Below are 136,212 nucleotides of genomic sequence, written 5' to 3'. Positions count from 1 at the left end.
TTCTCTTCTTTCAAATTTTGTGTATGTTTGAAACTTTTCATCATAAAAAGTCAGAAAGAATAAAGAGATCATGCCCTCATTGGGGAAAGGTTGTAAACATAGTCAGTTTCAAAGCCTGGGCTTGAGTAGGGTCCATACCAGAAGCCATGAAGGACTGAGTTATGCTGGATCCATGATATCAAGATCTTTCATCTCGGCCAGAAGCCCCTCGTGGCCCATTATAATGAAGCCCTGCAGGGCAGCGCTTTCTTGCCAGCCTTACTGTGCTCCATTTCTTTAATGGCCTTTTTGCTCAACAATACAAGAGATCCAAACTGCTGATTCCAGCATAGGACATAACTCACTACATTTTTTCACTCAAGCTTTCAGCTCTAACTAATGGATTTTCTTTTCTTTTTTTTTTTTTTTTTTTTGAGATGGAGTTTCACTCTTGTTGCCCAGGCTGCAGTGCAGTGGCATGATCTCAGCTCACTGCAATCTCTGCCTCTTGAGTTCAAGTGATTCTCCTGCCTTGGCCTCCCAAGTAGCTGGGATTACAGGTGCCCGCCATCATGCCCAGCTAAATTTTTGTTTGTTTGTTTTGAGATGGAGTCTCGCTCTGTCACCCAGGCTGGAGTGCAGTGGCGCAATCTCGGCTCACTGCAGCTTCCGCATCCCAGGTTCGAGCGATTCTCCTGCCTTGGCCTCCTGAGTAGCTGGGATTACAGGCATGCACCACCACGCCCAGCTAATTTTTGTATTTTTAGTAGAGATGAAGTTTCATTATGTTGGCCAGACTGGACCATGTTGGCCAGGCTGGTAATTCCTCTATTTTTAGTAGAGATGGGGTTTTGCCGTGTTGGCCAGGCTGGTAATTTCTCTATTTTTAGTAGAGATGGGGTTTTGCCATGTTGGCCAGGCTGGTCTCAAACTCCTGACCTCAGGTGATCCACCAGGCTCAGCCACCCAAAGTGCTGGGATTACAGGCATGAGCCACCATGCCCGCTAATGGATTTTCTAGAGAATTGCTGTGCTGCTTTTTTCTTTTATTTTGTAAGATTCTTTAAGGAATGAGAGTAGGGTGCTTCTGGGATCGGTAAGCAAGAACATGGGCTTTAACATAAGAGGGACTTGGATTCAAATCCAGGCTTCTGTGTTTACGGAGCTGTGTGGCCTTAGGCAAATGCCAGCCTCTCTGCGTGTCACCTGCCTTACCTATAACACCTATGCGGCAGTTTGTTTGTTGTTAAACATCAAATGCAGAAAGTGCGACAGTGCCAGGCATGGGATAGGAATTGGGGGTAGCGTTTTTTTCTTTTTCCCAGAGACAGGGTCTCACTCTGTTGCCCAGGCTGGTTGGTGTACACTGGTGCAGTCATAGCTCACTGCAGCCTCCTGGGCTCAAGTAATCTTCCAATCTCAGCCTCCCGAGGAGTTAGGACTACAGGTGTGTGTGACAACATCTGGTTAATTTTTTTAAATTTTCTTAGAGTTGGGGTCTTCCTATGTTGCCCAGGCTGAGGGGCAGCTATTTTTATTTTTATCTACTTTTTCATTCCCTTTGCTTTGCCTTCCTTCTTTCCTCTTTCTCTATCATCCTCTTCGTTTCATTTGGGTTTTGCCTTGGCAATTTTCCCCCCAAAGAAACTGGAAACCAGGCTGGGCGTGGTGACTCACGCCTGACACTTTGGGAGGCCGAGGCAGGTGGATCAACTGAAGTTGGGAGTTCAAGACCAGCTTGGCTAATATGGTGAAACCCCGTTTCTACTAAAAAAACAAATACAAAAATTAGCCAGGCATGCTGGTGTGCACCTGTAATCCTGGCTACTCAGGAGGCTGAGGCAGGAGAATCGCTTGAACTCGGGAGGCGGAGGTTGCAGTGAGCCAGGATGGAGCCACTGCACTCCAGCCTGGGTGAAGGGAGACACTCTATCTCAAAAAAATAATAATAAAATAAAATAAACTGGAAACCAATGTGTGAACTTCTCGGGCTGTAGCATCACCTTTGCCACCCTGCAGTGATATTTGAGCTTAAAGTCCCCTGAGAGAGGAGTCGTGTTGATGGTGGTTGAAGTGGGAGGGTGGAAATGGAGAAGTTCAGCCTTATGTTAATAGGATCTGTAAGTAAAATTCACAAGCACCCTAACTGTGTGGTTTGTTGAGCACCACAGGTGTAAATTATTATTAACTCCGTGCCCAACAGAATTCAGCTCTCCTCTATTTTTACTGTAGGAAAACACACAATAGCTGTTTATTTTAATTTTTTTTCTTTTTCCGTCTGTGACTCGAGCCAAAGAGCAATAGCTATTTTTTAAAGTTAGCATTGTGTTCAGGCACATAGTAAACATTCCTCAGTGGTGAGGGTTTTAACATTCTTTACTTTTCTCTTTTTTTTTTTTTTGGGACAGAGTCTCACTCTGTTGCCCAGTCTGGAGTGCAGTGGTGTGATCTCAGCTCACTGCAACCTCCACCTCCCGGGTCCAAGCTTCAGCCTCCCGAGTAGCTGGGATTACAGGTGCCCGCCACCACGCCCAGCTCATTTTTGTATTTTTTTAGTAGAGATGAAATTTCACCATGTTGGCCAGGCTGGTCTCGAACTCCTGGCCTCAAGTGATCCACCCACCTTGGCCTCCCAAAGTGCTGGGATTACAGCATGAGCCACTGCGCCCAGCCTTAATGTTCATTTTTCAACACGTAATTCAGGCAAGATTAATAGAAAGAAAATGGGGTCCCAGATTGCCTCACCCCAACCCCATCTTCTTTTGGCTTTTGGAGTATGAAAAGGGGGATGTGCTGTGGTCTCTGCCTGAAGCTGGCTCGCCCGGGAGCCCTCCTGGACCCGTAACGGGGAGAGCAAACCCTGGCAAATCTGACTGGCCCGAAGTGGATTTGCTAGAGTAACAGGCAGCAAAATTAATTCAGTAAGGCATTCATAAGTGTGTCACTTCACAAAGGAATCAAAACTGCGGGAATCTGAACACAAAGATGCCAAGCAAAAGGCCTGGGAGAAGACCTGCCTACTGTGTACATTTGACTCTGTTTTGTGCCTTAAGAGCTACGTGAGAGGCTGACTCTTCCATGGTTAGAATGGAGAACCCAGGGAGGCTTCCTTCAGGATGAAGAGTGAGGAGGGAAAGCTGCCAGAATGCAAGGCTGCTCTGGCGACAGGGTCTTCCCTTCTGCCCCTTAACCCTATGTCTCTTTCTCTGTTGTCCGGTTGTCTACAAATTGTCCAGCCCACTGCAGGGAGCCAGTCTGATGGATTCAATAGTTTGCCCCATTGGAGGAAGTCCTCACGGGCCACCCGTCAGCCAATGGACCTGTTCTGGTCAGGTGTCCTCCCCTGATCTCCAGTGACCTAGGTGGCGCCCAGTCTGACTTGCCTGGCCACTAACCTTCCACCTCTGGTGGAGGGCAGACATCTTGCAAGTGTTTGGAAAATTCATTTGATTTTAGAGTTTAATTCTAGACAGTGGTCTTGGGACTGTCTTCAATAGCAAGGATCATGTGACCAAGTCCCCATTTCTTTTCACATTTCAGCTGCCTAATTTACTCCTAAAATGTACTCTGTGTGCTGCGTGGGGAAATTCTGAGCTGGCTTCTGATTCTGGCTCTAACATCAGGGGACCAGCCTTAAGACTTGGAGCAAGCTGCCACTTCTTAGGGTCCCAGTTTGCTGCCCTGTGGCACAGCAGGGTTAGGAGGGAGGAGCACAGACTAACCTGCCATCACCCCGTGGCTGAGTTGGGATTTTGAAATGCTGTTGTTATATATAATAGCTTTTATGACTTTGGGCACCGAGAGAGGGAGGCCCTAATTCCTTTACCAGAACTCAAACCCTTGTGTACACAATGTTTTTAGGAATCTATGTTCATAGCTGGGGACAGAGTGGCAGAATGGTGAAGTGTCCCCCCTGGTGTCACACCTATCTCAGTGAGAATCAGCCTCTGTGACCTTGGGAAGATGATCTGACCTCTCGACACCTCGTTTTCCTCCTCTGCGAAGTGAGGATACTCATAGGTCCTCCTCCCGGCTCATTGGAGGCGTAAGAGGCAACACATCCAAAGCACCTAACCAGGAGCCCGGGTAGGGACCTGGCTGTGAGTTCAGAGCCTGGGATTTGTGGGATGGCCAGTGTATGCACTTCCAATGACTGCTGGCATTACCACAAACCCTTGGTAGCTTAACACAACAGAAATCTACTCTCTCACAGTTCTGGAGGCCAGAAGTCTAAACTCCATACTGCTCAGCTGTGCACTGGCTGCAGGCTCCAGGGGAGAATCTGTTCCTGGTCTCTTCCAGCTTCTGCTGGCCAGCCGCATTCCTTGGCTTGTGGCTGCATCGCTCCAGTCTTCAAGGTCAGCATCTTCAAATCTCTCTCTGCTCCATCTTCACACGGCCTTCTCCTCGGTGTGTCTAATGTCCCTCTGTCTCCCTCTTACAGAGATATCTGCATTGGCCAGATGCAGTGGCTCACACCTGTAATCCCAGTGCTTTGGGAGGCTGAGGCGGGAGGATCACTTGCGGCCAGGAATTGAAGATTATGCTGGACAACATAGTAAGACCCCATCTCTACAACATAGAAAGAAAAGAACTGTATTTAGGGCCTATCCATGTAATCCAGGATAATCTCCTTCCATGTCAAGACCCTTACTTAATCATATCTGCAAAGACCCTTGTATTCACAGGTTCTGGGGATCAGGGTGTGGATATATTTTGGGGAGGGAGACATTTTCACCTATCACATCCAGCTGCAAGAGGCATGTGCAAGCTGGCTGTCCTTTTTGCCTCCACTGCCCGTTTGCTGTGGAGTTGGGCCCTCGTCTCCACCAAGCTCCCCTAGCCACCCATGCGTCATCTTTCCTGCCCAAGCTCAGCTCCCCATCCTGAGACTTCCCATTTCTGCCCGCAGCCACATCATTTTCTCCACCATCTTCCCCAGAACTATGTTTGACCCTTGGTGCTCCTTCCCTTTCCTGACGCCACCCCACCCATGCTTTACATCAGCATCACAGTCTGACCGAAAGGGAAACTTCTCATCTGACTCCTCTGATGCACAGAGATGGAGCTGAGCCCTAGAGATAGGGTGACTTGCTGGGGTCACATGGTGATTTCATGGCGAGGGTGGACCACAGCTCAGGCCCCTGGGATCCACTCGTACCCTGACTGCTCATCGGTAAAATGCTTCCTGAGGATGAGGCTTTCTCCATCTTTCTGTCCCTTCCTCAGCCCTGCCCTTGCCTCCCCTCCTCGGGAGGCTGCGGAAGCTTCATGGGCCTTCTCCAGCCAGCCACTCTGGCCACTCCAGCATTCCTTTCACTGCTTTCATTTGGGTCACCCCTGTGGAGATAGCTTCAATGTTTCCCAGTGACCTAGAAGCAAAGTCCATCTGCTGGCAAGCATTTATTGAGCATCTATTATTATGTGCTAGGGGCTGGGGAGCCCAAGATGAACCAGGCATAGGCCCAGCCTTCAATCAGCCTGGCCCATATGCTGCCTTGGCCTGGCATTCACATTTCCACCTGCTCCACCTGCCCGCTACACCGACCCACCAGGGCTGCCCCAAGCAGCCTACATCCACAGCGGGACGCCTGCACTGCTGCTTCCGCGGGTGCTGGCCTGCTGGCCCTGTGTGTGTAGTGTCCTGGCCCCTCCTGGCCCCGTCAGAGCTTGTGCTGTCTTCAATGCCCAGCGTCTGTCCCTGCCCTGTACTCCATCCGGTGCCCTGAAGTCAGCCCCTCCGCATGTGCTCCCTTTTGCAGCCCTGTGGCCTCCGTGGCCGGGTGGAGAGTCCTGCTTCTGTCCTGGGTTAACTGAAGCCTTGGCAGCTGCCCTTGCTGCCTCATGGGGTGTCTTTTGGCCTCTATCCCTCTCTCCCTCCACTCCACCCTCCCATTTTGCTACCGCCTGTCTCTTTTGGTTTTTGCTATTGCCTGGAAGGTAGGGGACGTCACGGTGCTCTGCACAGTAGAGGGAGCCCTGATTCCGTGGCACTGACACCCCCACCTCAAACACAGCCCCCCATGATGTTTCCTCTCTGGGGAAGCACAGCCGTGGCTGAACAGACAAAGGCGAGCCCCTCAGCCCGGGTGCCTGTCCCCACACCCACCCAGGATCCAGAAACCTGGGGCCCTCACAGGGAGTTCCTGCTCAGTCCCCAACAGGAAGTGTTCTTGCCTGTGCTAGAACTGGGCATGTCCTTGCTTTCGACCCTGAGAAACCTGTCTAGCTGGAAGGCACAGATTCCTAACATTTTGAGGGACATTTTACTTTTCCTGAGAGTTTGAGATTTTATTACCTATGGCTACATAACAGACTACCCAAAAGCGAGGTACCTTAAAAACAACCAAAATGCTATTTGCCCACAAATCTGTGGGTCTGGAATTTAAACAGGGGATACTGGGTGCTGTTCCCTGTCTGGGGGAAGCATCACCTTCACGTAGACATTGGTTGCTTTGCTTAAACATTCCTGATCTTTTGCATGCCCAAGAATGAGTTCCATGTTAACTTGCATCTTGCACACCTAGGAATGAGTTGGAGATGTGGCTTCACCACCCCCACGTCAGGGGTCCCGGCCAGTGTAGCTCCGGAGTCCAGAGGGTGGCTGGGTCAGCTTGAACATGGGCACATGTCTGGCTGAGCTTCTTGTTCTCCTCCATATAGTCTCAGGGCCTCTCACTCTCCACGTGGCCTCTGCAACAGGAAAGTAAGGCCCGTTACATGGTGCCTCAGGGTTCCCAGGACTACAAATGTGGAATCCACCAAGATTTCCCAAGGCGTAGCCCTAGAGCTTGTGCAGTCTTCAAAGCCCAGCATCTGTCCCTGTCCTGTTTTTTTGTTTTGTTTTGTTTTTTTGGGATGGAGTTTTACTCTTGTCGTCCAGGCTGGAGTGCAGTGGTGCGACCTCGGCTCACTGCAACCTCCACCTCCTGGGTTCAAGCGGTTCTCCTGCCTCAGCCTCCCAAGTAGCTGGGATTATGGGTGCCCACCACCATGCGTGGCTAATTTTTGTATTTTTAATAGAGATGTTGGCCAGGCTGGTCTCAAACTCCTGACCCCAGGTGATCCATCCACCTCGGCCTCCCACAGTGCTGGGATTACAGGCGTGAGCCACTGTGCCCGGCCTCCTGCCCTGTTCTTCATCCAGCACCCTGAAGTGAGCCCCTCCATGTGTGCCCCTTGGCACAGCTGGCACAGTGTCACCTCTGTCACATTCTATTGTTTCAGGCAGCCCAGATTCAGTGGAGTGATCTATAGAGGGCATGAATACCAGGAGGTGCATTTCATTGGGGGCTACCACTGTAACAGATGACTACACATGTCCTGTCTTTCCAGGTGGAGTCTAACTCTTCAAGGGATGCAGGGATGTGTTCTATCCCACAGCCCCTTTCAGAATGGCTCACACCTAGGAGTTGCTTGATCTACATTCATTTTATTGAGAAGGGAACAGGGAGATCATAGACGCCATGGGGCCATCTTGGAGGGCCTGTCGTGCTGCTTACCCCTTCCTCACCAAGCACTTCCCCTGGCATTGGCTGGAGGGAAAGGTAGCCATTTGGGCTACGTTTGACAGATGAGAAAGCTGAGTCTCAGTGAAGTTTTTAGTTTACACACTTGCCAAGGACCAAATGATAAATTGGCAGCTTGAAGTTGAAAGCCTAGTATGCTTTTTTGTTGAAAACTAGGGAAATGAATTTACTTTTCAGAAACTGATTTTCAGGTAAATTTCTCTGAATGCATCTAATCTGTAGAGCAAGATATATATGTATTTTTTACATTTTTATTTTATTATTTTTTATTTTAATTTTAATTTTAATTTTTTTTTTGAGACTGGGTCTCACTTTGTTGTCCAGGCTGGAGTGCAGTGGTGTGACCACAGCTCACTGCAGCCTGGACCTCCTGGCTCCTGGGCTCAAGTGATCCTCCCACCTCAGCCTCCGCCCTGAGGAATGTGCCACCATGCTCCGCTAATTTTCTTGTATTTTTTTAGTAGAGAGGGATTTCTCCCATGTTGTCCAGGTTGGTCTCAAATTCCTGGGCTCACGTGATCCACCTGCCTCAGCCTCCCAAAGTGCTGGGATAACAGGCATGAGCCACCGCGCCCGAGGGCTTGTGTTTGACCAGACATCACTCTCCATGAGTCATCCAGCACTGTGCCTTGCATGGGGACATATTTGCTATTTGTGTGGTATATGTCTTTTTAGCATACAGAATTACCTTTCCCACTTGAAACTGTGGGTAGGTTATATGAGCAATCATGAGCTCACCACCACCTCCACCAATTTGGAAATAGGGAACTAGGATTTCCCTTGGAGAGTGGGTGGCCAGGTTTTACAAATAAAAATACAGGGTGCTTAGTTAACTAGAATTTCGAATGAACAACAAATAACTTAATACAAATATATCCCATGAAATTTATGGGACACGCTTATACTAAAAAATTACTCATTGTTCATCTGAAATTCCGATGTGACTGAGAATCCTGTGTTGTTTTGGCAATTACAAAACTAAAACTGTAAAACCAATGCATATGGATTAAAAGAAATATAAAGTTCTAATGTAAAAAAATGTAAAGTTATCTTAAGAGATCAGAATGGGTTCTTTAGCAAGATTTGGTTACAACTGAAGTTTGAAAAAAAAAAAAAAAGTATATTTATAAAAACACTTCTAACCTCTTGTAAGATACCTTAAGAACGTGTCAGTCACAAAGGGGGTTAGGGCCGGGCGTGATGTCTCACGCCTATAATCCCAGTGCTTTGAGAGGCCCAGGTTGGAGGACCACTTGAGCCCAGGAGTATGAGAGCAGCCTGGGCAACATAAGGAGACCCCATCTCTACAAAAAAATAAAAATTATCTGGGTGTGGTGGCCTACGTCTGTAGTCCCAGCTACTCAGGAGACTAAAGCAGGAGGATTGCTTGAGTTTGGGAGTTTGAGGCTACAATAAGCTGTGATCACGCCACCGCACTTCAGCCTGGGTGACAGAGCAAGACCCTATCTCAAAAAAAAAAAAAAAAAAAGGTGAGGAGATTGATCAACAATACAAAATGAAAGGTCAAAGAGAAAAACTTTGGGCTGGGTGTGGTGGTTCATGCCTATAATCCCAGCACTTTGGAAGGCCAAGGTGGGTGGATTGCTTGAAGCCAGGAGTTCGAGACCAGCCTGGCCAAAATGGCGAAACCCCATCTCTACTAAAAACACAAAAATTAGCTGGGTGTGGTGGCGCATGCCTGTAATCCCAGCTACTCGGGAGGCTGAGGCACGAGAAATTTATTGAACCCAGGGAGCGGAGGTTGCAGTGAGCTGAGATCGCACCATTGCACTCCAGCCAGAGCAAGACTCTGTCTCAAAAAAAAAGAGAGACAAACTTTGGTCATTCTCCTCAATGCCATCTGGAAGCACCAACTTCCAGGCTGAGATGGCTCGGATCTTATTGTGGAGATGCATTTGCCAAGTGTCTTAGTCAGCTTGGGCTGCTATCACAGAGTATCATAGGCTGGGTGGATTACACAACAAGCATTTATCACTCACAGCAGAGGCTAGGAAGTCCAAAGTCAAGCGCGAGCATAGTTGGGTTCTGGGGAGAGCTCTCTTCCTGGTCCCCAGATGGCCAACTTCGTGTTGTGTCCTCACACAGCTGGGAGAGAGAAAGAGGATGCACCAAACTTTGAGGGGTAGGGACCATTAGGGTCATCAACTAATTACCCATGTTTACTGAGAAAACTTGATATAAATTGGCTTCCTGGCCGGGCGTGGTGGCTCACACCTGTAATCCCAGCACTTTAGGAGGCCAACGCAGGTGGATCACCTGAGGTCAGGAGTTCGAGACCACCCTGGCCAACATGGAGAAACCCCGTCTCTACTAAAAATACAAAAATTAACTGGGCGTGGTGATGGGCACTTACAATGCTAGCTACTTGGGAGGCTAAGGCAGGAGAAGCCCTTGAACCCAGCAGGCGGAGGTTGCAGTGAGCCGAGACCGCACCACTGCACTCCAGCCTGGGTGGCAAGAGTGAAACTCTGTCTCAAAAAAAAAAGGAATTGTCTTCCCGTGCCTCCCGGGAGTGAAGGTGCTGATCTATAAACCTATGTCCCCAGCCCTCTGAGGGTGATGATTCAATACAAAGCCATTGGGATTTTTCTACATCATTCTATCTATGAGCTTGGATGATATGAGGCTGATCCATTCTTTGATTCCTTTTTTTTTTTTTTTGAGACAGGGTCTTGCTGTATTGCCCAGGCTGGAGTGCAGTGGCATGATCTTGGCTTACTGCAGCCTCGATCTCCTCGGTCAGGCGATCCTCCCACCTCAGCCTCCTGAGTAGCTGGGACGACAGGTGCACGCCACCACACCTGCTTAAGCTGATCCATTCTTGCTGTGCTGGGTCACCCCCAGGTGACACTCAATGTCAGTTAGTCGTGTTTTATTCCAACAACTACACTTTGTTTTTCTGGATCACTACTACAGCAAATGGCAGATTCCATTTCTTCAGGGTATAAATGCACAATAAGAACAAGTAGCGACCGGGCTCAGTGGCTCACACCTGTAATCCCAGCACTTTGGGAGGCCGAGGCAGGCAGATCACCCAAGGTCAGGAGTTTGAGACCAGCCTGACCACATGGAAAAGCCCTGTCTCTACTAAAAATACAAAATTAACTGGGTATGGTGGTACACTTTGGGAGGCTGAGGGGGGTGGATCACTGGAGTCCAGGAGCTCAAGACCAGACTGGGCAACATAGCAAGACTCCATCTCTTAAAAAAAAATTAAGATTAACCAGGATGTAATGGCACATGCCTGTAGTCCCAGCTACATGGAGGCTGGGGTGAAAGGACTGCCTGAGCCCAGGAGGTCAAGGCGGCAGTGAGCTGTGAGTGCACAGCCTGGGCAACAGAATGTGACCTTGTCTCTAAAAAAACACAAAAACCAAAACAAAACAAATCACTGCATTATTTTAATAAAAACATATGTATCTTATGGGCCGGGTACAGTGGCTCATGCCTGTCATCCCAGCACTTTGGGAGGCCGAGGTGGGAGGATTGCTTGAGCTCAGGAATTCAAGGCCAGCCTGGATAATATAGTGAGACATCTATACTACAATTCAAAACAACAATAAAAAAATTAGCTGGGCATGGTGGCACACACCTATAGTCTTAGCTGCTCTGAGGGCTGAGGCGGAAGGAATGCTTGAGCCCAGGAGGTCAAGGATAAAGTGAGCCCTGATTGTGCCACTGCACTTTACAGAGTGAAGAGTGGGTGACAGAGTGAGACCCTGTCTCAAAAAAAAAAAAAAAAAAAAAAGCTAGGTAGATAGATGTATCTGCAAATGATTCTTAGGAGCAGCCCAGGCCTAGAGAGTTAAACCACCCATAGTGACTCACATCAACAGGCCCTTTTGTCAGCGGGCATTTCCATAATTAGAACTTGTGACCAACACGTCCAGCCACGAGGATATATCACAAGTACTTGTCTCTAGCGCTGGTTTCTTAGCAAAAAAAGAACCTGTTAAATGTCAGGGCTTTGTGTTTTTGCCTTTGGGCTTTTGCCATGCCTGGTTATTGGGTACCTTCTGGTAATAAACAGTTAGTTGAAAGGAGCTGTTCCCATGTCTTATTTAATTCTCTCATTAAGCCTGTGGGCCAGAGGTTCTTATTGTTCATACCCCTGGATAAACACACTGAGTCCCAGGGAGGTAAAGTGCCTTGGCTGAGGGCCACCCAGGAGCTGGCGATGCCTCAGTTGAACCCAAGTCCACAGACCATGGAGTTAGCGCCCTCTCAGTGGCACATGGGCCTGAGCCTCAGGAACACTGTAAAGTAGGTCGGCTTCCCCCTCACGGAGCCTCTACCCGGGACAGCCTCAATCCCTCAGGGCCCCTCTGTGCCCAGGTGCCTGCTTGGCTGACTGGGCAGCCCGGAGAGAACAGTGACCCAGAAATGCAAAAGGAGAGTTTCCAGGAGGACAGAACACTGGTGCTATCAGGTGCCAGGAGCAGCGTGTGCCACGCGTGGCCCTGCTCTGCTGTGGCTTTGTGTCTTTGGTACGTGCTGTGCCCTCAGCCTGGGCTGCTCTGGACTGGCCGTCCCTACCCCTCCAAGAGTTAGCCCAAAATCGTACTTTTTTTTTTTTTTTTTTTTTTTTTTTTTGAGATAGGGTCTTACTCGGTCCACCAGGCTGGAATGCAGTGGCACAATCTCGGCTCACTGCAACCTCCACCTCCCGGGTTCAAGAAATTATCCTGCCTCAGGCTCCCGAGTAGCTGGGATTATAGGTGCCCGCCACCATGCCTGGCTGATTTTTGTATTTTTAGTAGAGACAGAGTTTTGCTATGTTGGCCAGGGTTTCCAAACCAGGAAACTGCGCCTGGTTTCCAAAATATTACTCTTTTCCCCAGAATGGAAATACAATTATTATTCAAAATATAAGAGTAATCTTGGCTGGGCGCAGTGGCTCACGCCTGTAATCCCAACACTTTGGGAGGCCGAGGTGGGTGGATCACGAGGTCAGGAGTTTGAGACCAGCTTGGCCAACATAGTGAAACCTCGTCCCTACTAAAAATACAAAAAATTAGCTGGGCGTGGTGGCAGGTGCCTGTAACCTCAGCTACTTGGGAAACTGAGGCACGAGAATTGCTTGAAGCCGGGAGGCGGAGGTTGCAGTGAGCCAAGATCGTGCCACTGTACTCCAGCCTGGGCGACAGTGTGAGACTCCATCTTAAAAAAAAAAAAAAAAAAAGAAAAGAAAAAAAGAGTAATCTTAAAAAATAAAAATATATGTTTTAAAACTTTTTATATATAATGTAAAATGTATATGCATAGTATATGTTCAAATGTGTGAATATATTTTTGTGTTTATAAACACAAACTAAAATATGTAAATTTATGTATAAAACTATAAAATATGAACATGATATTATACTATGTATATATTTTGTAATCCTCATTTTCACTCACTACAAAATAAATGTATTTTATATGGTAAGTATAGATTTACATAATTTTTCAAGGTAAATAGTTTAAAAAATATAAAACTAGTAAACGCTCATTGCAAAAAAAAAAAAATTGCTAAAAAATATCCAGAAGAAAGTAAACAGCACAAAAAGCCCTCCTTCTAAAGACAACCATTATTAACATTTTGGCAAATATCTTTTTTTTTTTTTTTTTTTTTGAGATGGAGTCTTGCTGTCACCCAGGCTGGAGTGCAGTGGTGAGATCTCGGCTCACTGCAACCTCTGCCTCCCTGACTCAAGCGATTCTCCTGCCTCAGCCTCTGGAGTAGCTGGGTTTACAGGCATGCACCACCACATCCAGCTAATTTTTTTTTTTTTTTTTTAAGTAGAGACAGGCTTTCACCATGTTGGCCAGGCTGGTCTCAAACTCCTGACCTCAAGTGATCCGCCCACCTCAGCCCCAAAAAGGTTGGGATTACAAGTGTGAGCCACCGTGCCCCGCCCAAACATCCTTTTTTACACACATATACACCCATATTTTTATATCAATAGTCTCAAATTATATATACACTGTTTTGGGACTTTTAAAAAAATTTCAGCAAGACCTTGTGGACATCCTTCCATGACAATACGCAGAGCATGAGATTTTTCTTTTAAATGACTACATAATATTTTATTGTGAGAGCATAACTTTATTGAATTTATTTATAAACACTAGTGGCGAGCATCCATTTTTCAGCTTTTCACAATTAAAAACAACACTGTGATGAGCCATCCTTATACATGGATTCTTTCTGGAATAAGAAATAAATGGACTGAAAAATTAGAATGTACAATTCTAGAGGTCCCACGTTGTCAAATTATGTTCAAAAATGTGCACTGCGAAAAAGTCTAAAAGTTCAGCCAATGTCACATGGGTCATTTCTGGGCAAAAGGACTAGGCATGATTTTGTTCTTCTTCCTATTCTTCTGTCCTGCTCAGCTTTTCTATTCTAAGTGTGTCCTTCATTATGCTGATGCAAGTTGGCAATTTTACATTGCACAAGAATATATGGTTTTAATCCATGCAAGTGTCGCCTCTCACGACGCTCTCTTTCCAGTTCCTCCTGCACCACACTTGCTCTCATCATCTGCTACAGGGGAGGGACCTGCTAGCCCTGTGCCTAAGTTAGCACCAGCAGGAACCACAGGTGTTCAGTGGGGAGTCGCTGACTGCCTTGGAAAAGTGTATTTGAGACAAGCTGTTAATGGCTCATGGTCCTAGGGTAACCTCCTCGGCTGGCACCTGCATTTAGCACAGCACTGAGCCAAGCAGTTTCCAGCTTGTGGGAAAGAAGCTTTGAGAGGTCCCTAAGGGCAAGAAGGCCTTTCCTGGCTCAGTCCAATCAGATACCTGCTGTGGCTGTGCTTCTTCTGGCCACAGGTCCCTGTCTTTGTTGGTTCCCTGCACTGACCTGGCCAAAAGGAAGCTGCTTGCTTCTGGGCAGCAGCTGTCCCCTCCCCCAGAAAGTCTAAAAGGACACAGAGGACGTCTTCAGTATTTCCGTAGAGGTCACAAGTGAAGTGGGTCGCTGTTTTATGTTTGGTTGGTGCTGAGACACTTCCTCTTTCATTTATGTCTTATTCAGGCCACCTCCTCCATCCCCCTTGAAGACTGAAAAAGGGGAACTTGAAAGAAAAACTGAAAATTTCAGACCGAGCTATAGTGCAGGAGACCATGCTGTCATCCTGAAGCAGAGGCTGGGGACGTCACCAAGAGGATCACAGCATCCTCCAGGGTTCACTGAGGCCACTGACCCAGGCTTTCTTTTCTTTCTTTTTTAAAATAGAGATCAGAGTCTTGCTAGGTTGCCCAGGCTGATCTCAAACTCCTGAGCTCAAACAATCCTCCCACCTCAGCCTTCTAAAGTGCTGGGATTACAGGCTTGTGTCACTATACCGGGCCTGACCAGGGACTTTCTTCCTCCCCTCATTCGAACTTTCTTAGCTCCCACTCAAGTCTTCCTAAATGCTATGTGGTATCCTTGGGACTCCTAATTCCTAATTTTTCAGGAAGTGAAATGATAAAGTAAAAACCAAAATCTGCTTTTGCTCAGTTCTTTGAATTTACTGTATTTATATGCCATATATATATATAGAGGGAGAGACAGAAAGAGTGCATATAGATATACACACACATATGTACACACACACACACACACACACACACATATCAGATTGTGGTAGCTTTTGGAAACTCTCTAAGGCACAGAAAATAAGTTGCCTGACAAGACATCAAAGAATTGCAAAAGAGGCCACAGCCCCAAAGGCCTTACTGACTGCTTTGTGATTTGTAGCATGACTGCTGATAAGCATCTATTTGCTTCAGTAAATAGAAGTTGAATCATAACATTTGTTCCAGGAAACAGTAACTGAAGTCACAAATCATAAATAATAAAGCATGAAAAATCTTCTTTTAACCTAATGGACTAAAAGATTTTTTGCTTTTTTCATTTCTGCTAATGGCCTCTCTCCCTTGGCACTGCCAGAGCTGGCCCATTAAAGGTGAATTGAGCCTCAGTTTGCAGGCAGGACGTGGTCCAAAAGATCATTTGTAAGTTGGTTGTTTGGACCAAAGAATGTGTTTTCCCCTAGAAACCGTTTTTCTCAGGGTGACTGGGTTCTCAGGTTCGCTCGCACAGTGCTGTTCAACTTCTACTGAAGCTGAGCTCTGGGTCTTTGAGGGCAGGCTCTCTGCAGTGCAGAAGGGAGAAATCAGGTCACCTGCTGCTCCCTTGCATAGAGACCTGGCTCTGAGCACAATTTAAGCATAAGTAGTTTTCTTTTCTACTTTCTCAACTCCCTTTTGGCGTCCAGGTCCAGGGCCCTAGTCCCTGGATTGCAGCACCCTTTCCTAATGTGCTTTACCCCCCTCTGGACTGCTTGCCTGCTAAGGGGGGCCTGGGACCCCAAATTACCCACTATTCCTGCTTCCTGACCAATCAGACTTCCATTTCCTCAGGGCAGTTGATATCAGCTAAGGGCCAGGGGAAAAGCAAAAGGAGAAGATATGAATTCATACTAGTAGGTGAATCATGGAGAACCTCTTAACCCTCTTAACGTCTTCTCATGTTAAAATGAATTAGTTGTGAGACTTGAGAGTCCTTGTGGCAATATGGGTTAGGGATGAACACGGTGACTAAGGATTCAGAATTCACACACATATTAGTGGGACTCTTAGACTCTTCACTGCACCTGCTTCCAGAACACTGGCAGTCAGTTAGGAAATGATCCTACTCTGGAAAAAAAGCGACGGTCACAGAGAAGAAACTTTCAGGTTCAGACACTGGGGAGACTCCCCTCAGTGAATAAGCTGATTATCTGCCAGATCGCCTCTGAGAATAAGCCACATTCATGCACACAGAACCCCCCACCAGTTTTTTGTGCCTCATAATGAAATCTTAACAGATAGCCAAAGATTACCAGATATTTATGGAAAGTTCTAACATGAAACAAAAAGACCAAAACAGAGGAAACAACAGAAAAAATCTTCAAAAGTAGTATAGTTACTATCTATAGAGAAATAAGAAAAGACATTTTATCCATGAAATAGGATGTATTTCAGACTTTTGGGATGCTATAACAAAATATGATAAACTGGGTGGTTTATAAACAACAGAAATTTATTTCTCACGGTTCTAGGGACTGGAATCCGAGATCAAGGTGCTGATCTGGTGTCTGCGGAGGGCCTGCTTTCTGGTTCAGAGATAGCGTCTTCTTGCAGTGGCCTCACGTGGCGGAAGGGGTGAGCTGACTCCCTAGGGTCTCTTTTATAAAGGCACTAATACTATTCATAAGGGTTCCATTCTCATGGCATGATCACCTCCCAAAGGTTCCCATCTACAAATACTATCACACTGGGGGTTAGGTCTCAACATAGAAATTTTGGAGGGACACAGACATTCAAACCATAGCAGGGTGCAAAATAAAATAATCATAACAAGAAAGGGATTTTGGCTATGAAAAAGCAGAACAGTTTAAAGTAAGTATTTAAAAGAAAAGATAGAAAATAATTTATGAAGTCTGGGTGCGGTGGCTCACACCTATAATCCCAGCACTTTGGGAGGCCGAGATGGGTGGATCACGAGGTCAGGAGTTCAAGATCAGCCTGGCCAAGATGGTGAAACCCCGTCTCTACTAAAAATACAAAAAAAAAAAAAAAAAATTAGTTGGGCGTGGTGGTGGGTGTCTGTAATCCCAGCTACTAGGGAGGCTGAGGCAAAGAACTGGTTGAACCCAGGAGGTGGAGGTTGCAGTGAGCTGAGATTGCACCACTGCACTCCAGCCTGGGCAACAGAGCGAAACACTGTCTCAAAAAAAAAAAAAAGAAAAGAAAAGAAAAAAGAAAATAATTGATAAAAACTTCAGAACATAGTACAAAAAGATAGAAAAAATGTGAGAGATAAGAAAATTTGAGGATCTATTCTGAAAGTCCAACATCCAGCAAGAATGGAGGGAAGGAAATTATCAAAAAAATAGTACCAGAAAATTTCCCAGAATGAAAGGGTAAGAGTCTCAGTATCGAAGGACCTGCTAAGTAAGCCACAAAATGAATGGGAAGAAAGGCTCAGGCTAAGGCACATCTTTATAACCCTTCGGAACTCTAAGGATAAAAACGAGATCCTAAAATCTTCCTAAAAATAACAGATAACATACAAAGGACTAGGAATCAAAATGGCATTGAACATCTCAGTAGCAACACTGGAAGTCAGAAGAAACTGGAGCAAACTGTTTATAACTCTGAGGGGAAATGATTTGCAATCTAGAATTCCATACCAACTCAATAAATTCTCAGTCAAGTATGAGGGCAGAATAAAAACATTTTCAGATGTCAAAGATCTCAAAATATTTATCTCTATGTACCTTTATTCCAGAAGGTTCTGGGGATGTGCTACTGAAACCAAAGGAGTAAGTCAGGAAAGAGGAAGACACGAATTTAGTAATTTAAGAAACAGGGGATCCAACAGAGCAAAGTGCAGTCCTAGGAACAGCTATGCATTAGGCCCACGGACAACCAGTATAGATAGGAATGTGGAGATGAGGGTACCCAGAAAAAAAAATGTAACTAGTGTGCATGCATTAAAAAAACATTAAAAACATTAAAAAACATTAAAAAAGTAAAGAATCAGAGAATCATAAAAAATGAGGCACATGCATGTTATGTAGTTTTTTTAAAGAAAATAAATAATAGAAATCAAGCGATGATTAACTCTAGGCAAAAATAAAGAGGTTCTACAAGAAAGGAAGCATGGTCATAGTACACTACTTGGCTCTGTAGTGCACAATGTTTGCATAACCATCATAATGTAAACACTGACCACCAGATTCAACCAAAATGTGTGATATAATCACAAGAGGAATGAGAGGTAGAAAGTATGATGTATGACAGTTAAGTCCTCATCTCTCATGGCAATAAATTAACAGATGCTACCTAAAATCAAAAGATCAAGAAATCTCACTATACACACATTGTTGAGAAACTTGGAGATAAATACCAGAAAAAACGGCCAAGGAGTTGAGAACAGTAGCCTCTAGGAAGTTGGCCTATGGGGTGGGGACTATTACTTTTCATTACAATGCTTTTAGTACTTCTTAGCTTTTAAAAATGTATATTTGGAATATTTTCATATATATAGTAATTTTATTATTTATTTATTTTTTGAGACCGAGTGTTGCTCTATTATCCAGGCTGAAATGCAGTGGTGTGATCTCAGGTCACTGCAACTTCTGCCTCCCAGGTTCAAGCGATTCTCCTGCCTCAGCCTCCCAAGTAGCTGGGACTACAGGTGTGTGCCACCACACTTGGCACACTTGGCTAATTTTCTGTTTTGTTTGTTTGTTTTTTTGTTTTTTTAGCAGAGACGGGGTTCGCCACATTGGCCAGGCTGGTCTCGAACTCCTGACCTAAGTGATCCGCTTGCCTTGGCTTCCCAAAGTGCTGAGATTACAGGTGTGAGCCACTGCACCCGGTCCATATAGTAACTTTAAAATAAAGTCAACAAATTAGGAAGACAAAGGATGGCTTGGTTGTTAATCTAAATGAATCTTTAGTTAGTGGTATGTTGGTGTAAGTAAAATTCAGAGACCATAGAAAAATAGATTTAGGAGCAGTTGAAAGCCTAGGCAGAAAGACAGAGGCAGGGAACCACCTAGAAAACATGGAGAAGCTGTTATGCCCAAGGGTCATTTGTATATTTAGGAATGCCTAAATATTAATACACTACTGACTTGTTAAATTGCTTTCTGACTGTAAAAGTAATAATACTTATTGTAGAAAGTTTGGAAAAGGCAAATTAATAAGTAAAGCAGGAGAGAGAAAGAGAAATCAAAACCACCAAATATCTCATTATTCATAGATTATTACTTATCAGCACTTTTTTTTTTTGGACACAGCGTGAGTGCAGTGGCGTGATCTTGGCTCACTGCAACCTCTGCCACCCAGGTTCAAGTGATTCTCATGCCTCAGCCTCCCGAGTAGCTGGGATTACAGGCATGTGCTACCATGCCCAGTTAATTTTTGTATTTTTTAGTAGAAATGGGGTTTCGCCTTGTTGGCCAGGCAGGTCTCGAACCCCTGACCTCAGATGATCTGCCTGCCTCAGCTTCCCAAAGTTCTGGAGTTACAGTCATGAGCCACCATGCCCAGCCAAGCACATCTTTTTAAAACAAAAATAAGATTACAACATATAGGCCAGGCAAGGTGGCTCATGCCTGTAATCCCAGCACTTTGGAAGGTGGAGGCATGCAGATGGCTTGAGCCCATAAGTTCAAAACCAAAACAAGCCTGGGCAACACGATGAAACCCCTTCTCTACAAAAAATACAAAACATCAGCCAAGTGTAATGGTGCATACCTGTAATCCCAGCTACTTGGGAGGCTGAAGTGGGAGAATCACCTGATCCTAAGAGGTCCAGGCTGCAGTAAGCCGTAATCACACTACTGTACTCCAGCCTGGGTGACAGAGTAAGGCCCCGTCTCAAAAAAAAAAAAAAAAATTAAAACGTGTGAACATTTCTGTGTTACACTTTATTTCCCCTTAGCATTTCTCTAGGTCACTACTGTCTTTGAGAAATGATTTTTTTTTTTTTTTTTTTAATTGAGACAGTCTTGCTCTGTTGCCCAGGCTGGAGTGCAGTGGTGTGACCACGGCTCACTGCAACCTCCTTCTCCCAGGTTCAAGCGATTCTCCTGCCTCAGCCTACTGAGTAGCTGGAACTACAAGCATGTGCCACCACGCCTGGCTAATTGTTATATTTTTAGTAGAGACCGGGTTTCACCATGTTGGCCAGGCTGGTCTTGAACTCCTGACCTCAGGTGATCAGTCTGTTTCGGCTTCCCAAAGTGCTGGGATTACAGGTATGAGCCACTGTGCCCAGCTGAGAAATGATTTTAAATAGATGCTTAGTATTCTAACATATGAATGTACATGCAATTTATGGTCTATGATTAATAATTTATGCTTTTCCAGTCTCCAATAGCTGGATATTTTGATTGTTTCTAATTTTCATAATTATAAATAATATTTTGTTGACTATCCTTAACCATAAGTCTGTGAGATCTCTTATTGGGTCAATGGGTATGAACATTTTAAAAGCTATTAATACTCCATGTCAGGTTGTTCACCAGAAAGATTCGACCTGTTTATACACTCCGCCAGGACAGTCTACCGTCATTGGACATTATCATCAAAGACAACTTTTTAGTAACCATGTTAATGTATCACACAATCAAAAAAAGATCAAGGTTGGGAGGAAATTCGTAAAATGGAATGCAAACAAAAATAAATGAACCTAACTATATTTCATGTTAATACCAATACTACACTGAAGGGCAGAATTGGGAGGGGGAAGAACTAACCCAGGTAGGTAACTTGAACACAGTTATTTTAATATATATCCTCTGGCTATAAAGAACCTTAAATACATACTAATTGGTAGAATTGTTTTCCTGCAGTGCTATGGATTAGGAATTCTGAAATTATTTTTAGTACATATTCTAGCATAGAGCAAATAAATAAATAAATAGTGAATAACAGGAGCCAGGTTTCTACTGATGAAGGACATCATACATACGGAAAAATGGAAGGCTAGAATGAATGAACTCTGTGGTATCAGGCTGGACTGGAATTGGAAATGTCAGTATGGACTCATGTTTTAGTTGTACTGTGGCTACTTATGAAAATGTGCTTGATTTTTGGGAATATACTATGAGGTATTTAGGAGTGCAGGGCATCATGTCTGCAACTTACTTTTTTTTGGAGATAGTCTTGCTCTGTCGCCCAGGCTGGAGTGCAGTAACGTGATCTCAGCTCACTGCAACCTCTGCCTCCTGGGTTCGAGCAACTCTCCTGCCTCAGCCTCCCAAGTAGCTGGGATTACAGGCATGCAGTGCCACGCCCTGCTAATTTTTGTATTTTTAGCAGAGATGGGGTTTCACCATTTTGGCCTGGCTGGTCTCAAACTCCTGACCTCAAGTGATCAACCCACCTCAGCCTCCCAGTGTTGGGATTACAGGGTGAGCCACTGCTACCGGCCTGCAATTTACTCTCAAATAGTTCAAGGAAACAATGTACATTTACATATAGAGAGAGACAGAAATAAAGACACAGAAAGAATGAGAATGATAAAGAAATGAGGTAAAATGTTAACTACTGGGTAATCTGGGTGAAGAGAATGCAGGGATTCTTTATACTATTTTTGCCACTTTTCTGTTAGCTTGAAATTATTTCAAAATAAACAGTTTGGCCAAATTAGCAGGTAAGAAAAAATTATCAGAGTGGTTTTCATTTGAGCTCATTCATGTGTTCAATAAAGTTGAACACATGGATGTTAATGGACCATTCGGATTATATGGTTCATATTTTTTGCTCATTTTTATGTCATGGTGTTTTTCCGTGTTGATACATAAAAGCTATTTTTAAACCCTTCATCTGCCGTATATGTTAAATTTCTTTCCTGATTTCTGCCACCTTCTAATGTTACCAACTTTCTTTTCCAACCTTGGGCCACTGGCATATACACTCATTTCTAAATATCAGAACTTGTAGTGCTCTTTGAAATGCAGACAGCCTATGGTTCATTCTGCAACTGCATATTAGTTAACAGGCAAAAATACCTTAGTAAGAGAAAGTGTCTTTTTCTTCTAATGAAAAAAAAAAAAAACAACCTAACGCCCCTGAAGCACTAAGGTGTTTATTTATTTATTTTTTTGAACAGGGTCTCACTCTGTTGCCCAGGCTGAAGTGCTGTGAATCACGGCTTACTGCAGCCTAGACCTCCCAGGCTCAATCCATCCTCCCACCTCAGCCTTCCAAGTAGCTGAGACTACAGGCATCTGTCACTATACCTGGCTTTTTTTTTAGAGATGGGGTCTCCCTATGTTGATCAGGCTGGTCTGGAACTCCTAGGCTCAAGTGATCCTTCTGTCTTAGCTTCCCAAAGTGCTGGGATCATAGGCATGAGACACCATGCCTGGTCAGTTTTTTAAAAAAATAAATATTAGACCATGCAGAAATATGCTATCCTAAAATTTTTGAGCAAGTACAAAGTTCATGATTCAGAAATTTAAACAGTTTAAATGCAAAATGAAGTTCTTTTTAATGAATACAAAAAAACTGTCAGGAGATTGAGACCATCCTGGCTAACACGGTGCAACCCTGCCTCTACTAAAAATACAAAAAAAATTAGCTGGGCCTGGTGGCGGGCACCTGTAGTCCCAGCTACTTGGGAGGCTGAGGCAGAAGAATGGCGTGAACCCAGGAGGCGGAGCTTGCAGTGAGCTCAGATACGCAACTGCACTCCAGCCTAGGCGACAGAGTGAGATTCCATCTCAAAACAACAACAACAAAACTGAATGAAAATCTAGTGAATAGCTTTTATGCTTCAGACACCCTGTATGAGAGTCTTTACACTCAAGCATCTCGCAGTTGAGTAAGGGTGACATGTAAGAAGTAGGTTACAATCATTGTGACAAGGATGACTGCAGTATTATTATGTACACACAACGTAATGAACAGGCAGAAGAGAAGTTTTGTCATGAGGCAGGATAAGGCTTTAGAAGAGGTGACAACTAAGCTAAAGAAGCCACTCAGGATGTCAGAAGACAGCCATTCAGTCAAAAACAGGCACAATATCCAAAGGAACTCATTTGATCCCTAAAATTCTGTTAAGACGTGCTGTAGGTGGGGCGCGGTGGCTCACGCCTGTAATCCCTGCACTTTGGGAGGCCGAGGTAGGTGGATCACCTGAGGTCAGGAGTTCAAGACCAGCCCGGCCAACATGGTGAAACCCCATCTCTACTAAAAATACAAAAATTGGCTAACATGATGAAACCCTGTCTCTACTAAAAATACCAAAAAAAAAAAAAAAAAAATTAGCCGGGCTTGGTGGCGGGTGCCTGTAGTGCCAGCTACTTGGGAGGCTGAGGCAGGAGAATGGCATGAACCCAGGAGGTAGAGCTTGCAGTGAGCCAAGATAGCGCCACGGCACTCCAGCCTGGGTGACAGAGCAAGACTCCATCTCAAAAAAAAAAAAAAAAAAAAAAAAGCCGGGCCCAGTGGCTCACGCCTGTAATCCCAGCATTTTGGAAGGCCGAGGAAGGCAGATCACTTGAGGTCGGGAGTTCAAGACCAGCCTGATCAACATGGAGAAACCCCATTTCTACTAAAAATACAAAATTAGCTGGGCGTGGTGGCGCCTGCCGGTAATCCCAGCTACTCGGCAGGCTGAGGCAGGAGAATCGCTTGAACCCAGGAGGCAGAGGTTGTGGTCAGCTGAGATCGCGATCGCGCCATTATACTCCAGCGTGGGCAATAGGAGTGAAACTCCGTCTCTACATAAATAAATGGGTTACTTTTGTAGCGAAAGGACAATAGCTGGAAAATAAAAACGAGGGCTTAGTATTTTTGAGGGAAGTGTGGGAGGGAAGTAAGTTTCCAGGGAAGGAAGGTGGGTGTCCCTTAAGGTGCGGTCTTGGAAGTGAACCAGCGGGAAAAGGTTTGGGGAAACAAGTTTGTAATGGAATTGGGCTTCCCCAGGACTCCTTTTAGGCAGCTGCTAGGACCAACAGATCATGACATAAACTGGTGAAGAAGGAACTGAATTGGATAGGAAGGCAGGTGTGGGGGTAGAGGCCTGTTTAGAGGCCAACTTCAAAGGGAGAGGGGACGCTGGTTAGGTGGTGACTTGTAATTGGGATCACTCAGTGACATTACCAAGCCTCGCAATCCGCCGTGTCCTAAGGCCTGATGGGCGCTGGGATGCATCAGGGGCCGTACGGGGGAGTGTCCAGGGACCGCGTGCTTCGAGCCCTCACATTCCCAGGGCCGAAGGTGGTCCTCTCATCTTCCAGATGACAATGGCGAGGCCCTAGGCTGGGCGCGGTGGCCTACGCCTGTAATCCCAGCACTTTGGGAAGGCAAGGCGGGAGGATCACCTGAGGTGAGGAGTTCGAGACCAGCCTGGCCAACATGGTGAAACCCCGTCTCTACTAAAAATACAAAAATTAGCCGGACATGATAGTGGGCACCTGTAGTCCCAGCTACTAGGTAGGCTGAGGCAGGAGAATCGCTTGAACCCAGGAGGCAAAGGTTGCAGTGAGCTGAGATTGCGCCACTGCACTCTAGCCTGGGCTACAGAGAGAGACTCCGTCTCAAAAAAACAAACAAACAAAAAGCAAGAAAAAGAAAAAGAGAATGGCGAGGCCCAGAGAGACTGAACGTCCCACCCGAGGCCACAGAACTAGCTCAGCCCTAATGCTGGCCCCGCGGTGCCTTTCCCACCTCACTGCCTCTCCTGGCATCCGGGTTTCGGCCTCCGAGCGCCAGGGACGCCACGAGGACACGCCCCACACTCGCGCGTCGGGGTTCCAGCCCCCGCCGCCCCCAACAAATAAAGAAGGGAAAGTCCTGTGGGTGATGGCCCCGGGGAGCGCCGCGGCTCTACGTCAACCTGCGGCGGCCGCCGACTCATTTGGGGCCACGCTGGTTGCATTCGTCACGCCGAGACGCCTCTCAAACCCGCGGCCTGCCGAGCACGTTCCCACACGGGCGACCCTGGCGACGCGGGCGCGTCTATGGCTCTGGAGAACCACGCCGCGGAGACACCTCGAGGGCAGGCGGGGAAGTGGCGACTGCAGGGGCGGACCGCTGGGGCTTGTAGTCCCCTCGCGACCCTCTATTCAGGAAAAGGCGGGCCGCGGCTGCCGAACTCCAGCTCTGCGCCTGCCCAGGCGGCCGCGCGCTAAGGGGCATGACGCGGGCGGGTCGTGAGTAGGGCGGGGCCCACAGGGCATGCGCGACGGAGCGGCGCGGCGCGTGGCGCGAGGGGCGTGGCGCCAGTGGGCGTGGCGTGGCGTAGTGCGAAGAGACGCGGTGCGCACGCGCGTGAGGGCTGTCGCGGGTGAGTGGTTGAGGCCTGTTGGGTCAGGGCGGTTCGCAGGTGCTGTCAGAGCTGGGCGGGGCAGCTGGGTCGTAGAGGCGGGAGCCAGTCGCGGTCGGTGGAGAGGGCTGAGGATGTGGGAGGGACGGACGTGGCGGAAGCCGCGGGGACTGCGGGGGCGGAGTGCCTCTAGGGAGCCAGGGAGGCCTTTCCCGAGGCTCCTGGGGAAAAAGAGGCGAAGCGAGAGTCCCCGGGGAACCCCTACTCCACCCCCAGCCGGAGCCTGGGTTGTGTCTGCACGCACCAGAGCCCAGAGTGCGAGTTGCTATAGGCAACCAGCCAGGGTGGCCAACTCCTCCCGGTTTGCCCGGGATGTTCTGGTTTTGGGACCACAGCATCCCAGGCCTCCAGCCCACTGCAGTGACCATATTGTGCGCCCCCGGCCCATCTTCTCCCGCAGCTTCCCTAGATTAGGCTTGGGAGGCAAGGGGAGGCGTCCTGACTTTTCACACTGCCTTCGTTAGTATTAAGATGAAGGCACACTCCACAGCTTTCTTCCGGCCAGGTCCAGACATGTCTGTCCTTGTGAGATAAAAGCTTCCATGGGAGCCTTCCTTCCTAATAAAGGTAGGTGGACCACAGGAAGGTACATCTTGTTTTATATTTTGTTCTGTAGAAGTCAGATTTCAGCCCAGTTGTGTAGGAGTGAGGATGAGCTTATGCTCTTATCAGAGCTTTGAGTACAGAGACATTTGATCTGGAATTTCAGCCAGCCTCTTCAACCCCAGAATTCAGAGGTTCAATCAGAACAGACATTAGCTTAAGTTTTCCCATCAGTTGTCTATCATTAAACTGGCAAAATCTGGATAATTAGAAAATATGACAGAGATGATCCAGGCAGAGATGTTCAGTTTTTTCCTTGTCTAATTCAAAAAGTCTCATGGTAGAACATCTGACCCATTCAAGAGGAAGGATGAAAACTCTACATAGGAACACGATGTGAATGGAAGAAATCTGTCATTGTGAGTCTGGCTTTTGATTAGTCATCTGATGTCTTCCCTAATGTGATGTGACTAAGCTGTAGCTTCTCAGCCTGCAGTTAAATTGCAGAAATGATAGGGCTTACATTAGTTTTGTTTTTATTTGATGTTGAAGATCTTTGAGTCATACTAGAAACGATGAGTATTTTTCATGTGGCACTAATGAGTTAATTCATAATATGATTTTTTGAGACAAAGTCTCTGTTGCCCAGGCTGTAGTGCAGTGGCACGATCACGGCCCACTGCAGCCGCGACCTCCTGGGCTCAGATGATCCTCCCACATTAGCCTCCCAAGTAGCTGGGACTACAAGTGCACACCACCATGCCCGGCTAATTTTTTTGTAGATATGGGGTTTTGCCATGATGCTCAGGCTGATCTCAAACTCCTAGGCTCAAGTAATCCTTCTGCCTTGGCCTCCCAAAGTGCTGGGATTATAAGCGTGAGCCACCATGCCAGGCCAATATTATTCCCCAAAAGAAGGAAATTGGGTGTGAGGTCCTGCTCCTATGGTCACCTTGAGGTTTTTTTGTTTGTTTTGGACTCTTGCCCAGGCTGGAGTGCAGTGGCACCATCATGGCTCACTGCAACCTCAGCCTCCCTGGTAGCTAGGACCACAGGTGCGCACCACTATGCCCAGGGAATTTTTAAATTTTTTGTAGAAACAGGGTCTCACCATGTTGCCCAAGCTGTTCTCAAACTCCTGGCCTCAAGCAGTCCTCCTATCCCAAAGTGCTGAAATTCAGGCATGAGCCACCATGCCTGGCCACCACTAGTTTTTGTAATGGGAGCAGGTTCCATATGAGATGGAGGAATGGATTTCATGATTGTCTTTTTAATTTCTTAAGTCCCCAAGAAATTGATTGGACATGAGGAAACCACTCTAAGTGTGACCACTCTAAAGCATTAGCAATCAGTCATTTCACTCTAGGGAGAAATCAGAGCTGTATATGGAGAATAGGTAAAGTCCCCAATATGGATATGTATTTTTATATTTGACTACTTTTATTTTTTTGTTAGATGCAAATAGTACGGTATTCCAAACAGACACTAAAAACAGCTGTCATCTCAAAGAATCCAGTGCTTGTGTCACAGTATGAAAAATTAGATGCTGGGGAACAGCATTTAATGAATGAAGCCTTCCAGCCAGCCAGTGATCTCTTTGGACCTTGCATTCTCCATCAGATTGGATCACCTCCCACCCTGAGGCCCCCTAAGACTTTGAACAGTTCTTCAGTCATCCTTACAGAAAGACACCCTCTCCAGACAAACGCAGTATTTATATACAGTGCATTGGTAAATACTGGTAATGTGCTGGTTTTGGTTCGGTTTTGCAATAGTTCTGTTGTCAGGAATAGTCCGGGCTATTGGTCTGATTCAGATGGGCAGTTTTAGGATCATTTTTGATATTCATTGCAATGGTACAAGTTTTGTAGCCAGGCTGACCTAGAACATTTTGTTTCTTTTTAATTCATATCAACACCAATGAATGATAAAGGTGTATTGAAAATTTAGAGTTGGTTTTGTTTCTAATTTGAATCCTCTTACTCATAGACTGGATAAACACTGAATAATCATCTTAAAGTCTGTTTTTAAATGTTCTTCCATATTATAGGATCTCTATGAAACACCAGAATTATCAGTGAAGAATATATTAAATGGCTCACGGGCTACTGTAAAGCATATTTCTATCACTTGAGAGTAAAACTGCTAGAACCAGTTCCTGTTTCTACAACAAGGTGTTCCTTTAGAGTCAATGAGAACACACAAAACCTACAAATTTATGCAGGTGAATTACACAACTTTGCAATTTGAATTGAGTAAAGGAAGCATATGTATATAATACACACTCATACATTTATGTATTTCTTCTTAAATAGGGGACATCCTGAAGTTCTTGAAAAAGAAGAAACCTGAAGATGCCTTCTGTGTTGTGGGAATAACAATGATTGATCTTTACCCAAGAGACTCGTGGAATTTTGTCTTTGGACAGGCCTCTTTGACAGATGGTATTCCTTTTTTGGCATTGTTGTTAGAAGCTTCTTCAGTTTGAGAATATTTTGAAGATGTTAAAAGAGGGAAAAAAATTCCAACCAAGAATCATATTGATATTTAAAACTGTATAGTATTTTCAGTTGGGACATTATGCCATAATGGGAAGCATGCTGTTGGTAGATTGTGATAATCTAGGTTCTGGTTGGCCACTCACTACCTACAGGACCTTAAAGGTAACAATACCCACATCATGGAGTCATTTGGAGATAATTTACATAAAAGTGCCTGTACATAAAAAGTGTGTATAAACCTGGACAACATAGTGAGACCACATGTCTACAAAAAATAAAAATTAAAAATACTAAATTAGCTGGGCATAGTGGCACATACCTGTAGTCCTAGCTACTTAGGAGGCTGAGGTGAGAGGATTGCTTGAGCCCAGGAGGTTGAGGCTGCAGTGAGCCGTGATCGCACCACTGCACTCCAGCCTGGGCAATAAAGTGAGACCGTGTCTCAAAAAAAAAAGTATATATAGGCCTGGCACATATATAGGCATTCAGCATAACAGCTAGTAAACGTCAGTAATTCAGTAGCAAGGTGAATTAAACCAATTACAGTTTGAGCTATCATTAATGGATGTGAAAATCTTGCTAATTGTTTTTCAATTCTTTTCATAGTCATCTTGCACAGATAGAATAGCCATAGACTAAGTGTATGCTTCTTTCTCATCGTACAACACTTGTTTTTTGTTTGTTTTTTAATTTAAAAAGTAAAAACTTCCATCTTTGGTTTGAGATACATAATAAACATTGACTCATTAGGAACTCTGCATGGTAATATTGGGGATGGGAAAGGTTCTGGAAACAGGTTGTATTTTTAACCTTTTTTTGTCATCTCTCTACTTCTCCCCTCCCCTTCATTTTTGCTGTTACTTCTCTAACTTCATCCCCAATAATCCAAGACAGACTTGAAAGGGAAAAGGCCCCCTAAGGGGAGTGGTTCATTAGTGTTCTGGGGATGGGGAGTAAGTACAGGGACTATCCTGAGAGTTTATGGTCTGTCTGGATGTTACATTAGCCTTAGGATTAGGTGGGGTGGTAAGCTTTTTGGGACAGATGTTTCTACTAGAGGTGGGGGCTGTAGGGCTATAGAGCCTCTTCTCACTTACTCCTTTATTCTTTATTCTCCATTTATGTGAGGTTTCTTGTGGCCCCCCATGGCCCTACCAACATGCACTCTTGGAGACGTGGGTCACTACTCTGTTACTGATTTTAGTGGTGTGAGGTAGCTTTTTATCATAAGTTTTCTCTCTTATTACTAACCTGATAGAGACGGAAACATTAAAAATTAATTTTATCTACCTTTCATTTTTCTTTTGAGACGGGGTCTCCCTCTGTCACCCGGGCTGGAGTGCAGTGTATGATCATGGGTCACTGCAACCTCAGCCTCCTGGGCTGAAGGGATCCTCCTGCCTCGCCTCAGCCTCCTGAGTAGCTGGGACCACAGGACCACCACACCCAGCTATTTTATTTTATTTTATTTTTTATTGGCAAGATGGGATCTCCCTCTGTTGCTCAAGCTCACCTTGAACTCCTGGGCTCAAGCGATCCTCCCGCCTCAGCCTCCCAAAGTGCTTTGATAAAAGGTGTGAGTCACCACACCCAGCTAAAAAAATAATTTTCAAAGCATATGTTCATGTATCTAGATATTACTAGCTAATTTAGCTTACATATTTGAGGAGGTCAGGAAACATTTCCCCAAACTGTTTTTACTTTAAATTCTTTTTTTTGTAAGTTTCTTAAATATTACATGACATGAAAGATTTACATAGGAAAGTGGCAGGATTAGACAGTGACAATATTTTAACACAGTGGTCTTGTTTTCTCCAAGTTTACAGAGATTCATATTTTTAAATTGAGAAGCATTGACTACGAAAGAAAATAATCCTCTATTTGTAGGATTATTGAAAGAAGGAAATGTCCTTGCTGAAAGTATTACTGTAGTGAAATATGCTCACACTTGATTGGCCAGAGGGGGTTACTTGTGATACATGAATAGATTTAGTGTTTTCTTAACTTCTAGAATGCTGTTTTCCCTAATTTTCGAATATGAGTCCACATTTTCTGGGTAAAGGGAGGTGAGGAAGTTGTTTTTGAATCAAATTAGATTGAACAAACCTACTATGGGTTTATTTTCTTTAAAAATTTATTACTTTAAAATAAAAACTGAACGAGAGACATAAATAAAAGTGATCATGTAAACAAGTCGAATTATGAAGCAGTACCCTGTAGGGTGAGTTATGTAGCAAACCGTGTTCTCTTGTGCTTGCAGAGATGGTTGATATAACTCTAAATGTAACACAGGAAGTCAGTTACAGGGGTATTTATTCTGGTCACCAGACACTAGTGACATAATAGAGTTGTGGTGCTCTTTAAAAAAGGGGTGGGGGTGGGGCAGGGGAAGAGGTTATTCTGTCTAAAGCCGTGGATTAAAGCATGGGCTTCAAGACATCAGGGGCAGTTGTCCTCAGTCAGTGCTACGTGAGGGAAGGCCAGCAACCCCTCCAGACACACGTGTAACAGATCTGTTCAGCGTGTCCTTAAAGAGTGAAATCATGATTGCCTATTGTTGATGTGATTTATTTTATTTTATTTTATTTATTTATTTATTTATTTATTTATTGAGACGGAGTCTCGCTCTGTCGCTAGGCTGGAGTGCAATGGTGCCATCTCGGCTCACTGCAACTCCGCCTCCTGGGTTCAAGCCATTTTCCCGCCTCAGCCTCCTGAGTAGCTGGGATTATAGGCGCCTACCATCATGCCTGGCAAATTTTTGTATTTTTGTAGAGACAGGGTTTCACCGTGTTAGCCAGGCTGGTCTTGAACTCCTGACCTCAGGTGATCCGCCCACCTTGGCCTCCCAAAGTGCTGGGATTACAGGCATGAGCCACCATGCCTGACCCATGTGATTAGTTTTTATGGTTCCTTTTTGAGTACTTGATTTGGAGTACTTGCTACTTTCAGAAAAAGACTTCTTTTGTGGGAAAAGACTCTGAAACTTCAGTTTCTCAAGTATTTGACCTCAAGCCCATTAAGTTTTACAGGACAAGGCATGGCGGATAGCAGCAAAAGATTTTGATAGGGAAATCTGGGGCTTCTTCCACTTGGAAGAAGCTGACCGGCGCCGTCTAAACCTTTGCCCTGTCTGTTTGCACAAGTTGCAGTGTGCTATTGGCTTCAGCATTGTAGAAAGTTATAAAGTAAGTTGAGGGATGGATAGTGTAAAGAGGGGGAAGTGGTTATCTGAGTAGCAAACTAATGTATCTATTATATCCTTCTGTAGAGTTATAATTTATCAGAGGAAATTAGTGTAAAGATAAGCAGGAAGCTGTGGTTTAAAAACATGCGAAGAAATGCCCTTAAAAACTTCAACTTGCCTTTGAGTGATTTATTCTTACAGTTCAATGAGAAATAGTGGAAGAAATTTTCTGCTTCTCTTCCATTTAGGGCAAGAGAGCTTGACTTTGCAAAACAGAATAAATATTGATATGTGTGGCAAAGTTCATTTTTTAAACCCTGTAAGTGTGAGGACAGGATTTATCTTTCCAAATATGGGACAGAGGTATGATGTTCATTAGGAGGAAAAAAATGATTTTCTTTGAAAAGGAAGAAGGAAAGTACCTAATCTCAGTATGCGTGTGTGTGTGTGCCCACACTTGCCCACAAACATCAATATACATTCATGTGTCTACTCATGGGTATGACTGTGCATTCAGGTGACTGCACAGAAATGTCTACACATGTGTTTTCACATACATATGTCTACCCATGCCTGTATGGACACTTATATATGTATATACGTACATGTCAAATTAATGCAATGCCTTGTGGAATATTCAGCAAGTTGAGAAAAAATGATATCCTATCATGCTAGTAAAGTGTAAGAATGAGTGTATTTCTTTTTCATCTTTTTTCAGTGCATACTTTCGACATCATTTGTAATTCTGTGTGTATTTGGTATGTGCCATTTCACTCAGTATATTATAAGCATTATTTCATATTCACACCATCATTATCAAATGCAGCATCTTCATGGGGTAATATGTCACCCTATGATCTAGAAGCTAATGCTTCTCCCTTGCCTGATAGTATTTTGCTGTGGTTTGTTGAAATGCACATCTTTCATGTTTTTCCAGGCACCGGTGAGGTGGATTGATGGTGAATCTTCTGACACACCTGGAGCAACTCCAGAACACAGTCGTGAGGATAATGGGAATTTACCGAAACCCGTGGAAGCCTTTAAGGAATGGAAAGAGTGGATAATAAAATGCCTGGCTGTTCTCCAAAAATAAGGACCTTCAAATAGGAGTGATTGAAATAAATGACTACTTACATGTTATGCTTTCATTTGGGTGGAATACTTCATCAGAATAAACTACTGATCTTGTGCTGTGTCAAGTAACAGACTAGAACCTTCTTTCAAGTGCCTGAATTGAAATGAAACTCATTTTGAATAATAAAAACTCTAGAAACTCTTTATCTTCTCATCTTACTGGCCTGGTCTGTGGCAGCAAGCACATTATTTCCATTCCCCAAATATGTTTAGGTCTCCCAAGAAAGCTGGGACTGGCGGTAACAAGCAAGTAAATAACTTGAACTGTAGATGCCCCAAGGAACCAACCAACATAATTTCCAGGGGGTGATTTTGTTTTTAGAAGAGCCGCTCCCCTCTGTTAGGCCCAGCCAAGTCACATTTTTGGACATCCATGGGCTCTGATCTTCACCACAGCCCTCCTCTTCCGTGAGCCTTCCTTACTCTCTCGAGTGCATTACCTCATTTTTTTTCTCTTGCTGGTTGTCACCTTATTCCTGTTTTAAGTTTTTAGCAGCTTCAAATATGACCTCTCAGGAATATTTGCAAGTGAAAATAACAATGGTCCTTACACTACCACGACATTTGGTGGTGGGAGTTCCGTTGCAGGTCTCAGCCATAACATTTATGAGGGATCTTACAAATAGTGTGTAATGGTATTTATATTTGTGAGTGTTACACTTTTTCTATAGACTTAGAGCAGCTTTCAGGTTTATTTCAGTAATGATGTCTTTCTCACCTTCTTACATTGTGAAGTGTTTACCTGAGTCAGGGAGAGAGTTTAATGGGGTTATGTGTTCGGTGCCATGAGTGCTGATGATGGTCTGCAGGGTGTGAACATCAGCCCCATTGCTACAGGGGTGGACAGGTGGAAAAGCTCAGACTTGACAAACCACCTCTGCTAGATAGATGTATCTTGGAAATCCGGAAATTACAGTGAATATTTTATGGAATGCCAGTGAGCAGACAGCATTTCCCACTTTCCTATCTTACCTTGAGGGTAAGACTTAAAGGTATTTTTTTTCTTGTAGTTTGAAGCCTAAATTCTTTCATTGTTTGATGTATGCAATATGATGTAAGGCACATTTTATACCCCTGGTCAGTGGTTTCCCTTGGATTCATTCTCCTACTTGATTGAACCCATTTAAGTCATTTTAGGAAATGGTGGTTTGCTATTAAAATTAATTGGAGAGAATACTTAGTCATTCTATAAGCAAAAAGAGGCTGATGGAGCATGGTGTTTTATGGATTCTGTTACAGGACTTATTTCCTCCTTGAATAATGTGCTTTAAAAATTATTGTCCATTCAATTACATTTTCTTTTATTTTCCTACAAGGTAAGCACGGTTTTAGTCCTGTAGGTCAGCCTTTCTCACAAACTTTTTTGAACTAAGATTTGCCTAGGTGAATAAATTGGGGATGACGGTTGTCTGGAGAAGATATAAGGTCCATTTGTGAATACTCTGCACTATGAGACCAGGAGAAAAATCATCTAAGAAATCGTTCACTCTTGCTAAAAACTGAACTAAACATAAATTTTATATGATGCATTTATTCAGCAATCATAAGTGCTATGTATAACTATTGTACACATTTTTGGACAATTTCTTAGGGTTCAGCTTAAAAATATAATTTGCCTACTACAACTAAATTTTATGTACTATGGTTAAACCTTTGTAGTTTTAAAAGATAATTTTCACTAAATAAATCCAAGCAGATTTTGCTCTGCAAATGCTGAATGAAGTATTGAACTAATAAAAAGGATTAATAATTTTCTACTGTCTTAATAATCTTAGAAATCAGTGAATTTGATTCATTTATGTCGTAGATCCTGATCCCGGTCACCTGTGGAGTTAATATCTCTCCAGCCAAGAGATTTTTCAGGCCTCAGACTTTTAATGGTGAGGGTTAAATAGAAGAATTTGGCGAGGATTACCCGTCGGTTCTTGTCCAGCTTGCTTTTTGAAGCACACATTCCCCTGATATGAATAATTTACATTTCAAGCCCTACGAGGGACAGAGGGCCGCGTTGCTCCCTCTTGGGAGCAGCAGTGCTAAAATCGAAGCAAGCAGCTGCGGGACCGCTATAGCCGGCCCTGCGCTCGGGCCCTTCCCGGGCAGGAAGCGCGTCGCTGTCCCCGGCTGTGGCCGGGCGGGTGCGGCGGGGCGGGCCCAGCAGCTGCGAACAGCCGGCACACCACCTGTTTCCGCGCCCGGGGACTTCCCCGGCGGGGCTCAGAAGTGTGGGGTCGGTCGCTTGGCTTCCCCTGGCGTCAGCGACCCAGGGTAACCTCCTCCACTGCTGCCTGCCGTGCAGGCCTGCCTGTGGGAGAGCCACGTGTGCCGTGCTCTGGGCACAGCCTTGGAAAGTCAGGACCGCGACGGCAGCAGAGCAGTGAGTGGAATTAACTCTCGAGTAGAGCATTTAAAAAAGTGCTTCATTGAAGAGTTTGAATCTCAGTCACTTTGTAGATTCTGATATCTAGAGTGGCACCGTCCAACAGAAATATAATACAAGCCACATATGTAAGCTTAATTTTTCTAGTAGTCGTATTAGCAAATGCGTAAAGAAGCAGGTGGAGTTAATTTTAATAGTATATTCTATTTAATCCAATGCATCCAAAATATTATTTCAATCAGTATCAATGCTGAATATTTTATATCCTTTTTTTTTTTTGTACCGTCTTCAAATTCCTGTGTGTATATTACACTTGCAGTACATCTTACTTCCAACTGGCCACATTTTCAAGTGCTCAACAGCCCCATGTGGCTTGTGGCTACTGTATTGGACAGTGCAGCTCTAGAGCAGTACCCAACTCTAGTGTACCTGGAAAAATGTAGCCGTGATATTGAGTTACTAGGAGAGGAAGGCTTATTTCAGGAAAAGGTCATGTAAATCTTCTCTCAGTACAGCCAGTGCTGACATTCAAGCTGAAAGGGTGTATGTAGACACTGTAAGGGCCTCTGACTTCGGTGTTAATTTGTTTCTTTAAAAGCTTGATACTATTCTCTGTTGCAGCTTGTTTTTTACCCTTCCCTCTTCATTTTCAAGGGCCTGGTATTGTCTTCAAATGCATTTCCATTTTTGGAAAGCGGAGTCATAAAGCATTAATAATGTGGAGATTGTTTAGTCCATTTCATGCATGAGGACACAAGCCTGCAGCAGCCGAGTAAACTTGCGTGTCATTTAACCAATGGCAAAAATGGGATCAGATCCCAAGTTTCCCTAGTGCTGAGTTATTCGTTGTTTTCACTGTGCTACATGACCTCGTTGAAGTAAAATATCATCAGCGAGAACCTCACCATTTTCCCCCCAGGTTGTTTACAAGGGATTATACACGATTAAACTGTCAATTTCTTTTCTGTTCAAGTAGAGCCATCTGGGGTTGCTCAAAGTTGGAGAAATCAGTCTACGTACAGTTCTGCCTTAGTACCAAACAAAGAGAGGTGCAATATTTATTTATTTTTGAAATAGGGTCTCACTCTGTTGCCCAGGCTGGAGTGCAGTGGCATTATCACTGCTCACTGGAGCCTCAACCTCCCGTGGTCAAGTGATCCTCCCACCTCAGCCTCCCAAGTAGCTGGGATTACAGGTGTGCACCACCATGCCCAGTGTATTTTTTTTATTTTTATTTTTTAGAGATGGGATTTTTTTCCACATTGTCCAGGCTGGTCTGGAACTCCTGAGCTCAAGCAATCTGCCTGCCTTGGTCTCCCAAAGTGCTGGGATTACTGACGTGAGCCACCGTGCCCAGCCAAGAGTTGCAATATTTAGTAAAGCTCTTGCGACTAGTTGAGGCATTAAAAGAAAGCATTATGAAAAAAAAAATGTCTACTGGAAAATAGTTTAGTTAAAACAAAATCTATTGGGGCAATATGTTCAAACTCACAGACCGCCATACTTAACCCAGTATTGATTTCATCCCACTGTTTTCTTTAGTGTCTGCTCATGGATCAGTTTTTTCTTCTTTACAACTGACCCACCCATATAGTACACTATTGCTGGGCAGTCTGAGATCCATCCATCCTCAGATGCTGAACCAGTGAGTTCTCAGCACAGTGCTTTCAGTGTCCTATGGTTATCCAGCTGTTTCATAGCAGCATAGACTCTCTTGAGCTGTAACTGTCAATAGATATCTTTTTCTTCTCTTGTGTAACTAAAGGGGAAAAAAGTCTGTAACTCATTCATTCATGTATTTTTTCATTCAACAATATTCATGGAGCACCACCTACTGGGTGCCAGGCCCTGCTCAAAGCCTTGGGAATATAGCAGTGAACAAAGAACTCCTACCCTAATACACTAGTGGATGAGACAGAGAGTCAAGGAGTAAACAGATGCTTTGTTTTATTTTTATTTTTAATTTTTTTTTGAGACAGAGTTTTGCTCTGTCACCCAGGCTAGAGTGCAGTGGTGTGATCTTGGCTCACTATATCCTCTGCCTCCTGGGCTCAAGTGGTCCTCCCGCCTCAGCTTCCCAAGTAGCTGGGGGTACAGGCACGTGCTACCACACCTGGCTAATTTTTGTATTTTTTGTAGAGAGGAGTTTTACCATGTTGACCAGGCTGGTCTCAAACTCCTGGGCTCAAGCAGTCTGCCCACCTTAGCCTCCCAAAGTGGATGCTGTTATAACCTAATGTCAAAGTAAACAAATAGAAACAAGTACCATTTTGAGTAGGATAGACAGGAATGCCTCCCTAGGGAGGTGGCATTTGGAAGTGATCAAATTGAAGGGTCACATTGCATACACATCTCAGGGAAGGGAGTACCAAGCAAAGGAAACCACAAATGCTAAGGCCTGAAGCTTGCAACAATAAGAACAATTCCAGAAACAATAAGAGAGGCTGGGCGTCGTGGCTCACACCTGTAATCTCAGCACTTTGGGAGACCGAGGCAGGCGGATCACGAGGTCAAGAGATTGAGACCATCATGGCTAACATGGCAAAACCCCATCTCTACTAAAAGTACCAAAAAACAAAAAAATTAGCCAGGCATGGTGGCGGGCACCTGTAATCTCAGCTATACTTGGGAGGCTGAGGCAGGGGAATCACTTGAACCCAGAGGTGGAGGTTGCAGTGAGCCAAGATTGTGCCTTTGCACTCCAGCCTGGGCAACAAGAGTGAAACTCCATCTCAAAAAATAAAAATAAAAATAAAAAGCGGGGGGGACTGGGCGTGGTGGCTCACGCCAGTAATCCCAGCACTTTGGGAGGCTGAGGAGGGCGGATCACGAGGTCAGGAGATAGAAACCATCCTGGCTAACATAGTGAAACCCCGTCTCTACTAAAAATACAAAAAATTAGCCAGGCGTGGTGGCATGCGCCTGTAGTCCCAGCTACTCGGGAGGCTGAGGCAGGAGAATTGCTTGAACTTGGGAGGCAGAGGTTGCAGTGAGCCAAGATCATGCCACTGCACTCCAGCCTGGGCAACAGAGCGAGATTCTATCTCAAAAAAAAAGAGCCAGTGAGGCTAGTGTAACAGGAGCAGAGGGAAAAGGAATACCATCGGGCAGTTCACGCAGGGCTCATTGCTGAGGATTTATGTCAGACTTGTGCTGTAAGAAGATGACTCTGGCTACTGTATGGAAAATTAAGATGGGGTGGCGTGTTGCAAGAGTGGAAGCAGGCAGGCCAGGTAGAAGACTACTGTAGTAATCCAGCTAAGATGATATTGGCTTGGATCAAGGGTCCTGGTGCAGTTGGCAGAAGCAGTCAGCACCTGGATATATTTAGAAAGGAGAGCCGATTGGATGTGTGGAGGAGTGGGTTTGAGGAGGAAGATCCAGAGTTCTGCTGAGGAGATTTTAAGTTGAAGATGCCTGGTTTATATCCATGCCCTGCCATGCAGGCAGATGTAAATCAGGAGCTCAGGGACAAAGTTGGGACTAAGAATGGGAGGTATCGATGCAGAGAAGGTACTTAAAGTTTTGGTTGAATTCCAGGGTGTATAAGTTGTTAGGGAAGTTAGTGTGCTTGTTCTTGAGTTGCTGGAAAGGCATATAAATGACACAAATACATGGCCACAATATGTATTTTCTCAATAATATTTGGGGAAATGTTCTGGGCATCAGGTTTCCCATCTAATTTTCCCTGTAGGAAACGGATAGTCATTGAAGTAGTTTTGATTTGGGTGTGAGTTGTTACATGGATAGCGAAGTTGTAAATTCTCTTGCCACTTTTCTTGTTCTGCACCTTTGGAGAGTCATTATGAGAACTGAACACTAGGGGGACCCAGTTTCCTTACTTATGCAACGGCCGCTGGCCCAGCTCTACCTATGATCGCCCTCAGGACACATGCAATATAAACACAAATCTGAAAACAAGGGCAGCTTCTCTTTTCTCAATGCAATGTATATTTATAGCAGTGATCATTTTTGCGTGTAACATATCTGAATTCCTTAAATAGGTCATTTTAAGTAATGTGCATAACCATTACAATTTTTCTTTTTTGAGACAGGGTCTCACTCTTTGCCAAGGCTGTGTGCAGTGGTGCCATCTGGACTCATTGTAACCTCTGCCCCCTGGGCTCAAGTGATCTTCCCACCTCAGCTTCTCGAGTAGCTGGGACCACAGGCATGAGCCACCACACCTGGCTAATTTTGGTTTCGCCATGTGGCCCAGGCTGATCTTGAATTCCTGAGCTCAAGCAATTCACTCACCTTGGCTTCCTAAAGTGCTGGGATTATAGGGATGAGCCACCACACCTGGCCACCATTTAAAGATTTAAAGGCAATGGTTTCTAAACTCTAGTTCCTTATTCATGAGCCCCATATTTGCAAACTTGTGAAAATAAGGATCATGATTTCTTATTTTTTATTGTTATTATTTTTTTGAGATGGAGTCTTGCTCTGTTGCCCAGGCTTGGGTGCAGTGGCGCGATCTTGACTCACTGCAACCTCCACCTTCCAGGTTCAAGTGATTCTTCTGCCTCACCCTCCCGAGTAGCTGGGATTACAGGCTTGCACCAACATGCCCAGCTGATTTTTGTATTTTTAGTAGAGACAAGATTTCACCATGTTGGCTGGGCTGGTCTCGAACTCCTGACCTCAAGTGATCCACCTACCTTGGCCTCTCAAAGTGCTGGGTGGGATTACAGGTGTGAGCCACCATGCCCAGCTAAAGGATCATGATGATTTCTAATTTACAATAGTTGAATTGGAGTATGGAAATCTAAATGTAATAAATACCACCTGGTGATTTGAATATGCGCCACAAGAATGCTGACATAGAATCCATTTTCTGTTTTATCACCAGGTATTAAGCAAAGGGAAAGGCAAATAAATGCTCAAAAGCTACATTACATGTTATTGGAGTATAAAATGTATAACGTTGTTAAAAGGTTTGGACACATTTTGTATTAGTTACGGATGCATAGGTCTTAAAAGAGTACATGATCTTAACTCTTTTTTTTGAGACGGAGTTTCGCTCTTGTTGCCCAGGCTGGAGTGCAACGGCACAATCTCAGCTCACCGCAACCTCCTTCCCCTGGGTTCAAGCAATTCTGCCTCAGCCTCCTGAGTAGCTGGGATTATAGGCATGTGCCACCACGCCCGCCTAATTTTGTATTTTTAGTAGAGACGGGGTTTTTCCATGTTGGTCAGGCTGGTCTTCAACTCCTGACCTCAGGTGATCCACCCGCCTCGGCCTCCCAAAGAGCTGGAATTATAGGTGTGAGCCACTGCGCCTGGCCCAACTCATTTTTATAACTAGAATAATTTTAGTTCTGGGGAGAGAAAGTCTACATAAGGTTTATACTGAAACCTCTTGAAGTCAACAAGCTTAAAGCAGAATCTTTTTAATCAGGAGAAATGAAAACATAATTAACAGCCTGGTGTGGTGGCTCACGCCTGTAATCCCAGCACTTTGGGAGGCCGAGGCAGGTGGATCACCTGAGGTCAGGAGTTCGAGACCAGCCTGGCCACCAATATGGCGAAACCCCGTCTCTACTAAAAATACAAAAATTAGCTGGGCGTGGTGGCACACACCTATAATCCCAGCTACTCGGGAGGCTGAGGCAGGAGAATCACTTGAACCCGGGAGGTGGAGGTTGCAGTGAGCCAAGATCGCACCATTGCACTCCAGCCTGGACAAAAAGAGTGAAACTCCATCTCAGGAAAAAAAAAAAAAAAAAAGGAAAAAAAAAAGAAAACATAATTAACAAATACGTTAGCTATAATGCCAAGCATGGTGGCTCACACCTGTAATTCCAGCACTTGGGAAGGCCATGGTGGGCAGATCACTTGAGGTCAGGAGTTCAAGACCAGCCTGGCCAACATGGCAAAATCCTGTCTCCACTAAAAATACAAAAATTAGCTGGGTGTGGTGGTGCATGCCTGTAATCCCAGCTACTTGGGAGGCTGAGGCAGGAGAATTGCTTGAACTCTGGAGGTGGAGGTTGCAGTGAGCCAAGATCGTGCCACTGCACTCCAGCCGGGGTGACAGAGTAAGACTCTGTCTCAAAACAAAACAAAACAAAACAAAACAAAACAAAACAAAAGTGTTAGCTGCTTGATCTTTCCTATTTTGGGGCAGTTATGATCTAAGAATTACTTTGACCACAATGAATCCTTTCCCATGAGTCAGGACTGTTAGTTTTCAGAGCTTCGCTTCTGGTGGTACTGACCTGTGCCAGTGTTACAGATGTGTGGTGAAGGAGCTAGAATTTTTTTTTTTTTTCAGCTTGAGAGCTAATAGTGTGTGTGTGTGTGTGAACATTTTTATGTGATTGAAAAAAATATATTTCCTATATGAAAATCTTGTGAAATTCACATTTCAGTATCCATAAATAAAATTCCATTGAAACATTGCCACATTCGTTCATTTATATATTGTCTGTGGCTGCTTTTGGCCCTCAATGGCAGAGTTGACTAGACAGAGGCCTCATGGCCTGCAAAACTTTAAATATTTACTATCTGGACCTTTACAGAAAAAGTTTGCCAACCCCTGGCATGTAGAGTCTGTGCTGTTTACTTACAGGTTACAACAGTTCTTGGAACGATTCTGTAACTGGTTGTAGTCTTTAACTATTTGCCGTTATGACTTCTGATAGGCTTACTCTGGCTACCCTGATATCATTTCATTCATGTATTTTTCATTAATAAGTAAATACCATCGCTGCTTTCATTCTTAATTCTTGGATGAAAACATGCTTCTTCATTTGATTATATTGTTTAATTTTTATTTCCCTCTCCTGTTATTCATTACTTAATATTTCTCTTGAATTATTTAGTCTTTTTCTCAGGTGCTTTAATTTGTATGAAAAACTCAACATAAAATAAAATTGTCCTGCTTTCAATGACCAAAAAAAATGATTTAAAAGTTCAGGCCACACACGATGGCTCATACCTGTAATCCGAGCACTTTGAGAGGCCGAGGCAGGTGGATCACCTGAGGTCAGGAGTTTGAGGCCAGCCTGGCCAACATGGTGAAATCCCATCTCTACTAAAAATACACAAAATTAGCCGGGCGTGGTGGCGGGCACCTGTTATCCCAGCTACTCGGGAGGCTCAGGCAGGAGAATCACTTGAACCTGGGAGGCTGCAGTGAGCTGAGATTGTGCCATTGCACTCCAGCCTGGGCAACAAGAGTGAAACTCCATCTCAAAAAAAAAAAATACTAGTAAATATAAATAAATAAAAAGTTCAGTAGACACTTCTTGGGAAACTTTATATATCTCTGGTAGAGTTAAAAGGTTTTGCAGAAGATAAACCTTAAAAAATTATTTATTTGGAGTGAATCTTTGGTGAGTTTTTGTAACTTTAATTGCATCAAATACTGAATGCTGTGAGAGTCAATAAAAAAATCTTATAACAGAAGAAAATCAGTCTCTTTAAATAAAAAAGCCATAAATGTATTGCAAATCTAGAAGTACCAAAATGTCACTAACACAGAACAAATCAGCAATCTTGTTTTTATTTTCTTCCAAACATTTAAAACCTTGATTATTGACATACTGAATTTGGCATACATTTTGTTTTCATGCAGATAACAGAATAGACATGGAGCAGATCCCTCTGAAATCAGTTATAAATATTAAATTGTATTGAACATTCATAGTAAAAAATACGTTGTAAAGTGCTGAAGTCATGTAAGTCTGCAAAACTGCCACAAGCTCGAAGTTCTTCTCAAGCAGTGGCAGAGATTTGCTGTATCCACCTTGTTTTAGGTTATGCCTGTTTTTGACAGACACTTTGTCATTTCCTCCCCACCCTCCCCAAAGTTTTATAGATTGTCCTATTTCTATGCCTGATAAGATGTTCTAGAAAATGTAGCAGGTGGTGATGAACTATGCCAGTTTTCATTTCAGTGCAGAGAAATATTCAAGCTTGTGTGTACCTGTAACCAAACTAGGCTTGTTATGTTTTTCCCCCTGAGTTGTCATAAATTAACATTAACGATGAGTAAAGATGGAGCAGCAAGCACTGACCATCACCTGCAGGGTGAGATTGTGGTAAAATAGGTGAGTAAAAAGTCCACCTATTATCCTGACAGTTGCCCTCTTTACAGAAAACTGCTAACGTGAGCAATACTATACATGTAGTGTAACTCCAAAAAAAAAAAAAAAAAAAAAAGAATAAAACAAACGACAACAACAACAACAAAATGACCAGTTACCCGATACCTCTGGCAACTTAGAACAATCAAGTCATGAGTTATAGAAGATGTAAATTGCAACTTGTAACTCACTATAACATAAATATCTGTTACCCCCATGTGAAATACAGAAATGCTTCAACAATTAGATGGTTTTTTCTTTAAATCAGAAATGCCTTAACAGTTCAATGAAATATAATTCTGATCAAAGAAGTTCCTCAAGTATTCTTAGATGATAAAACAAATTATTTTTGAAAGCTAAGGCAATTTGCTATCCATTATTTTTTCCCCTTTAAATAGCGCATGTTGCCCTTAATCAAATGGAAGAATCATGACAACTTGGCCTTTTATTAAAGTATTTTCACAAGATAAGACATATTCTGTGAGGCATTTAAAGGACTGCAGAAAGGAGGTAAAAATGCTGCTTATGTCTCAGATTTTATTTCTTTTGATTACTTTAATCATCCTAGAATAACTTAATAATAAATAGTGGTTTAAATTAAAGACACTACAGTCACATATTTCTGCATAACTAAAAGCAACAGGAAATGCCATTTTGCATATTCTGTACTGAAATACTTCTGGTAAGGACTGGCCATATAAAAAAGTGGTAATCTTCACATTTATGAAGTTCAAGTTATATGTATACTTAAAATTTGCTTATTAGTAAAATGTTTGGTCTTAAACTATACTTCATTTCCAGCAAGCAGAGGCCATAATTTGTTAATGGGAACCTCAGTATTTTACAAAGGGTTTAACAAAAACTATTTATTCATATTTCTGAAAATTAGGAAGTTTTTAAATTATTGAAGTCTTTTTTTTTTTTTTGACTGGCCAATTTCATTTCAATGACCTGGGTTGGATGTTGTTTTATTCAAGACAGTAGTTTATTCTGACAAGACCATAGGAAGAAAGAAAAGAAAGAAAGAAAATCATTTATCCCATGTGAAAGCTTTTAAAACCACTTTGCCAGTTCATGTCACTATTTTAATATTGGAATGTGACCAAAGAGTCTTTCTACATATCTTTTGTATTGCTACTGAATACAGCCAGATTTATATATGGAAGAGTGCTTGGTTGTTTTTTGTTTTGGCTTTAAAAACAAGCAAAAAAGAAAGCTTAAAACAAAACAAAACAAAAGCAATGTTGGTAGTGCTCTTCACATACACATTCCCTTTAAAATGTAGTTTTGAAAGTGGAGTAGAGGGGTTAGCTCCTCTACCTCCTTGTGTCCCCGTTGGGCCCACCCCATCCCACTCCAGCCAACACAGTGGCTGTTGTTGTAAGAAAGTGTGTCATACTGGCTCCATTTGCACGTGAACTCTGTGCTCATTTTTTGCAAGATCCATTTCCAGAAAGTCTTCAGGTATGTCCTGTAAAGTCTTCGCACGATGGCTCACTACCTTTGTTTCACCTGAATGATGACGCTGGCACAGTCCCATCTTACACGGTCTCACCAGGGCGAGGCACACAGCAGCCAGGGCCATGCCAGCTGTGCAGGAGTAGAAGGCCCTGCTGTAGATCTTACTTTGGTCCACCAACAAACCTAGAAGAGAGCATGGCGTCCGTTAGCAGCATCCTTCCTAGACATAAGCCCCTCACCCAGGGGACCATCCCATTCAGAAGCCTCTCAGTTTCATTGCCTTCGTTGTTTTCTTTTGTGTTTCTAAAGAAAAATGGGTGTTAAAGGCAGAAATCTTTACTAGACTGGAGAGGAGAAAGAGACAAACACACAATATATTCTCCTTGGGCTAAGTCTGTCCTAGCAGAGAATCTAAAACCGGGGACATTTAGATGCATACTTCTTTGAAAAGGTAATATTCTTTGGTAGGAAGGAACTGTATTATTTTCACTTAAATTAACTTTAGGTTTTTATTGCACGACCTCGGGTCACTGCAACCTCCGCCTCCCAGGTTCAAGCGATTCTCCCACCTCAGCCTCCCAAATAGCTGGGATTACAGGCGCCTGCCACCATGCCTGGCTACTTTTCATATTTTTAGTAGAGACGGGGTTTTGCCATGTTGGCCAGGCTGGTCTGGAACTTCTGACCTCAAATGATCTGCCCGCTTCATCCTCCCAAAGTGTTGGGATTAGAGGCATGAGCCACTACGCCTGGCCCACTGTAGGTATCTTTTGACAGGGGGTACAATTTCTAATCACAACACTTTAAAGACCCATTTGGGATCTAAGCTATGAAACATACCTATGTCCCTCTTACAAAGAAATATTCTATACAAATCAATTAGGTATTTACAGAGTGCTGCTTTCTATTCCCAAATACCTTTCCTAAGAAGTGAAGATGACTTACAGAAGTCCGATATTTCTTTCATTCCAAAAGTCAGGTGGGCTCTGAAGGTGATAAATCCATGCGTTCCTGTCTAGCATGACAGAAGGCAAGGTGATAGAAAAAGCCTGGGTCGACCTGGCGCGGTGGCTCACACCTATAATCCCAGTACTTTGGGAGGCTGTGGCAGGCGGATCATGAGGTCAAGAAATCAAGACCATCCTGGCCAACATGGTGAAACCCCGTCTCTACTAAAAATGCAAAACTTAGCTGGGCGTGGTGGTGGGCGTCTGTAGTCCCAGCTACTCGGAAGGCTGAGGCGGGAGAATGGCGTGAACCCAGGAGGAGGAGGTTGCAATGAGCCGAGATCGGGCCACTGCACTCCGGTCTGGTGACAGAGCGAATTTCCGTCTCAAAAAAATAAATAAATAAAAGCCTGGGTCAGTCTGGACTACAGACACAGCTTCCAGTCCTGATTCAACCACTAATTTACCATCTGACCTTTGGTTTCAATTCTTTGGCCTTCAGTTTCCATATATATATATATGTGGAAACTGAAGGCCAAAGAATATATATTTATTTATTTATTTTTTGAGACAGAGTCTCACTTTGTCACCCAGGCTGGAGTGCAGTGGCGTGATCTCGGCTCACTGCAAGCTCCGCCTCCTGGGTTCACACCATTCTCCTGCCTCAGCCTCCTGAGTAGCTAGGACTACAGGTGCCCGCCACCACATATGCCAGCTAATTTTTTGTATTTTTAGTAGAGACGGGGTTTCACTGTATTAACCAGGATGGTTTCGATCTCCTGACCTTGTGATCTGCCTGCCTCGGCCTCCCAAAGTGCTGGGATTACAGGCATGAGCCACCACGCCTGGCCAGTTTCCTCATATTTAAATCAAGAGGGCTGGCTCAAGTAATCTCTAATCCCTGGCAGCTCTAAAATTCAATGGAAATATAAAACAGCAGTAAGTTTTTTTATGGCTTGAACAGGAAGCTAGCACAATTCATAAGGGAAAGTAGACAAGCGTTTGTATTTTATGTATTTAAATTACCTGCAAGGGGCAGTCCAGCCAGTCCTGCTATGCTCTGAATGAAGATGTAGACCCCAGCTGCAGAAGACATCTTCTCAATGCCCACGACATCATCCTCAGCAAGCAGTGGAATGTGGGTCCCTGCTATTGTTCCAACCATAAACCCAAAAAATATGCTACATGACATTAGACCCCAGAATTCCCTAGCAAAAGTAAAGGCAAACAGAAACACAGTCAATAAGATGACACAGATGAGCTCAATGTAAATCATACAAATGGGCTCTCTGTTGAGGACAAAACCAGCTCCGATCCTCCCGAAAACTTCTGCAATGGCCATCGTAGATAATAAAAAAGCAGCGCAGTCCTGGTCAATGCCCAGACTAATGCCCAGAGGAATGATGTACAAGGAAGGTGCAAAGAATCCCAGTGTTGCAAAGAGACCAAATAATGCATAACAAATAAAACTTTTCTCTTTCAAAATGGAGAAGTCTAATAGCGGGGCTTTCTTTTCGCTTGGCCTGGGGCTGGTCTTCACCAGGACCTGCTGCATGTCGGCCTTCGGCTCCAGTTCCCGGTTAGTGTGAGTAGGCACATTTTTAGGTGAGGTAGTTAGTTCTACTCCTGAGTCAATGGAGTCTATTGAGGTTCATGTTTTCTCATTTTCAAGCATATACTGCGCTTCTTTCCGATTTTCCTGGATGACTTTTTGGTGACGCTGGTCCTCTGATGATGATGGGTCTGAGCAGTGCTCTGAAGATGACAATGTTTAACTGTAGTAGGCCCACGAAGAGGAGGCTGTATCTCCAGCCAATGCGCTCCTTCAGAGCCATGATTGCTTGAATAGGCAGGAGTGCAGAAGAAATAAAATATAAGGTCAATAATGGACTCAAGACCCGGGAGAAGCCATCAAGAAGAAATATGGATCCAGATTTGATTATAAGTTTTGTGGAAATTTATTATACTCAGCATTATGAATGTACTCAATCTTTTTTTTTTTTTTTTGAGATGGAGGCTTGCTCTGTTGCCCAGGCTGGAGTGTAGTGGTGTGATCTTGGCTCACTGCAACCTCCACCTCCTGGTTTCAAGCAATTCTCCTGCCTCAGCCTACCAAGTAGCTGGGATTACAAGCATGTGCCACCATGCACAGCTGTTTTTTGTGTATCAAGTAGAGACAGGGTTTCACCATGTTGGCCAGGCTGTTCTCCAACTCCTGACCTCAGGTGATCCACCCACCTCGGCCTCCCAAAGGGCTGGCATTACAGGCATGAGCCACTGTGCCTGGCCAAAAATTTTGTTTTGAGATGATCTGCACACAGGTAAGAATGCTGTCTTTATTAGCATAATCTAAATCCACGTTGAATGTAGCTCTTTTGAAAAAGGAGAGGACATAACAGGTGAACAATTGCAAATTACTAGATTATTCTGGAATGCATGTGTCAAGAAAGCCCTACCACTGCATATGTGCCCAGCTAGGAATTCAAGCCTATTATTAAGGTGGTCTGAATTCCTAAAGTGGGGGTTAGGGAGGACAGATCCTAAAAATGAGCTGGAGAAGAGACGTAAATAACCTCTCATTACGCATACACTTAAAGTCATCCATAATGTTGGCAAAAGTTAGCATAGCAAGAATACCTGAGTGACGTCCCCCATCCACATTAATACTTAGACTGTTGTAGTCCACCTACCTGGTGTGAAAGCAATGTATGTATCTGTGTGTAAATGTTCTCCTCTTAGAAGCACACCAGTCACATTGGAGTAGGATGCACCCTACTGACCTTATTTAACCTTAATTGTATACTTCTCTAAAGATGTTGTCTCCAAATATGGATACTCTAAGATACTGAGGGTTAGGACTTCAACATATGAATTTGACGGGGGTGGGTGGGCACAATTTAGCTCATAAAACTCACTAAGGTTTAATTAGGTAATTAGGGCATGGACTATTGAGCATTCTACTGTTAATTTAGTTTTTATGTTTGGAAAACATTTTGAAACATAATGATTTGTATTTATAATTTCATTATTTATATTTTCATTATGTTTAGGGTTGCTTGGAGGTAAATGAAGAAAGAAGAGTTCCACATTAGTGAGGCAGGGATGTCAGTATATAAGGAATTGGAAAGACATCAATGATAATGGCAAAAGCTGCTTATAAATTAAATTAAGAGCTTAATTAAACTGAGGAAAAAAGCATATTGCCAAATTACATGCAGTTGTTTTGTAACAGCATTTATCCACTTGCTATGCCCTGAGATTTCCAAGGCACATTCCTCTACTAAGTATATTATAAGATGATTACATATGCATAGTACAAGTATGTTATGGAAGGCTATGTTAACTGATATAGTGGGACCACAATAGTATGTGTAAGTGAGATTTGGAAAATTTGATATGCCAGCAAGGGCAAAGAAGTGTTGAATTTGCAAGTTTGTGCACATATTCTGAAAATCCAGGCAGCTATTTCTCCTTTTGAATTGTTCCCTTGGCTAGGGGATAAGGGTGAGACACAATACACATTTGAATGTGTCACTTTGTAAATTACCACTGCAATATTATCAGTGTATGTTGAAAAACTGGTACTTATATGTACTAATATTATCTACCATGAAAAAACAATTAAAATTTTAAAATATTATGTAAATTAAATAAAGTTCAAATACCACTAGCCAGAAAAAATATTTGGATATTATAGTCTGGGGTCAGAAGAGGAAAAACTTTATGTACAGTATCAAAATTAATTTTTATTTCAATTTAAATGCATCATCATATAACATGGTTTCATAACTGAAATTACATTTGTCAGAATTTGACATTTTTATTAAAGAATTGAGGGAAAACTGATGGTTATAATATTGATATGCAAGGTAAATAAACCTTTTTTCATTGTTATAGGAATGAATTGCTCAGAAATAATTGGCCAATGTCAACCACATATCTGTTTCCATGGAAACTGCAGCAATATTACTTCAAATAGTTTCATTTGTGAATGTGATGAACAATTTTCAGGTAAAAAAATACATATATATACATATATATACCATTTGTCCTGGATTTTTTAACCAATTACTATTATTTATAGTTGCGTTAGAATAAATAGGGATGGGTTTGATAAATCACCACTTGGTGCTTGAAATTCTGCCATCATCTTTTCTAGGAGTGTGAACTACAGAGATATACATAAGCAGAAAATTATTTTTTAACATGAGGATAATATGGTAATGTAACCAGTGATAACCTACCTCTCTTTTTCAATGCTTTTCAGATGCAAATTGTATCATATCAATTATTCAAGGACAGCTTGTAGGACTTTGAAGACCCAAGCAGCCAAAAACTAGCTAATTCCTCCTTATTTCAGTTGGTATGAAGAGAAGTTACTAATAATGCTGCTCTTCCAGCACAAGGCTTCCGGGATGCCAGTGAGCTTGGTCAGTGGGAACCACAGGAAATTATGAGTTATGTTTATGTTATTTATGAGAGAAAAATTGAGGCTACCAGTCTTGTCACAGGGTTTATAGATAATTGCCTTGCGTGCCACCATGCCTGGATAATTTTTGTATTTTTAATAGAGAGAGGGTTCCACCATGTTGGCCAGGCTGGTCTCAAACTCCTGACCTCAGGCGATCCGCCCGCCTCAGCCTCCAAAAGTGCTGGGATTACAGGTGTGAGCCACTGTGCCCAGCTCCCCATTAAATCTTATCACACAGCTTCTTCAAGTTTGACTCCAATGGAGAGAACTGATACTTCGGCAATATTCTATCTTCTACTCCATGAGCATAAACTAATGCTATCCTGAGAAAACTAGAATGATTACCCTATGAAGGTTAGTAACTATAATAGGGGTATTTTTTGCATTATTTTGAGACCTACAGCCTGTGCCAAAAGTGTACAGGAAGCATCACATTTAAAAGATGTATAAAATATTTCTATATCTATCCATCTGATATGGCTTGACTGTGTCCCCACCCAGGTCTCATCTGGAATTCCCACATGTTGTGGGAGGGACCTGGTAGGAGGTAATTGAATCAGGGGGGCAAGTCTTTCTCATGATAGTGAATAAGTCTCACGAGATCTGATGGTTTTAAAAAAAGGAGTTCCCCTGCACAAGTTCTCTGTCTTTGCCTGCTGCCATCCATGTAAGATGTGACTTGCTCTTCCTTGCCTTCTAATACATCATCTATCTGGTTATTTCATACTTATTTTCTAATATTTTATTATTGGTTTCTTCAAAACTCTTCAGAAATTAATATATGTATATTTTCCACAATGATCAACTGTGCATATTAATATATATTATTTTATATATGAATCTGGATTCATAATTGAGATTATGTTCCAATGAGTCATAGTAAAAGTACAGAAAATTAATATTTTGGCCGGGCGCGGTGGCTCACGCCTGTAATGCCAGCACTTTGGGAGGCCGAGGCAGGCAGATCACGAGGTCAGGAGATTGAGACCATCCTGGCTAACACGGTGAAACCCCATCTCTAATAAAAATACAAAAAATTAGCCGGGCATGGTGGCGGGCGCCGTAGTCCCAGCTACTCTGGAGGCTGAGGCAGGAGAATGGTGTGAATCTGGGAGGCAGAGCTTGCAGTGAGCCGAGATCACCCAACTGCACTCCAGCCTGGGCGACAGAGCCAGACTCTGTCTCAAAAAAAAGAAAAAAAAAGAAAATTAATATTTCTAATGCCTTATCAACCAATGATTATTATAAAACTAGCCTTTATGTCAAGTTCTCATTGCTCTTGAATTTCATTCCAAACAGAATTTTGGAATTCATATAATTGGGAATACTATAGTTGTCATACCTCAAGCAGTTTAATAACCCACTTCTAATACAAATTTACATTAAGACTGCAAATAATTATGGTGTAGAGTATGACAATCCTATTTCAAAACTAAACAGCCTTTAGAAAAACAAATTCTTGATTTTTCAGATATCTCAAATATTGTGAAATAGAGTATATCTAAGAATAATTAGCCATGAGGTCAAACTTAATTTTCAAACATTATAAAAGTAAAATTAAGAATTAAAATCTAATCTAAAACCACATGAAAATTTATTCTTCATTGTAATCCCAAATTTGAAAATGTTATATAAGATTTATGCTCCATTAGAAAGTGATTTATGGTAATTGTATAAGATTTATTGCTAAATTTTTAAAGGTGTATTTTTGATCAATGCAAGGAAATGTTAAAATTACTATGCTATACATTATTAGTTCATGACACATTTTCAAATATGAATGTGATGTAGAAACAGGTGATTGTCAGAAAATAAACTCTTTGTTTTTAGTTTGACTAAATTAAAGCTACCAAAAACAAGTTTAGTTTCAAGATAGGAAAGTTTATTTGTAAGGATGCTGGGATGTTTGAACCCAAGATGAGTGATGTTAAAAAGGTTTTGCAATGGCATTCAATGAATAAAAAATGTTTAGAGTTCAGTAACTTCAGTTACCATTTTGGACAGATAACAAGAGATCCAATCTGACTGGTAGAGAATAGTGTAAGACATTTAGAATAGTTTAAATCAGAGAGTAGACAGATTATTTTCCAATGTAAAGTACATATTTCTCCATTTGCATAGTCCTCACCAGTGGGTAGAATTTATGAAGAATAGAATTTGGTTCATGGAAAGAAAAGCAGGCAGGAGCTAAATCAGATATAACTTTCTTCATATTTAATAATTGAACCTTAATCCTATTTTGAGACTCAATTCCGATAGAAGTTGGAAAATTAATCTGTCAGTTTAACCCTATCTCTAACCCCCTGCCATGTAGAGAATTGAACTAGCCCTCGCTCTCATAAGTGGAATTTTAAAAATAATGTGAGTTGCATGAGCTGATAAGCACACAGGTATAGTCAATGTTAACGCTTAGTATTTATAAAATTTGGAATGATAATTTATGGCAAATGTTTAACACATTTAATAATGTAAATAGTTTTTAAGGCATTGAATAGGTAGGAGTTCATATAGGTTTACTCTGGGTTGTTATTACTTTTACATTGTCAAACTTTATTTTGTAGTATTTTTCTTCTTGATTCTCTAGTCGCTATGACAATTATTAGCATTGATGGTGACTTTTATTTCCAAGCACAGCATAATCCACAATAACATAATATTTAAAAGCAAAGGCTCTGGGCCAGGCGCGGTGGCTCACGCCTGTAATCCCAACACTTTGGGAGGCCAAGACAGGTGGATCACAAGGTCAGGAGATCGAGACCATCCTGGCTAACACGGTGAAACCCCGTCTCTACTAAAAATACAAAAAAATTAGCCAGGTGTGGTGGTGGGCACCTGTAGTCCCAGCTACTTGGGAGGCTGAGGCAGGAGAATGGCGTGAACCCGGGAGGCTGAGCTTGCAGTGAGCCAAGATCGCACCACTGCACTCCAGCCTGGGTGACAGAGTGAGACTCCGTCTCAAAAAAAAAAAAAAAAAAAAAAGCAAAAAAGCAAAAAAGCAAAGCCTCTGTATCGGTTACTAACTAACATGAACAATTTCCTTTCCTTTGCTACCATACTCCATCCAGATAAAGAACTGAATGTTCCTCTGAACCTTCCAATTAATTTCTTCCATTGTGATGAATCCTCCATAGATTTATTGGCAAAACATTATTTCCAAGTGTTCTCCACCCTACTATAAACTCAAAATAGTTTATGTGTCTACCAACAACGTAGTGTATATATGAACTTAATAAATAGTAATTATTGATAATTATGAGATCTCAGGATGCTAATGAAACTTTTTATTGCTTGTATTGAGAAATGAGAGTATAAATTGATTATAAAATGAAAAGACTTGAATGCTCAATAAAGCATATAATTTGGCTAAAGTTATTAAACAGATATATGTATATGCCAATGTGAATGTCTTTTTATTGTTGTTCAATGTATAGAATACTTTTTTCCTTTTTTTAGTTGACAAAAATATTTATAGGATACAGAGTGATATTTTGATATAACTATACAATATGTAAGGATCAAATCAGAGTAATTAACATATTCATCACTTTAAACATTTATCATTTCTTTGTGTTGTGAAATTCAGAATCCTCTCTTCTAGCTTTTTAAAAATATACAGTAAATTACAGTTAACCATATTCACCTTACAGTGTTGTAGAACACCATAAATAATTCCTTCTATCTAGCTATAATTTTGTATCTGTTAACCAAACTGTCCCCATCCTCCTTTTCCCTACCCTTCCCAGCATCTAATACTCACAATTCTATTCCCTACTTTCATGAGCTCAAATTTTACTTAGGTCTCACATATGAGTGAGAATATACAGTATTTATCTCTGTGCCTGACCTATTTCACTTAATATAATGTCCTACAGGTTTATCCATGTTGCCAGGAATGACAGGATTTCATTCTTTTTATGACCGAATAGTATTCCATTGTGTATATAGACCACATTTCCCTTATCCAAGCATCTCTTCATGGACATATAGGTTGATTCCATATCTTGACTATTAGGAATAATGCTATAATAAATATGGGGGTGCGGCTATCCCTTTGATATACTAATTTCATGTCCTTTGGTTATTTTTAATTGCTATTTAATATGCACCTTTCTTTTTATCAGAAAGTCCATGAAGTAGTAAATAAAATAATTAAACTCATCTCTATTTTACCTTTTGAGGAAATGGCAGAAATATAATTATAATTTGGAATTATTTGACTCCACTGATTTTGATCTTTAATATAATATGTTGCTTTTCTGGTTTATTCATGAAAATGTCAATGAAATATTTAATAATGTGGTAGTATCTGTGTATATTTATATAAGGCTCGTAATATCCTATAGCCCTTGAAAGCCAGTATGGCTCACTCACTCTGCCATTTTTAAGTTGTCTTTTTACTAATGATTTGTAGAAAAACTGTATATGTCCTGGATAGAAGTCACTTGTCAGGTATGCATATAGTACAAATAATTTTTTTTCTGTATCTGGCTTTTTATTTTTTTGATATTTATTTATTTATTTATTTATTTATTTATTTATTTAGAGACAAGAGTCTTACTCTGTCACAAGGCTGGAGTGCAGTGGCACAATCTCGGCTCACTGCGACCTCCACCTCCCGGGTTCAAGCAATTCTCCTACCTCGGCCTCCCGAGTAGCTGGGACTACAGGCGCCCACCACCACGCCCAGCTAATTTTTTTTTCTTGTATTTTTAGTAGAGACGGGGTTTCGCCATGTTGGTCAGGATGGTCTCAATCTCCTGACCTCATGATCCGCCCGCCTCAGCCTCCCAAAGTGCTGGGATTACAGGTGTGAGCCACCGTGCCCGGCCACCTTTTTATTTTATTTTTTCATGTATTTTGATAAGCAAAAGTTTTCAATGTTAATAAAATCAATTTATCATTTTAAAACACATTTTGTAGGTGTTGTGCCTTCTTTAGGAAACATTTGCATGTTCCAAAGTCATAAGTAATTTCTTCAATGCATTCTTCTAGAAGACATATAGTTATTTAGCCCTCTGTTAAGGTTTATTATCCACTCAGTTAATTTTTGCATTTCATGGAAGGTTGGTTTATTTTTTTTTAATATATGGAAATAGAGTTCCGCACCATGTGGCAACTCTTTCTTTTACCCATAGATTTGCTTGGCATCCTATCAAAAATAAATTAAACACATATGTGTGTATGTCTAGTTCTGTAATTTCTATTCTTTGCTATTGGTCTGTTTTTCTTTCCTTGGCCAATACCAGTGTCTCTTGATAGTGTATATTTATATTAAAACTTGAGGTTCTATAAAACAAATCCTCCAGTTTCTTAGTCTTTATCAAAATTGTTCTGACTATTCTAGATCCTTTGCATATACATATAAATCTTAGAATTCACTTGTCAATTTATTTTAAAAATTCTACCAGAATTTTAATTCAGCCTCTTTTGATATTTGCCAAATATTTGCCAAGGAGTTATTTGCCAAAATATATCTTTCCTTTCCTTCTACAGTTACACGTATGGTAGACTCAGAATTCTCCTACTGGTCACTGAGGCTCTATTCATTTTAGTTCAACCATTTGTGGTCCTCTCACTATTCTTCAGATTAGATAATTTCTTTGGATAAGTTTTTGAGTTTACTCATGCATTCTATTTCTGCCTGGTTTTGTTCATTCTTAAAGGACTTTGTGCAGATTTCTGTGTGTTTTTATACAGAACTTTTGTAGTTTTCAGTGAGAGAGTTCATCTGAAAAAAAGCTACACCACCAACACAGAACAGCAAATGTCAGTGTGGCTTTCTCTCTCTTTCTGTTTAATTTTCAGAACTTTTCTGTGTTTCCAGTGAAACAAGCAACTCTTCAGTGATTCTAAACAGGGCCCTTTCAAGTAGAAACAGTAATTTGGGACATTTAACTAAAATCAATTACGTATAATTAGGCATAAAGATCAATTTCTTGTAAAGTGGTCCTGACTTCACTATAATTTGGTAATTGTTTAAAAATGAAATTCACTAATATAAATGAGGAAACCAGTAAATGGAGCACTGTCAAGAGGATGAATTTAAGGGGAAAGAGAATTGAGTAGCATTTTTCATGTGTTTTTCTTAAGACGAAATGAACCAATTAATGTAAAATACTTGGTAAGCATTTAATTAATTTTAGCTTTGGCTACTTTTGCTATTGTTTGGCATAACAACTTCTCATTTAATTTTATTTCCACCATTTTGTGAATACAGTCAAATCCGGTATCCTTTTTATGGCGTTCAGGAGTTTATGTAATTGAAGTCTATCTACTTTTATAAGCATTTTTCAATATTTTCTTAACCAATCATTTGCTCTAATCAACTAGTGTTAGTGATTGTATTATGAACAGGCCATATACATTCATATTTTCTCTGCTGTCACTCATATATTATATCTTCTCTAGAATAAAGTCTCTCTTCTTTTCCTTCACTTCTGCAAAAATCCCCTTCCTTTACTCCTCCTACTGATTTGCAAAGTTCTTGACAGCAAAGCCTGTGATTGATTCAAATTTACAGCCCTATTTTACAGCACATATAAGGTATTGAATAAATGTTTGATAATGAGAAGAGTACAAGATGTGGGGATGTTTTTAATCTTAAAAGAAGTTCAAAGTATTATCATTCTCTTCTGACAGACATATTTGAAAATAAGTGCTACACAATTTTTTAGTCTGAAATCACAGGGTTATATTTGAGTATTGCATATCCTGGTTATTTTTATTTTTTTTTTTTTTTGAGGCAGAGTCTCACTCTGTTACCCAGGCTGGAGTGCAGTGGCACGATCTTGGCTCACTGTAACCTTTGTCTCCTGGGTTCAAGCGATTCTCCTGCTTCAGCCTCCAGAGTAGCTGGGACTACAGGCGCATGCCACCATGCCCAGCTAATTTTTTGTATTTTTAGTAGAGACGGGGTTTCACCGTGTTAGCCAGGATGGTCTTGAACTCCTGACCTCATGATCCGCCCGCCTCGGCCTCCCAAAGTGCTGGGATTACAGGCATGAGCCACCATGTCTGGCTGAGTATTGTACACTGTTATTGCCATGTATAGAAAGAAAAGAATCACAGCTTCCTCTCCGTGTTTTATTAACACACAGAAAAGAACTTTGAAAAAATACCATTTATCAAAAATGAAATGTATGATTTGCTACAAATGGCCATATGGAAAATATGATACCTGCTTATTTTTGACTCAGAGTGCATTCAATTTTTATACTAATTGAAAATTACATGATTGCGTTTTGTTTTAAAAGTGAAAAAAATGTAATAACTGCTTTTAGCCTTGTAATATTGAATGTGTCAATTGGTTCCCCTTGTAGAATGTTGAATGGCTGTCACTGGTGACAGACGTTCCATACATCGCAGTAATACTGCTTATATAATTGTGATAATTTTCCACTTCTTATTTGTCATTTTTAGTGATTTAAAAATCCCTTGATGACTCCCTGAAAAATGACTGATGTTTTTCCTGTATTAAGTAATTTCTGCTGGTAAAGTGTAAGTCTTTTAATAATTTCTTGAATTCTGTTCAAGTCTGCATATTTTCATTCATTGTTCAACTAAACAGGTGTGACAGTTTATAGAATTCCATGCAGAAACATCTCTCTAATTACTCCATCTTGGGACTTAGAAATGTGTTTTATGGGGAAATGCCATAAGCTTATTTTTTAGATACAGGAACATTTCTGAACATATGGCTTCAACTTTAGTACAACTTTAGTATTTAGTACAAAAACTTGAAACTTGAAAATCTAGAAAGTTAAATTTACAAGGCATTTTACCTTTTCTCTGCAGGTAACCTTATTATTGTATCTTGTCTGTGATACTCAGTGATATTACAGTTTCAGAAGCTGGCTATAAAAGCACAATACCATAATTAAGGTGTCATCACCCTTTCGATAGATATCATACTTGATTTCCTAGAATGTTGATTTGATTAGTGTGATTAAAAATTCTAAATTTTTACAACCTATTTTATCATGTCCAGGCTTACCTTAGTAACCCAATCATATTCATATCGTATAGGTTTAAAAGCAATTTTAGAAATGGCTTATAATAAATGAACCTTTCCTGATTAAAGATGAAGATTTGGACATGATTAATACATTTTGAACTCAAATTATACCACAGTTCAGGGGAATTTTCCATTAAGCTTAAAGGCAAATTTAAAAATAATCTGAGATAGTGAATTAAATTAAGATGTACATATAAACATCTTTTTATTTTATTATTATTATTTTTTAGACGGAGTCTTGCCCTGTCACCAGGCTGGAGTGCAGTGGCACAAACTCAGCACACTGCAACCTCTACCTCCCGGGTTCAAGCGATTCTCCTGCCTCAGCCTCCTGAGTAGCTGGGACTACAGGTGTGCTACCACGCCCAGCTAATTTGTATTTTTAGTAGAGACAGGGTTTCACCTTGTTGGCCAGGATGGTCTTGATCTCTTGACCTTGTGATCTGCCCGCCTTGGCCTCCCTAAGTGCTGGGATTACAGGCATGAGCCACTGCACCCAGCCATAAACATCTTAATGAGCAATCAATTTTGTAAATTTGGGGGAAAATGTAATTTATTTTTCTGTCCTTTATGCATTAGATTTTATTCGGTTGGTATTTGTTAGTCTGTCTATGGTAGATCAACTCTGATGGCAGGGTATACTTGAAATTAGACCTTTTAAGGAACATCTTTAACAGAGTTTATGCTGTTTGATAAAACAAATGTCATGTATCATGGCAGATGAACCCACCATTTGGTGTTTAGGATCCAAGTTTCACTTCAGGAGCAGGGTCGCAAAAAACTGAAGCTTCTCGAATTCAATCATGCCTGTTTGTTGGCAAGTTACTTTTTTTAAATAAGAGAGTAATCCTCATATCTTCTGACAAAATTTTACTTAACTAATTGCTCTTAAGAGATGTTATACTTGTATAATAAAGAATCTCATTGATATAGTGAGAAATACAGAGCGAACATCATTTTTAGCTTACTGAAATCATGTAATCGGTTCTATAATATTCCTTAATTATTTATTATTTTCTGAGTCTAAGATTTTTAAAATGGAATAAATTAAATTACTCCATGAAGAGAAAGCTGGGAAAAGTGCTTGTGTGTGTGTGTGTGTGAGTGTGTGTGTGTGTGTGTCAGGGGGTACAAAAATTTACAAAATGAGTATATACTTAAGGTAAACAACATATGTCAGATGATTTTTATTTCAGTGATTTTAAAACAGTTATTGACCAATGGTTTTCTGATTAAATCTCAGATGTTCATTTTAAAATAGTGCCTTCTCATCCTTTTCAGCATTTCTTCATAGAAAAGTAATTATCTGGCTACTTATCATTAACTAAATATAAAATTATTTTCAAATAAATATCCTTGACCACACAGAATTTTGTTAGTATAGCATTATATGTAAATTTAGCTCTATAATTTTGAATTTTCAGTTTATTTTAAAATTTTGAAATATTATTAATAAACTCCTTCTTCCACTGAGTATATGTAAAGACCAATGGCAGAAAGATTCAATATAACTATTATTGAATAAATGAAAAGCAGTAGCTCTTTTATCTCATCTAATATAGTTTGTTTTTATGACCAAGAACCAAGAACTACTCATATATTTTTAGTGTTTTGAACTCTGCACAATGTTTTCATGCAAAGATGGCATTCAATGATTTTAACTATGAGAAAAGAAATACAATAACAATTAAGTGCTATATATTTCAGACTCTTCTCTTAGGTAGACAGTTGGACTAGGAGATGGTTACTTCTCCCAAAAGAGACACTGTGATTTTCTCAGTAAATTTATTTTGAATGCTGATAAAACACTTCTGTCTGAAAAAATCTGACTTTTTTTTTTTTTTTTTTTGAGACGGAGTCTCACTCTGTCGCCAGGCTGGAGTGCAATGGCACAATCTTGGCTCACTGCAGCCTCCGCCTCCCGAGTTAAAGTGATTTTCCTGCCTCAGCCTCCCAAGTAGCTGGGACTACAGGCACCGCCACCACGCCCAGCTAATTTTTGTATTTTTAGTAGAGACGGAGTTTCACCATGTTGGCCAGGATGGTCTTGATCTCTTGAACTTGTGAAAAAATCTGAATTTTATCAATAGCTGAAGCTCTGGGAGTTCAGTTTATATTTCAAGCACATTTTTTCTCTATGCCTTTGATCTATACTCTTCTTATCCTCAGCTGAAATGCAAATCTCTCTGTTTTTGACATTCTCAGGAGCTCTCATTTCTTTCTTAACTTTTTCTCCTCTGCTGTTCACTTCCAGTTCTTTCAGCACTTTTAATCCTTAGTGCTCTTACATCTTCACTACTCAAATTTTTTACTGGTCATCTATTTCTTTGTAATAAATTAACCCTAAATTAAGTGACTTAAAACAATGACAACATTTATTTTCATAAAGCAGCAATTTTATTTTGATTTTGCTCTGATCGTTGTCATTGCGGGGTATTGCAAAGACTGGTTGCTAGAATTGTCTACAGATTGCTTACTCACACATCTGGAAGTTGATGCCAGCCATTGGCTTAGATGTTAGCTGGTGCTATTTGTTGGGAGACTTACATGCCGACTTTCTACATGGCACTGGCTTCCTTATACCTGGTACTAAATTCCACAACAAGCTTCAGTAGAGACAGTGAGCTGTATTAACTTTTATGACTTATCCTCAGAAATCATACACTGTCATTCTCTTTATATTCTATTTGTTGAGGATTTTATAGAAGCCCAGTCAGGATAAAGGGGTAGAGAAAGGTCTGGAAGACCAATTTCAGTTGAAAATTTTGTGGAAGCAATTTTTTATATTCTACCACAGTGCATGTTCTTTTTTCTCTTTCTGAAGCTTGCTATAGAATCATAGAAAGCTATGCATTCTACCACGGACCATTCACCATGTGGTCATTATTACTTCCTCTAAGCTAACAATTGCATTTATGAAACTATTGCTTTAGACATAGTATTAAAAATCTGCTCCTTCTTTGAGCTCCATGTCACCTTGTATCAGCTTTGCTACTGCATTTAGCTTTGTCATTTACTGTCTTCTTGGTTCCTCGTCATTAATTGATGGGTACACCTACTTGATAGTCTTTAAGGATGACTGCTCCAAGGTATAGCCAGCTCGCTGGCCAGCCCATCTACCCATCCACCTACCTATTCACCCATCCACCCACCCATCTACACACTGCCCACCCATCTACCCATCTACCCATCTACCCATCTAGCCATCTACACAATCACCCACCCATCTACCCATCTACCTACCCATCCACCTACCCATCTAGCCATCTACCCATTCACCCACCTACCTACCCATCTACCTACTGATCCACCTACCCACCAACCCATCCACTCATCCACCTACCCATTTACCCATCCACCTACCCAGGTAACCATCCACCTACCCAACCACTCATCCACCATCCACCATCTACCTGCCTATCTATCTATCTATCTATCTATCTATCTATCTAGTCTATCATTTATCTGCTGGTGCCTTAAGCAGTTATGTCTGTAGCTGCAGGAAACCATCCTCAGACTCCCTTCTGGGGACCAAGACAGCCACCGATGGAGCTATGCCCAGGGCTGTGGACAGGCGCCAAGCTTTTCTCTTGGTTAGCTCCCCAACGTCACAGTGCCTGAACCAGTGACCCCGGCTTCCCTTGTTTAGAGGAGCCAAACTCCTCTAAACAGATGAACAGCAGCAGCAAAGAGGAGTGAACACCCCTCTGTCCCTCAGCAGCCCTAAGTGGCTGTGACAGGCTGGGCTCAAGACTTACCAGGTACTTGGTGAGGTCCCAGTTGTGGATGATCCTGGCCAGAATCACTGAGGCATCATCTTGGTGGCAGATGTCACAGTAATAGAGGCCAGAGAAGGCACAGAGCTTGGGTCGTACAAAGAAGAAGCTGATCTGCTGGAAGCAGCCTGGGGACATGGGTAGAGAGTGAGTGGTATGACCAGAGTCAGCTCCTAGTAACTGGGGAGCTGCTGTGGTGGAAAGGATCTGTTAATTTTTTTTAAAGGTCGGCACAAAGTCAAGAATAACCACCACTCATATTTCCACCACTCAGAACTCCCCCTACTAATTAATCTTTACAACAACACACTGTAAGAACTATCATTATTTTACAGCTGAAGAAATGGATGCTCAGAGAGGTTAGGAAACCTGTCCGGTCACATAGTAATGAAGTGGCGTGCCTGGCATTCAGATCTGGGTTTGCCTGCTTCCTTGGTTTGCCTGCTTCCTGGGGAAGGCACACATGCTTGGTCTAATGCCCCCAGGCAGCCCCCACACAGGGGCATAAGAGCTTCTGGGTGGTACACTGGAGGCAGATGGGTAGGTGACCAGGAGGGTCCCAGGTGGGTCCCATCTGCAGGGACCAGGCCTTTCAGAAGGCAGCTCTGAAGTCCTGTTTTCCATTGCTAAAGGGGCAGTGTGTTCCCACAAGTGTTATAAAACCCCATTCCGAACATCATCATAATTGTGCGCAGTCATTCAGGGAAGCACTTCTGGAAAAGTACTATATTGACTCAAAACTGCCGACAGAGGACACAAATACTGTTTCACCTGTCAAATAGGAAAATATTTCCCTGAAAACTACTCTATGCAAGTGATGATTATAGAGAACTCTTGATTCCACCTGTAGCTCAGAGCAAATCCAGCCCGATGAAGCCCCAGGTGTTTTAAATAGTCCTTCCAAAGGTCTTTACCCTCAGTAGTTGGTTTATGTAACAGCTCTGAGGGGCTTGATCAGATCTGCTATTTGTTTTGTTTTGTTTGTTTGTTTGTTTTGAGATAGTGTCTCCCTTTGTCGCCCAGGCTGGAGTGCAGTGGCGCGATCTCGGCTCACTGCAACCTCAGCCTCCTGGGTTCAAGTGATTCTCCTATCTCAGCCTCCCGTGTAGCTGGGATTACAGGCACCCGCCACCACGCCCAGCTAATTTTTGTATTTTTATGTTGGCCAGGCTGGAGGATCTGCTATTTGTTTAATGTCCTCCAGTGCTTCCTTTTTTTTTTTTTTTTTTTTGAGACAGAGTCTTGCTCTGTCACCCAGGCTGGAGTACAGTGGTATGATCTCAGCTCACCGCAACCTCTGACTCTTGGGCTCAAGTGCCTCGGCCTCCCCAGGAGCTGGGATTACAGACGTGCACCACCACACCCAGCTGATTATTGTATTTCCAGTAGAGATAGGGTTTTGCCATGTTGGCTGGTTCCAGAGCCTGCGTTCTGCTCCATTACCCCTTGCTGCCTGTGTCTAGTGTCCCTGCTGCTGGCTCAGCAATGCCAGCCTCCTCTAGGTCCACCCCTCCACTCAGGCCCCAGAATGGAAGCAGCAGAGTAGGGGCTGTGGCAAGCAATGAAGTGGCTGGGGGACGGGGGCTGGGGTCAAAGCTGGCCATAGGGAGCGGACGGGCAGCCAGCAGGGGGCAGGGCAGTCTGCACAGTGTCTGATGCCTCAGGACTGTGGGGCAAGGCTGGCTTCAGCCCCCTTGGTTGTATAGTTCTTACAGTGTAGAGGTGTCTACACAGCGGGGGCCAGTGGGAGCGGTCAGTGGGTGTGCCCTGGGCAAAAAGCAAAGGCCCTGACTCCCCCAGGGGCAGGCAGAAGGGTCCCTGGGCTTTGGGACCAGAGGGCGGGCTCTGCTGCTCACTAGCTGCCTCACCCTGACCTTCACCTAATTTCTTCAAGCTTCCATTTCAGTGTCTGTAAAATTCAGCTACTACCAGCTGTTTTGTGGGGTTATTACAAAGCTTGAATGAGACAAGGTTCTGCAAGTACCCTGCAAATTATGAAATACAACCCAGATGCCAGTGGTTGGTGTCTGCCACTGAGCCATGCCTGCTGGGTAGAAAGGAAACCCAAACTCCCTTGTCTCTAAAAACAAAAACAAAACAAAAAATAAAAACAAAAGCCCACAAGACTCCAGACCTACTCATCAGAGTAGCTCATGAGATGAAACCAGTTTTCCAATTTTGCTTTGTAGATATCCTGGTTCTAGAACTGAATGGAGCTTGGTGAATAATCAAGAAACTACACAGTCAGGTTCCTTGCAGAATTGCTTTTTCTGAGCTGAGACATGAGGTCATGCTGCTGGCCTTCATCATAATGATGCTACCTGAAGCAGCCCCATTAAACCTCCCTGGAGCTGTTTTGCAGGGTACCTGACTTGTCCTTCTAGATCCCATGTTCACGGAGCTACACACAAGAAATTTAAGAGCGAAGGGTTAGGAAAAAGCTTTGATTCCCTCAACACCTGGGTAGGTTTTATTATTTTTTCAACAACAAAGAGACATGCACCTGATAGCCCCTCTCTTTTCACCTTACCTAGCAGGAAAGTCAGAGCTAAATTTTCTTCAGCAACCACCATCTTAGCACCTGTACATCATCTGCCCCCTAATTCCTCTCCATCTTGAGTCCCATCTCTAACTTGTTTTTTGTGGTCCTGGCTTTTCAGTGAATTTGTCAGTTCACCACGTGTGTTTCTGTTGTGATCTGCCTCAAACCTTCTAGGGACTGAGGTCAGGGTAAGAGTAGTTTAAAAACAAGACAACACGTGGACAGTGAAGGGTGTGGCATTGGGAGTACCCATCCTGGGTCTTCTCTCCCTTCCTGCGGGGGTAACCTGGTAGTCTTGCCCACTGCCCCGGTTTATTCACTGGGGATGCAGTCCAGTCAGAAATGGGGCTCTGGCTCAGGGGCAGGGAAGGGGACCTGGGTAGAAAGAGGTTTCCCAACCAGACCTGTCACAGTAAGCAGCCAAGGACAGGGAGCCTTCTGTCTCTCAGGCTGGGATGAAGGCTGCCATTCTAGGCATGAGAATTTCCTCTCCCGGTGGCCCTACTCCTCACCACCCTCCAGGGCAAGGATTATTATTAACTCAGCTCCTGGAGGGGGAACTGTAGAATCTGTGATGCTAGAAACACAGGACAGGTCCCCTGGGGGGGCCAGCGTTGGCCTTGAGCCCTGAGAATGGTAGCCCCAATTCTTCCCAGGTCCTCCTACTTGGGGCTTGCCTATAGTAAGGGTCCCAGAGCACTGCCAACAACTGCACCAATATCACCTCTCAGGCTCTGGATTCCTACCTCTATTAATACAGCCAAAAGCTGCACTCAGTGTTGGCTCATAGGGAATTAAGGGTCAAAAACCCCCAGGTCATTTCCAGGTCACTAGTTGTCAGAGGGCTGGCAGGCATCACTAAGCCCCTTCCCTCCTTCTCCCCACCCCCACCACTCACCTCCAGCACGTTCTTCTTACTGGATTTGTTTTGGGGGCCCAGGAGAGAGTGGCCCCCTTCAGCTCCACTGTGTAGTGGGGGGTGGAAAACTTGGAAGGCTGCCTCTGTGGGAGAGGGAGGAAGGTCACAGGGAGCCCTCGGCTCAGATGTGTCTGCTGTGGCACTCTGGCTCCAGGAATAGGATGGGCGTGGCCAGGAAACAACTCTGGGGGAAAGAGTTCCAAGGGTTCCTGAACCCAGAGACCCTGATCTGTGAGGCCCAGAGGGAGGGGGTGTTAACCAGAGCAGTCCCTCCCTCAACTCAGCATGGTTGGGGAGGGGGCAGCGACCCTTTCCCTTAGAGGGACAGTGGGTTTGGGAGTCAGATAAACTGGGTTCAGAGCTTGACTGTACCATTTACAAGCTGGGTAACCCTAGCCAAATCCCCTCATCTCCCCGAGCCTCAGTTTCCCCATCTGTAAAATGAAGATAGCCCCTCAGGTAAGTGAGCAGGTCATGTGGCACCTGGCCAGGCAGTGCTTACTGAACAGCCATTCCTTCCCATCCCCAATGCCTGGTGGTACCCCCAGATCTGCAGGCAGGCCCTGAAGTTTCTGACGCAGATCCGGGCCCAGCCCCTCATCAACCTGCAGATGATGAACACATCTCTGTACAAGCATGTGGAGCCGATGCACCTCATTGGGCGGAGCCGGGAGCAGCTAAAGCTCCTGGGGGATTACCTGGGCCTGTGCCGGAGTGGCGCCCCAAAGGAGCTCAGCAAGAGGTGGGCACCCTCTACGTGCATGCACACGAACACACACACACATGAACACACATACACACACACACGAACACACACATACACACACAGATGAACACACACATACACATACACACACGCGAACACACACATACACACACATATGAACACACACATACACATACACACACGAACACACATACACATACACACACGAACACACACATACACATACACACACGAACACACACATCACATACACACATGAACACACATACACATACACACACATATGAACACGCATACACATACACATGAACACACACATACACACACGAACACACACACACACACACGAACACACACACATACACACCCACACACATAAATGTACACACAAATGCACAGATATGCACACAAATGTCCACACATGCAGGCAGTCGTGCACACACACACACACGGGGGCAGTGCCCAGGGCAAGGCGTCCACCTGGTGGAAACCTGGGCAGAGATCTTCCCGTTGGGCCTGGGAAATGATCACATCTTTTGGGGGTGATTTGGGGTTTTTTAATGTATCTATTTGTTCACTCAAAAACATGGACTGAGAACATACTAAGCACTGCACACCTGGCGAGGCATGTGGGCTCCAACACTGAGCAGGGCAAAGCTAGGGCCGACCCTCGGGAAGCCTCTGGCCTGGCAGGGAAGACAAGTGGGAAAGCCAGCAACTCCATCCGGGGGTGAGGGTGAGAGCGAGATAGGTGGGAAAGCCAGCAACTCCATGGGGGGTGAGGGTGAGAGGCAGGATGTCCTGGAAGCAGAGGCTTGACATCCAGCCCAGATCAGAGGAGGACAAAGCAGGAAGGACTTCCTGGAGGAAGTAACTTCTAAGATGAGACCTGAAAACTGAAGAATTAGAAAGGGGAAGCAACGGGAGAAAGAGCGTTCCAGACAGAAGGAATAGCATGCACAGGCCATGAACTGTCAGTGGAAAGCACAGGGAGAACTTTGGCTACAGTAACGAGGGAAGCGGGGAGTGCGGCGAGAGGCAGGCGAGGGCCAGATATTCCCGCCTCTTCCCTGTCCATGGCAGCCTCCCTCCTGAAATTCTCCAAAGAGGACATGATCAGGGCGGGGCCCTCAGGATGCCCTTCAGGAAGCTTCTCTTACCCGGGGCCTGGGGCCTTTGGTGCTCAGGAATGGGATGTGATGCTGGGTTTCAACAGGGACTTAGGCCTCTCCATGTCTGTCATAAACGCTTCCCAGTCCTCAGGTCACAGCCCAGGCCGCAGTCTTCCCAGGGCTGTGCTCTCCCGGCACCCTCAGGAGGGCAGACCTCAGGCGGAGAAGCCTGCTGGTGCCTACTGCCCAGAATGGGCTTCGAGTCCACCTCTGCTGGGTTTCTAGGGGCAGGAACCAGTTCACAAGCCCCTCCAGGTTCCCCCGTCTGGCCTTCCCTCCCCACAGGGCTGACCTAGACAGCGCCTCTCTGAAGACTGCCTCCTCCATCCTGGCTGCAGTGCTCCCAGAGCCGGGCTTCCTGGGGGCCAGGGTGTGCCCCGAGCAGGTCCCCAGGGGCTCTCGAGGGGTGCTGCGGGGGCTCTCCCCTAGGCAAAGAGGAGAATCTGGCCTCACAGCTGCCAGCTGAAAGCCCTCCGGGGACCACCATGTGGGACCCTAGACCCTAGAAGGCTTCGCCCCAGGAGGCTCTGACCATCCCAAGCATCCGTGGGTGACTGGGTCTCCACCTCTTGGCGATGCTGACTCACTCCCTACCTCTGAGAGTCCATGATCCAGGGCTCCAGAGAGACTATCCTCCTGCCCACCTAACCAGGTGGTGAAATCTCTGGGGTCAGGTGGGGCCTCATCACCCTCCTTGGTCAAGGAGCCAGGTACCTGCACAGGCCTGCAGACCTGTGTAGACCAGATGTCTGTGGGGTGGGTTGTGGACCCCAGCCCCATTCACCTATCCCCGCCCTGCTGAGAGAGTTTGCTCATAGGCTTTACTGACCTGTCTCTGTGGGCACCAGGGGCAGCCCTGTCTCTCTCTCCCCGGCCCTCCTGCTCTGTCCCTGGGCAGCAGCGCTGTACTCCTGCTATGCGCTCAGCCTGCTTCCCGTGCCTGTGGAAGTCCCATGGAAACAGCATGGGGCGGGAAAGAGCATGGGAGGCCCTCACCCACTGTGAGTCAGGAAAGTTGCTTCACTTCTCTGGGTCCAGCTTTCCCATCTATAAAATGGGCCAGTGATTCCTTCGTTCCTGTGGCCTCCTGAGCAGTGGTGAGGGCTGCATGAGGGACCCAGCGTCTGGGCCACAGATGGCCCTGGGTCAGCATCGTGTGTGCCCTGAGGGCACCTGATCCAGCCTTGGCAGGGGCCAGAGGAGCTCCCAGAGGAGATGGCATCTGAGCTGAGATCTTTTCCTTTTTTCTTCTAAAATGTTTTTCTTCTTTACAAAGGTCAATCTTGCAAGTGAGGAAAATTTGTGAAAGGGAATAAAGGAGACCATTCAATCAGCCCTTCTCAGAGCCCACCCCAGAGAGGGACCCACCCTCTCCACCCCAGATTGGGCTCCCCTGGACCACAGCTGAGGCCACCAGCTGGGACAAGTCCAAGTCCCCATTCCAGATGCTCCACAGCCTGCACCTGGGAGGCCCAGACCCAGGGCTGGCACCATCCTGTCCCCAGATGTCTGGGGCATCCTGGGGCAGGTTCCCAAGCATCCTCTGACTTGGAATAACCTCCCACCCCCAGTACCCGTGTAAACACACACAGCCAGGCCAGGCAGGTTTTGTACCAGGGGACTTTCTGCAGGTGTTTCCTCTCCATCTCTCAGGATGGGGCCCGCTGGATCCCTGCCATTGGTGTGGTGGAAACTAGAGCTGCGTTAGTGGCTGAGCCCTTGTCCTCTGCTCCCCCTGCCACCTCTGAAATGGGATCTGCTGTATTTAGGACATGTCTCGGTTGCTCTCATGTAGCACTGAAACCAGACACTTGGATGTCTGTCCCTCGGCCAGACACAGGAGGGCACAGGAGGGCAGAGGCCATATCCTGTGCATTGCTGTCCCCAGCACTGTCCCTGATATGTGACAGTGGCAATAATGACAACAGCCTGCATCTCTAGGCATTCACCAGGTGGACAGGGGTGCAGGCTCTGGAGCCAGGCCCCTGTGTTCAAACTCCAGCTCTCCCCCCTACTAGCTGTGTGACCTCAGGCAAGTGATTTAACCTCTCTGTTTCCTCTTCTCAAACTTGGGGTTGTGTTAGTACCAGCCTCACAGGATTGTTGTGAGGATCAAATGAATGAGTGTGTATGAAGCTCTTAGCCCAGTTCCTGGTCCCAGGTGTCAGCACCCATCCTCCTCCTCATGATTAATTAATTACATGTTTACTGTGAGCTCTGCACCAAGCCAAATGTTTTAAATAAGTTACTCAATCCAGACAACTCCATTTCCCAGAGAGGGAAACCCAAGGTTCAGAGAGGTTAAGTAACATGCCCAAGGTCCAACCAGCTAGTTAGTTACGTTGAAGACCAGGCCCCAAGCCCAGGCAGGCCGAATTGCACTCCTAGCCCCTGCCCTGCTCAGGCGGCAGGTGTCTGCCTGGTGAGCAGTGCCAGGGGAATGAAAACAAACAACACAGGCAGGCCTGGGTCCTGGAAACCTTTCTAAAGAATCGCTTGTGTTTTGTTTGAAGGCTCAACCACAGGAATTATCTCTCAGAGTCTCCACATAGGTTCAGTGTTGCTGACCTCCAGCAGGTGAGAGTCATGCTTCCCCGGCCCAGACCTCTAGAGAGACTTCATTCCCAGAGAAGTCAGCAAGGAAGATGGAAGACGGGGTGTCTGTAGTTTACTGAAGACAGCAGTCTGCAGCTTTTCTGCAGCTCAGGGTGGGTTGCCCTGCTGCCCCAGCTTCCTGGGCAGGGATGGATACCCGCAGCACCCCTGAAATAAACAAACACTCCAGCAACCCCAGGATCACAGGGAAGAGAGTCTGAAATACTCCTTTCCCCAAGGGGAGGGTACAGTGGATTTGGGTCTCATCTATAAATCCCATAAGCCCCCAGTGACCTCGCTGCCCACAGGCTGGACGCTGGCACTGCTCAGCCTGATTCAGGGAGGTTTTCTTTTCTTGCCCGCCTGGAAACTGGGGGTAGTTCTCCAGGCAGGGTGCCATGGCGCCTCAGTGCAGCTGCTTGAAAGGCCTAGGGCCTCAGTTTACCAGCCCTCCGCAGATCGCAGACAGGGTGTAAGAAGGATTCCTACTTGCCCTCCGCAGATCGCAGACGGGGTGTATGAAGGATTCCTCAAGGCCCTGATTGAATTTGCCTCCCAGCATGTCTACCACTGCGACCTGTGCACCCAGCGCGGCTTCATCTGCCAGATCTGCCAGCACCATGACATCATCTTCCCCTTTGAGTCTGACACCACAGTAAGGCATGCGGGACACCCAGCCAACCACCTCCCAGCCCCACCCTTCCCCACACCCACAGCCTGGCCCAAGCACGCAGGGCAGCAGGCCTCGCTCTATGGGCAGGAACGTATTGAACATCTGCTTTGTGCCGTGCCAAGGGGCGGTGCAGTTGTTCGGGGCAGCCCATGCCCTGGGCAGTCATAGCCAGCTCCGGACCAGCTCAGGGGCCAAGACAAGCTCTCCCAGGACTCCTCTGCCTCTACAGAACCATCTGTCTTCCTAAAGAAGAGGTGGCTGCCGGCTCTCTGAGTGGAGCCTCCTGGCGCCTCAGTGTATGCATGGGTTGAGGAGGGTTGTATGAGTTACCGCCCTGCGCTGTTGCATGAGACCAGGCACAAAGTGGGCACCTGGTGGGTGGTAGCTGCCACTGCCACTGCTACTGCCTTGGTTGTTGAAATGATCCCTCTTGTTCCCAGTTATTGCTCATTATCAGCAACCTCTCGATGGAAAAATTCATCCAGACCTTCCTGCCACCCATGTGGGAGTGGAAAACTGAATTGGGAACATTAGTTCTTTTTTTATCGGTGTCCACTGGCCAGGATTCAGCCCTGAATGGGCCTGGGGGTGAGTTTTTAAAATTATACGGTCTTGGCCAGGTGCGGTGGCTCACGCCTGTAATCCCAGCACTTTGGGAGGCCAAGGTGGGTGGATCACTTGAGGTCAGGAGTTTGAGACCAGCCTGGCCAACATGGTGAAACCCCGTCTCCACTAAAAACACAAAAGTAAGCCAGGTGTGGTGGTGGGCATCTGTTATCCCAGCTACTTGGGAGGCTGAGGCAAGAGAATTGCTTGAATCTGGGAGGCAGAGGTTGCAGTGAGCCTCACACCAGCCTGGGCAACAGAGCAAGGCTCTGTCTCAAAAATAAATAAATAAATAAGTAAATGCTTTTTAAAATATAGGTAAGAAATCTTTAATGAATCTCAAGCAGCATTTATAAAAAATGCAATAGGACAGAGAATATCAGTGTGCATTGTGTGACGTATGGGTAAGCACTGTTTCGAGAATCTCCTGTTATGGGATGGAGAGGCACGGCGTGCGTGCATGGGTTACACAGTATGTCACAGCCGTATTGTGGGTTCTGGTCAAAAGTGCTGGCCAGCGTGGCCACAGGTCAACCTCCGGCCCAGCCAGCACCAGCAGGCATGCTGCTCTCTCCCCAGGTGTGCCAAGTGCAAGACCGTCTTCCACCAGAGCTGCCAGGCTGTGGTGAAGAAGGGCTGCCCCCGCTGTGCTCGCTGACACAAGTACCAGGAACAGAACGTTTTCGCCTGATGCCCCTCTGCTGACCCCGCTCTGAAGGCCAGGGGTGAGTGTGGCTCAGCCATCCCAGCTGGGTTTGCTATCATCCCAGGATACTCACCGTGTCACAGCTGTGTCCCCTTGTCAGGAAGACCCTCAGATGTGACCAGAGCACCGGCCTCCCAGAGAAAGCCCAGGAAGTCCCGTGATGTCCCCTGGCCCTCCCCCCACCCCTTTGCTACAGGAGGCGTGGCCACCACCAGATGCTCCCTGTCTCGGGGCAGACAGGGCCTTTTACTCACCAGGCCATAGCTCACCAGCATCCTGGCACCTCCGTTAGGGCTGCCCAAACACTGTGGAAAGGGGACTTGGGGAACATTTTCAATTCCACATTCCTGATTAAAAGGTCTCGTTTTTTAAGGTGGGTTTTTCCCATTCATATTTCAACAGAAAGTTTTTTTTTATTCTTGACCCTATGAGAGTCACCCATGAAATCCAGACATTTTCACCTCCAGCGGATGCACAGGAGCCACTCAGGCCTGGCCTAGAGGCAGCGGGTGGCTGGCGGGCAGGCCACTGCTGGGACAGGGCCTGTGGGCCCACCCGGTGCCTTTCCTGGCCCTCACTGCCAATGCCAAACTGCCCTTTGGCAGGGCAGGGCCAGTCCTGGTGACCCCACTTCCTGTCTCCTCTTTACTCCCCACCCCAGTGCGTCTCACCTGCTGAGCCCACCCCTTTCTCAGCGTCAGAGCCCCTAGCTCTTCTCTAGCCTGGGGCCTCGGCCCCATTAAGAGAAGGAGAAATGATTGGAAACCAGCACTGTCAGCACTTTGAGCCCTCCTCAGTTTAGGGAGGGTCGCCGTCTTGCCCACCCCCGATCCCCGTGTGCTCCTCACCCCCTACAGACAGGGGCACTGCTGCAGATGTTCCAGGCCCACCTTGGTGGGTGCCCGGGGTCACACTCTCTGCCTGACTGACCCCTGCCAGGGCACAGATAGGCAGGACCCCAGAGAGGGCAGGCAGCCGCGCCCTGCACTGTGGAGAAGTGACCTGGTCCTTCGCCCTAAGCTGTGCAGAGCGTGCGGGGGAGCTGCCCTGTGGATGCAGCTGCTGCCTCACAAAGCCATGAATTCCCACAGCATCAGTGAACTTGCCCAGCCAGGACACGGGAGACTGAAGAACTTCCCGGGAGCAGGACTGCCTTTGAAGGGGCCTTGGGGCTGGGGTGGGAGCCTGGAATTGTTTTTGAAGTGAAGTTCAGACCCTCCAGGCTTCAGGGAAATGTGGGTTTGCTGGTCTCTCCGTCGTCTTCCCCCACCTCTCCTGGACCTAGCAGGCCCTCAGTCCTAGCTGCCTTACCTGCGCTCAGCTTGGAGTCTGAGGCCTCAGGTGGAGAGCCGCATGTCACTGTCAGAGATGAGCCCACCCCCACCCCTCCCTGGGGGCAATCGGCTGCTGAGTCACCCACCCAGCTTTGGAGCTGGATGCCTGTGCAGCAGAACAGAGGCGATGGTGGCAGGCAGTTGGAGGCTGTGCACAGCTTCTCCCGGTCATGGCGCATACCTGTGCCCAGACGCGAATGCCTCCTAAGCCGGGAGCTGGGTTATGCACCGCCATGGCCCACGTTAACGCTCCACGACAAGCCTGGCCTGGTCAGAGCCCTCATTGCCCCATCCCTGAGTGGGCAGGAGTCTGGCCTGGGGAGGGCTTGGGCCTGTGAGGATTCTTCCCGAAGGCGCCCTTGGAAACAGACTAATTCTCAGGGAAATCAGATTGCGGTAAAATGGGACGGAAACAGACAACATTCAGATCTGTGATTTCCTGCCCTTGAAGGCCCCTTTCAGATTACAAGTTGGCACCCTCTGCCCATCTAGGTGCCGCAGCTTCCCCCAAGGACAGTAGATGGTAGGCCCAGAGAATAGAAGAGAAACTGGGGGAGGGAGGCCCAGTGTAGGGCCATGGCATGTGACCTGGTTCTGCCCTGCCAGTGGGCTCAGCCCCTCTCCATCCTCAGCAAAGCGCCTCTGAGGGCACTTGTTTCCCCTTCTCCCCCATATTTTTTTTGTTTGTTTTTTTGAGACGGAGTCACTCTGTCGCCCAGGCTGGATTGCGGTGGCGTGATCTCAACTCACTGCAACCTCCGCCTCCCAGGTTCAAGCAATTCTCTTGTCTCAGCCTCTGGAGTAGCTGAGACTTCCCCTTCTCTTCTGCCTGAAGGAGGACGGGTGGTTTGGAGATTCCAGTCCAACCCCCAAGAGCTCATCACATAATAAAAGTGTCATAATAGCTGATATAGGCAGGCACGGTGGCTCACGCCTGTAACAGCATTTTGGGAGGCTGAGGCAGTCCAATCATTTGAGGTCAGGAGTTCAAGACCAGCCTGGCCAACACAGAGAAACCCCATCTCTACAGAAATACAAAAATTAGCTGGGCATGATGATGGGTGCCTGTAATCACAGCTACTCAGGAAGCTGAGTCAGGAGAATCACTTAAACCCAGAGACAGAGGTTGCAGTGAGCCGAGATTGTGCCGCTGAACTCCAGACTGTGTCTGCAGTCCAGACTCTGTGTCCTGGGTGACAGAGCCAGACTCCATCTCAAAAAAAAAAAAAAAAAAAAAAAACAGCTGATATATGGTGTGCGCTGTGCATGTGGTAAGCACTGCTTAGTGGACCTCATTTAATCTTCCCAATAATCCAGTGAAGTGGGTGTTACTATTGATAGGAAAGAAAGCTGAGCTGCAGAGATAAGGCAGAACTCCCACGGCCTACCAGCCACCAAGCAGCAGAGTGGGGCATCATACCTGCCTGACCCCACGCAAAGACCATCACTACTGCCAACCGCTGCCTGGCTGTGCTGCAGGTGGAGAGACCTAAAAGTTAGGGAGGGAGAGAAGATTCCTTCTGTCACTATTTTCTAAGCATGTCGGGCACCAAAGACCAATGCTGAGTTCCGCTGTGTGCCCACCCTGGAGGGTCCCAAGGTGCCACCAGGCCTCAGACACACTGAGATTCTCAGAGGAAGTGTGGACTCACGGGTGGGCGACGCCTAGCTGGGGCAAAGATACAGAGGTAAGGGAGTTCCAGAACGAGTGTGGCCAGATTCAGCTTCCCACCCAACCCTGGGCCTCCAGGAGGTGGAGTGAAGAGGGGCCATGGCCTGGGGTGTGGGCTTCTCTTCCTCCCAGAACACTGGCTTGAATCAGCCAGCTCTTGGCACACACAGCCAGGTCCACAGGCACAACTGTTCCTTGGGACGGCTGAGGGCAGGGGGTCTGCTGGGGCTGTGGCTTGTGAGGTGTGGAGTGAGTGCAGGGTCAAATCAGGGCGAGGCAGCTTGTCCAGAGAGGCAGATAAATCCCAAAAGAAGACCCCCAAGGCAGAGGGCCCTGGGGCTGGACTCCTGGCCTCTAGGAGGTTGTTCTGAGCTTACCCTGTGGACGGATTGGAGGGTGGCCCTCTTTCCTCGCAAGGATCAAGAGGGAGTGGGGGATGGTGGGAGGGCAATCTGGCCAGGAGAAGCTGCGGGGGAGGCTCCCGCCATCCCCAGTCCCACCATCTCAGCCCCGCGGCCTCTTCCTCCCTGGAGACAGCCAGGGATCCCGGGTGTGGCCCAGGATCCCGGGAAATGCAGGGGAGGGGGTGGCATCTTCCGTCTTCAGGCGCGGGCCTGGCCCAGAGGCGACAGGAAGCCAGGACGCCGGGGATTGTCTCTCGCAACCGCAGCCCAGCCCCAGTCCGGGAGGAAGTTCTGCCGGGCGCTCTCCGCGGGTGCCTCCCTGGTTATACTGTTATACAGGAAACCTGGCAGCGCCGGAGCCGCGCGGTCGAGGAGGGAGTGCGGGACGCCGAGCCCACGCAAGCCTGCCGGGACAAGTGGAGGCGAGGCCGGCGAGCGGACGCCCCGAGGTGCCCGGGCAGGCAGTGGGCCGCCGAGCGGGGGTTGAGGTGGGAGGTGGGGTGGGGGTGGGGAAAGGGGCAGGGTTGGGGATGGAAGGGTGCGGCAGGTGGCGGGTCCGCACCCGGGAGCTCCGCGCGCCTGCTCCCCTTGTCTCCGTGCTGGGGCGGGAGATGCGCGGGCCGCATCCCACGGGGAGGAGAAGGTAGGTGAAGGGCTGCCCTCCATCTGGAGGCGGGAGGGGAGCAGGCCCAGGCCCCTAGCGCCGACCCAGGCGTTGACGCCGCTGTAGCTTGCGTCGCCTGGGCGGTGGACGCAGGGGACCTCCTGGCGACGGGTGCGCTCTCGCGCTCCAGGGATCCTCTCGGCCCCCACCAATCCCTCCCCTCTCTGTGTTCCCGCAGGTCGGCGAAGGAGCTGTGGCCGGGTCCCCTTCTTATCCAGCCCGAGACATTGCGCTCCGGTGGGCGTCCCTGCGCTGGGAATCCCGCTCGGAGTTTTTCCAGGCCCGGCCGGGTTGCGCCGGGAAAGGCCGTGGTGGGGGAGGTGGGCCCGGAGCGGGCAGGTCTGCAATCCGGTTGGAAGGGCTCGCAGTGGGTGATTCAGGGTGCAAATGACCTCCCCGCGAACGGGAACGCCCGCACTAGACAACCAGTCCTAACCCGGCATTCCCAGAGCCGCGGGCGGGAGGGACGCAGGGACTCCGGGACAGCAAATCCCCGGGGGAGAAGGGAAGGGGGAAGGCGGGGCAGGGGAGGCCCACTCTCCTTGGGCTCCGCTAGCGACCAGCCAGCGCCCCTTCAGACGCAGCCTTCCTGGCTCCCGGCCCCGGCCTTCTGCTCCAGGCCTCGTCCCAATGCCCCCCAAGGTCCCCAGCAGAGGCATTCTGGCTCCTCCTCGCCCCTCCCAGACACAGCTGCTTTGGGTATGGGTGACAGCACTCCTGAGCGTCCCTGTCCCTATTCGCTGCCGTTGCCAGCTCCGATTCCGCTCAACCTCTCGGGCCCCCCGCTGGAAGCCCCGCCCAGGGCGATGGTGGGGGCCTAACCTGCCGGCTCCGCCCACCCGGCCCTTGGGCTCCCTGAGGCCCGCCCAGCCGACGTGAGTGCGCTGCGGGGTCCAGGGGGAAGGGTCGCCGGGGCAGTGTCCACCTTGGGGTTTACTGTCTCTGGGCAGCTCGATGACCGCGCCTCCGGGGCCCAGTGTGCTTAGTGACTCAGTGTATACCCTTTCCTCGTCGAGGAACGCTTGAGAAAGTGGCGAAGGAGCCCTACGGGAGTCCCAGTTGGACCCTGCTCCTTCGGTCCCTCAGCCTCGGCAAGCGGCGGTCTCCTGGCCCCTGGTCCGGGTCACCTTAGGAGGCAGGAGGAGATGTGGTCAGTGTGGGAGCTTGGAGGGGCCATGCACTTCCGGAGAAGACCACCGACTCATGGCTTTGGTGGAGGGGCGCCGGCAGATTTAGTTAGGCTCTCTCCCATCCCTGACACACCGAGCCGGGGCGGGACCGGGGCTTGTGACCACTCCGGAGAGCTTTGGGGGTCCCTGCTCTGGGACTCCGCACGTACAGTCACTGTCTCGGAGTGCATTCTCCAGGGGCCACTCTCGTGGGGACACTGTAGGGGTCACAGGGCAGGTGGGCAGCCTTTCTCGGGGGGCGGCGTGAGAGCCGGAGAGCAGGGGGCGGGGGCGGGCCGGGCTCGGGCTCACGTCTGAGTTGAAGCCGCTGGGGAAGGAGAGAGAAACCGAGAGAACCGGTTTCCCCGCCTTGACAGCGGAGGCCCCCACACCAAGGCCCTTGGACTAAGCGGGACAGGGACAGCCTCCAGGTAGAGCTGTTCGCCGGGGCGCCTGCAGAGCCCGCATCCCAACCCTGACCCCGGGGCCGGGGCGCAGGCTCCTGGAGGGAGGCGGTGCTACGGGACCCTCTGCGGATTCTCTGCGGGCGGGAGGCGTCCAGGCGGGACAGGGCCCGGGGAGCAGCAGGAAATGGGCTGCTCTTCCCACTTGACTGACGGGAAAACTAAGGCTCGGTCAACTATCAAGCAAGCGTGGTGTCGACCTTAGAGCAGGTAATCACCCCTCGTTTTAAAGCCAAGGTTTCCCTCGCAGTCGATTTGGACCAAGACTACCCACAATCTTCCCCACCGCAGGACTGAAGCGAGGCTCAAATCTTATAATCAACCCCACGGAATGAAAGGGTTGTCCTAATTCCAGCACTGAGTGTAAGAATGGAAGCCTTAGATGTGAGTGTAAGAATGGAAGCCTTAGATGTGATTTTATGCAAGTTCCCATTTTAGAAATGGGAAAACTGAGGCCTGAAGGCGAACGGCAAGTGCAGCATCGGGACTCGAACCCAAGTCTGTCCTCGAGTGCGGGGCTATTCCGGGCTCAGTGGTCTTGACTTCCGCGGCCCTCCTCCTTGTTGCCTGCAGGAAAACGCCGCGGCCGCGATGGCGGCGGACGTGGAGGGAGACGTGTACGTACTGGTGAAGCACCCCTTCGAGTACACCGGCAAGGACGGGCGCCGCGTGGCCATGCGGCCCAATGAGCGCTACCGGCCGCTGCGGCGCAGCACAGAGCACTGAGCACTGGTGGCACGTGCGGCGCAAGCCCGGCGGCCGCCCCTTCTACCTGCCCGCGCCGTACGTGCGCGAGCTGCCTGCGCTGGGCAACGCTGCCACTGACGCGCCGCCAGGTCCCCCCCTCGGGACCCGCAGCGCCTGAGCCGCTCGCCTACGACTACCGGTTCATGAGCGCGGCGGCGGCGGCGGCAGCGGGCCCCAACGGCCCCCGCGTGGAGCCCCGAGGCGAGGCCAGCTCCCTGTGCCGCCCTGCGCAGCGCCGCGCCGCGAGCCAGCGCAGCAGCCTGGCGCCTGGCCTGCCCGCCTGCCTGTACCTGCGGCCCACGGCGCCCGTGCGGCCCGCGCAGTCCCTGGACGACCTGACGCGCGCCGCCGTCTCGCCTCCCGCCGGCCACCTCGGAAGCAGCGGCAGCTTCAAGGCCTGCAGCGTAGCGGGCTCCTGGGTGTGCCTGCTGCCCCTGGCGCGCAGCGACTCAGAGAACATCTAAGAGGCCATCCAGGAGGTGCGCGGGCCGCCGCGGTAGGAGATCGTGAAGCAGGTACGACCCCGGGCGCGGAGGCGGGGAGGCTCGCTGAGGACCGCGCGCCCACCTCTGTCGGAAGACTTCGGATGAGCTCCCTCTCCCCAACCGCAAAACAGTGCAGGCCCCCATCCCTCATCTGCAATTCCCAGGCTCCAAAGCTCCCTGGAAGCCCGAAAGGTTTTTCGTAATCAAATTGGTGGCAAAATTGCGCTTGAACTGATGTGAGGCTGTTGGTCTTTATTTATCGCACTTGTGTGAATATCCATGTTTTGCTGCAGAAATGCAAATGAGCTCGATGGCCGGCTGCTGCCCCAAGCCCTGCTGGGAGGTTATGTAACCTACAGCAGGTGAGTGCCACATATTATCTTTCCAAGTCCCAGCTGTTCAATATTCCGAAGTGCATCTGGGCACGGAACGGGGGATTGCGGGCCTGCCGCCAGCTCAAGGAGCCTGGGGTCAGATGAGAGGGCGGATGTGAAAGTCAGGCGTCTGCTTTCCTTTGAGGGTGCTTCCAGCATTTCAGTTCCCTTTTTTTTTTTTTTTTTTTTTTTTTTTTTTTTTTTTTTTTAAAGAACTCCTGATGGGTTTGTTTCAGAAAGACGTGTTAAGTGAGGTTGTTTTTTCCCCTCTTCAGAATCCAGTTGTGTTAATCTGGGAAATCGAAAATACAGCACGTTTTACAAACACTTTCGCATCCTCAGAACACTCTGGGCGACTCTGACATTGTAAACTTTAGGAACTTTTCAGGGAGGGGCAGCCCGAGGAGGAAAAAAGGATGCTTAGAACCGTTCTGCCATCTGCCACCGGCCGTGTGATGATCTAGAGGCAGTTCTCTTCCTCTCTCAGGGTCTCGGTTTGTTCTTTAGCACAAAGGGAGGGGATGGACAGATGACCTCTGAACCTTGGGAGCCTCTGATTTCTTTCGCTGTGCTTGATGTCATTACCATGAACATTGATGCCCACCATGTGCCAGGACTGAGTCCGGGATGCCCAGACGAAGGAGACACGCCTCCGTAGGCCCCCTGCTGGATGTTCCCTCCGCTCGACTCGTTACAATGCAGAACTCAGGTTTCGAGACTAGGGAAAGGGGAACTGGACTCTGCTGGGTCACCTGCCAGCTGCTGACAGCCACTTAACTTACACGCGAGGACGCTCCCCCAGGCCCAGCGTCCTCTGGTATAAGCACAATACCTAAGGATTAGGGTTGTGAGCCTTAAACGAGGTAAGGCTTCGAAGCCCTTGGCAGCAGTAGAGGGTCCACCCAGACTGGGTCATCCTCGTTTGGCTTCCCTGGGTCTGCGCCGCCTTCACTCCGGCTCCTACAGCGGCAGCCCGCCGCCTTGTGGCCAGGGTGGAAAACGGCACCCGGCGGGCGGGGCTGGAGACCGCGGCTGGTTCCTGTTTCGCGCGCCTGCCAGCCGGCCAGGCAGCTTCTCTGGGATGGATGGCTGGATGCCAGCGCTCTTCCCCCGCAGCGCCCCTGCGTTTCCTGCGCAGGCGCCCGGTGGCGCACTTCCCGGCCTCTACACATTCTCTGTGCTGGTGACGGTGGGAGGGTGCCTGCCCGTCTGAGCAGAGCCCCTGGAGGTGGGGGAATGGCCTTGCTCTTTGAACCTCGTGTCTGGCCCAGGGTCTGGCTCAGACAGAGTGCACAGAGAGTGTGTGCTGAGGAGGGCGGAGGTGCGGCAGCCCCTTACCTATGAGCCAGGCCTCTGTAGGTCTGCCCAAGGGCCAACACCCCAGGCCCCAGGACCAAAGAGAAAGGAGACTGCCCAGGTTCTGACATCTCCTGAGAAGACAGATCACCCTGGCTGCCAGGGCGCCTGCCAGGTGGCCCCTCTGCCCATCCTTCCTCCAGCTCCCAGCAGGTTTCCAGTTGCAGTGGCGTATGGGGGGAGGGGCACAGGTGATGAGGGCAGGGGACTTACCCAGGGGGGAACTAGGACATTGGCCAGAGACAGGCTGCTCCTTGGCCCCACTTGTGGTCCTAATTCACTGTGTGAGCTCCACAAGTCACTTTGCATGTCGGGTCCTGTTTCCTCCCCTGTGCGATGGGTGCAATAATACCACGTTCCCTGCCACGGAGCTTTATTGAAGAGGTAGCTGTGGGTCTCCCTGGTGCTCCACCTCCAACAAAGTCCAGGGTAGGGAGTTGGTCCTGCCCCCCCAAGGGAACCCCACCCCTGCCCTTAGTTGTCCCAGGTGGCATTTCCCCACCATGATCCTCCAGGCCCATTCACTCGTTCATTAGGCATGAACTAGCCGAATACCTGCCAAGCCCTGGTGAGCCTTCAGATCTAGAGAGGACTGAGGCACAGCCACGGTCCTGGGGGACTCACCCTCTTGGATAGGAGGCCAAGAAGAGAAGACATGGGGCCGGGGCTCAGGAGTGGAGCGTAAGGTTGGGAGTGGGTGCCCACCCAGGTGGGGCCTCATGGACCCTTGCCAGGAATGTGCACATTATCCTGCAGCTGCTGTGAGGCTTTTAGCAGAGACAGGAGTGGGATTGAGAAAAAAATCCCTGTGGCCAGGGCTTCAAGAATGGCCGAAGCTCTTGGTGATCTCGTGGGCATGTTGTGGTAACAGAGGTTTGGGAGATGGATGGGCAGGGTCTGGGGGCTGAGGGAGGTGGGAGGGAAATCGGGTTGAGTTCTAGATTCCTAGCTGGCACTTGTGGGCAGACAGTGGTGCTGCTTACTGAGTGGGGGTGGGGAGCACTTGGGGAGGAGCGGGGTGGAGAAAGGTGGGGCCTGCCTGGATTTAGGTGCCAGACAAAGGGAAGAGAAGCATGAGAGTGCTGGCTCAGAGGACAAGAAGTGTCCAGAAGAAGGACGCACAGGAAGGGCATGTGAGAGAAAGGCCATATAACACTTATCCGAAGTGGCCACTAGAAGCTCAGCTGGTCAGGGGGGTGCTGAAGGCAGAGGGCAGTGTGGTCAGGAGTGAAGTGAGGGTGCGAATTGAGCGTGTAGACAACAGGCAGAAGGAGAGACAGAGACACAGTGTGGCCAGAGGGGGTGTAGGTCATGGATGGAACCGTCCCCAGGTTCAGGTGGGTGGGCAGGAGATGGGGAGGCTGAAGATGGGGAGGAGGTCGTTGCTGAGAAGGGATCTCAGAAGAAAGTGGGTGCAGAACAGAGGGAGCAGGATGTGGGGATGGCATGGCACGGGGGCACTGGGGAGTGTGTAGGGACTCCCATCTGTCAGGCGGCAGCTCAGGGCTTAGGGCAGTCTACTGGGCAGGGCCAGGGACCCCTAGAACAGAGGAGCTCCTGCCATGGATGGTGTTTTACAGCCTTGTCACTCCCCATGCACTCTAATCGCACATATTGAGTACTTGGGGTGGGCTGGTCACCATGCTGGACACTGGGGACAAAGTGTGGTAAGACGCAGTCCCAAAGGGGCTAAGAATCCTGTGGATTCTTGCTCAAAGGCTTGTACCCAGGGTTAAACTCCCAGCAGCTTGGAAGGCAGGCATAGGCACCTCCATTTGCCCTGAGTACAAACAGAGGTTCAGAGAGGTTTAGTGACAGGACAAAGGTCACACAGCCAGGAAGTGGCTGTGTCCAGGACAGTTCCAGGCCTCCTGACTCCAAGCCCCACCCTGGCCAGCAGGTTCAGTTTCAGCCAGGTGGCCTTTAGGGTTGGCCACCCTGTTCCCCTCGGCAAGAACAGTACAAGCCGAAGGCAAGCAAGCGCTCCTTCTTCTGAGCATCCTGTGTGCCCAGCCCTGTGGTGGGAGAGTTGATGATGTCCCAGGAGAGGGATGTCTCCTGTTCTCTTGCTGCCCAGGAGAGGGCAGAAGCAAACCCTTCTGAGAGGGGAGAGAGGGAGATGGGGAGGTAAGCAGGGATGACTCCTCCTCTCCCGCAAAGAGGCCACTCCGGGAGCGCTGGGAAGCCAGGCCAAAGGCGGTGCAATAAAGGGGCCTCTGAGACTCTTCCCGTGGCTCTGGGATTTCAGGGTGTGGTCACCATCCACGCCCAGAGGTGGGAAGGCCCAGGCGGGTGGAGCTGGCCTGGAGCCCGCCCCTGCTGCTGGGGCATTGGCCGCTGGGAGGGAAGTTCCAGCCGGGCCGCTGCACCTTCTTATACAAGCAACCCTGGAGGCGCCGCACCTGAGCAGGCAGCCCCGACTGGAAGGACCCCGGGGCCCTCATTCCTCCTCCTCCACTGGGAACTGTGAGTGAGCCCTTGCCCCTGAGGGACTAGAGGGCGGCCACAGCAGTTTCTCCACTCTCTCCCCTCCCTTTCCCGAATCCTAAAACCCACCTGGGGGCCCCTCCTCTCTGGATCCAGGCCCAGCACCCACTTCCTAGGACAAACCCCAAGGGCAGCCCGAGGCCGCTGTGATTGAGAGAAAGAAACTGGCCTCGGGACAGACCCACCTGTCCCCACTCGGGGCCAGCCAGGGGGCCTTTGGCAAGGGGCGTTGGTAATAGCAGGAAGCTGAGGCCAAATTGAGGGGACTCCAGCTAGCCCCTTGCCTGTACTCCCTTCTCCAACAACCCTCACCCCCACCCCCCGGCTGGGGCAGCCACCTCAGCTGTCTCCCTCCCAGGGACTCACCTGCAGTCCCAGGCTGTCCCAGGAGCCCCTCTGCCTGCCTAGGACCTGACTTAGGAGAGAGCAGCTTCTTGGGTCCCCCTCCCACCCTCACCCCACATTGCTGTCCCCCTAGAGATCTCCCTGCACACCCCCCAACTCCCCTGCAGGCCACATGGTCTCTGGGGGTCTCCCTGGAGCCTGCGCCCGGTTCTCACCTCTTTAGTCCCTGGCTCCCTTCAGCCCCAGGGGCCTGAGATGGGCCCCACCTGCCCCCTCACTTCCTTCCCAGGCCTCAGTAGTTGAACTCACTCTAGACCTATTTTTTTATGTTTATTTTATTTTAATAGTTGTGGGGAGCAGGTGGTGTTTGCTCTTTAGTGGCGATTTCTGAGATTTTGGTGCAGCCATCACCCGAGTGGTGTGCACTGTACCCAACGTGTAGTCTTTTGTCCCTCACCCCCCTCCCACCCTTCCCCCACTCCCAAGTCCCCAAAGTCCATTATATCATTCTTAGGCCTTTGCCTCCTCATAGCTAAGCTCCCATAGACCTATTTTCTCTGCCTTCTTAGAGCTGACTATGTCCAGTACAGGGAAGGGTGGGCATCAGTACTTCTGAATGCCAGCCTGGATGGGTGGTCAGTGCCAGGTCCTGGGGAATGGGAAAGTCCATGATCATGACCAGGGCATAGCTGATGACCAGGGATGTGGTCGGGGCTCCATGCCTGAATGTTAGGGAGATTCGGAGCTGGATCTGTGCTGGGGAGTGAGAGGTCAGTGGCTGTTGGTTCATATTGAGGGGGAAACAGGGCTGCCAGGACTAGGGCTTTGGGGCACAGGGGCATAGGGGCACAGGTGCTTTTGCTAAAATTTGGGAAGCTCTGTTTCCAGATTGCAGAAGGATTCTGGTGTTGAGGGAACTTGCAGAGCTGTTGCAAGGTGAGCCCCGCAGAACCCTTCTGTCCAGCTGAGGCCCCTGTGGGTACCCACCCTGCCTCCTCTTCTCCTGGCTGGGGGTCCCCTGTGAGGCATGAAGGGAGTGGGGCAGGGGACCCTGTCCAGGCCTCCGTGTCTGTCTAGGGGCTGGGCCAGAGAGAGGAAGCAGAGGTAGCAGAAGGGCCTGCCTGCAGAATCCTCCCAGCCTCCCCCTTCCTTTCTCCTCCTTGGCCCAGTAAATGTGTAAATTACTTTCCCGCCCTATAAAAATAGCTTCACTCCATTACAAATATTTGAATAACAGGAGGAAATCTCAATCGAATGACTGTGAGCATGTTGGTTTCTTGCCATTTATTCTGCCTTCTTATGTGTATGTCTTGGGCAGTTCCCATAGAGACATTACAACGTAATGACGATTGTGCCTTCTGCTTTTTCACTTACCATATTCACCTAGTCAGTGAATGTCAGCTGCTGTACTGGGCACTAGGGAGCAATGAAAAATAAAGGGTGCTTCCTGCCCTCAGGTAGCTTACTGTCCAGGAGAAATTTAACAGCAGATCCAATTATGATATGGTATGGCATGGCAGATATGATATGATATGACATGATGCATCTGCAAAGAGCTGTGGGGGCATGTTGGAGGAGCCATCCTCCCAGAATCTTGTTGGCAAGAGGGAAATCCAGGAATGCTTCCTGGAGGAGGAAGGTGTTGGCAAAGATGAATTCAAAAGGTTTCTACAGTTCCCTCTCATGAAACCCTCTGGACCTGGTGCCTTTTTCAGTAGCAGATTTTTTTTCTCATCAGTGGTAATTAGTTAAGTTTCTACTCACCTTCTAGTTAATTTTGGCCATTTTATATTTTACTAGGAAGGCATTCATTTTCTCCAGATGTGTAAAATCTCCACTTTTAAAATTTATTATGAATTTCTTTGTGACCAAGTGAATGATTTTTCTAAGTTTTTCATAGACATATAAGAAAAATGCATATTTTCTTACTTTTATTTTTATTTTTATTTTTTGAGATGGAGTCTTACTCTGTCACCCAGGCTGGAGTGCAGTGGCGCAGTCTTGGCTCACCGAAACCTCCACCTCCTGGGTTCAAGCGATTCTCCTGCTCCGCCTCCCGAGTAGCTGGGATTACAGGTGTGCGCCACCACGCCCAGCTAATTTTTGTATTTTTAGTAGAGAGGGGATTTTGCCATGTTGGCCAGGCTGCTCTGGAACTCCTAACCTCAAGTGATCCACCCGCCTCAGCCTTCCAAAGTGCTGGGATTAATGCATATTAATCCCTGGACGGAAAAATACATATTTTCTATTTAAGGGATATAAGATCCTAACTGCATCAAATCAAGTTTATTGATTATATTATTCAAACTTTCATTTCCTTTGTATCCTTTGCTTGGGGGCAGGGGTCTTTTACTCTAATTCTGATAGAGATGTGTTATGTTAAACCTTCCACTCAAATTTTCTCTATAAAGCTCTTCTGGTGCTTTTCCTAGTTTTTGCTTTTTATATTTAACTACGATGCTGTCGGGAACATTCGGATTTCGAGTGTTCTGTCGTGTTGTTACAAATTGTGCTTTTCTATTATTTGGTGTCCCTCTTTATCCTATTATAGTGCTTAACCTTAAATTTTGCCCTTCTATTGTTAATATGACCACTCCTTATTTTACTTTATTTTTTTTTTTTTGCACTTGCTTAGCATTCTTTTATATTCTTCCATTATCATTTTTTGAAACTAGTAATTTCTTGTATATGTCACATCACTGTTTTGTTTTGTTTGAGACAGGGTCTCCCTCTGTTGCCCAGGCTGGAGTGCAGTGGTGTGATCATGGCTCCCTGCAGCCTCAACCTCCCTGGCTGAGGCAATTCTCCCGCCTCAGCACCCCGAGAACCTGGGACCACAGGCCCGTGTGCCACCATGCCCAGCTATTTTTTTTTTTTTGGTATTTTTTTAGAGATGAGGATTCTTCATGTTGCCCGTCACCACTGTATTTTTGTTATTTTCATTTTTTTGTTTGTTTGTTTTTTGAGACGGAGTCTTGCTCTGTCACTCAGGCTGGTGTGCAGTGGTGCGATCTCGGCTCACTGCAACCTCCGCCTCCCAGGTTCAAGTGATTCTCCTGCCTCAACCTCCTGATTAACTGGGATTACAGGCACACGCCACCATGCCCAACTAATTTTTGTATTTTTAGTAGAGACAGGGTTTCACCACATTGGTCAGGCTGGTCTCAAACTCCTGACCTCAAGTGATCCACCTGCCTCACCCTCCCAAAGTACTGGGATTACAGGTGTGAGCCACCGCGCCCAGCCTATCACTGTATTTTTGAACCCAAGCTGACTCTTTGTCTTTTGGTGGGAGAATTCAGTCTGTTCATGTTTCATTTAACAATTGATCTACTGTACTTAATTACCTTTGGCTTATTTTACATTTGTTGGTTTATCTTGTGTTTTTCTCCCCTCTGATCTGGTTATCGATTTCCCTTTTCTTCCCGTTACACTTTCCGTTTCATTATTGGCAGCTATCTCCTCTCTGGGGTTCCTAATCAAACACATATTCTTTAGTACATGCCTTGACGGGGATTCTTTTCTCAGCACCCTCATCTGGAGCTCACAGAACCTGTCACTCTGTAGACTCTGGTCTTTTTTCAGCTTAGGAACATCCATTTGTTGCTTGATTTGATTATTGTTTGTTTGCTTGTTTATTTATTGAGACAGGGTCTTATTCTGCCACCCAGGCTGGAGTGCTGTGGCACAATCACCGCTCACTGCAGCCTCCACCTCCTGGGTTCAAGTGATCCTCCCACCTCAGCCTCCTGAGAAGCTGGGAATACAGGCACACGCCACCATGCCCAGCTAACTTTTTTTGTATTTTTTGGAGAGACAAAGTTTCGCCATGTTGCCCAGGCTGATCTTAAATTTCTGGGCTCAAGCGATCCACCTGCCTCAGCCTCCCAAAGTTCTGGTATTACAGGCGTAAGCCACTGCGCCCGGCCTGTTGCTTGATTATTGTTTCTTTTACCTTTTCTTTCCTTTGCATGTGAGTGCTCCCGACTGGGTCCCCTGCAGTTTATCTTTGGCCTCTTTATTTCAGTCTTGGTGTACTTTTGCTCTGAGGTTTGATATTTCTTTTTGACCTTCCAGGCTGCAAATTTGAATCTCAAGAGTGAATTTATTCCCCTTCAACTAATACAATGACATATTTTAAGTTCTAAAAATCAGTCCTTTTTAAAAACTCTGCTTGATTCGAGTCTCCTTAAGAGTTTGTATTCAAGTTGTAATTGCATTCTCCAGGCCCTCTATTTTGCTAATAGCCTTGAATTTATTTTACTAGGTAATATATTTACAGGTTTTTTTTAATCAAAGCAATATTTTAAAGTCTATAGTGAAAATCTCACATGTACCCTGTTTCCCTGCTCTGTTCTCCATCAACTCAAAAGTTACCCCTTTCATTCATTCTTCATTCTTCCAGAGTTTCTGAGTACAAACTAGTATAACTACATATCTGATTACTTAATTTTCTCTCTCTCTCTTAAGCAAAGGTAGTACCTTGTACACACCATCCTGTGTGTAAAACAAGATTTTTTTAAAAAACAAGCTTGTTTACTTTTTATTTATTCCTTTGACAATGTATTTTGGAGATTATACCTAGAGAGTTTCTGTCTCTTTCCCTACAACTACAAATAATCCATCTTACCAGTCTTCTGTTGATGGGCACTTGAAATGTTTCCTATTTTTTGCTATTACAACAATGCCATAATGAATGCTCTTTTATATACTCTTTTATATATGTATAGGTAGATGTTGGAAAAATTCCAAAAGTGGGATTTTGGGGTCAAAAGGTAAATAATAGATACTTGATGGGTATATCCCATGAGGCATATACCAGTTTGCCCTCACCAACACAAATGAGGGTGTCTTATTCCCCACAGCCTTGCCAACTGACTGTTGTCAAACTTTCGTTTTCTGCCAATCTGACCATAATATATGTTATCTTAAGGTACTTTAAATCTGCATTTTTCTTTCCAGTAAGAGTATCTTTTCATATATTTAAGGGCTGTTTGTCCCCACCACCTTTTTTTTTCTTTCTGTGAAGGTCTGTTTATATCCTTTGCCTGTTTGTGTATTGGGTTGTTAGGTTTTTTTCTTGGAGTTCTAGTAACTTTTTCTATACTAGGGAAAATAGCCCTTTGTCTATGATTACATGAGTCATAATTCCCTCCGCCACCCTGAGCTTGTCTTTTAACTCTGCTAATAGCATTATTTTGCTACACAAGTTTTCTTAAAACACACTTATGTAGTCAAATGTATCACTCGTTTATTTTATGGCTTTTATATTCTGAGTCTTTGTTACAAAGTCTTATATGTGTATATATATATGTATACACACACAGACACCTACAACATATTGAAGTCATATATATATACACACACAGCATATTATATATAATATATATTTATATATATACATACAACATATTGAAGTCATATATATACACACACACAGCATATTATATATAATATATATTTATATATATACATACAACATATTGAAGTATTTATATATATAAAGAGACTTATATATATAAAATATATAGGCTTTTATATATATATACATACAGCATATTGGATTTTATTTTCTTTTTCAATTATTTTTATGGCTTCATTTTTAAAAATTTAAATCTTTAATCCTTTGAAGGCTAATATGGATGGACAGAATGAGATGTGGACCTTCCTTTATTTATAAACGTGTTTATTTATTTGTTTATCTCTGGATGGGCAGCCAGTTGTCCTGTGACCTTTCACTGACAAGTTTGTCTTTCCCCATGACCTGTGATGGCATCTTTAGTGCGTCCTGGGTCCCGGCTGTGCTGGGGTCTGGTAGCGGCGGCTGGTTTAGTGCGTCCTGGGTCCCGGCTGTGCTGGGGTCTGGTAACGGCGGCTGGTTTAGTGTGCGTCCTGGGTCCCGGCTGTGCTGGGGTCTGGTAGCGGCGGCTGGTTTAGTGTGCGTCCTGGGTCCCGGCTGTGCTGGGGTCTGGTAGCGGCGGCTGGTTTAGTGTGCGTCCTGGGTCCCGGCTGTGCTGGGGTCTGGTAGCGGCGGCTGGTTTAGTGTGCGTCCTGGGTCCCGGCTGTGCTGGGGTCTGGTAGCGGCGGCTGGTTTAGTGTGTGTCCTGGGTCCCGGCTGTGCTGGGGTCTGGTGGCGGCAGCTGGTTTGTGGTTCTCTCTGTTCCCCCTGCTGAGCTGTCACAGAGTGCGTTTATATGACTTTGCTCCCCAGAGCTGGGGTCGAGCTGCAGGAGTACCCCACTTGGTGGGGGGGCCCTAGAGTGGAGAAGGGATGGTGGTCTCTGCCACTGGGCCTGTGGGCATGGGACATCCGTGATGTCAAAACGCCAGCAGGAATTCTCCCTGTCTCCTTGGTGCCCTGGCCTTATGGGTAGAGACTACCTGGCCCACCTGTTTGCACCCCTCAGCTCCTGGGCGCAAGGGTACAAGAGCCACCCTGCCTTCTCCCCGGGGTCCCATGATGGGCCAGCCTGCCCCAGGGTTCCCCTGGGAGCCTCCACCTCAGACACAGCCTCTCACCTGTGAAAGCCAGGTCCCACCCACCACTGCCCCAGCCTCTGCTTGACTCAGGCAGTAGCAGGTCGCAGTTGGCAGCAGAGGGGAAACAGGGTGTGTTTAAGTGGCCTTATTCCCAGAATCCCGGCTCCAGAGCTGTGTCTGAAAGGGAGAGGAACTACTTCATCTGTAATACATCGGGGGCAGGGGGAACTGGAAGGGCAAGTCTGTTTCCAGGTGAGAAATAATGAACAACTTTTTCTTCTTTTCTTTTTTGAGACAGGGTCTCGCTCTGTCACCCAGGCTGGAGTGCAGTGGTGCCATCACGGCTCACTGCAGCCTCAATCTCCTGGGCTCAAGCAATCCTCCTGCCTCGTCCTTCCAAGTAGCCGAGAGCACAGGCTTATATGGTAGTGACAGTGAGGATGGAGAATAGTAAAAACGTTTGAGGAATTTTTTTTTAATTTTATTTTTATTATGAAAATGTCCAATTAGGCTGGGCCTGGTGGCTCACCCCTGTAATCCTAGCACTTTGGGAGGCCGAAGTGGGAGAATTGTTTGAACTCAGGAGTTCGAGACCAGCCTGAACAACACAGTGAGACCCTGCCTCTATATTAAAAATAAGTAAATAAATTTAAAACTTAAAAAAAGGAAAATGTCCAACATGCAGAAAAGTAAATTTTTTTTTTTTTTTTTTTTTTACAGAATCTTGCTCTGTCACCCAGGCTGGAGGGCTGTGGCACAATCTCAGCTCACTGCAGTCTCTACCTTCCAGGTTCAAGTGATTCTCATATCTCAGCCTCCTGAGTAGCTGGAATTACAGGCACATGCCACCACGCCTGGCTAATTTTTGTATTTTTAGTAGAGATAGGGTTTCACCATGTTGGCCAGGCTGGTCTCGAACTCCTGATCTCAAGTGATCCACCTACCTCTGCCTCCCAAGGTGCTGGGATTACGGGTGTGAGCCACCATGCCCGGCCAAAAAGAATTTTCTTTTCTTTTTTTTTTTTTTTTGAGACCCAGTCTTGCTCTGTCACCCAGGCTGAAGTGCAATGGCATGATCTCATCTTACTGCAACCTCTGCCTCCCGGGCTCAAGTGATACTCCTGCCTCAGCCTCCCGAGTAGCTGGGATTACAGGCATATGCCACCATGCCCTGCTAATTTTTGTACTTTTAGTAGAGGAGGGGTTTTGCCGTGTTGGCCAGGCTGGTCTCGAACGCTTGACCTCAGGTGATCCGCCTGCCTCGGCCTCCTAAAGTGCTGGGATTACAGGCATGAGCCACCACACCGAGCCAAAAATAATATTTTTAAAAAACGAATACAATTACCTATTGCCTAGATTTAACAATACTTGCTCCTTGCTGGCTGCTCTACTAGGGAAAAAAAAGAGAAAAGAGAAAAAACAGTATTTGCCATGTTTATTTATATTTATTTATTTATTTATTGCTGACGAATTATAAATTCTGGGCATCATATTTCACCCCTGAAAACTTCAGCATGCATCTCTGAAAAGTGATGTCTTTCTCCATGAACACCCTCCATTATTATATCTGACAAAATTAACTATAGTTCCTTAATGTCATCTATGACCTAAGCTGTCGTCAGATTTCCACCTTATCCTAAAACATCTCTCTCACAACTAGTTTGTTTGGTTCAGGATCCCATCCAAGGCCATGCCTTATGTCTGGCTGTCTCTTCAATCTCCCTTGAAGAGCCCCGCCCTTTCCTTCTGCCTGGACATTGACTCATTGCCCTGCCTGCAAGGTGTCTGTTTGCTTCCTTGCAGCAGTGTTTTCATGTTCTTCTAACCCTGGTGTTACGTGAGAACTGGTAGGCAGGTCTGCAAGGTTTAGGCTGGTGGGATCAACAGGGCTCAGTGACAGATGAGGCAAAGCCAGCAGGAGGCAAGGATGATTCTACCTTGGGTGACAGAAGTAGATGTCACTCAGATGCTGAGATTGGGGAGGGAGGAGGGAGAGGACAAATTTGATTTGGGGCACAAAGCTTTTGACATGTACAAAGGACATCCAGATGGCAGTGGGATATGTGAGCCTGGAGACTGTGCTGCGAGTTGTTGATCTACAGCCGGTGGGGCTGCGCTCTCCCAGGGTGGTGGAGTGAGAAGCCAGGTGAGACACCAAGCATGAGGCCGTGGCGGAGGAGGTGGAGCCTGGGGCCCAATTGCTGAGCAGTAGCAGAGAAAAAGAAGGAAAACCAGGAGGCCTGGCCAGAGGAAGCCCAAGAAGGAGAGGATTTTAAAGAGCAAGCACTGGAAAGAAGTCAGGCCAGAGGAAGACTGTCAGGCCTCTAAGCCGGAACAAGGTCCTTGTAACCCCTGTGACTTGCCCGTATACATCCAAATGGCCTGCAGGAGCCACAAATTCTGGAGCAGCCAAAAAAAAAAAAAAAAAAAAAACCCGCAAAAAGGAGTAAAACAGCCAGCTCCTTGCGTTGTTCCTGCCCTGCCCCAACTCATCAATTGACCTTGTGACAATCTCCTCCTGGACAATGAGTCTCAGGAGCTCCCCACCGAGCGCCTTGTGACCCCCTCCCCTGCTATCAATAGATAACCACCTTTAACTTGTACCTTTCCACTGCCTACCTAAGTCCTGTAAAGCTGCCCCTATCCTATCCCCGTTCGCTGTCTCTCTTTTCAAACTCAGCCCATCCATACCCGGATGTAAATAAACAGCCTTGTTGCTCACACAAAGGCTGTTTGGTGGTCTCTTCACACGGATGCGCTTAACAAGGACCAGATCTGTCATCAAGGAAGTGGTGGAAGGCCTCTGAGCAGTGAGCTGGTTGTCTAAGTGAGGGGACAGAGAAGTTGGCTCGAAAAGGAGGAAGGGAAAAAGGATTTAGTTGTTAAAAGGGGATCCAGATCTGGGTCCAGGGAACAAACTTTTTTTTTTTTTTTTTGAGACAGAGTCTCTCTCTGTCACCCAGGCTGGAGAGCAATGGTGTGATCTCCACACACTGCAATCTCCACCTCCGGGGTTCAAGTGGTTCTCCTGCCTCAGCCTCCCAAGCAGATGGGACTACAGGCACCCGCCACCACACCTGGCTAATTTTATATATATATATATATATATATATAATTAGTAGAGACGGGGTTTCGCCATGTTGGCCAGGCTGGCCTCAAACTCCTGACCTCAAGTGATCCACCTGCCTCAGCCTCCCAAAGTGTTGGGATTACAGGAGTCAGCCACTGCACCTGGCCAACATTTTCTTTTTAAGATGGAGAGATCAACTGGGGCCAGTGGCTCACACCTGTAATTCCAGCACTTTGGGAGGCTGAGGTGGGAGGATTTCTTGAGCCCAGGAGTTCAAGACCAGCCTGGGCAACATAGAAGGACCCTGTGTCTACAGAAAAAAAAAAAAAAAAAAAAATTAATCTGGCGTGGTGGTGTGGGCCTGTAGTGCCAGCTACTTGGGAGGCTGAGGCAGAATTGCTTGAGTCCAAGAAGTCAAAGCTGCAGTGAACTGTGATCGTGCCACTGCCCTCCAGCCTGGGTGACAGAGCAAGACCCTGTCTGGAAAAAAAAAAAAAAAAAAAAGATGGAGAGGCCTTGAGTTTGTTGAAATGAGAAAGGGACAAAGGTAGTCAGAAGGGAAGGGTTGGAAATTTGAGCTGAGACCACTTCTAAGTAAGTGGGAGGCAGCTATGGGGTCTTTCAGGCCTGGGCTGGGGAGGTTGGCTTGGATGGCAGGCCCCTGTGCCTTTCCCTAGGGGAGGGGGAAGGAATGGTGGGTATAAACACAGATATGTTTGAGGGAGTGGGCAGAAGGTGACCACTCCTTGATCTCATTTTCCTGCCTCCCTAACCTGGCTCATCCCTACAGCCTTCGCTGGCTGGGAGGTTCCTTCATGGACCATTTCTTTTTTTTGTGGGAGATGGAGTCTCGCTCTGTCGTCCAGGCTGGAGTGCAGTGGTGCAATCTTGGCTCACTGCAACCTCCACTTCCCAGGTTCAAGCAATTCTCCTGCCTCACCCTCCCGAGTAACTGGGGCTACAGGTGCACACACACCATCACACCCAGCTAATTTTTGTATTTTTATTAGAGACAGGGTTTCACTATGTTGGCCAGGCTGGTCTGAAACTGCTGACCTCAAGTGATCCTCCTGCCTCGGCCTCCCAAAGCGCTGGGATTACAGGCATGAGCCAATGTGCCTGGCCCCTTGTGGACCATTTCTGATCCCTCCTGGTTCCAGTGGCCCTGCTGGGTCTCTGCCAGCCTTACTTAGAGCACAGGCAGTGTGAGTCCTGAGGAGGTCCCACCCCACCCTGGAGGAGCAGGCCAGGCAGGCAGCCCCATGAGGTCACCCAGAGGCTGGGGATGGAGTCCAGAGCCAAGGACACCTAATCGAAACCCGAAGTCAGAAAAGCAGAAGTGTAGGCCTGCTTTTTCCCCATCCCCATGGGTGTGGGAACCCAGGGCCCACTCGGTTCTTTCATAGAACCAGCCCTGTGACAGGGTAGGGTTGACAGCTCTGTTCTACAGATGAAGAAACTGAGGCCCAGAAATTCAAGCGGCTGCTCGGTGAGAAGCTGAAGTAGTCTAGACAAGAGTACAAGTCTCTGGACTCCAGCTCCACTCTTTTCCCCTTTGAATCAATGGAAGCTTCTGCCCTAAACCCAAGAAGAGGGTCTTACCTGAAACCGTTATGTTTGGAATCTCACCCCACATCCATGCAATAAGATTACACTGAGCCAGCCGGGCTGCTTATCCCTGTAATCCCAGCACTTTGGGAGGCCAAGGCAGGCGGATCACTTGAGGTCAGGAGTCCAAGGCCGGCCTGGCCAACATGGTGAAACCCCGTCTCTACTACAAATACAAAAATTAGCCAGGTGTGGTGGCAGGCACCTGTAATCGCAGCTACTCAGAAGGCTGAGGCAGGAGAATCACTTGAGCCTGGGAGGTGGGGATTACAGTGAGCTAAGATCGAGCCACTGCACTCCACCCTGGGTGACAGAGTAAGACACCATATCAAAAAAAAAAATTACACTGAGCCGTGGTGCCTCACCTGGGCAGCAGTCAAATCACCTGAGGAGCTTTAAAATTAAACACTTTCCCCAGGCCCCGGTTCAAACCACTTCCAACAGAATCTCAGAGGGCTGAGCTAGGCACAGTTCCCCAAAGCCTACTGAGGCTTGAGGCCCAGGACCCTGTGGGGTCACCCCCAGGTCCCCCGATCCTGCCTCTGGATGTGTAGCTCTGGGCCAGGCCAGGATGTGTAAAGGGAGACTCAGTTTCTGTCCTGGAGAACATGCGATAAATAGGGGCTGGAAATTTGTAGAAATTTGTAGACCTATTTTTGAATTGTATTTTCTCTATTTCCAAAGCTGTAGTAGGTAACAAGATTAAAAACATTAGGCTTTATAAGTATAGTTGCGTACCCAAATTTCAGTCGAGGCATATAAATGCTATAAATGGCTGATATACTTTCTTACTACATGACCAGTTTTATTCTACATATAATTCTAAAGAATTAAAGCCTTCTTTACACATATGAGTAGGCTATTTTGGGTTTTATGGTTTATTAAAGAATTATAGATGATTCACTGCTCAGTTCTAGCTATGATCACTTCGGGTGAACCTGCAGCTAAAGGACGAGGCTTACCCATTGATAGCAGAGTACTGTAGATAGGACAGCATGGCGTCCCAGCTCTGATCATGAATCAGATCATGGGATCAGAGCTAGGACTCGGTATCTCTGCCCTTCAGCTAGCCATGGTGACAGGACATGGCCCCAACTGTGTCTCCCAGATTCAAGAATTATTTGCAGTGTAGATATGTAAGAATAAATGATGTTCTTAACATCACAGCAATTGCTTAAAAGTAGTGGCTTTCATACTTCTTTTGACTCTGACTGACCCTCAGTCACATACACATTTTTTCATAGCAGCCCAGTACACATATTCAAAAGCTTTCTGACATACTGTTTTACCTTATTATGTGGGAAGCACTCTGATATTTTCTGTGCTAGCCTATTGCATTACATTTTTTTTTTTTTTTTGGAGACAGAGTCTCGCTGTGTTGCCAGGCTAGAGTGCAGTGGTGCGATCTCGGTTCACTACAACCTCTGCCTCTCTTGTTCAAGTGATTCTCCTGTCTCAGCCTCCCGAGTAGCTGGGACTACAGGCACATGCCACCATGCCCAGCTAATTTTTTTGTATTTTTAGTAGAGATGAGGTCTCACCATGTTGGCCAGGGTGGTCTCAATCTACTGACCTCATGATCCACCTGCCTTGGCCTCCCAAAGTGCTGGGATTACAGGCATGAGCCACTGTGCCCGGCTGCATTACATTTTATTTTTTAAAAAGCTGAATAAGACCCACTATTTATTTCATAGTCACTAAAGAGTTGGGATCAACTGTTTGAAAATACTATTTTGAAGTATCCATGCGGTCTTACACTATAGCTGGAATGATAAAAGGACCCAAAAGGGTGTTTTTAGGAATATATTTTTGGGAGGGAATACATGCGATGCCCTTCTTTTTCCCTTAAGTATAAACTTGAAAAACTTGTTATAAACTTGAAAAAAATGGTAGGTGAGTAATTTATATGTATGGTTTCATGGGTATATTTGAAGTATTAATACATGAAAGCAGTGAATAATAGTATCTGACATGTAATAGGTACTTAATATGTGTTAGTTTTCTTTCTGCAGGCATATCTTGGTTGTTTAATTGTAAACAATTAGCTTTAGCTTTTAACTTAACTTTTAGACTTCAAAAGTTCTATCATAAGGTTTATCTTAACTTACTTTGAATGATTAATTTTAATTATTGAAAGACAGATGATTGGATACAATTTACATCTTTGATTGACATAAATAATGCAGTCTTTTAATTTTTTTGGTCAGGTACTGGTAGTTAACTCTCAAGGAGAAATTTCACGGTTGAGCACCAAAAAGGAAGTGATCATGAAAGGAAATATCAACAATTATTTTAAATTGGGTCAAGAAGGGAAGTATCGTGTCTACCACAATCAATACTCCACCAATTCATTTGCTTTGAATAAGCACCAGCACAGAGAAGATCATGATAAGAGAAGGCATCTTGCACATAAATTCTGTCTGACGCCAGCAGGAGAGTTCAAATGGAACGGTTCTGGCCATGGGTCCAAAGTTCTTACCATATCTACTCTGAGACTGACTATCACCCAATTAGAAAACAACATCCCTTCATCCTTCCTTCATCCCAACTGGGCATCGCATAGGTAAAGGAAACTAAGGTTAATTTATTGCTGTAAATACACTAAATGTTTATAAAATGATTGTTCAAGATGTGCACTTGAAAACGTCGTTACCAATGAGTTGAATGAAGTCAGTGTGGTCAGCAGACAGGACGTTAGAGGCATGAGTGTACTTCTAACTTACTGAACCAACACCACTATTTGGAGGATTTCTAGCAGTCAGAGTCTATCCCTGGAATCAGATGGAGACCAAAGTTACAACTATTGTGCTTTTAATTTAGATCAACCTAGTGAAATAATTTCTTTCATATCTTCTGAAATATAGGGCAAATTGGATCAAGGCAGTTCAGATGTGTAGCAAACCCAGAGAAGTTGCTTTGGCTTTAGCCATTTTGGAGTGTGCAGTTAAACCAGTTGTGATGCGTTTTGATGCTACCAATATGGCGAGAATCTTTAGGACATACCAGGTAAGTGAATTCTGAGCCTTGTAAATGATGAATATTGGACTCGCTTTTGAAATACTAGCCTATTAATAATGAAAGTTAATGTATTTAAAAGGCCATATTAAAGACTTTACTTTTGGCCTAATTTTCTTCCTATATAAGTTGTAAACATGAATGAAGATTATTAGTTCTTTCTTTCTTTCTTTTTTTTTTTTTTTTTTGAGACGGAGTCTTGCACTGTTGCTCGGGCTGGTGTGCAGTGGCACAATCTCGGCTCGCTGCAACCTCCGCCTCCTGGGTTCAAATGATTCTCCTGCCTCAGCCTGCGAAGTAGCTAGGATTACAGGTGCCTGCCACTACGCCTGGCTAATTTTTTGTCTGTCAACCCAGGCTGGAGTGCAGTGGTGCCATCACAGCTCACTGCAGCCCTGACCTCCCTGGGCTAAGGTTATCCTCTCACCTCAGCCTCCCGAGCAGTTGGGACTACAGACGCATTCCACTATGCCTGGCTAATTTTTGTATTTTTTATAGACACAGGGTCTCATTATGTTGCCCAGGCTGTTCTCGACCTCTAGGCTCAACCGACCTGCCTGCCTCAGCCTACCAAAGTGTTGGGATTATAGTCATGATACATTTCTGATACGAGAGCAATTAGTACAATGGTTGCTATAACCATTTTAGAGAATGGTTTGACAAAAACAAAGTTAAAAATGCAATTTGACTCCTTCCTGATACAGCAGAGAAACTTTTACCCTGTGTACATGAGAAGACATTGTAGCAGGGTGTTCCTTATAATATTATTTCATAATGGTGAAATTTGGAAACAACTCCTAAGTACTCATAATCAGGCATGTTTAAATTGTGTCATCATTTCATAATGGACTGTTACATAGCAGTGAAAAACACACTAGAACAACAAGTGTCGAGATTGAATCTCATAAGTTTACAATAGAAAGAAAACATTTGGAGAGGGTGGGAGGGGCACAAGGGTTGTAAAAATTACCTACTAGGTACAGTGTTTACGGGTAATGAGTAACTAGAAACCCAGTTTCCCCAGTGCACATAGACCCCTTGAATCTAAAATAAAATAAAAATTTTAAAAAAGAGAAAACAGTTCCATCGCTAAAAATAGATAAGGATAAATGTATATACTACATACATTTGTGTAGAGTTTAAAAGCATGTGTGATAACACGTTACAGTATTGTTTAGGGATATAGATATTTGTAAAATTTTAAAGAAATGCAAGGGCTATATGCTTGAAACGTAAAAAATATACTTCTAAATAAATAAGAAGTGCTCAAATGTAAATCATAATGAAAACCAGAAAACATTTTGATCTGGATGTTCATGAAAGTACTACATATATTGAAATTTGTGAGATGCAATTAAAGACTTCCTAGGAGAAGTTGCTAGCCTTTAATGCTTATGTTAGAAAAGAAAAACTGCAAATTAATTAGCTAGGGGTACATCTCAAGGAGCCAGACTAAAGAAAGAAAATATTAAAGATGACCAAATGTGATGAAATAGAAAACAAACATACTTTAGATCCCATTATGTTTTACAAGCCTCTGATAAGATTATCAAGGGGGGAAAAATAGTACAGCACAAATAACCAATATCAAGAATAAAAAAAGAGACATACTAACCAATATTTCTGATTTTCTTTTACTAGAACTTGGAATTTTAAAGCCTTCACAGGGTCTACTAACATGGTATTCAGGTTTCCTACATCTACAAAGAAAGGGGTCCACCTAGAAGGAGTGGAGCAAGATGGTGGAATAAAAGTCCCCAACTCATCGTGCCCCACCTTCCATCCCCACAGCCACAGAAAGGGACCCACCGAGCTCCCTTTGAGTCGGGGGAAGGGTTGGGAAGGACGCCACAGTCATCTCAGTCCTTAGTAGGGCAGAAGCCACACTCTTAGGCAGGAAAAGGATTTCTGGTTGTTTATCACTGCACCTGTCATTAAGGTGATGGCAGGACCAAGTGATTTCATAAGGTTTTTCTTAAATTTCGGGAACCAGATAGTTCCATTTAAACTTTTCTACCAGAATAGAAAAAGGAGGAAATTTTACAGATTATTGTTTCTGTTAGTGTGAAACTGTTAGAAAACTTGATAAATAGAAATAGACAAATAGAAAATTATGGCCCTGTCTCCTTTATTAATATTTATTATTAATAATTAATAGCAAATAGGTATGTCTATAAGAAATCTCAAAATATTGGTATGCGGATCTATTCAGGAGTAAATTTAAAGAATAAGAAACCATGGCTAAATTGGCTTCACCTTAGACACCAGTCTCCAATACGAGGAGATTACTAATACCATACTATTTTAAGAGTCAAAGAAAGGCTGGATGTGGTGGCTCATGCTTGTAATCCCAGCACTTTGGGAGGCCAAGGCGAGTGGATCACTTGAGCCCAGGAGTTTAAGACCAGCTTGGCCAACATGGTGAAACCCCATCTCTACTAAAAATACAAAAATTAGTGGGGCACGGTGGTACATGCCTGTAGTCCTAGCTACTAGGAGGCTGAGGCAGGAGAATCACTTGAACCCAGGAGGCAGAGGTTGCAATGAGCTGAGATCGCACCTAGCCTGGGCAACAGAGCAAGACACTCTCGAAAAGAAAAAAGTTGAAGAAAGGAAATCTTTTGATCATCTCATTAGATGCCAAGAAGGTATTTTTGTCTAAGTTCATTATTATTTATTGGGTTTTTTTAATTTTGAATTTTTTTTGGCTGGGCGTGGTGGCTCACGCCTATAATCCCAGCACTTTGGGAGGCCGAGGTGGGTGGATCACCTGAGGTCAGGAGTTTGAGACTGACCTGGCCAACATGGCGCAACCCCATCTCTACTAAAAATACAAAACTTAGCCAGGTATGGTGGCACACGCCTGTAGTCCCAGCTACTTGGGAGCCTGAGGGAGGAGAATCACTTGAATCTGGGAGGCAGAGGTTGCAGTGAGCTGAGATTGCACCACTGCTCTCCAGCCTGGGCGATAGAGTGAGACTCCGTCTCAAAACAAAACAAAACAAAAATGGCTACTAGGAAGTTTCAATTTATATAGCTTGCATTCTATTTCTGATGGACAGCCCTGCTCTAGGAAGTCTCAGCCCTTCAGATGGAAGGGGGACAGTTACTCGTTGGCTAAAACTATTTCATAGTGCTGAAAACATGATGATCTCCCTCTAGTATACAGGTGTGGATTCAGTAGATGCTTGATAATTCAGTTCTTATTTGGTACTATTATTGACAAAGGAAAATGATAAAGGAAATATTTTTCTCTTCCCCCATCTTTTAGCTTTCTCCCTTTGTCTCATAACCATGTCCACCAACGAGAATGCTAATACACGAGCTGCCCGTCTTCACAGATTCAAGAACAAGGGAAAGGACAGTACAGTGAGTACCTTCTGTTGCTTTCCTGTAGTGGTATTTAAATGTGAAGACATTTGGAAAGGGGTGAAAACTGAAGGATTTTTTTTAAAAAATGCCCTCACTTAGCAACAAAGACTGGTGCGATAGGTGAAACGGCATGTTATCTTTTCTCAAGGAAATGAGGCGTCGCAGAATAGAGGTCAACGTGGAGCTGAGGAAAGCTAAGAAGGATGAACAGATGCTGAAGAGGAGAAACGTAAGCTCATTTCCTGATGATGCTACTTCTCCTCTGCAGGAAAACCACAACAACCAGATAAAAAATATATATTTTAGATTATGAGTTACATGAAATCCAGAAAATCAGTAGGGACTTTTCTTAGAAATTCAAGTAAACTTAACATTTCTAGTCTTATGGTTTTAACTATCTGTGAAGATCTTTTTCTCTGTTCGCAATTAGTAATTGTCTTCTTTCCTGCCTTCTATAATCCACTGAAGCTGATTTAGAATCTTCCTTTAGCTCTGACCTTCCTTCAGACTTCCTTGCATTTGTAGCTACTAGCTGGGTACCTTGACCTGACCAGTGTGTCCAGAGCCAACCAGTTTCTGGTTTATTTCTTTTTTCTTTTTCCCACATGGAGTCTTGCTCTGTCACCCAGGCTGGAGTGCAGTGGCACAATCTTGGCTCACTGCAACCTTCGCCTTCTAGTTTCAAGCAATTCTCCTGCCTCAGCCTCCCGAATAGCTGGGATTACAGGTATGCACCACCACGCTTGGTTAATTTTTGTATTTTTAGTAGAGCCAGGGTTTCACCATGTTGGCCAGGCTGGTCTTGTACTCCTGACCTTGTTATCCGCCCACCTGGGCCTCCCAAAGTGCTGGGATTACAGGCATGAGCCACCACGCCCAGCCCATTTCTGGTTTATTTCTGTCTTTTTTGGTATTCTGTATTTTTTTGTATTTGTCACCAGCTTTGTTCAGGTCTTTCCTCCTGAAATATTTATAGTAGCCTCCTAATGTATCGTTTCCTTCTTTCTGTGCCAAATGCTATTTTTCTGAATTTTTTCCTAAAGTACTACTTTAGACGTGTTTTTTCTCTCCTCAAAATCCATACTCCAAATTGCATGAACCTGTGAGGCAGAGGTTGCAGTGAGCCAAGACCTTGCCATTACACTCTAGCCTGCGCAACAAGAGTGAAACTCTGTCTCAAGAAAAAAAATAAAAATAAAAAAATCCATACTCCGCTGGGCATGATGGTTCACGCCTGTAATTCCAGCACTTTGGGAAGCTGAAATAGGAGGATCACTGGAGGCCAGGGGTTTGAGCCCAGCCTAGGCAACATAGCAAGACCTTGTCTCTACAAAAAATAAAAAGTTAGCTGGGCATGGTGGCACAGGCCTTTAGTCCTAGGTATTCAGGGGGCTGAGGCAGAAGGATCACTTGAGCCCAGGATTTTGAGGCTGCAGTGAGCTATGATTGTACCACTGCACTCCATGCTGGGTGACAGAGTAAGACCCTGTCTCTAAAAATAAAAATCCATACTCTGGCCAGGCACGGTTGCTCGCGCCTGTAATCCCAGCACTTTGTCACCTAGGCTGGAGTGCAATGGCGTGATCTTGGCTCACTGCAACCTCCGAATCTCAGGTTTAAGCGATTCTCTTGAATCTGAGGTCAGGAGTTTGAGACCAGCCTGGCCAACATGGTGAAACCTGTCTCTACTAAAGATACAAAAAAATTAGCTCGGGGTGGTGGTGGGTGCCTGTAATCCCAGCTACTTGGGAAGCTGAGGCAGGAGAATCACTTGAACCAGGGAGGCAGAGGTTGCAGTGAGCCAAGATCGCACCATCGCACCATTGCACTCCAGCCTGGGTGACAAGTGCAAAACTCTGTCTAAAAAATAATAATAATAATAATAATCCATACTCCATGAAGGCCTTCCACAAAGTAGACCTTAGATTTTCAAATTTATCTTTCATCTTCCAAAGATAACTGGGCACTTTCCTACTTCTTTTTCTCGCAATATGCTTCCTTTTTTTTTTTTGAGACAAAGTCTCGCGCTGTTGCCAAGGCTGGAGTGCAATGGCGCCATCTTGGCTCACTGTAACCTCTGCCTCTTGGATTCAAGTGATACTCGTGCCTCAACCTCCCAAATAGCTGGGATTACAGGTGCGCGCCACCACGCCCAACTAATTTTTGTTTTTTTTTTTAGTAGAGACAGGGTTTCACCATGTTGGCCAGGCTGGTCTCAAACTCCTGACGTCGGGTGATCTGCCCGCCTCGGCCTCCCAAAGTGTTGCAATTACAGGCGTGAGCCACTGTGCCCAGCCACATTATGCTTCCTTTAGCCCTTTAGCACTCCACATTTATCTTTTTTTTTTTCGATTGACTACTACGTGTGTTCTATTTCTAGGGCACTAATACTCAAAGCTCATCTTCTTCTTATAGCACTCCTTAGCCTCGTAGGAAAGACACTCCTTTCTCAGGATTCTCTAGCGCCCTGATTCTGCACCCAAAATGGGGAGTAAATGCTATGTAACCCATCTATTTACCACTTGTTTTATGCTGTTTGTCTACTTGTCACATTTTCTGTTAGGTGTCAAGCTCCTGGAGAGACAGGGATACTGGCTTTTTGAATTATGGTTAGCTTTGGCTCTCAAACCTCTTTTCTACTTTGATTCACAACATAAAACATTTTTTTTGTTGTTGAGGGGGCAGGGCACAGGTCTTGCTCTGTTGCCCAGGCTGGAGTGCAGTGGTGCAATCTAGGCTCACTGCAGCCTCCGCCTCCTGGATTCAAGTGATTCTCCTGCCACATCCTCCAGAGTAGCTGGGATTACAGGGGCCCGCCACCACGTCTGGGTAATTTTTGCATTTTTAGTAGAGATGGGGTTTCACCATGTTTCTCAGTCTGGTCTCGAATGTCTGACCTCAGGTGATCCACTGCCTCGGCCTCCCAAAGCGCTGGGATTACAGGCATGAGCCACTGCGCCTGGCCGCACATAACCCATTTATATTTGCAACAACACTCAACCGTGGAAATACATAGATTATAAAATTAGATATGAAAATTCTCAGAATGTTGCTTATAACTTCATGTCTTCCTCAAAGTATATCTGAACGCAAGTTACTGAGATTAATGTAGGAATAATCTTCAGTTTGCTCTGATTTTTTTTTTTTTTTTGAGAGAAGGTCTTGCATGGTGATAGGTGCACACCACCATGCCTGGATTTTTTTTTTTTTTAATTTTTTGTAGAAGGGGAGGTCTCATTATGTTGCTCAGACTGGTCTCAAACTCCTGAGCTCAACCCATCCTCCCTCCTGAGCCTCCCAAAGTGCTAGGATTACAGGTGTGAGCCACTGTGCCTGGCCTTCTAGTTCATTTTTTAAATTATTCAAAGCTGCCTTTTTTAGCAACAAAACACTTGGATACTCCATAACTTGAGACTCTGGCGAGTCCTGACACCGAGTTTGGAAACTATTCTACATATAAAATAATGAATCTTTAACAGGCAAAATTAAATGTAGGTCTAAATTTTTAGTAGCTCATGCCTGTAATCCCAGTACTTTGGGAGGCCGAGGCGGGTGGATCAGCTGTGGTAAGGAGTTCGAGACCAGCCTGGCCAACATGTGAAAACCCATCTCTACTAAAAATACAAAGAAATTAGCTGGACATGGTGGCACACGCTTTAATCCCAGCTAGTCGGGAGGCTGAGGCAGGAGAATTGCTTGAACCTGAGATGCGGAGGTTGCAGTGAGCCAAGATCACGCCATTGCACTCCAGCCTAGGTGACAAGAGCAAGACTCCTGTCTCAAAAAAAAAAAAAAAAAAAAAGCATAATCAGTTGATACTAATATTGAAATATTGCCTATTTCAGGTCATGTTGGGCCTCTTGTTAAAACTTTTAGAGTACAGAATTTCTGAAGTGCTGGGAAAAAAATAAGGTAACCAGCAAACACATTTTTTCCTTTTCAGACTCCTGCACTAAGAGCCATAGGGAATATTGTCACTGGTACAGATGAACAGACTCAGGTTGTGATTGATGCAGGAGCACTCGCCATCTTTCCCAGCCTGCTCACCAACCCCAAAACTAACATTCAGAAGGAAGCTACATGGACAATGTCAAACATCACAGCTGGCCGCCAGGACCAGATACAGCAAGTTGTGAATCATGGATTAGTCCCATTCCTTGTCAGTGTTCTCTCTAAGGTAACAAAGTCTCAGGATTCAATCAAGTCATTTTTAGTATGTATAGAAAGCTGTGCTTGATAAGCTGCTTCATGTGCAAGAATCTTGGGTTCTACTAGGTAAGTCCTTTGCTGAAAAATACCCAGTAACCCCTTTCACTTAAGGTTGTATCGATAGAACCTTAGTACTTTCAGTCATTGTTTTTGTGAAAAAGTACTCTTGGAATCTTATTTGTGCAACCGTTCTGAAATAAAACCATTTCCTTATGTTTAATAGGCAGATTTTAAGACACAAAAGGAAGCTGTATGGGCCGTGACAACTATACCAGTGGTGGAACAGTTGAACAGATTGTGCACCTTGTTCATTGTGGCATAATAGAGCCGTTGATGAACCTCTTAACTGCAAAAGATACCAAGATTATTCTGGTTATCCTGGATGCCATTTCAAATATCTTTCAGGTAAGTCCTATCAAGGTGGCTTTGTTTGAATTTGGACTTGATAATAATTGGTTTACTATTTAGACTTGGGGGAGGGCAGCTGTAAGTTTACTCACTAGTAAGCCACAGATTCAGAAAGCCTGTTCATGTGGCCACACCTTTGATTTAAAATGTGTCAGGCATTATAAAAGATATAAAAGAGATGACAAGTGGATGATGTGACCTGAATCAAAGTCAGGCTCTTATGTGGACTCATCACACCTGTTTACTGGGTTGATTTAATTTCCCAATTTCATACTGAATTTTGGTGAAATTAAATTTGAATGACGTCTGGGCACAGTGGCTCATGCCTATAATCCTAGTACTTTGGGAGGCTGAGGTGAGTGGACCACCTGAGGTCAGGAGTTCCAGACCAGCCTGGCCAACATGGCGAAACCTGTCTCTACTAAAAATACAAAAATTAGCCAGGCCTGGTGGCGGGCACCTATAATCCCAGCTACTCAGGAGGCTGAGGCAGGAGAATCGCTTGAACCCTGGGCGGGGGGCGGAGGTTGCAGTGAGCCAAGATCGCGTCACTTCACTCCAGCTTGGGCGAAAGAGTGAAACTCTGTCTCAAAAAAAAAATTTTTTTTGAATGACTTAATTATATTTTTCTTCTGGTTCCACCCCTAATTGATCCAAGCATACCAGCATATGGCACTTTGCCATAGTGATTGGTGGTAGGTAAGCCCTTCTCATGAACTTTGGATTCTAGAAATTTTTACATACAGAAGTTGAGCCTACAGGCTGGGCGTGTTGGCTCACGCCTGTAATCCCAACACTTTGGGAGGCTGAGGCGGGTGGATCACGAGGTCAGGAGTTCAAGACCAGCCGGGCCAACATAATGAGACCCCGTCTCTACTAAAAATAAAAAAAATTAGCCGGGCGTGGTGGCGAGCACCTGTAATTCCAGCTACTCAGGAGGCTGAGCCAGGAGAATCTCTTGAACCTGGGAGGCGGAGGTTGCAGTGAGCCAAGATCATGCCATTGCACTCCAGCCTGGGTGACAAAAGTGAAACTGTCTCAAAAAAAAAAAAAAAAAAAAAATTGAGCCTACAATAATGGATGCTGGTGTATCTGTCACTGTGTATAAATAATTTGTTAATATGTGGCCAGTATTTCTTCTTCCCTTCCTCTAATCCCCTAAGTTATTTTGAAGCAAATCTGTTATTTCATCTATAGATATTTATGTATCTCTTAAAAGTCAAAAATTTAAAGAAGAACCTACATACCATTCCATATGCCCAGTAAATCCTTAATACCAACACACATTCTGTTTTGGGGACATTTAGTTTAGCACTCCATAGGCCATCTTTGCCCTTAGACACCTTGACTACACCTTGTGATGATATAGGGTGCTTTACAAAACAATACGCCCCTGTTCCCATAGCAGACCAGTTGAACTGGAATGTAGTGTTGTTTTAAAAGTTGCCCAAGTGAGCCGGGCGCGGTGGCTCACGCCTGTAATCCCAGCACTTTGGGAGGCTGAGGTGGGCAGATCACGGGGTCAGGAGATGGAGACCATCCTGGCTAACACGGTGAAACCCCATCTCTACTAAAAATACAAAAAATTAGCCGGGCATGGTGACAGGCGCCTGTAGTCCCAGCTACTCGGGAGGCTGAGGCAGGAGAATGGCGTGAACCCAGGAGGTGGAGCTTGCAGTGAGCCGAGTTCAGGCCACTGCACTCAAGCCTGGGCAACAGAGCTAGACTCTGTCTCAAAAAAAAAAAAAAAAAAAGTTGCCCACATGATTTTGGCACACAGAAAAGGTTGGGAGCTACTAATTGTAAGATCTCTGGCTCCAGTTGAAGTAGTGCTAAAAGCAGGTATAGATCCAATCACATTGAGTTTCAACAAAATATAAAATGGACATAAAACTATGATAGGCTTGATGAAGGAACTGTTAAGGTGCTTATTTCTGCCTGACATATATCAATATTCAAATTTTCGATGTTTTCTTCATTAAAACATTCAGAGTATATGCCAGTAAACTTGAATTTTTTTTTTTTTAGACTGCTGAGAAACTAGGTGAAACTGAGAAACTTAGTATAATGATTGAAGAATGTGGAGGCTTAGACAAAATTGAAGCTCTACAAAACCATGAAAATGAGTCTTTGTATAAGGCTTCGTTAAGCTTAATTGAGAAGTATTTCTCTGTAGAGGTGAGTAATGAATGGTAATATCAATAACAACTTGGAAACATGTAAAGCCAAGGCCATGAGCCCTTTTTTCCCTCATACTTTTAAAAATGAGCCTCATATCTTTGTTAAATACAGTAAAATATCAGTGTGCATAGGACATAATGTGCTTATTTGCCCCTCTGATGTTTGGCTTGATGGTAATACAATCTATTTATTTATTTATTTAGTTTTGGTTTCTACAAATTATTTTATTAGAATGTCAGACTCAAAAGGGGCTACCAGTAAGATGCCTGAAAATGCTATATATGATTTAAGCTTGACCCATGACACCTGCTATCACTGGATCCAGAGTGTGAACAAAGGAAAAGGAAGTAGAGGTGGGTGGGGACAGCACCAGCCCTGGCTGGCCAGACCTCAGGCCCACAGACCTGGTGGCCCCATAACCACCAGGATCCCTACAATGTACACATTCCTAATTCAGGCTCAACTCTCCTTTACCCAAGAGTAAATGCCTCAGGACTCAATCTGAATCACTGTCCGTCTCGGCTTCTTTCACATCCATGCTGAATTTGTACTCCTGGTCACATCCCATGTAAGCATCACTCATGAAGTACAGTGTCATTGTGGGCACCAGTGGCTAGGGCCACAAAGTCCAACTTCACCTTGGCCTTCTGCTGCAGGATCAGCCTCTTGATGGAGATGAAGCTATTGAGCTTGGCGTCTCCAATCACCACCCACCAGCCCTCTTCACATTTCTGTGGGAAGAGAGGCGCAATGACAGGGCCTGTGACTTCCTCCTCTCGCTCCAGCTGCACTAGCACCACCACTGGCCCACCACTGCGGATGCTGTCCTTATCCACCACCTCCTAAGATAGTTCAATATTAGGGTAGCGGTTACAAAAGCGAGCTACATCTGTAATCTGGCTGTCAGTCAGCTGAAGAATTGCGTTCCGTTCTTCGTCCTCCATCTCCATGATGTCGAAAACACTCTCCACTCCCTTGTCTGTGCAACGTTTGATATGCTCAGAGGTGAAGTGTGGCAGCTGCTTCAGGTATGAGTCCTTGGACCACATGGCTTGGGTGACCATCTGGGCTAGTTCCATAGCTGCCAGAGCAGAGCTGAGCCACCCATTGCTGGAGAGGACATCCACGCAGGCCTGGACGAGCCGGACTGCCTTACTAAGGATTTCCTCCATATCTGACTGCAACTCAGCACTCAGCTGCATGCGGGACAGGTGAGCCTGCAGGAGTAGGTTGGGCTTGATGTGCGGCTCATTGAACTTAGGGTTATTCAGCTTGTGGGGGACCTTCTGAGCCAACTGCCTCAGGAAGTCGTCTTCATGGTGCTGGATGGGGATGTTCTCGTACTCTGCTGCATCGGAGATGATCTCAATAAGCTCTTGCACCTTGGTCTTGGCGTTGAGGTGAGATTTTAAAAGTCACCAGATTAGTTTCAAATGAACAGCCTTGAGAATCTTAGAATAACTTGAGGGTAAGTTAATGGGTGTCATTGTAGGAGGTGATAGAGAAGTAGGTCAAACCCACCACCATGCTCTGGGCCTAATACAGTCTTTTCCTATTGAAAAGTGACAGTTGGGGAAGAAAAAAATCTCGGCCTGTTTCTGTTACTGTAGTAGCATTCATGAATTGGCAAAGTTTCGGAGACCCTCCCTCCCCTATGTCAAATACTAGAATATCAGACAGGATTAAAGGTGTAATATGCAGATCGAGACCTAGAGATTAAATACAGACTTCTAGGTAGGCTGCTGCTTGGAATACTTGTATTATTTTTATATTTATTTTTTAATATATTTCCAGGAAGAGGAAGATCAAAACGTTGTGCCAGAAACTACCTCTGAAGGCTACACCTTCCAAGTTCAGGATGGGGATCCTGGGACCTTTAACTTTTAGATCACGTAGCTGAGGCGTAAATTTGTTGTGTACTATGTTTGGTATTTTGTCTTATTGTTTCTCTACTAAGAACTCTTTTTTAAATGTGGTTTGTTACTGCAGCACTTTTTACACTGAAACTATACTTGAACAGTTCCAACTGTACGTACTGTATGAAGCTTGTGCTCTGACCAGGTTTCTTATTTGTATGTGGAATTTCCTGTCTTGCAGCATCCTGTAAATAAACCTTCAAGTCCACCCTTTTCTTGACTTCACCATGCCTATGTGTTGCTTTCTAATTTGGGGCCTTTAATGTTGCCAGTGAAAGGTAACCCGTCCAAACTGATGGGATTAACCAGAGGTAGTCCTGGCTGCAGTTTTTACAGAAGAATGAATAAAATTTTCCAGAAACCCTCAGCCAGTGTCTCCTTAAGTCTCTTTGGCCAGGGAGATGGGCTAAACACCTTAAATTTAATCATAAATCTCTCCTGGAGCTACAAGTGGAATTCATTCCTCCCAAACTTCAAGGCTGAATGGGATTCCAAGGTAAATCATGGCTGCACATGGGCCTCACCTGGGAATGTACCCAGTTCTGTTTAGTTGATGAGGGGCATGAGGGTCCACCTTGTGTCTTTTTAAAAAATGTAATTCCCAAGGGCTCTTGTACAGTATAGGTTGATCACTACTATTCTTTTTGAGATGGAGTCTCACTGTGTCACTCAGGCTGGAGTGCAGTGGCACGATCTCGGCTCACTGCAACCTCTGCCTCCCAGGTTTAAGCGATTCTCTGCCTCAGCCTCCCGAGTAGCTGGGATTACAGGCGCCTGCCATCATGCCCAGCTCATTTTTGTATTTTTAGTAGAGATGGGGTTTCACCATCTTGGCCAGGCTGGTCTTGAACTCCTGACCTTGTGATCACCCGCCTCGACCTCCCAAAGTGCTGGAATTACAAGCGTGAGCCACTGCATCTGGCTGATAGCCACCACTCTTAAGGAATGTGCTGTCACTGGAACAGGCAATGGATTCTGAGTAGAAACCACAAAGTGTTAACTATAGTAGTACCACATAAGTCTTAGGAAAAGTGAAATGCTCACTGCAACCTCCCCCTCCTGGGTTCAAGCGATTCTCCTGCCTCAGCCTCCCGAGTAGCTGGGATTACAGGTGTGCGCCACCACGCCCAGCTAATTTTTGTATTTTTAGTAGAGACGGGGCTTCACCATGTTGGCCAGGTTGGTCTCGATCTCTTGCCCTCATGATCCACTGCCTTGGCCTCCCAAAGTGCTGGGATTACAGGCATGAGCCACCGCGCCCAGCCAAGACATCTTTTCAAGTCAGTAGTAATATACTGCAACAAGTCTCCATTTACCTTCTTGGCTACAAACATGAGGATTTCCTTCCCCTTGTTCATCAACGTGCATACAAATATATTTTGCCTTTTGCAGGTAACAGTTGCGTTTTAAAATCCTTCCATGGAACGATGTTTAATCCTTACCTTGTTTAGGTATAGAACACTGGCTTATTTGAAGCACCCCCTGCAGCCAAGTTGCTAAAATGGGACACTAGGCCGGGTGTGGTAGCTCACGACTGTGATCCCAGCACTTTGGGAGGCCGAGGCAGGCAGATCACTCGAGGTCAGGAGTTTGAGACCAGCCTGGCCAACACAGTGAAACCCCGTCTCTACTTAAAAAAAAAAACAAAAAACAAAAATTAGCCGGATGCGGTAGTGGGCGCCTGTAAGCTACTTGGGAGGCCAAGGCAGAAGAATCACTTGAACCTGGGCGGTGGAGGTTGTAGTGAGCTGAGATCACGCCATTTCACTCCAGCCTGGGCAACAGAGCGAGACTTTGTCTCAAACACACACACACACACACACAAACAACAAAAAATAAAATGGAACACTAAACCCCTGTGTTACACATGGTCCTCATAAGCATAGAGCATTTTGTTTGGAACCTTGGATCACTTTCTCAGCTTTTCCTGTACAAAGGCTCCCATAAAGGGGAGGGGGAAGAGACATTAACAGTACAGACTGCCCTTCCTTTCCTACTTACTTGCTCCTGTCTTCCTCTCCCCAGTCCCTTCCTGGATACTGAATCCAAAAGTCTTCAGCTTGAGAAAAGGTGATGGGGAAGTAAACCTGGACATCCTAGATTTTTGCTTTAACATGGGAGAGTTTTAATGGCTTCAGAAGGACTAGTGTAAAAGACAGGATAGAAAGCGTAAGGTCTGGATTTGTTAAAGGAGGTATGACTCAATAGTGAGGTAATGAACAGGAGATAGCTGGTTTCCAAAAAAGTTTTTTTTTCATATTTTAGATAAAATGCTTAACATGCTAGTTTCCTTGGAGTGGTTAGATCCATAGAGGCATTGGGAGATTTTTATTTAATTTATCTGTGGGTAACTTAATATCTTTGAGAATGACAGAATGACTTTATAACCAGCTTGATTTGTAAAAGTCACGATAAAAACATTGTGTAGCCACCAACTTCTCCCTCTTGCAGTGTTAATGTCTAAACTGCTAGTGATTTATTAATGTACCAACATTTTTCGTTTCCTAGCAGTTTGAAAGCTCTTTTTTTTTTTTTTTTTTTTTTTTTTGGAGATGGAGTCTCGCTCTTGTTGCCCAGGCTGGATAGAGTTCAGTGGCGCGATCTTGGCTCACTGCAACCTCTGCCTCCCGGGCTCAAGAGATTCTCCTGCCTCAGCCTCCCGAGTAGCTAGGACTGCAGGCTCCCACCACCACACTTGGCTAATTTTTTTTTTGAGACGGAATCTTACTCTTTCTCCCAGGCTGGAGTGCAGTGGCGCGATCGCGGCTCACTGCAACCTCCACCTCCCAGGTTAAGCGATTCTCCTGCCTCAGCCTCCCGAGTAACAGGGTTACAAGTGACCACCACCACACCAGGCTAATTTTTGTATTTTTATTAGAGATGGGGTTTAGCCATGTTGGCCAGGCTGATCTCGAACTCCTGACCTCAAGTGATCTACCCGGCTTGGCCTCCCAAAGTGCTGGGATTACAGGTGTGAGCCACCGTGCCCGGCCATCTAGCAGTTTGAAATGTCATTTAAGACTTTGGTAGTGTTAAAGAGTACAGAGGCGGAGAGGAAAGCTAGAGGTGCGGGTGGGGAACATGTCGGAATCAGAGCTTGGCAGGCAGTGGGACCAGTGCCTGGCAGATGTGGTGGTGAAGATAGGTACTGGTTTTGGATTAGGAATTGTTTTCTCACTTACCTTCTTTAAAAGAAGAATGTGGCCATTAGCCTTCAGTTCTGGCACGGGATTAGGAATGGCTTGCTCCAACTGTTAGCATGATTTCCAAGCTCCATATCTTCTACATGGAAAATATGTCAAAGAGCAGGAGCAGTGACTTCACCTGAGAACGTCCCAGTGGGAGGACAAGAGAAATCATGTTTATTCCTCAGGAATACTGAAGTGTCCTGGAGTAAGCTGCCATTCTTCTGTAACAATGTTATCCGTAATGCTTTAAACTCCAGCACCTGGTTATGTATTTGAAACCAAGTCTGTTTCTTGTTTTGTATTTTTTCTCTGGAAATTGTAGGGAGGTGGTCTTAAATAAATTTAACAAAAATAGGAAAAAAAAAAAGAAAAAAAAAGTATTTGATAGGCCGGGCATGGTGGTTCACGCTTGTAATCCCAGCACTTTGGGAGGCTGAGGCAGGCGGATCATCTGAGGTCAGGAGTTCAAGACCAGCCTGCCCAACATGGCAAACACTGTCTCTACTAAAAATACAAAAAATTAACTGCGCGTGGTGGCGGGAGTTGGATGTTGCAGTGAGCCGAGATTGCACCACTGCACTCCAGCCTGGGTGACAAGAGTGAGATTCCGTCTCAAAAAAACAAAAAAAACTTTGATAAATTATATATCTTTACCTATAACTTTCATTTTTGTATTTGTTTTTGTTTTAAGCAAGGGAGGAAAGGTAATATTCCTAATATCATTTGGCAATTATCAAAGTAAAAACTGCTAACACTTATTTTGCTTATTGAAATAATCTTAAAAGGGTAACATTAAAAGATTGAACATCAGTGTTAAACATTTCACAAAGTATTGATTCTTTCATTGCTATATTGCATTTTGGCTGAAAATAATCAAGCTTGATTATTTTTAGGACAAAGGAAATCAACATTCTGTTTCCTAATGTTGATTTTTTTTCCTCTCATCCTCAATCTTTCTGTGGCTGCATCATCACTGAAGAAAAAACTTGGGATAATTTTTCGTTACTGTAAATCCTCATTGTTAAGTAAGATTTTTGTTTCAGCATTTGGCCTCTTTAATTGCATAACAGCAGTAAGAGCAAAGTCAGTTTTGTTCATACGAGCCATTGGAAACCTTGTCAGATACAGGACCCAAGTTCAGAAGGCCATTAAGGCCTGGCTGCCCCTTACCCCTCTCCACCCTTGCTGGAGCTTGCCAAAACCCGGTGGACTGATTTTTGGAAAGCCCTTGAAACATGTCATTTCACTAATGGTGCTTTCTTTTGGGATTGAGCTGTTGACCTAATTTGTGATGAACAAAACCCGGCCAAATCATGCAGCCTCCCTCTAACTCCCCATGGGAAAGTGTTAGAGAAAAGTGTTTTAGCAACATCACCCATTTAAGTTTCATAACTCCAGCTAATAAAGATGATAAGAAACACCCAAGCTATCAGCTAGGGTTTTTTGAGGGCAGAAGTGCAATTTAATTTTGAGCACTTGTATGTTAAATGACATGTTGGCATAGTTTGAAAGCTAATTCTAGTGTCTGTAAACGCTCAGTTCCTCCTAAATATTTGGGACAGTTTCATAACACTGTGTAGGAGGTGTATGCATCGAACCCTCTTAAACTGATCAGTTCGTGCGTTCCAGGCTTTTCACAATCGTAAATGTCATTTCCCATCCTAGTTGTGGGAGGTAGCATGGTGCGGTGAAGTGGACTAGTATTTAAGAGCCAGATCTGTCTGAATTCAAATCCTGCCTCTTTATTATGTCAGTGAAAGACCTTTTGGTGGGGCAGCTAAGTGCCTGGCATAAGAAAAGTATAGATACTAATTTCTACATAATAGAAGTATCCCAGATAAGTATTACGGCTATTCCAAACTTTTTGTTGTTGGGAATAGCTGTAATAACTGAAGAAAAAAAGTCTCGCTGTGTTGCCCAGGCTGGTCTCAAATTCCTGGCCTCAAGCTATCCTCCTGCCTCAGCTTCCCAAAGTGCTGGGAATACAGGCGTGAGCCACTGCACCCGGCTGCCTCTAAGCTTTTAACACCAAAGATTTGTTTGTTCTTATGTAGACCCTTGTTTTGATCATTTTACCTTCTAGGCTAAGTTTATTGTTACTCTTCTTTTTTTTTTCCCCTTATCAATCAGATACAAATCAACATAAGATCACCATACTGGATTGTTTATATACTTAATGATAGGATTCTACCAAAAAGTCAGATGTTTTGTCAGCCTTTAGGTCTTTTAGGGGCTTGGCATAGCTCTCTGAACAGTGGAACTGGCTCAAGGAGGGCCCACTGTGACTAAGTTCCTAGACTGGCTGTTAGCCTTTGCAGTATCCCAGTGAGAGGTCCAGCTGTTTTCCTGTGCCCACTGGTTCCCTTTCTCTTAATTCTATTGGACAGAATAATTGGAGCACCTCCTCACCTAACTTCTCATTGGCCATGAGAACAGGACTGAACCACCCAAGTCCAACTTGGTGATGGAAGCTTGTCGTATCAATACCTGATAGGCCCCTCATACTAGTGTTAATGAAGTTTCTTGAATGAGCAAACACTTGACTGTTGAGACAGCAACCACAAAGCCATATTTTCTACTATGAATAAACTCATGTTTGAACTTGAACAAGTTTAGGCAGAAATATTGGAAGCTTATCCATAAAAACAAGGGAATATGAGGAGAGATTGGATGAATAAGAAAACTTTGAATCAATTCAAAATTAAAATTAATGGTCAAAGGATGATATCCAGAAGGCATCTCCTGATTGTGGCTGCAAAAAATACATATTTTAAAAGCAAAACTATTGAAATAGAGGAGAAATGTAGAAAACTGTGTATAAATGAGGTGGTCTTTTTCTTTCTTTTTTTTTTTTTGAGACAGAGTTCCGCTCTTGTTGCCCAGGCTAGGGTACAATGGCGTGATCTCGGCTCATTGCAACCTCCGCCTCCCAGGTTCAGGAGATTCTACGGCCTCAGCCTCCCGAGTAGCCAGGATTACAGGCATGCGCCACCACACCCGGCTAATTTTGTATGTTTAGTAGAGACCGGGTTTCTCTTTGTTGGTCAGGCTGGTCTCAAACTCCTGACCTCAAGTGATCCACCCACCTGGGCCTCCCAAAGTGCTGGGATTATAGGCATGAGCCACCGCGCCCAGCCAAGATGGTCTTTTTCAACCCTTTGGCTTAGACTAAAGTTGTAAGTGACCAGTGACTGTCACCCTACTCTGTTCTTGCCCATTCTTTCAATCAACGTCTCAACCACTCAGCAAAGATTAACTTAGGGAACACAAAGCTAATTCATTTTCCTTCCTTTCTCTTTCTTTCTTTCTTTCTTTTCTTTTCTTTCTTCCTTCCTTCCTTCCCTTCCTTCTTTCTCTCTCTCACTCTCTTTCTTTTTTCTCTCCCTCTCTCTCTCTCCTCCCTCCCTCCCTCTCTCCTTCCTCCCTTTCTCTTTCTTCCTTCCTTTTCTCTTTCTTTTCTTCCTGGTAATTCTTTAAAATGTATTTTCCTAGTTACAGAAATAATACTTATTTTAGAAAATTTGAAAAACAGAATACCACAAAGATTAAAATAATAACCTAAAACAATTAAAATAATAACCTAAAATTCTACTATTGGATTTTATATTTTGGCATGAATAAGAATTCTTAACCTGTGTAACCTGAGATCCAAGATAGGTTATGGGGCTCCTGAACCTCTGAAACTGTATGCAAAGTTTACTGTTAAATACATGTGGGTGCTTTTCGAAGAAAGGGGATCATAGCCTGGGGAAAATTAGGATCTCAAAGGTAGAGCTACCTTCAAAATATTACAAGTTTCAGGTGTAGTTCCTTTCCATTTCTTTTCTTTTTTTTTTGTTTTGTTTTTCTTTTTTTGTTTCTTTTGAGACAAAGTCTCACTCTGTCGCCCAGGCTGGAGTGCAGTGGCGAAATCTTGGCTCACTGCAACCTCTGTCTCCCAGGTTCAAGCAATTCTCCTACCTCAGCCTCCCAAGTAGCTAGGATTACAGGTGACTGCCACCATGCCCAGCTAATTTTTGTATTTTTAGTAAAGATGGAGTTTCACCATGTTGGCCAGGCTGGTCTCGAACTCCTGACCTCAGGTGATCCACCTACCTCAGCCTCCCAAAGTGCTGGGATTACAGATGTGAGCCACCGCACCCAGCCTGTTTTCTACACATTTGTAAATGTGCTTTTTCTTGTTGCCCAGGCTGGAGTGCAATGGCACAATCTTGGCTCATTGGAACCTCCACCTCCCAGGTTCAAGTTATTCTCCTGCCTCAGCCTCCTGAGTAGCTGGGATTACAGGCATGCACCACCGGGTCCAGCTAATTTTTGTATTTTTAGAGATGGGGTTTCACCATGTTGGCCAGGCTGGTCTCGAACTCCTGACCTTGTGATCCACCCACTGCAGCCTCCCAAAGTGCTGGGATTACAGGCATGAGCCACCGCATCCAGCCGCTATTTTTTTTTAATGTCGCTCCCTGAGCCTAAGTAGTTTAAGACCTCAGATCAATGAATGTAACTGCCATTTGACTAAAGAACTCCAGTTGAACAGGCATTTTTGCCGCTGTCCCTAAAAGATGGCATTTGGTTGACATTCGTTCCAAAAGCATGATGAAACACACTAAAAATCTGTGGTGCCTTTGTCCCCGGAAAGAGAAGATGGCAAGGGTTTATATTTCTCTTTTGGCCAGAAGTTCAGTTTCCCTGCAAGCCCCAGAGGGTGGGTGGTAACAATGGGTAGTGTTTGGCTCCTCATCCTCCTGCTGACAGCCAGGTCTCAGAGAGGCAAGTCCCACACTTCCCAAGCTCTGGATCCGAGCTCCACCGCCGCAGGAGGAAAGGCTTCTAACTGTGGTTAGGAAGCACAGAACTTGCCTGGCCTTCACCAGCATAATCAGATCTGTCATTCTCTTTAGGAACTGGCACTGCTCTAGGCCTTGTTCTTTGCTCCGGAGGTAACAATTGCCATTTTTCTTTGGTATTTCTGCTGTAGTGATCATACTTGCCCTTCTCATAGGAAACCATGGGAATCAGCCCAAGTCACAGCTGGCTCCCAGATGGCTCTTGATCCTGTGACCCCACCAACATTCCAATGCTGATTTGCTTGGGAGGTTCAAACTTGGCTTGCAGGGGCACCATGCTTCTGGAACCCCACCCTGGGAGATTTATAGGCAGGCCTTGGAGAGAACAAATCTCTAGAGGTGGGATGGGGCCAAGCAGTTTCCTTTTGTTGCATGTTCTAGAATTCTGCCTAAAACAGAAGAGGCTGACCTCATTCTTGCCCCACCCGAAGATTGAGCGGGAATAACTAACTAGCAAGCTATTACTGACATTGCTAAATTACCTAACAAAGAAAGTTCTTCATTCTTTCTGTCTCCGTCTCTCTTGATATATACTAATATATGTGTATATATTCTCTCTCTCTCTCTATATATATATATATATACTAGAAGAGAATTCTTCATATATATGTGCATACACAAGAGAAATTCTCTTCCAGTGTGTGTTCTTGGTCTCTTTCTCTCTCTCTCTCTATATATATATACTAGAAGAGAATTCTTCATATATATGTGCATACACAAGAGAAATTCTCTTCCAGTGTGTGTTCTTGGTCTCTTTCTCTCTCTCTCGCTATATATATATACTAGAAGAGAATTCTTCATATATATGTGCATACACAAGAGAAATTCTCTTCCAGTGTGTGTTCTTGGTGTAGGATGCTAAGTTTGACATAAAAATGATCTAAGAAGATTGTATTCTCCAGGTCCCAGGCTGAGAGTATCCAACCTGTTCAGGTAGAAATGGCCAGTAGAGCTCAAATAGTTTCTCGTTGCAAAGAAATTCTTTGGTGTCCATTTCCTGGAGATTCTGTGGAGGATGCTAGCAGGTTTCTAACGTACTTCAGCTGTTCAGGAAATACTTTAAATAATTTCCTGCTCTAGAGAATAGGAGGAGGGCCTGAAAGTTGGAATGCGTTACTCTCTTTCTTTATGGTTTCAAATGCAGTTCACAAGGACCCTTCGCTATTCACACACACGCTCCGAGGCACTCTTTTCTGCCTCCACCAGCCTTTTTATGTGGGAATGTTCTTTTTCTAAGTGTGGCGAGAATCCTAGTAACTTGGACTTCCCATAGCATGCTGGCCTGAGCCTCCTAAGAAACTTTACAAACATGAGCTAATTAAGCTTGGAAAGCCCCATGCCAGTCCTCCCAGCTGTTATTGAAATGAGGCCAGCTCTGAGGTGGACCAGCCACAGTTTTTGCCCGGCACAGCAACAATTGAAACAGTGGAGAGGAAGGGAAGCTGGCTGCCTAACGCAATTGAAACTGCAAGGGAGAAGCGAGTTAGGCAACACGTAATTCATTGCCTCTTTGGTTTGCTTTAGTCTAACAGTAGGGCTCAGATTTTAACTCAGTATTTTAACTGGGTCAGTTAGGCCTTTGTCCAAGATTTCAGGCAATAGCCCAAAAAGTCTAAGATTTTGCTTTTTTTTTTTTTTTTTTTGAGATGGAGTTTCACTTTTGATGCCCAGGCTGGGTGCAATGGCGCAATCTCAGCTCACTGCAACCTCCACCTCCCAGGTTCAAGTGATTCTCCTGCCTCAGCCTCCCAAGTGCTGGAATTACAGGCGTGCGCCACCACACCCAGCTAATTTTGTATTTTTAGTAGAGTCGGGGTTTCACCATGTTGGTCTGGCTGGTCTCGATCTCCTAACCTCAAATGATCCACCCGCCTCAGCCTCCCAAAGTGCTAGGATTACAGGCGTGAGCCATTGCGCCCAGCCTAAGATTTTGCTTTTATCTAAAGCAGTGGTTCTCAATCGAGGGAGATATTGCCCCCCAAGATGACATTTGACAAAAATCTGGAGACTTTTTTTTTTTTTTGAGACGGAGTTTCACTCTTGTTGCCCAGGCTGGAGTGCAATGGCATGGTCTCAGCTCACTGCAACCTCCACCTCATGGGTTCAAGCGATTCTCCTGCCTCAGCCTCCTGAGTAGCTGGGATTACAGACGCCTGCTACCACGTCTGGCTAATTTTTGTATTTTTAGTAGAGATGGGGTTTCTCCATGTTGGCCAGGCTGGTCTTGAACTCCTGACCTCAAGTGATCTGCCCACCTTAGCCTCCCAAAGTGCTGGGATTACAGGCATGAGCCACTGCGCCTGGCCTGGAGACATTTTTGGTTGTCACTTCTCGGGGAGGGGGATGCTACTGTCATCTAGTGGATAGTGACCAGGGATGCTGCTAAACACACCATAATGCACAGAACAGCCCCCATAATAAATAATTTTCTGGTCTAAGATGTCAATAGCGTGGGGGTTAAAAACCCTGATTTCAAGCTTCAAAGTGACTCAGCGTTGGCTTGTCTCCTCTGTGTTAGCCCTAAATCTTAGCCTTGTGACCTTTCAGCCCACTCAAATCTAGGATCTAAGCTCATGGCAGCACCCTGAGCCTCTCATGGGTTCCTGAGCTCAGCCCTCCCATCGATGCCTCTGTGAGTGATGACATTGTCCTGAGCTTCTGGGTGACGAAGACACGCCTCTCACTGTGCCATATGTTCCTGGGAAATTGGATGCCTCTGCGTCTTATGAGTGGGCTTTCTGGAAAAGAAACCACTTGTGTAGTTCCCAGTTGGGCCCCAGAGCTTTGAGGTCCTGTGTTTCTCGCAGTGAATGCAGTGAGGCAGTCCCGTTTCTCTGAAGAGCCCATTCAGAGAACAGCTATTTACTTCCTGCCTCCTCCGGGCCCAGCTGCCAGGGAGACCCCAGGCTTCAGCAAAAGGCAGCTACAGGGAAATTCAGCCAATGGAAAGAAACCAGGGAATTTAATTTCAGCCTTTCCTTTTGTAAACTTGAAAGACATTCTCTCATGAGAAAGCCTGGGAAACCTTCACTTCAGCCGGGGAGACTCCTCAAGCAATCCCCCAGTCTCAGCCTCCCAAAGTGTTGGGATTACAGGTGTGAATCACTGCACTCCGATCCAATTTACTTTTTGTTGTTGTTGAGAGACAAAGTCTCGCTCTGTTGCCCAGGCTGGAGTGCAGTGGTGCAATCTCAGCTCATTGCAACTTCTGCCTCCAGAGTTCAAGTGATTCTCTTGTGCCTCAGCCTCCTGAGTAGCTGACAGGTGTGCCACCAGGCCTGGCTGATTTTTGTATTTTTAGTAGAGATGGGGTTTCACCATGTTGGCTAGGCTGGTCTTGAACTCCTGACCTCAGGTGATCCACCCGCCTCAGCCTCCCAAAATGCTGGGATTACAGGCATAAGCCACCGCACCTAGCCAACAATTTACTTTTAAAAGGTGAAAGTAAAGCTGGTAACAATGAAAAGGGCATGTCTTTGCCCTTTTCTGCCTAAGAGATTAAAACGTGGACAACATGCAATAGTCTTTAACTCTGGTCTCCCTGCCTTCTCTTCCTCTGTTGTCCCACACTAGTCCTCACAACCACCACAGGGGGTGTGTGTGTGTGTGTGTGTGTGTGTGTGTGTGTGTGTGTGTGTGTTTTATGAACTTTGTTCGCCCTTAAAATAACAATTCTCCTGGATTCCTCCCTTTCTATTGTCTTTATTTTATTAAGGTACAACTTATTTAAGTTTTTTTTTTTTGAGACGAGTCTTGCTCTCTCACCCACGTTGGAGTGCAGTGGCGCGATATCAGAGCACTGCAACCTCCACTTCCCAGGTTCAAGGGATTCTCCTGCCTCAGCCTCCCAAGTAGCTGGGAGTACAGGCACCTGCCACCATGCCTGGCTAATTTTTGCATTTTTAGTAGAGACAGGGTTTTGCCATGTTGGCCAGGCTGGTCTCGAACTCGTGACCTCAGGTGATCCGCCCGCCTTGGCTTCCCAAAGTGTTGAGATTACAGGCGTGAGACACCGCACCTGGCTTTAAGGTGCAATTTGTATTCAGTAATGAGTGTGAAGTGCCCTAATCTGAAGTGTGCTGCTCAATGCTTTTTTTTTTTTAGACAAGGTCTCATTCTGTCATCCAGGCTGGAGTTCAGTGGTGCAATCTTGGCTCACTGCAGCCTCCACCTCCCAGCTTCAAGTGATTCTCGTGCCTCAGCCTCCTGAGTATCTGGGATTATAGGCCCAAGACACAATGCCCAGCTAATTTTTGTATTTTTAGTAGAGATGGGGTTTAGTCACATTGCTCACGCTGGTCTCAAACTCCTGGACTCAAGTGGCCTCAGTCTCCCAAAGTGTTGGGATTGCAGGAGTGAGCCACTGTGCCCAGCCACTCAATGCATTTTTACCTACATGGACACCCAGGTAACCACCATCCAGATAAAGACATGGAACATTTTGGCCGGGTGTAGTGGCTTACTTCTGTAATCCCAGCACTTTGAGAGGCCAAAGCAGGAGGATTGCTTGAGTCTAGGAGTCCAAGACCAGCCTGGGCAACATGACAAAACCCCGTCTCTACAAAATACAAAAATTAGCCAGGAATGGTGGTGAGCACCTGTAGTCCCAGCTACTTGGGAGGCTGAGGTGGGAGGATCGCTTGAGCTAGGGAGGTCAAGGCTGCAGTGAGCTGAGATTGCACCACTGGACTCCAGCCTGGGTGATACAGTGAGACTCTGTCTCAAAAAAAAGAAAAATAAAACTAACATGCCACCTCTATCTAAAACACCAATATGAAGAACAACGATATTTCTAAAACTTCAGAGCTAGGTGTCAAAATGAATTCACCCCAGAGTGCACCAAGCATCATCAGATTCTCTTCACTAGATTCAACCCCCAGGGTGCCTAAGTGGCTTCCAACCTGTGCTGTGGATGGACAGTGAGTGAATGCTTTTGGTTTTACATAGGAAGGGTGAGGGCCGGGCACAGTGGCTCACACCTGTAATTCCAACACTTTGGGAGGCCGAGATGGGCAGATCACCTGAGGTCGGGAGTTCGAGACCAGCCTGGCCAACATGGAGAAACCCCTCTCTACTAAAAACACAAAATTAGCCAGGCATGGTGGTGCATGCCTGTAATCTCAGCTACTCGGGAGGCTGAGGCAGGAGAATCGCTTGAACCTGGGAGGCAGAGGTTGCGGTGAGCCGAGATCGTGCCGTTGCACTCCAGCCTGGGCAATAAGAGTAAAACTCCATCTCAACAAACAAACAAACAAAAACATAGGAAGGGTGAGAACACATGTTTTTCATTCTAATGGTTTAGAAAGACAGAAAGTGGAAGTTACTGGTTAAAACAAACACACACGTCAACAAAGTATTTTTTTTCTCATGGTGGACCAAGATTTTATGCATGTCAAAAATATGAACACAGGGCATAGGATTTGCTATGAAAAGCAACAGGGGGAGACTGAGTTCTGTGTGTTGTGGGCGAGGGAGGTATAGTATTTGTGAAAGCTGCTGAAGACTCCCTCCTGACTGGAAAAACGCCTCAGGGAGGCAGTAGAGCTTAGTGGCAAATAGCGTTGGCTCTGGAATCAGATTTCAATTTCAATCCAGCTCTGACACCTAATAGCTGTGTGACCTCCAGCAAGTTGCTTAACTGCTCTGTGCCTCACTTTCCAACTCAGCAAAATGAGGATAAAACTAGTATCTAACTCCTAGAGGTGCTTTAAAGGTGATTTGAATACCCAGTTCAACAAGTAAGCTCTCAGTCAGTGTTAGTTTACAAAGCAGGAGTTGAAGGGGGCAACTAATTTCATTTCAGATTGATTAGATAGATAGATAGATAGGTAGATAGATAGATAGATAGATAGATAGATGTTGGATAAATAGATTTTTTTGAAAGCATACTATTTTTCAAGCTGTGCAACATGGTTTAACCTAAAATCTAAACAGTTGCTCAAAGAGCCTTTTTCCAGCCTCCACCTATGATCATGTCCCCTTCTGATCATAGAGCAGATTTCAACAGCTCCTTCAGAGAAAGCAGGCCCTCCACAATGTTATTCTTCTAGCTCTCTCTTGGCATGCAAAGGATGTATAATTTGTTCCATTTCATTCTCTCTCTCTTTCTTTCTTTTTTTTTTTTTTGAGACAGGGTCTCAGTTTGTTACCCAGGCTGGAGTGCAGTGGAGCAATCATGGTTTACTACAGCCTCCACCTCCTGTCCTCAGTAATCCTCCCAACTCAGCCTCCCAAGTAGCTGGAACTACAGGTGTGCACCACCATAGCTGGCTAATTTTTATATTTTTTTGTAGAGACAGGGTCTCATTATGTTGCCCAGGCTGGTCTTGGTCTTGAACTTCTGGCCTCAAGCAATCCTCCTGCCTCAGCCTCCCAAAATGTTGGGATTACAGGCGTGAGCCACTGAGCCCAGCCCCATTTCACTCTTGAGTGTGGAAAACTTTCTTTTAGCCTTTGGGGTGACTATAGATAGACAGATGGAGATAGATAGATAGGTTATAGAAATTTAGAATACTTAATACCTATATATTTTAACTATATCTTATATATATGCATATAATAAATACATTATGATATATTATCATTACTTATACAATTTATTTTGAGTATCCTACTTGGAGTTTTACCTACAATTTCACCGAGATTGGGAGATCTGCTTTTTTCAGCTCTTTTTCTTATTCAAAATTTCAAAGTAAGAGCTTAATGTGAAAGCTCCCAATGTTGCGTGTCCATTAATTACACTGAGTGTCTAAGCTTGGGAGGGGGGAGTAGTAAGCTCTTGGCTGGTGGTTAAACTGGTGATTGGAGGCATTTAGGGGATTGGTAACATTTCTGGAGGAGGAGGGGGTGAGTTGGATGGGTAGGGATCCCAGTGATCAGATGGGAGGAATTTAGATTTAATCCCTGATTGGACTGTAGTTCACCGGCTGGGATTGCAGGCTGGTTTATAGGAGTGGATTCCATGTTGATGGAATATCAGACTCCTTGCTTCTGAAAGGAGTGAGAGAAACTGCATGAAGGGGCTGGGCATGGTGGCTCACGCCTGTAATTCCAGCACTTTGGGAGGCCGAGGTGGGTATACCACTTGAGGTCAGGAATTCGAGACCAGCCTGGTCTACATGGCAAAACCCCATCTCTACTAAGAATATAAAAATTAGCCGTGTGTGGTGGTGTGGGACTGTAACCCTAGCTACTCAGGAGGCTGAAGCATGAGAATCACTTGAATCCAGGAGGCAGAGGTTGCAGTGAGCCAAGATCGTGCCACTGCACTTCAGCCTGGGCAACAGTTTGAGACTGTGTCTCAAAAAAAAGAAAAAAGAAAGAAAGAAAGAAAAAAGAAACTGCATGAAGGATTCTGTCTGTTCCCCAGTAGCCCTAGGAAATCAGACTTGAGCTTGAGCCCTGGCAACTTCTGAACTGCTCAGTGAGGATTATTTAGGGCTGGAGACATCTTGAATGACAGCTAACAACCGTAATACTGAGCATTTACTGAGCAATTACTATATGCAAGGCACTGTACCAAATATGCCTCATGCATACTCAAACCTCTCAAGATAGCCTCATTACAACTCTATAAAGTGAGTAGTATTTAGAAGTCCTTTTTAAGCCGGGCGAGGTGGCTCACGTGTGTAATCCCAGCACTTTGGGAGGCTGAGGTGGGTGGATCGCCTGAGGTCAGGAGTTCTAGACCAGCCTGGCCAACATAGTAAAACTCTGTCTCTACTAAAAACACAAAAAATTAGCTGGGCGTGGTGGCGGGCTCCTGTAATCCCAGCTACTAGGGAGGCCAAGGCAGGAGAATCACTTGAATCTGGGAGGCGGAGGTTGCAGTGAGCTGAGATCGTGCCATTGCACTCCAGCCTGGGCAACAAGAGCGAAACTCCATCTCAAAAAAAAAAAAAAGTTCTTTTCACAGAGGAGAAAACTGAGGCACAATGAGGTCAAATGATTTGCCAAGGTGTAACCAGTTTGTCTAATTTCACCTTCTCCCAAGGACCAAGGTGGATGGTGTCCCGGGCTTTTGCTTTGCAGAGGCTTCTGGACAAAGGCTTTTTTTTTTTTTTAAGACGGAGTCTCCCTCTGTCTCCCGGGCTGGAGTGCAGTGGCGTGATCTCGGCTCACTGCAACCTCCGCCTCCCAGGTTCAAGCAATTCTCCTGTCTCAGCCTCCCGAGTAGCTGGGACTACAGGCGCCCGCCACCATGCCTGGCCAGTTTTTGTATTTTTAGTAGACACGGGGTTTCACCATATTGGCCAGGGTGGTCTCCAACTCCTGATCTTGTGATCCGCTCACCTCAGCCTCCCAGAGTGCTGGGATTACAGGCGTGAGCCACCAAGCCTGGCCAGCCAAGGGCTTTTGACGGCGGACAAGTGGGCCCACGGAAGCGGACTCCCCAGGAACACCCTGGAGGGTGCTGGAGGAGCGCAAGCTGATTGCATCTGACAAAGAGACAACATCCTTTTCTGTAAGTTTGGGGACAGCAAGAGGTGAGTTCAGAGTAGGAAGCTGAGATCTCTACAAGGTGCTGGCCAGGACGCGGGCCTCGGGGCTCTCTCCAGAATGAATCACCTCCCTGCTGTCTGCTGCCGATTTATTTATTTATGAGGCAAAGTCTCACTCTGTCGCCCAGGCTGGAGTGCAGTGGCACAATCTTGGCTCACTGCAACCTCCGCCTCCCAGATTCAAGCAATTCTCCTGCCTCAGCCTCTGAGTAGCTGGGATTACAGGCATGAGCCATCACTCCAGGCTAATTGTTGTATTTTTAGTAGAGACAGGGTCTGGCCCTGTTGGCCAGGCTGTTCTCAAACTCCTGACCTCAAGTGATCTGCCTGCCTCGGCCTCCCAAAGTGCTGGGATTACAGGCATGAGCCACTGTGCCTGGCCTTATTTATTTATCTATTTATTTATTTATTTATTTTTGAGTCAGGGTCTCACTCTGTCACCCAGGCTGAAGTGCAATGGCGTGGTCACAGCTCACTGCAATCTCTGCCTCCTGGGCTCAGGTGATCCTCCTGCCTCAGCCTCCCATACAGCTGGGACTACAGGCATGTGCCACCATGCTCAGCTAATTTTTAATTTTTTTTTTTTTTTGTAGAGATTGGTTCTCACTATATTGTCCAGGGGATCCACCTGCCTCAGCCTCCCAAAGTGCTGGGATTACAGGTGTGAGCCACCACGCCTGGCCTAGAGGAAAATCTTTTTTTCCTAAAACTTTTTTTTTTTTTTTTTGAGACAGAGTCTTACTCTGTCACCCAGGCTGGAGTGCAGTGGCACGATCTTGACTCACTGCAACCTCTGCCTCCCGAGTTCAAGTGATCCTCCTACCTCGGCCTCCCAAGTAGCTGGGACTACAAGCTAACTTTAAATACCCAATAGAAGAGATAAGGCTGGAGTCCAAATGACCAATAGGAATGGTGGACATTGATTGAGAGCTTTTTGGCACTGTGGCTGGGCCTGATGCTCAGTAACTCTAATAGGCCAACCATGACCCCTTAAGGAGGAACTGTTGTTTCCATTTTATACCTGGGGAAACTGAGGCTCATAGAAGTTAAGAAAGTTGCTCCAGATCCCACAGCAAGCCGTTGTCTCTTTCCAACCAAGGGAGACATTACACGAAGCACAAACAAGCCCTCTGGGTGGACATGGTGATGTTTGGCACGTGTGTAGTCTCAGTCTCGTTCAAGGGCCTGAAATGAGTCATCTACAAATCAAAGAACCAGCCTCTCTGAACACATGATGAGGCTGGTTTGTACATTAGGAGGAGCTGGACCCAGATAATGTGGTTCCAAGCAGAGAAGATGGCCTTATTCCAACCGCGTCCCCTCTGCAAGCCGTTGGGAGCTGGCCAGGCCCAGTGACCCGTGGAAGAGGGGATGCTGTGCCCTAGTGTCCAAGCAGCACGGCTTGGCTCAGTCCGCTGGGCTTCTTCCAGCTCACGAACCTGTTTGTTTTTACCCTTCAATGTGAACCAGATGTGGGCACCTCGCTCTCCAGGAGGTCCCTCGCCCATACCCCACCTACCAGGCATCATTGGCAGCTGCAGCTGATGAACCAGCCTCCTCCCTGCTCTCCGGCCTCTCTCACCTCCACGCCCCCTCCCTCACTGTACCTCCTGCACCTTCCCTTCCCCCAGCACGATTTGAAACAGGAAATGACACTGGACAGATCTCAAAAGTCCATATGTCCTAGACACTCTCTCTAGGAATTTCCTGGGCCTCCAGCTTGCTCTATATGTCATGTCCTTCCCACTCACAGTATCTGGGGGGAAAGAAGTGCTAAAGGAAAATGAGAGTGAGCGTCCCTCATCCCCAGTGCTATCTTATCCTATTGTGATCTTGGGCAAGTGATTTATCTATGTCTGCACGGACTCGTGAATGCAATAGGTTGTAATCCATGACTCTCACTATTCACTGTAATAATTAAATTATTCCCAGGCTGGGTGCAGTGGCTCATGCATGTAATCCCAGCACTTTGGGAGGCCAAGGCAGGTGGATCACTTGAGGTCAGGAGTTCGAGACCACCCTGGCTAACATGGTGAGACCCCATCTCTACTAAAAATACAAAAATTAACCAGGTGTGGTGGCACACACCTGTAGTCCCAGCTACTTGGGAGGCTGAGGCACAAGAATTGCTTGAATCTGGGAAGCGGAGGTTGCAGTGAGCTAAGATCGTGCCACTGCACTCCAGCCTGGGTGACAGAGTGAGACTCTGTCTCAAAAAAAAAAAGTATTCCCAGTTTGGCCAGTGGGAGCCCACTCAAGCTCGCAGCTGTGTCCTTTTCCTTTTGCAGTGACCCATCGTTCTTTGAGCTTTTTAGTACAAGCTGTTCCAGGAGCATCTGTATTTTTTTTTTTTTTTTTTTTGGTCCCAGCCCTGGAATCAGTCTGTTCTCTAAAGATCCTGGTTCTCTTTTTTTGAAAATGGTGTTTAGAAGTCAAGATCTGGATGCTACATGTGTTCACTGCCACTAGGATGAGGCTGTTCCCTGTCCCTCTCAGTGGATACAGCTAGGGAATGTGGATGTGTACACATACATGCACGTGCACATATACAGTCAAATCTGTATTCGTTTCTTTATTATTTTAAGAAATTGTGGGCTGGGCATAGTGGGTCACACCTGTAATCCCAGCACTTTGGGAGGCTGAGTTGGGCGGATCACCTGAGGTCAGGAGTTCGAGACCAGCCTGGCCAATATGGTGAAACCCATCTCTACCCAAAATACAAAAATTAGCCGAGTGTGATAGTGGGTGCCTGTAATCCCAGCTACTCAGCAGGCCGAGGCAGGATAATTGCTTGAACTCAGGAGATGGAGGTTGCAGTGAGCTGAGATCGCACCATTGTGCTCCAGCCTGGGTGACAAAGCGAGACTCCGTCTCAAAAAAGAAAAGAAAAGAAAGTGTGGTAAAATACACATAACATAAAATTTGCCGTCTTAACTATTTTTATTATTATTTATCTTTTTTTTTTTTTTTTGAGACAGAGTCTCACTCTGTCACCCAGGCTGGAGCACAGTGGTGCAATCTCAGCTTGTGGCAACCTCCACCTCCCAGGCTCAAGCAATCCTCCCACCTCAGCCTCCCAAGTAGCTAGGACTACAGGCACACGCCACCATGCTTGGGTAGATTTTGCATTTTCTGTAGAGATGAGGTTTCACCATATTGGCCAGGCTGTTCTTGAACTCCTGACCTCAGGTGATCCACCTGTCTCAGCCTCCTAAAGTGCTGGGATTACGGGTATGAGCCTCCACACCCTGCCCCATATTTTTTATTTTTATTTTATTTTATTATTTATTATTTATTGTTTATTATTATTATTTTGAGATGGAGTCTCGCTCTGTACACCAGACTGGAGTTCAGTGGCATGATCTCGGCTCACTGCAACCTCTGTCTCCCAGGTTCGAGCAATTCTCCTGCCTCAGCCTCCTGAGTAGCTGGGCTTACGGGCGCGTGCCTCTACACCTGGCTAACTTTTGTATTTTTAGTAGAGATGGGGTTTCACCATGTTGGCCAGGGTGGTTTCAAACTCCTGACCTCAAATGATCCACCTATCTAGGCCCCCCAAAGTGCTGGGATTACAGGTGTGAGCCACCTTGCCTGGCCTAGATCCATGATTTTTCAACTGGACTACACACTTTCTTCAGGTCTCAGCAGTTGTCTTACTAATGGCCTCTTTCCCTTCCTGGACCTAATCCAGGACACCGTGTTGCATTGAGTGTCCATGTCTCCTTAGTCTCCGCTGACTGGTGACAGTTTCTGGTCTTCTCATGATTAGACTGGGAATGTAGAATTTTGGGAAGAATACCTAAGAGATGAAGTGCCCTCATCCTATCACATCCGGGATGTGTGATATCAACATATATGAGTCATGTTGAAAAGACGGACAAATGGGGATTCCAAAGCTGTTCATCACAGTCAGCAAATGGTAGAGGAAGGATTTGAACTGGGGCCACTCTGAGATGTGTGTTCATTTCCTTAGTTTGAGAAAAAGAACTGTCTGGTGAGGAAAACAAGGAAAGACCTCCAGTATTGAAGCAAAGGGTGAGAGGTAGAAGTCTGCACCCAGATGAGGTCCTTCAGGCGGGGTGGATTTGCCACCTTGTGGCCTCTTTCCCAGGACCTTGTCCAGCCTTGTCTTAGCTTCTCTCTGTCTGGTGCAAGTGGCACTATCTTTTTTCCATTACATGGGATTGTCCGGTCTTTGTGCCACTAGTGCAAGGAGGAAAATAATCTAATAATCCATCAAAAATGCATGTTTCATGAGAATTTAAGTTATACAAGAGTCGTACTATGCCAGCCAGCAGTCATAGGTCATCTGTACCCTCCTCCCTGCCCTCCCTGCAACCCCACCTTCAGAGCTCTTACCGGCTCTTGGAGCCCCTCCCAGTGGGATGCCAGCAGAGGAGGCCGTCCACATGGAATTGGCTTATGGCTGTTGATGACACTGGCTTTCCTTTACCTGCTGTGGACACCTTTGTCTCATAGTCTTCAGGAAAATCCCTGTCACTGCATCAGAAACGCTGGAACATCCTGAAGTTTTAAAGCAGAAATTCCAAACCATGTCCTCTGGGCAGTATTCAACTAGCATATGTGTTTCGTTTGGCCCTCACTTAATTTAAAAAGCTTAAAATTAGTCCACAACATGAAAAAATCAGTAGCTCATTATAAAAGACTGGCTTTTGGCTTCTTTTGAAAAATCAGATGTGGTAATAGATGGCCCACATTCCCGCCTGGCGGCATGAGGGCAAGCGGAGTGGTGGCTGCCCCCGTGGCTCCGGCACATGTCCCCACTCCACCCCTGTCCTCTCCACTCCCTACGAATCACCACCCCCAACCTCATTCATTGGTGGTGTCTGCCTGGCCTCTGAAGGCGTTTGAGTCCACAGCCCTTGCATGAGATTCTTGCAGTTCATTCATTCACTCAGCAAACGCTTACTGCGCTTCTACCCAGGCCAAGTTCTGTGAGAGGCTCCCGCATCAACAAATGATACATTGGTGATTCTAGAGACACACACTAGGTCCTTGATTAAGGCAAATCCTGCTGATGTGGGAGCGTGGATGATGGGTCTGCAGCTCAGCCTGCAGGGAGTCAGGAGAGGCATCCCAGAGACACACACCCCTGGGAAGTTGGTTGCCATTTAAATTCTTTTATTTTCTTGAGACAGAGACTCGCTCTGTCGCCCAGCCTGGGGTGCAATGGAGCGATCTTGGCTCACTGCAAACTCCGTCTCCCGGGTTCAAGGGATTCTCCTGCCTCAACCTGAGTAGCTGGGACTACAGATGCGTGCCACCACACCTGGCTAGTTTTTTGGTAGAGACGGGGTTTTGCCATATTGCCCAGGCTGGTCTCGAACTCCTAATCTCAGGTGATCCACCTGTCTTGGTTTCCCAAAATGCTGGGATTACAGGCATGAGCCATCATGCCCGGCCTGCCGTCTAAATTCAAGTGAGGTATAAAGAGGACCCTGACCTCGGGCTGAGCCATCTGTCTCTCTGGACTTGACCTGGAGTTTGCTCTCCAATGCCTCATCTCTGTGCTAATTTTGATGGCCTCTTCACAGAGCAGGACTTTCTGTGTTTATCCAGGGAGTGCGGAAAACACAGTGCAGGACACTCCGCTGTGATGTGAGGCAACATCAGGGCTAGAAAGATCTATCACGGGCAGGATGGAGGCCCCATCCTTTGGAGCTTGTGTGTATGTTAGGCAACATGAGAAAGGGCCAAAGCCTTGGAGTCAGGTAGACTTGGTTTAAATCCTGGTTTTGCCACTTACCAGCTATGTGACTGGGTGGTGATTACACTCTCTCAGGGTTTCCTTGACTATAAAGTGGGGATATAGTGTTTATTCCTAAGGTGACTGTCTGTCTGGTTTGTTTTTGTTTTTATTTTTTGAGACAGAATCTCACTCTGTCGCCCAGGCTGGAGTGCAGTGACGCAATGTTGGCTCACTGCAGCCTTGACCTCCCAGGCTCAAGCAATCCTCCCACCTCAGCTTCCCGAGTAGCTGAGACTACAGGCACACGCCATCATTATTATTTTTTTTTTCCTGTAGAAATGAGGTCTCGCTATGGCCCAGGCTGGTCTCGAACCCCTGGACTCAAGCCATCCGCCTGCCTTGGCCTCCCAAAGTGCTCGGATTATAAGTGTGAGCCACCGCACCCGGCCAGTTACTGTGTGTAAAGTCCCAAAAGCAGTGTTGGGAACATGGTAGATACACACAAAAGAGACACTCATCTTTTTCTTTTGGTATGTAATTCTATGAAAAAAATTTTTTTTGAGACAGGCTGGAGAGAAGTGGCACAATCATAGCTCACTATAACCTCAAACTCATGGTCTCAAGTGATCCTTTCACTTTGGCCTCTTAAAGTGCTGGGATTACATGCCACTGAGCCTGGACAAGTTTTACGAAATTTTATCACATGCATAGATTCAAGTAACCATCCCCACAATAAGAATACAGAAGTATTCCATCACCACTAAGAAATTTCTTCCTGGGGCTGGGCATGGTGCCTCATGCCTATAATCCTAGCACTCTGGGAGGCCGAAGCAGGTGGATCACTTGAGCTCCGAAGTTTCAGACCAGCCTGGGCAACATGATGAAACTCCATCTCTACAAAAAAAATACAAAAATAGCTGAGCCCGGTGGCACGCTCCTGCAGTCCCAACTATGAGGGAGGCTGATGTGGGAGGACTGCTTGAGCCTGGGAAGCGGAGGTCTCAGTGAGCAGAGATCATGCCACTGGACTTCAGCCTGAGTGACAGAGCGAGACTCTGTCTCAAAAAAAAAAAAAAGATAAAATTTCTTCCTGTTACCCCTCAGTCACATCCTTCCTCCTACCATAATCCCTGGAACTGCTGATCTATTCTCCAACTCTATAATTGTGTCACTTCAAGAATGTTACATAAAGCCAGGTACAGTGGCTCATGCCTGTAATCGCAGCACTTTGGTAGGCCGAGGCAGGCAGATCACTTGAGGTCAAGGGTTCGAGACAAGCCTAGCCAACATGTTGAAACCTTCTCTCTACTAAAAATACAAAAATTAGCTGGGCATGGTGGTGCACGCCTGTAATCCCAGCTACTCAGGAGGCCACAGCATGAGAATTACTTGAACCAGGGAGGCAGAGGTTGCAATGAGCTGAGATCGTGCCACTGTACTCCAGCTTGGGCTACAGAGCGAGATTCCATCTCAAAAAAAACCAAAAAACAAAAAACAAAAGAATGTTGGCCGGGCACATTGCCTCATGCCTATAATCCCAGCACTTTGGGAGGCTGAGGGGGCAGATCATGAGGCCATGAGATCAAGACCATCCTGGCCAACATGGTGAAACCCTATCTCTACTAAAAATACAAAAATTAGCTGGGCGTGGTGGTGTGTACCTGTAGTCTCAGCTACTTGGGAGGATGAGACAAGAGAGTCTCTTGAACCTGGGAGGTGGAGGTTGCAGTGAGCCGAGATCAGGCCACTGCACTCCAGCCTGGGCGACAGAGAGAGACTCCATCTCAAAGAAAGAAAGAAAGAAAGAATATAATATATATACTATATATAAAATAAATCATGGCCAGGCATGGTGGCTCACACTTGTAAACCCAATACTTTGGGAGGCAGAGGCAGGAGGATCACTTGAACCCAGGAGTTTAAGACCACCTGAGCAACATATATTATATATAATGTATATAATATATGTAATATATCATATATCATATCATATTACATATATAATATATTATATTACATATATTATATATAATATATTACATATATTATATATAATATATTACATATATTATATATATTATATTACATATATTATATATAATATATAACATGTATTATATAATATATATTATATTACATATATTATATATAATATATAACATGTATTATATAATATATATTATATTACATATATTATATATAATATATAACATGTATTATATAATATATGTTATATTACATATATTATATATAATATATAACATGTATTATATAATATATATTATATTACATATATTATATATTATATTACATATGTTATATAATATATATTGTATTACATATATTATATATTATATTACATTATATTACATATATTATATATAATATATATATAGTTGGTTCTATTTCTTTGGAGAACTCTGAGAGACATATGTATGTGTGTACATATATATAGCTTCTTATATATTTCATTTATATATATTATTTATTATTTATATATCTCACTTCTATTGGTTCTGTTTCTTTGGAGAATCCTGATTGATACATGACTATTACAAATAAAGCTGTTATAATTATTTGTGTACAATATTTTATATGAACATAAATTTTCATTTCTCTGGGATAAATACCAGAGGGGTGTTTGCTGGGTCTTGTGGTAAGTGTACGTTTAACTTTATAAGAAACTGCCAAACTGTTTTCTAGAATGGCAGTACCATTTTGCATCCACTCCTCATTTTAATTATTTTGTTCTATGAATTAAATGTGTTAACTTCAGCATGGGCTGACATTTGAAGGCTGGTCATGCAGGGATCTTTGCCTACTTGAATTATAATCACCACCGTGACACACATCCTTGTTTTAACTTTCACATATATAAGCCAAGCACAGAGGTCTGAAGGTTTAGAGATTTGAAATAACAAACCTGGCCGCCTCAGATTTTCTTGGCTGGCACCAGGCCTTGCCAGGCCTTTGAATCAGCTGGGTGCAGGGAAGGGTCACCAGGAAACTCAGGCTGCCTGGACCGACAGGAAGCGTGGGACGAAGCTTACTCCGGGTCTGGCTCGTGGTCAGCCTGGCTGGGGCCTGAGGCTTCCAGGCCGGCTCAGTGTGCACGGTCAGGAAACAGCCTGGGCTCTTGAAATCACCCCGCCCCTGAAAAATGAATTCATAAACAGAGACGTTCCAAGCTCCTTTCTTTGAGAAGTAGCATCTTTTAGCCTGGAATAAAATCAACTTGCAGAGCTGCTATGATTCCGTGTTCCTCGGGCTCTGCGCACCTCTGCATCAGTGGCAAGTGGCTTTGGGACTTGTTTTCCTGGAGAAGATGGCTATGAAGTTTTCCTTTCTTTTAATTTTTAATTAACTTTTTGTTGTTGTTGTTTTAGAGATGGGAGAGTCTCACTATGTTGCCAAGGCTGGTCTTGAACTCCTGGCCTCAAGCAATCCTCCTGCCTCAACCTCTCAAAAAGCTGGGATCACAGGAGTGAGTCACTGTGCCTGGCTCTAGAGTTGTTTACTGATGCTTAATATTATGACTTTCTCCTTTCCACTCTCCCTGCACCCCTCACCTCAAGTTAACATGTACAAATATATATATAATATATATCTTTATATTATTATTTTTTTTTATAGAAGTGGGTTCTTGCTATGTTGCCCCGGTTGGTCTCAAACTCCCGGCCTCCAGTGATCCTACTACCTTGGCCTTCCAAAATGCTGTGCTAACAGGTGCAAGCCCATATTTTTTGTCTTGTCTATGGTTATTATTACCTAACACTATAAGGTTTCTGAACATACTGCATTTGGTTACTGTTTTGATAAATAGATTCAATTAGACATCACAATGGTATGGACCTTTCTAGTTTTACATTATCTCACCTGAGGCAGGTGAACTGTTAACTCCATTTTATTCAGAATTTCCCAGGGCTAGAACCGATAGATTCGGAGCTTTTTTTTTTTTTTTTTTTTTTTGAGACAGGGTCTCACTCCCTTCACCCAGGCTGGAGTACAGTGATGCAATCTTGAATCATTGCAGCCTTGACTTTTGGGGGTTCAATGACCCTCCCACCTCAGTCTCTGGGGTAGCTGGGACTGCAGGCGTGTGCCACCATGCTGGGCTAATTTTTTTCTTTCTTTTTTTTTTTTTTCTTTTTTTGATTTGGAGTTTTGCTCTTGTTGCCCAGGCTGGAGTGCAATGGCCTGATCTCGGCTCACTTTAGCCTCCGCCTCCTGGATTCAAGCGATTCTCCTGCCTCAGCCTCCTGAGTAGCTGGGATTATAGACACCTGCCACCACGCCCGGGAAACTTTTTTATTTTTAGTAGAGATAGGGTTTCACCACGTTGGCCAGGCTGGTCTTGAACT

At 45.5% G+C, this 136,212-nt stretch overlaps 3 protein-coding genes and 4 pseudogenes across 3 annotated transcripts; 5 read left to right on the top strand and 2 right to left on the bottom strand.

Annotated features, from left to right (window-relative positions):
* The first annotated feature begins 25,419 nt into the window (after positions 1-25,419).
* LOC129017701 (archaemetzincin-2-like) lies at positions 25,420-32,910 on the top strand (annotated as a pseudogene).
* An 11,692-nt stretch (positions 32,911-44,602) lies between these two features.
* Positions 44,603-47,479, bottom strand: LOC129018192 (monocarboxylate transporter 7-like; annotated as a pseudogene).
* Positions 47,480-75,423: 27,944 nt separating this feature from the next.
* On the top strand, positions 75,424-79,019 carry LOC129017617 (uncharacterized). Its single transcript, XM_054458226.2, has 2 exons — positions 75,424-75,704; positions 76,098-79,019. Exons 1-2 carry the CDS (start codon positions 75,424-75,426, stop codon positions 76,738-76,740), a joined length of 924 nt encoding a protein of 307 aa, XP_054314201.1. The 3' UTR covers positions 76,741-79,019.
* Positions 78,415-78,763, top strand: LOC134738724 (rho GTPase-activating protein 27-like). The gene has a single exon (XM_063656307.1). The coding sequence runs from the start codon at positions 78,443-78,445 to the stop codon at positions 78,761-78,763; it is 321 nt and encodes a 106-aa protein (XP_063512377.1). The 5' UTR covers positions 78,415-78,442.
* Positions 79,020-82,759: 3,740 nt separating the features above from the next.
* Positions 82,760-105,499, top strand: LOC134738723 (importin subunit alpha-1-like). The gene is made up of 7 exons (XM_063656306.1): positions 82,760-82,980; positions 96,712-97,067; positions 97,369-97,510; positions 100,791-100,888; positions 101,040-101,120; positions 104,835-105,068; positions 105,324-105,499. Exons 4-7 carry the CDS (start codon positions 100,814-100,816, stop codon positions 105,420-105,422), a joined length of 489 nt encoding a protein of 162 aa, XP_063512376.1. The 5' UTR covers positions 82,760-82,980; positions 96,712-97,067; positions 97,369-97,510; positions 100,791-100,813; the 3' UTR covers positions 105,423-105,499.
* A 2,522-nt stretch (positions 105,500-108,021) lies between these two features.
* LOC129017616 (U5 small nuclear ribonucleoprotein 200 kDa helicase-like) lies at positions 108,022-109,092 on the bottom strand (annotated as a pseudogene).
* A 3,587-nt stretch (positions 109,093-112,679) lies between these two features.
* Positions 112,680-113,129, top strand: LOC129017684 (MICOS complex subunit MIC10-like; annotated as a pseudogene).
* Positions 113,130-136,212: the final 23,083 nt, after the last annotated feature.

This window comes from Pongo pygmaeus, chromosome 19 (genome assembly GCF_028885625.2).
Source record: "Pongo pygmaeus isolate AG05252 chromosome 19, NHGRI_mPonPyg2-v2.0_pri, whole genome shotgun sequence".
NCBI classification, from domain to species: domain Eukaryota; kingdom Metazoa; phylum Chordata; class Mammalia; order Primates; family Hominidae; genus Pongo; species Pongo pygmaeus.
This window is presented reverse-complemented; position numbering and strand designations above follow the sequence as displayed.

Coding starts and splice junctions, on each gene's coding strand:
- LOC134738724 (XM_063656307.1), top strand. CDS start 78,443: ATGAGCGCGGCGGCGGCGGCGGCAGCGGGCCCCAACGGCCCCCGCGTG.
- LOC129017617 (XM_054458226.2), top strand. CDS start 75,424: ATGCAGGGGAGGGGGTGGCATCTTCCGTCTTCAGGCGCGGGCCTGGCC. Junction 75,705..76,097: donor CGGCGAGCGGACGCCCCGAG/GTGCCCGGGCAG, acceptor GTGTTCCCGCAG/GTCGGCGAAGGAGCTGTGGC.
- LOC134738723 (XM_063656306.1), top strand. CDS start 100,814: ATGTCCACCAACGAGAATGCTAATACACGAGCTGCCCGTCTTCACAGA. Junction 100,889..101,039: donor ACAAGGGAAAGGACAGTACA/GTGAGTACCTTC, acceptor TCTTTTCTCAAG/GAAATGAGGCGTCGCAGAAT. Junction 105,069..105,323: donor TTGTCAGTGTTCTCTCTAAG/GTAACAAAGTCT, acceptor TATGTTTAATAG/GCAGATTTTAAGACACAAAA.